The following is a 144179-nucleotide window of genomic DNA, read 5'->3' as shown; positions in this document are numbered from 1 at the left end:
AAGTTCCGAAAAGATTATGCTGAACGATATTTCAGGGTTTTACGAGACTAATTTATATTTGTTACCTCTGGTTTTTAAATTCAAGTGAAAAATACAGTTGGTTATGAACTTTTTTTTTATTCAAAAAAGTGATTCGGGTAGAAAGTGTGTACCTAATAATAAACTATATAATTATTCAAATGTGTTTGGGAGCTGCTGTTGCCTATTGCCCTTGAATATTTTCCCCTTAGCCGACTCTTACAGCAACCATAGCAGAAGTTGGTGGCCACCATTCTATACTCTGGTACCACCACGGCTGTACTTCATATGTTAAGGCGTTAAACTAAATGTAAAACGAGATTAAAATGTTAAACTTGATATTTTATGAACAATTTAAATTAGTACTTGGCCATTAACATCTTTAAAAAAATCAAAAGTTATTACAGACAAAATCGATTAGCACTATAGTATAGCGGATTAATCCGGTAGGCAATTATCTTTATATTCCGCCGACTAATCATTTGCTGTCACAGATTATGAACTGTTACATTAATTTTTGTTTTAACAAAAATATCTTTTTAAATATTTTTAAATATTTCTTGATAAACCGGATCATTTACATTGAAAATGTGTATACGTTGATCTGTTCTGGCTATGGGTCGGGTTAGTTGAATGTTTTCTTTTCATCACCAAAGAAAGAATTTAGATATTTTATATAACTCAACTGATTTTCTAGTTTCTAAATTAAATCTGAACTTAAAAATGTATCATATTTTTCACGAATAATGAAGCAATATCCCATGTATAATTACAAAAACAATTTTTAGTACCTCTTAATGTTTCATACAGTTTTTGAGTTCAGTAATAGAAGAATAAGTTCCAAATAAAGTAATATATAGGTACATAAAAATCAGGAATATAAGAAATTCTAGAACAATCCAACGTCACAAAACACAATCATCGCACTAAAGATAGCTCGCCCCGAGCACAATCGTGTGATAAATTTATTTTTTAAATTTCCTCTTTGCGGTTATAACTCTATTCATAATTTTAAAGCGAACACGGGAGCCAGCTCGAAGATAAGCTCGAAGAGATTTAAGTAAGTTAATTTAGTCAGACGACACGGGAATAGTAAAATCACGGGATTAGGTATGATTTTAGAACATGAGATTTCGAATTTATCAGCTATGTGCGGGGATTCCCCTTTATTACATATGTTCGGTTCTTTATATTTCATTACCGTGTAAGTTCAACTAGTTCTTGGTTTAGCCCAGTTTCCCAAACTTTTTTGTGTCGTTCACCCCTTGCCATGTTTTTCCGTTTTGGGTAGACCCCCTACTTACCTGATATTGATTTCCTGTAAATTTCTAACTGTAGTGAAGTTTAGTGTTAAAAAATTAAAGTAAAAACACATGTTAATTTATACATTTATTAATTATATTTAAATTGAAACTACCCAATATAAAATTTTGTATCTGTTATGTAAAATATACGTAACATTAAATAAACATAAAATAAACTATAAATAAAATAACATAAGCAATAGGTCAAATTTTAGTGAGAAGGATGAACCTGATGCTTTAATAATAAATTATCAACATTTGGCGTCAATTTTGTAAGGGTTAATCTTAAATCTCATAGGTACTTTTATAAATAATGTAAATGTTTTGATATTATAAGATAGTATGATGTGAGTAAATAGGTACTATCAGTGTATGTCTTGAGATCCACTATCGTGGACCCCCATATTCATTTCATGGATCCCAAATTTTTTTTCGCCTACGTAGACACCTTGCAGGTTGTCATAGACCCCTAAGTGTCGATATAGACCACTTTGGGAATCACTGGTTTAGTCGATAGATAAATGGACTCGTAGAGGCGTTTATAGTTTTGTCTATGTATGTTATGATCAGAAGTTGGATATTCCGTCCCCTTCTCTACCTTAATAGAACAAGAGAAACTATTATCGTAATTTTTAAATATTACAGTACTTCGATTGTTGAAAGGTTCTCGGATAGTTATCACGAGCTGGAAAACAACAGAGATTTCAACAAGAGATTTTAGGTCGCGAGAAATCGATGGATACAGGCTGCGCAAGACCTTTCATTGTGGCGATCTTTGGAGGACATCTATGCCTTGCAGTGAGCATTTATCGATTCATTTCATTTATCATAAAAAAATATTTATAGTTTTTATATACACTATTCCTTTATTGATATTTAATGATTCCGCGGCTTTGAGAAGGGAAAGCGCGGAAGGTCTAAATATAATGCTTAGTTTACGAAACTTTGCTTTGGGTCTGTCTTTCTGTCCATTAAATCATATGCATTATAAATGGGTGAGGAGGCACTCTGTGCTCTTAGATATCCCTTACACCTGCCCCCCTGAAGGAACCTAGGCTTGGGATGTCACTCAATACGAGTATCGTATTTCGAATCAAAGGCTTCCTAAAGAGCCAAACATCAACTTTGTCGCTTACTATTGCCTGGATAAAATTAATACTACTTCGGAAATCGTAAGCACTGAAAGAAGAAGTAGTGAAATAAACTCGAACGACAATTGTATTTAGAATCATCGGGCGTTGTCTCATTCTAAATATTTTTAACCATTTTCACTGGAGAGGATTGATTACGTTTGATTAGTTGCGAGTTCCTTTGTAACTTGCCATACTATAGCGTTGGAAAGTCTAGAGTGTGTTTTCACTTCAGAGCGGTGCGATGGTTGAATGTCCTTGGTGATTATTTTGTTACCGTATAACGTTACACATCAGCGTTCTATATGCATAAATTAAAATTTTAACAAAAAAAAACATAAATCTCAACTAGCGTCGGGTCTTGGAAACGCACTATTGGCTCTTCGGATCTTTGTTTATAAGAGGTATTCCAATGCGCTCGCGTCTTAGCCGTAAGAGTGTAGATCCATTGCCCGAGAGAACCTGACCCTGATCTCAGTCACGTTCCCTAGCTATGTGACGTCTCACGCGCTGAGGCTAGTTTAAATTCACGTTAAAAATTATCGTTTCGATCCTTCAACTTCATTCTAGGAGCTTCTTTAAATTCACGACACAATCTTTATAACGCCTCGCACTCCAATGGGGTGCATGTTTTATTATTAAAAACTTTTGGTCATTGAGGTTGAATTTATTTGTACCTCGCACCTGTGCAAACTCATCCTTCTGACCTGCTGCCGCCTGTCCGGCCCTGGAAATAGTGCAGCTTCTTACAACCACCATCAGGGGAGTACCGACCTGCGGTGTAATATTTGACTAGTCCTTCTGCCATTTTAAATATTTTTTAATTTCGGTACAAGCTGCGACACTAATACATGACAAGCTTGAAGAGCGGCTAAGTCAAACGATGGACGCTCGTTCAACTGAGCTATCGCTGCTAGTTCCAAGTCTTCATGCATAGTATGGTGCTCCTAGTGGCCCTATGCATATATCGGTACTACGAGACCAGTTGTCTATGTTTGGTTAGTTAATTTGTTTGCGCATAGGTCGTGTTACGTAAAGACTGAAAGAAATTTGATTAAACAAATTTCTTTCAGTCTTTATGCATTCAGCCGGCCGGTAAGACTGTATTACAATCATCGATTAGATTTCGAAGCGGTTGCAGTTGTAAATATTTTGTTATTGATCGTTCTTATAAGTTTAAAACGTATGAGTTATAAAAAAAGATCCAATCATTCAACCACCTGCCCGAGATCCAAAAGAAGACGAAATTCTGATAACGACATCTGAGACCGTGTGTGTGTCTTTGTTCAATGAGTCATAATTCCTTTTTTTATTTATTACAAATTGTATTGCCAGTGTTTTGCTTAAAGTATTTTTGTTTTTTTTTTTTATTTATTTCAATTTGTATCGCTTGTGCTTTGTTTACAATATTTTTATTTTAGCTTTTACTGAACGCAGAAAGTTGAGAGAAGGTAGCCACTATTTGATACGTATCTTTCTTTTCCCAGCTGCGAGTCACGACAGCGATTTCTCATTATTTAAGATTTATCTACATACACATAAATTTTATATACACAAACAATACAATTTGAAAGTTTTACTAAATTATGCATTAATTGGTACATTATTTTATTTCAAGTCGCTGCCCAAGCGCTACAGATCGTTAAATGCATTGAGGTTTAGGACAATGTGCCGGGCCAACTCATCAAAAGATTCTGCTGTAGATCTTTTCTTGAGGAGGTCCGGGAAGTTGAACAGAGGTATATTAAGGTTTTCACATAAGGTCACGTAGTACGTTAAGTGTTTATTGTCCCTTTGTTATTTATTCTTAGTCCGTTAATGGTTAACTAGGCACTTTTGAATTATTTTTTGACAGTTATGTTTATATTAATTCTACAATGATTTCAAACTTTCTAACCGAGGTATAAATATTCATCACCCCGACAGCGAATCCGCTTTTAAGCACCAGAAATTAATTTCGTAATTTGAATTTTTTAAAAACTTCTCGTCTTTGTTCACGGCCACAATTCTCTAAACATTTGAAGCGGATGTAAACGGATGCCTTTGTTTCCTTTATTTAAAAAAAAAAAACTTTTTAGCAGGTTTGTTTTACATTTTACAAAGGATGAATAACTACAGGTGTGTTTTTTGTACCATCTTTATATCATTCACTTGTGAACAAAAACCTTTAGAGTTTTTACATCTATTCCATATATATTTTTCAATCATCCTAAACAAAGTGATCACTACTATATGTGTGACATTTATTTATATTTAGTACAAAGTCTGCAAGGAATAGTAAAAAAAAAACCTTATTTATTTTTTGGTTTGTATTCATTTTTTTTAAAACAGTTATTATTTGGCTAGGTTTTTAATCCCCCTATCTTTAATACATATAACCAATCACCTATTATAAACCACGTTGTAAAACCTTCTTAATAGGTTGTAATTTATTCTAATATTCGTAGGTACATGATAATCGATATTGGTCCTGTCAACGATATGCAGAAAAAAACTAAAAATTGGAGGCCATCGTCTTCGTTTCAGCTCATAGACGTCCATTGGAAGACATATCCCTCCTCCAAAGATATCTATGGAGCGATATACCATAATCGCCACGTTTGGTAGGTGGTAGTGTGGTATTGGTATTATGGCACGCAGAGGACGCTGCTGCCTATATTGTGGGAACTTCTTTGTAAGCAATGGCAATCCTATGTAATTAACGCAAAATGTAAGAATCATATAAAATTTTATCTCGGGAATTGAATACGCGACCTACGATCATTAGTTTCAGTCCTGAACCACTGGGCTACCAATGCAAAAATTTGTATGAATGAACAAAAACTATTACTTTATCGTATAAACATAAATTGCAAAGATCACATTATAAAAATTTAGCATTTTTTTCACAACAATTGACATCCTTCTATTAAACTACAAGTCTTTTTCAATCCATACAAAGGATGATAATAATAAATCGCAGAATACCAGACCCTCTGTTGTAATCCTATACTGTAATTGTAATGTAGAAACATTACAATTACGTGTTACGTCTATAAGATTAACAATAATGGTATAAATTAATTTTAAATAAATAGTAGTTGTAGAGTAGGGGAGAGTAGGGTAATGAGAGTCAGTGGGTAATGAGAATCACCCACACATCCACAAAACAGTACACGAGAGCGACTCGTAAATGAGGCCCTCTACCCTGCCCTGGCCCCCAAGCGTTGCCTCGAAAGTCTAGCACCAGTTGGCGCCCGCACTTCTGAGATATGGCTGTATTTTGTTTTTTCGCTCCGCTGATCTAATTTTTCGTCAATGTAAATTAAAAGGTAAGTGTCGAATAATTTGCAGTATACGATTAAGACATTCACACGTGCTTAGTTAGACATTCAAAATTGTGATGTGCAGTTCTTAGCGTGTTAATATGTTACAGTTTTATTTTCATTCATTTTTTTTCTAATTTGTGTATCGTATTCGTGGGTAATGAGAGTCGGGTGACTCCCATTTCCCACGAATGATCATGTATCGAAAGAATCATAATCACCAGTTCCGAGCACATCAAAAGAATTTCATCCCATAGTACCGAGCACACCAAAACAGTCAGTGTCTTCGATTAACTCATCAGATCCTAGCACTTCAAGTCAAATTACATTGCATGATTTGATCAAGTTACCAGAGAAGACACGTATTATTAATACAAGACAATGCCGAAAAAAACAACATGCAACACTTTTAACTTCAACGCCATTGAAAGAAAACCTTGTAGAAAAAGAAAATAAGAAAGAAAAGGAAAAAAGAGAAACACAGAAAGAAAATAAGAAATGGAAAGGTAAAGGTCAGGGAAAAAAAGTAAAGTAGTGAAGAAGACTCCTGAAAAGGTAAAGCGTCAAATACTTCAAGAATCGAATGAAACCTCTGTATCTGATGTTGGTACTAACGATTTGTGCCAGCATGATGAGGATGATGACCTAAAAGATGTGGGAAACAAGTGCCCAGTATGCAACGATTTCGGCAGAAACAATGAGATATGGTTCAGATGTACCTCATGTGGTCATGGGCTCACTCGGAATGCACTGGGTGGGACTCAGCTCAAGGTTAGGTCTGTGATATGTGCTAGATTTTCATTGACTCTGATTGCCCCCAGGGTGACCACCATTACCCTCATATCGGTGCAATGGGAGTCAAATCTGTTTTTTTTTTAAACTTGAATAATTTTCAAAGTTGATTGCCAAAGTGATTGAAACTGATCTCAATTGATAGTATATTAGTTATATTATATTTAAAGGCGGTTGCAATAAATATTTTGTTTTATAATTAATTTTTATTTGATTTCTCGCTTAAGTGACCCCCATTACCCTGTTTTACCCTATATATGAAAACCGCCTGTAAAAACTTAAATTCGATGTATATATTTTTTTATAATATATATAGTTGTAATTGAATAGGCGTTTGCCTTCCATCTCACCTGATGATAAGTGTAGATGAAGACGAAGGTGGTACACGCTTATCAAAAAGAAACTTGTTATTTCTACTCTTAACTGCTCTAGAGTTCAACTCATCGGGAAAAATAGACTCTGGCAATATGTATCCAATCAGGCATTTACATGCACTTTCGAATCGTCAGTTATTTTTATATTATAAGTAGTAAGTGAAATGCACACCTGCTGTAAAGAGGCTGTCAGAAACGCAACGTTTGCTCTTTTAAAATTAAATTTAACTAATAAATTATAATGTCAATTAGTAAACGAGTGAACAGACCAAGTTCCACTTGATAGGGTCAACTAAAAACTTTAATGCTATAATAATATTTATTTATTAATATTAGATTTAAAACTAAGTAAAGGAATGTGTAAGGTATCTTGTTGAACATTATTATGTGTGCATTCAGACCTATAATAGATTTGTTAATTTACTGAATAAATATAGACATAATTTAAACCCACTGCGATATCTACATTACTTATATCATCTTATCTTATATAAATCCTGTACAAAAATAAATTTATCAAGATAAAATTAGTTAGTCATTCATTAAAAAATACATTCAAAAAACATTTCGAGAAATCTTATATTTCTCTAAGCGTATTATGGCTTCCACGAAAAAATTAATTTCCCCAGAATCGGCAACAGGTATTTAAAATTGAGTTTCATTTCGCGCGTGTAGGCGGTGGTACGTCGTAAGTAAGGAGTACATTTATAGATTACTTTTTTATAATTAATTTCTAAACAAAATGACTTATTAATTATTTGTTCATTTATCAACAATTCTGATTGTTTAATTATTAACAAGGATTTAATTCCTGTCGCATTATTCATTTAAAACCAAATTACTAATTCCACATACTTACAGATTATAAAATACCTTTAAATCTCTTAAGGCATAAGCATAATAATAACTTTGCTTAATGAAATAGTGTCTCCATTCCAAAGGATTTAAAAGATTGTTGCGTAAAATAAACCGCATGGTAATTCCATACGGAGCGCTATTACGGAATGTTTATATTGATAGAATTATATAACTATTATTCCCAAAGTTGCATGGCATATGACTAGCTCGGTGAGGGTATATTTGTCAACGTCGTGTCCTGTTCACTTATTTTTGGGGGTGGCGTATACCTTGTAGTGGACATCTATGGGCAGAAACGACCGTGGCGACAAATACGAGTACATATATGCAGTTACATTGTTTTAAAATAGATTTCGATTTATTTATTATTTTGTTACAATAATATATATATAAGTTGAAGTATGTAATAGAAAAATTACGTCTCGACTGTACTAAAAGAATTTTATTTATTCCACAACGTTTGAGAAAAGTCAAAATATAAACTATTGTACGTATTTACGTACATGTGCATGATTAAGCATTAGTAATGTTATTAACTGTGGATTTCAACCTGTTGATACTTTTTTTTTATGATAATTGTAAATTTGGGGTTCAATTTTACAAATTCAAATTTGTTTTTTTTTTTGTTATTGGCATGTATATGACCGGCCAATAAAAAATGTGAGTACTGGCTGTCCCTCGTCCGCTTCTCGTGGCCCACGCTGCGTCTTGTAAGTCAAGTATAAAAAAAAGAGAAAATCTTTTTTTGGATATATATTAATATTTCTAAAAAAAAAACATGAAAATAATTTCATAATATTTTTGTTAAAATTATTTAATGTATTTCATAACTTTGAAAATTAACATTTTTAACGAACGCCCTCACAACAATCCATGAGGGTGGAATTTTATTAAATCTGTATTTAGGTGACCTTTACTTAGTGAAAGAAATATTTTTACTTAATTTCAAGTTTTTCAGTGTAATAGTTCCAGATATATAAGATGATACAGTACATAGGTCAAAATCTTATATACATGGTGACTGGTTAAAGATGTAAAAAATAAATGTCGGATGCCAAACTGGGACGTCTGACCTGTAGACTAGGAACAAAATCCAAACCACTCAGAGAAGAATGATGAGAAGCTACTTGGATATCAAATTAAAAAACAAAGTAAGGAATACAGCTATCCACAAAAAACGTGTATAACAGATGCACTTACCTATTCCCTCCAAAGAAAGTGGAGTTGGAGCTGGGCAGGTCACGTGGCAAAGTTCGCTGATAACAGGTGGACACAAAGGGTCATAAAATATTTAATGGAATCAGGCGTTACCTCGCGGAAGTCCATCCTAAGTAAGAAAAGGACTAATATTAATAAATAGTAACATAACTCGGTGTAACATAACTCCTAAAGATGTCCCGTGGAGGGGTGAAACACGTGTTGAGTGATTTGACGGTGGCGGTTATGTGATTCGCATTGTTTGCCCCATATGCATTTATCAGCGGCTGGCGGGCGGTGCATTTGTTGCACGAATACCACTGCATGTGCGGAAGTGGCTAAATATTGGTCCTTTTCTTACTTGGTCATAAAATGAACGAGTCCACGAGGTACCAGAGCAAGAGGCAAACCTAATAACATATGGGCTGACAAGATCGTGGCTACGGCAGTTCACGGGTGGCTCCAAGTTGCCAAAGATGGAAAGCTTTGGAGGAGGCTTTTACCCTGAGGAAGTCCATACAAACTTGGTACAAAATTATCAAAACTAGTTTTTAAAAATACCAATTTTAAGACATATGTCTGAAGTGAAATATAGCTTTATTATTATTATTATCTAATATATAAAATTCTCGTGTCACAGTGTTCGAACTTGAACTCCTCTGAAACGGCTTGACTGATTTTTACCAAATTTAATATGCGTATTCAGTAGGTCTGAGAATCGGCTACTATCTATTTTCTATACCCCTAAGTGATAAAGTTTGTTCACACTTAAAAAAATTTTTTTATTTTTTTAACGAATTTTTTTGTTTTTATTCTTTTATGATACAGCATACAAGAATACATACAACCATAAATTACCTTATTTTTTATTTGTAAATTAAAATATCAATTTTTTTTGCAAAATAACGTTTGCGGGATCAGCTAGTTATTATATAAAAGTTATTGGAAAAGGTTGTAAAAATTTTGAAGCTTTTTGCTGAAAAACATTCAATTTCATTCATATTCAACCATTTAAAGCCTTTAAACTTATAACCAACCACAGTATAGATTACAACGGTACATTAAGAGCAGCAAACATTATTTACTGTGTTCAATTCGTGAAAAAAATTCGTATAAAAAGTTAAATACTCCGACTAACGAGCCCCAGGACTTGTAATGTTCGTTTAAACTGTTCCGTGTAAACTAATTGCTTAGTGAAATAATTCAAAGCGGTTAGTGACAGTACATGAGCAGTAATTTTCGAGCCGCATTCGTGGATACATAACGCGATGATCCAACAAATCACTTTAATGTATGCATCGGTTTGGCTGCGAGTATAATTTTCATTTAGATACCGGTATTCGGTATTTATAGTGGGGTTAGTGTTGGTAATACTGCACTGTTTATCTATATCTTTTACTCGGGATTCGCAAGAGATATTTTCTTAGAGTGAACAAGATAGGAAACCTTCTGGGAGGAGAGTAATATGTTACTTCGTGATAATTTCAGCCACTGCCAGATATAGATTTCCCCAGATTTCCTGCCGATTTGAAGCGGCCTGAAGCCCGTGTCTCCACTACTTCCTCATTCCGGAAAATCGAGCCCGTGACCTATGATCGCAAGTTCCAGTCGTCTACCGCTGAGCTATCACTACAAAAATTAGTATGAATAAATAACGTGGAGTATTTTGTTTCATTAGCATTATAAATTATAAAGATTATTATATTTTTTTGTTCATTAGTCGACGCCCTTCTATTAAATTATCGAACCCGCGATCTATGATCGCAAGTTTCAGACGTCTGCCGTTGTGCTACCCTACAAAAAATAGTATGAATAATTAAAACATATTGTTTTATTTTGTTAGCAATATAAATAATAAATATTTCATCATATTTTTTTCACATATGTTGACAACATTCCATTAAATTATCGAACCCGCGACCTACGATTGGAAGTCGCAGTCCTCTACCACTAGACTACCACTGCCCTTAATAATGTTTCATCAATGAAAGAAAAATTGAAGACATAAATGATTCAGTGTGAAAAAATTTCTATTGAAATATTTCTTAAACGGTTCGAATTTAATAAATTTGAGAAGGGGCAGCTTAGGTGTAGCCAAACTAAGTCTTGACAGGTTAAATAATCCAAGCGAATCCCAATTTTATCTCTTCCTTTCAGGCTCTTAATTATTAAAAAAAAATTTTGGAAAAATGTTTACCAAAAATAATTTATTGCGTTCATTATAACATAGATGAATTTTGTTTTAAAAAAGATACTGATAACATGCCTCATTGGCCAGTTCATCGCTTAACATGGAGACAGCTTTCTCTACGAGAATGGATCAGAAATAAGAATATGAATCTACATAGCTCGGCAAATTGACAAGTGGCAATAAGCTGGCTACATACGGTGATGAATATATAGTCGCTAGAGACTCCAGGTTCTAGAGTTTAGACCGCAGACTGGCAAGTGAAACGTAGGTCATTTTCCCAAGAGGTGGACAAAAGACTGTGTTAAGGTCTTCGAAAGACGCTGTATGAAGACCGCTTCCAAGCTGTTGGAAATCTATGCGAAAGGCCTATGTACAATACCGATCTTTACTTTAAGTAATCAAGTGTACATTGTGTAAATCATTAAAATATGCATCGTAGGGTAAATAGTTCAGAAACAGTATATTAATCAAATAAGTAGCCGCGAGTTCTGCCGGTCGACTGGGTCACGCTGGGTTTGTATCCTCGAGGGCTGGCTGGGTGAGCCCCGGTGCTACTCTCTCGCGTCCACTACCCGTGTGACTTCCTCGTTATCCCGTCAAGTGCTGATATGGGTTCGGAAACTCGAATCCTTTAATTTTATATAGTTCACAGACCCCTCCGTTCCGTGAACTCGTTTCCGATAAATCTGTAAAAGCCGCAAGGCTAACAGCAAAAACTTCACATGAGGTAATAGAAAATGAGAATACATAACAATAAAAAAGTAATAATATAACGTACTTTGAAAATCCAAAATATTTTTTGTCTACTAGTGTTTTTATGTAACTTGCTTTATCAAAGTTTTTACACGTTTGTTGGCAGGTTAATACTCGGTGCCAAAAAGTCTGATGGGTAGACTTAAGATTTCTAAAGCACCGAATATCAATAAAACTTTGCAGTGAAGTGAAGTTACTCCTTTTTATTATTAATTAGATACTAAACTTAAAAAATACCCTTATTTTACTAAATCGACTAATTTACAATACATAAAAAATTGTGTAACTTTTTAAAAAAGTAATATTAACATGCATGCATCATAGCTAACATATTTTATTTCGTTAAAGTATTAACAAAATATTTAATGTGAAGAACATTGCTCCACATTTGTTCGGTAAAATGGCAACCAAAAATATTTTGTATTACATAACCAAGTCGCGAAGGCTTTAGTTTAGCTTGTAATAGGATTTCAGAAGAATCAGTTTATTCTCTGTAAGTAATAAGAATTTTTACACGCACACGCTACATACTTTAATTTATGTTGTATATATAAAGTTTTAATATTACTTTTACAATACGTAACAATCGGGATACATTTAAGAGTTTGTGCGTTTGTAACGAATGGCTTCTCTGTTGGTATTATAGAGGTATTGATAAACAGTAGAGAGCTTTAGAGATTAGACGAGGGCCCCCAACTAGATGCACCAACGATGGATTGACGAGAGCCCGTTTGCCTTGCAGTGGGCGACTAAACTCTAAGAGTAAAGAGAGATTCGTGTCCGTTTGGGCCGAAAGGTTGATCGAATTGCGACAACGAGGGAGTAGACAGAGAAATAAGACACTAACACATGTTAGTTTAACTACTGGCTTATTTAAAAAACATAAGATAAGTTAATTTTAAATTACACCACAATAATCATCAATATACTGCCTCGATGATCCATAAACGATCATATCTTGCGGTATTATTTACACTTACTCATTCTGCTGCTTCCAACAGTAGAGGCGGCGTGGTAAACCCACCACAAAGTGGATCGACGGCCTAATTAAGATCTCAGGAAGTCCCTGGGTGCAGATAACGCAAGATCGATTTTACAATGCGGTGATATTTACATATTTTTTTTCTCATAATTAAAATATTTACTATTAAAGATTTTATTTTAAATACTTCTATGTTGTGTGCGTTTTTGGAAGCAACTTGCTTAAATTTTCTTGTGAATAATCTATAAATAAAGTTTGCTTAGTAAAATTTAAATGAAATAACTTTTATTTTTTATTTCGTCTAAGGAGCTGATCATTGTATTTGTTTCGTATAAACCGATATAATGTCCATGTGAAGTTTATAGTTTTTTTATATATTATTACAAGAGTCCTTTAAATTCTTCATAAATTGAACCTATTGACATGATTATTTGGTATTGAAATATTACTGTTTAGCTTAAAATATGTCAAAGCTCTGTAGTTTCGTCAGGCATCGACAGATGGCGCTAGTAGTATATCACCGCATAAACGCATGAGAACACCGCGCGATAGAATCGACGTTAACACGAAAGAATTTACAACGATACGAGATTTATATTGCCTTTGACCTTTTTTTAGGAATACTTATCAGATCAGCGTTCATCTCTACAATTATGTACTGTTAGTAAACCAGTTTCAGACTACGATTACGTCGTAAAAAAACGACGTAATCCTACGACAATAGTAAAATGATTTATTATATGCTTTGTATAATATTGTTCTAATTAATTTAAATTTAAATATTACTATGGGCAATGCTGCAGATAAAGTATTTATTTAATATTCTTTATTGTACACGATAAGATACATAGTATACAGATACAATAATATACAGAAAAGTACAATGGGCGGTCTTATCACTCAAGGCAATCTCTTACAGACAACCATAGTAAGGAAAAGATAATAGTACTTATAAAGGGTAGTTCACGTGTACAAAGAAAAAATACATATTCACAAACAAATGAACATAAATATACATAAACATACATAGACATACATACTTAAACATACATACATACGTATATAATATATATACTTATAATAAAAAAGGTAAGTAAATATTTATATTTTTTAAAAAAAGAGCGATTCTTTGCTAGAAAATTTTAATGAAGCATATATTCTTAAGGCAATATATCTTAATAATGTTTTGTTAATCCGCAGGATATATTAAAATATTTTATAAAAAGAGTGATAGTTACGGTATAAATACAAAGAATAAATATAATCCGATAATGTTTCAGAAAAACTTCAATTCACAGAACAGTAAATATTTTTATTCCACTTTTAATACTCTTATAGGCCAACAATCATAGTTTCCACTAGATGACTTATCACTTCGATGGTTATCGAACGAGTGACCAAGCTCCCGACTCACTAATCAAAACGCTGTTTCAACCCCTCCATTCTCAATCCTTTTACCGGAAGTTGTCACATAAGAGTGCGGGGTCAAGTAGTGTTGCCATTAAGGAAAATAAAACTAACTTTTATAAAATTATTACAAATGTTCCAAGGTATACGTATGTACAATAATATTACACAAACAATTTTATATCTCCCACTGGAGAGATTTAAAATCTATATAAAAATACATTAATGAAAAAGGTATATTATTCTATCCAAGAATACTGATGTAAATGTTTGGAATTAAATGTTCATTGTTAAACAATATTTGAAAAGCGCAACAGACATTTTATGTTGATTGACGATTTCAAAGTGCTTTTTGAATAAAGAATATTTTGATTAAGAGAAAATCTTGAAATTTCTAGACGATTCAAAGCATTTACCGTTCATGAATTAATTTTAAACAAGTAAAGGTAGATTAAAAAAATATATATTTAAATTAAATCCATCAAATTTTCGTAGAAATCGTTGATCGATTTAAATTGAATAAAAAAATCCAATCTCTTTGGTTAAGACAATATTGCGATGTCTGTTATGTAGAATGATTCATAAAATTTTCATTTTCTCGACGCAGGTGCTTATGAAAGCTGGAGATATTTGTGGAAAGCGGATAATGTGATATTTCTATTAATTTTTGACTTTCGTGTCTCATAATGTCTGTGCCTTAAAATCTTATTCATCTGTGGAGATTAAATTTAAGATTGGTTAATCAACTGTTACATTATTTTTATTAACATATACATATGTATATGTTAATAAAAATAATGTTGTTGAAGGTTCGCCATTATATCTATATAGATATCATGGCGAACCTTCTGAAATCGGGATGTCAAATTGTTGAAAAAATGGTCACAACTATAAAGAAAAAAAAATAGCTTTATATATATATAATTTACGGATGTTGATTATTAGTTAGATGACATTTAAAATACGAAAACTAAAACACGATTTAAATCTCGAGATCATATTTACAAATTTCAATGACATTTAATTTAAAAATTCACGTATTTATTATAGGTGGTGTCAAAGTAAATCAAAGTAATGTCATATTGTGGTCGCGCTTTAAGTTTTACAAATGGTTTCAAATGTCATACAATATTTAACGAATGTATTTGTAGTGTAGTTTTGATTAGGTACTTTTGTCGATGGATTACAATAAAAAGCAGGCTGTGGTAGTAAAAAATCAAATAACGTTAACCAACCAACTGCTTTTGATACGAGACTTCACGTATAAAAATGTATAGAGAGCTAGTAATCTTAAATCGATGCATAAAATGGAAGTAAGAGGGAAATACCAGAAAAATAAATTCAATTGATTTGATATTAAATTGGAAAGAAGAATTAAGTGTTTTTTAATCCATTAATATATATGGCTGAACTGTAGAACACTGCTTGACATATGATGTTTAAGAAGATTTTCAAGTTATTTTTTTGACCTTAACAAGGTCGTATATACTATATAGATGAACCGCAGTCCGCTTAGAATATTAACGAATGAACGGTACTTTGATTTGATTTTTGATATATGTATTTCAATTTAATTTTAAAACTCTTCACTAACTGTTTTAATTCTCATTCTACTTTTAAAATATTTGTTACGTAACCGTGATTTTGATACATAAATGTTAAATTTTAATTAAGCTCTAAGAGTACATTGCGTAGGTACATTGTAGAACGATGTCCGTACTGTATTTCGCACCAAATCTCTGTTCAATCCCATTCCGGATGCTTATTCAATTGAACTACACGAGCGGCGAAAACAGTCGTTTACTGTACAATTCGCAATTCTGTCTGTTTTCTATCCACTAGTGAATAGATTGGACCTTGCTTCGGACTCAGTTAAGAGTTTTTTTTTAGTTCTTTTAATATACAGGTTAACGTTTATCGATAGGAATTATGAATAGAAGGAAATATTCAACAAAATTTTAAAAACAACTGGAAGAATGAATTGATACATTTTAATGTTAGTATTGGTACTTTAAAACCATTTTTGTTTCGGTTAATGGATATAAGGTTAAAGTTAAGGAATGGTTATTTAGAAAGGGCTCTAACTTACAATCATAGGTATAGGATTCGATTAAAGAAAAATCGAATCTAAAATCGATAAAAGAGAAATTTATAATCGTTATTTTAAATAATGAACTATAAACTATAGACTGGTAATATAATATATATACCAGAGGGATTGTTGTGAGGTAAATAATCTGGATGTTTGATTATAGCTGTGAAAGCTTTGAAGAGATAATATATATCTTATATGTCATCAAAAAGCTTTTACTCTTATTTCAAATATCCTGTATGAAGTGGACACTTTGAAACATGTTACGATAGTTATTTTTTTGTGAGAGCGTTAGGTCTAACTTCCAAGGTTAATAACTACAGGCAGCACAGGGACACATAGTAAACAATAATTAATTAAAAAAAATAACATAGCAACTTTTTTATTATTTCTGAAAAAAAAAATGGTACAATAATTGAAAGTAAATAAGCTGTATTCATTTAAAAGTTTTACGTCCATATATATCTATTATTATATCAGAAACAAGACACTGATCTAAATCATAATAAAGATATTCCTTTTTCAAATGAGCAGTTACACGCACTTTCAAATTATCTATTAATAAAAAAATATCGGCATTGTCAGCCTACAGGAACCTACCACTGGTTCGACAGGCAGTTCTGCAGACATGAACCGGCTAGAAACTCAAACAGTTGCACTTTTCAAATTATTAGCTACCTAATTTAGCATTAACAACATTTAATTACACGCATTAACATAACTATAGTAGTCTTCGATAGAATAATTTACTTTTTAATAATATTTAAAGCTCTACAGTGGCAGATCTAAAACGCTTCTAGAATTATATTTGCACATACGTATACGTTGTGAAATAAATGATTTGTTTTTAATTTTTGAAAAGAAAAATATTGGTAATCCGTTTTTATTCCTCATATTAATACCTTGCTTATCGCTGTACTCTTTTTTAATTTTAATGTATTGCGAATAAACTTTATAACAAAGGTACTAAAAATGTCAGTCTTAAAGGTAAAGGATTTCACAACGAAACCTATTTGTTGGCCTATAATAGTAATTGTGTTAAAGTAGAATGTAATTTACTCAAAATAAATAACTTAATGTCGACAACCTAATGGATGTACAATTTTAAGTAAGTGTATAACTTTTATTTATTATTTTCGTTATTTCAATACATCTCATCTAACACAAACATGAAAAAATGTAACACGTACTTTAAATAATCAAATGACACACTGTTAATAGAATGACGAATGTGCCATTTGATTGATCGACGAATAATGAAAAAACATTAAACGAATTGAAAATGTCGTTCAACTAACTTCGACGATATTATCACTTTTATTATACGAGTATTTTGAAATATAATTTTTTAAGTCAGAATAACATCAGCCGTTACGGTAAGTAATGAGGGTATTAATTTTATGGATTTGTAAATAGAAGAAGAATTTATAAATAGAATTAAATATGCACACAGATTATATAAACAAAATACAGTTATTCTATTCTTTAGAGGTCAAAAAAATTATATAAACAGAAAATAAATAACAGGTACTCATTTATTTATTTAATATTTTTATCCACTTAAGTTTATGTACAGGGACCGTTTGGATGCAACAATGCTACGAGACTCAAAATTAAAATGTAAGAAGAATTCCTATATAATGGCATGCTTTGATATAAAACTTTGAGAGTTCACAATGTTCATTAAGAGTTAATAATCAAGTAATATAGTTATTTTTATGGTTACTTGTAAGATAACACTTGTTAAAATGAATGTGAATCAAACAAGGACATTGAGTTTCAAAATTAAGCAAAGTTATTAATGATATTGATATTGAAAGTAATAGTAACGATGTTTAAAATATTTACAATGATATAAAGTTTATCATAATGAATAATGATCTTAAATAATAGAAAGAATAAGTAAAGTGAATTAAAATCTTGATTCGGAAAATTCATAAGCTATGCGTTATTTAATAATTTCTCCAGCCGAAAAGTATATTGAAATATAAAACGTACTTGTAAGAGATTCATGACATAATATAGTTCTGTCTATTCCCAGTTGTGTCCCAAATATCATCTATCCGGTAATAACGCCGCACAAGGAAAACCTTTTGCCTTAGCGCGGATTGTGTTGTTAAGAGTGTGAGATATCGTACAAGTTTCAAGAGTAAAGTTTTAGGATGCCTTCAAAATCTCTCAGGGGCTCTCAGAAAGTTTTACTGTTTTGGTGTTTTAGACACATCTTAGTGTACCAAGCGGTCTTTATCATGCATGTACTAGTAAGAATTAATATTTTGAGTACATTGCACTGCTATACTTCCATTATAAATTGCCAGCGATAGGTGTTGTTAATATGGTAATTTCTTCATTAATTAAAATACTTACATTAGAAGGGTTTAGATCAGTCAAGAGCGAACTTCTGCCTATTTATTTCGGTACACTAGCAGTACATATAAGTTAAAATTGCATTAAAAGTTAATGTATGAATAAAAGTTTTGTTATATGTTGCTTTATAGGTGACACAAATTTAAAAATTCACTAGGTCAAATAAAAAAGGTCGAAAGGTGATCAAAGAGAAAAGTGATCACGGGTAAGAGGCAACATATCATTTTTAAGTAGCATTGGTAGGATAGTTTAAAATTTGGTCAGGTAGGGAGAGGAATGAAGGTGAAAGTCAATGCATTGCACGGCCTCGCTTAACATGCTACAAGGGTCGTCAGCCCCGAGAACTGTACTCGGCATCTCTCCTTACAACGAAACTAACAAAATAATGGCTATTACTGTGGTTATATCTGTTTAGTCTGTTAATAGTAAAATTTTATTGAGTTTAAATATACAGGATGATTGGTTAAAGATGTCAAAGCTTCAAAGGGATAAAAGTAAGGTCTATTTGTTAGCAAAAGACTTTAAAGATTTTATGTCTAGTTCCAAACATCCTATATGAAGTGATCACTCTGAAATATGGTATATTAATAAATTTCTCTATCGAATTTGTAAAATAATTTCTGGCAGATAGTAAAAAATAATAAATTTTAATACACAGTAATCCAAATATTGAAAATCTATTTTTAACCAATACGTCATTTATTTTTACAGAAACCATCTACTACAACATACTATTAAAGTGTTGTACATTCACGTTTTTAAAGTTTTAACTTTTACTTACAACCAAATACCTTGTATTTAATTATATTTTGTATCAATTGTCTAAGTCGTTTTGATCGAAGAGCTTGGCGACCTTCGAATCCGGTGTATTAAATTGAGGAACTGTCCGAGTCGAGGTAAAGAGTGAGACTCGACCTTAGTTACTATTAAAAGGTCTAGGCTAAACGCCTTTAGCGCTTTACCACTTCAAACTAGGTGAAGCGTTAAATTCTGACAGAGACAAAATTAAATTACTTTTTCTATTATTTACATGTTTATTTATGACTCTTTGACTGATTCAGCATATTAGACTTCTATTGCCTTGTGGTTCAGGAGTGGAGAGTAAGGATCGGCAAGGATGTGAAGAGCAATGTTCTGGATTTTTCTATGATTCAAATCAAGAATGACACCCGTAGACGTGCAATAGTATCTGATACAGTCAAGCGGATCGGCAAGTTGAAATGACAGTGGGCACGTCACATAGTGCGCAGAACTGATTGCCGCTGGAGTTCGAAGGTTCTAAGTGGAGACCATAGACCTGCAAGAGCAGCGTGTGTCTGTCTGCAAGATGCAAAGAACATCTTGTTGAGTTCATCAAGATGCCGGATGCAGGTCTAGTCAGGCTCTTTCAACTGGTATTATTGGAAATCTATGAGGTAGACTTATGTCTAGTATTGGAAGTCATATGACCAAAATCATGATGATCACGATAAAGCTGCTTCAAACTTATTGTTTTAGTACAAGACTTTATAAGTGTCCTAAAAATTTATCACGTAATTTTTGATCCATTTATAAATAGAGATCGCTTACCGACTAAGTATCAAGTTATTAAATTTTGATTTTAATGAATTGTGATTATGGTGCCGGCTGATAATTTTTAACGTAGGCGAGAGTGCTTATAAATTTCCCTTACCTGGAATAAACCAGATATTTACTTTTATTATTATGATGAAAATGACTGGTTCGTGAAATTTTATAGTTATAATTTCAATATATATTTATTACGCGAGATAATTTTAATAACAACGACTTTTTACTATTTTTTTAGTGTTGTTATATAAAATTTGTTTGTAAATGGAGTCGGTAAGGGTTTTGTTTATGAGTAACTGATTTTTTTTCAGTTTTAAAATTTAATAAAATATGTTTTTTCGTGTTTCATATTTTATTTTGTTAATCATCTTTCATTATTAAGAATATCTGTCACTCTATACATTCTCTGCATTATATCATATCACCGATTTGTTTTAACTATCACATCCCTTCGGTATCACAGACTTTTCTACTGGTTTTATTTTGTTGTTTTTAGTAAAGATCAATATAAATTACATATTTAAGCTCAGTTTTCATTTATAAATCTTAGTATTGAGGTCTTATTAGTTCCTTACGTATCTAAGTCTTATTACCACTTAAGGCGTTATGTTCTATTGTTCTCCTCAACCTAAGGAATTTGGGGCGATGTTCTTCGTCGTCCACCAGGGAGACGACATTGCTTTAATCCTTTCTCCTAGCTCTATCTTAATAGGAGTTGATGTCAAATAATATCTTTTAAAAATTTATGTACGCTGTCGTACTCATATTGTCTCTTTATTTCTAGACAATTTTTCCGGTGATTTTATATCACCTTTATGACATTTTATTTTCTTATATTTTAAATTATTTATAGATACAAAAGAATGTATTTATAGATGTATATACTAAGTATTGTTTTAATTTTTCTTATCTATATTTTTTTCATATTGTAAATCGCATGAAAAACTCTCTCTTTTTAGCACAAAACTAGGTAATATATACAGCGATTGCAAACAGATATAAAAAGTCCATGGAACTAAGTTCGCGTCATTTGTACAGATCCCGGCGATAAATATTGCACATCGACCTTTGCAAAGAGCCAATCGGTTAACTTCGGCTTCGTAGGGCGTTATCTCTGTCGCACGACTGACCAAACGTCACATAGGTAGTATCGCCGGGTATTGTATAAATAGTATAAAAAAATAAATTTATAGATAGACGTTTTTAATATTTAATGGAATCAGGCGTTACCTCGCGGAAGTATATATAGTATATAATCCTAAGTAAGAAAAGGACCAATATTTAGCCACTTCCGCACATGCAGTGGTAGTCATGCAATAACAACAACTCTTTGTTTGGCACTAATCGGTGTAACATAGCTCCTGATGATGCCCCATGGAGGGGTGAAACACGTGTTGAGTAATTTGGCGGTGGCGGTTGTGTTTCGCATTGTTTGCCGCATACGCATTTATCAGCGGGCTGGCGGGCGGTGCATTTTATTGCATGACTACCACTGCATGTGCGGCAGTGGCTAAATATTGGTCCTTTTTTTACTTAGATATTTTTAATATCAGTAGGGTTAGTTGAATATGGCTTATATTATATTTAAATAGCGGGTAGGCTTTGGTACCTGCGTTTGATAGCCGCGTGGGTGGCACAATAATAAAGTACTTGGAAGCTTGGATTATGTAAATTTAGTTAAGTGCTTTAAGTACGTTGGTAATATAAACTGGTTGTGACTTATGGTTCGAGCTTTTGTTTATGTGGGCGTAAGGAAGCCTGTATTGGTGTTCTTGAAAATTCACAAAGTTGTTTAATAGTTTTTCTCATAATTAAGTTTTAATAAAAATATTAATCAGCGAATTAATATTTGTTAAATAATCAACAAAGTCATAATAATTTAATTAAAAATTTTGCGTAAAATTAAATTGACCAACTCGGTAATCAAGAATAAGGAGATCCGTAGATAAACGAAAGTTATAGACATTGCCCATAGGAGTGGCATGTTGAAGTGGGAGTGGTCAGACTTTATAGCGCGCAAAACAAATGGCGGCTGGGTTCTTAATGTTTTGTAGTGGAGCCTATGAACCGGCAAGTGTAAAGGAGCATGTCCACTCACAATGCAGACAGATGAACTTAGCCTCCAGTTGATCTATGTCCAGCAGAGAGTCTTCTAGAGCTAAAAAGGTGACAACCATAATAATGATCTTAGTTTCGAATTGAAATTTTTTTGAAAATTACATCGGGTCCCTTCTCAAGCACCTGTGCGTTTGGTATAGCAAATGTGATGGGGTGACATTTATTCACGATATTCTAAAGAAAAGTTCGTACGATATTAACGCTGCTGTTGGTGAGAAAAATCAAGTAATATCTGGTAATCGTCAAATTTAAATAAGTAGAGAATGTGATTGTGATACAAATCAGTTTAATATCATTGGCGAACTTTCATTTGTTTATCCTTGTATGAACTTCATTTTTATTATTTCAGTTGTACGACTTGTATTGTTGGAAATGGGCATTTACCATTATATTTACAACTAAACCAGTAGGAAGCAGATACATCCAGCGTTTTCCGGCTACCTTAACAAATCGAACTCCTGGTCCTTATTCCAGAACTTTAAAACCCTGGTGCCTATTATTCTGCGCAATCTGTAGTCTGCTCACTATCACTTCAACTTACCGATCCGCTGAGTTATTTCTGCGACTTTCATTCGTTCACGGATCTCCTGATTTTGAAAATGAAATAAATTAAAAAAAATGTTCCTATAATAAATGAGATAATATACAAGCTAATATAAAGCAATTTCCAGATTTAGTTATATGTTTAAAACAATATAATTCCTTGTCAAAATAGGTAATACATTGATTATAAAAAGAACAATGGCAAATTAAATGTCAGTCATTCTCAATCATTTAATCATTTGGGCGACATAGAAATAATTTAGCGAAGGTAGGTGATATAAGTATAAATCATAAAATAAATAATAAAAAAATTAAAAGGTAAAAAAAAGTAAGTTAAAATCCTGACATGACTACGATCCTAATTCAAAACAATGTTCTCTGTTGTGAAAATCGATTAAAACATAAAATTATGCAAACATTCTTATTTCAAAATTAATTTATAGCCAGCCAGTATTCCAAATACAAACGAGTGACTACATTTATTATCCGTACAAAGTGTGTATAGACGTTTTATATTATTCACATACAAAAGCGTATTTTAGAGACAATGAAAGGACATTGTTTAAATATTGACGAGATCTCTCGAACTGGCTCTCAGTTGGCACAGGTTCGACGGTCGCCACTTTTCGTAAACTCCATCGTCTGCCATTGATAGATAGGTTTAATTAAATTCTTGACAGCTCTTAGAGTTCGGAAATCAATTTGTTTGGTAGCTACATTTGATCACAAATTCGGCGTTGGCTTTTTAATAATGTCTTTACACAATACATCTACGTTCATTGTAATAAAAATTTATATAAAAAAAGAAAGACTTATATAAAATCTAAGAATATTTAACCCTTAATAACCTAGGGTTTCAATTTTGATATCAATCTTTTAAACCGAATGTTCACATTACTATTAGTTTTTTTTATAGGTTGGCTGTACTTATTTTACTGTTGTATAATATTCTTTCCAACGAAATTAAAAAAAAATCTATATTTCCCTTCATCTAGACCCTCAAGTAAACACAGTAATATTTAAAAAAAATCACTTTTCTAAATCAGGCTACTAAGGATTAATCTACGAGATCGTTTGTGCGTGTACCTCTGCAACGCTTAATTTATTAAAATCTTTAAAATCCATATATTTATAAGCGTTACATTGCAACAAATTACACGCATACATAAATTACAAATAAATAAACTTAAAAATGACTATTATTCCTAAGCTAAAAGCCAAAGCAACTTCTAGGTTAATCCGCTCTATTTTTTTTTAGTATTTATAATCCTGCACGGTTGCTTTTAACGAATACAAAACGATAGACACGTTATTTGTCGAGTACTTTGTAATGCCTTTTACAATATATACAAAACTGTGATATAATCAAACTTTGGGGTAATTCTTGCGGTACACGGGTCCAAGTCAGAATGGCAATCGAATGCAGGTACGGAACTGGATTTCTTTACACTCTTAACGACATCCACATCTGTTAAGGTTTAAAACACCACGCATCTTATACGCTTAAATTTTTAGTCTTCCGTGCAGGTGAACTAACTGTGTTACAAGGTAAAGCATAAAAGGAAATTTAATCATTTTAATGATATTCAATAAAAATACTTTTGTTACAACTACAAAGAACCTTATAGATATTTCATTTGTTTGATTTGGAGTAATAAAATTTAAAGAAATTGAAGAAAAACTGATGTGATCAATGCAGCTTTCAAAACCAGTGAGTTTGATTGGCAGGATCCCGGCTTAATCTCATGATGATGACGGCAGATGATGAACGAAAAACGTGTAGACATGATTGCGTAAGAATTATTTTTAACCATTTCTGACGATTTAAGTAGGAGATGTTTGTAGGAAGCGGAATACTACAGAGCATAGATGAACACTGGTTATAACGATGAATAATGATATAAAAGTTGATTGAAAATAAAAGGCTTTAAAGGATTGAATGTACTGCTCCCTTGCTGTCAATTAATGTATGATAAATCGAGTCTAAAAATTAATACTTTTAGAAACAATGCAAGCTTAGTATAGTTAGAAAAAGCATTTTCAAAAATTTGGATAACAACATGTTAAAATTAATTGATGTTAACTCTCTGTCTATGCAGGTATTATACTGACAACAATTGCTTAATGCATTTCGATATAAAAATCAAATTAATGTAACAATTTTATCGTGATTTTTTATACATGTTCATTAGAAATAGGCATAAAATGTTTAAAACGATTGGTTGACAAATGATCTACACTGACCTCTTTACAGCATATGAATAAGTGTATTATTTATAATTAATCCGTAAACAAATTCGCAGTCTATGTAATGCAAAATTTTTTAATTTTATTAAGGTTTATACACAAACAGTAGAAACATTACTAAATCAAAATCAAAATATTCTTTATTCGAATAAACTGTTAATATCACTTTCGAATCGTCAATTAACAACAAATGTCGGTTGGCATTGTAGTTTAGCATAGTAGGTATAGGAAGCTACCACCAGCTCGGAAGGTAGTTCTGTTGAGAAGACCGGCGATAAATTCAACAGTTGCTCTTAACAAATACAGTTTTATAAGGGGTACTTGACAAAAATTACCTGTCTAAGTGAGCATCAACAATACTTAATTCCACACTGACATCAGTATATTATTGTTGGATAGAATAATATACATTTATCGATAATATTTTTTTAATACTGGTATAAATCTCTGCAATGGAAATAAGAATAGTTAATGGAAAATAAGCTAATATTCAGAGCATATATGTTATTCTATATATATAACAAATTACTAATAATATTATAAAAGGACAGACAAAAACAATACATGACTAAATATTGAAAAGCTTTACTATTGTTTGAGAAAACTCGCGATATCCTAAATAAACAATTATGTTAAAATGGTTACTTAGTAATATTTTCATATCTTTTGAAGTGCTTCTGTATCATATGAATATGTATATAAAAATAAATCATCTCTTGTTCTATTTTTGTATATTTTTCATTTCTCGCACCGAGGAACTCTATACTCTAGGGAACTCAAGGTAAGAAGAATTTGCGAATACATAATACATTTTGCTTTACACCAGGGCTATCAAAAGGTTGGAGAAAGAGGTTGCGGAGAGGGAGAGAGAAAGAAAATCAAAGCTCTATATAGATATCACACAAAGATACGTCTTTTTACATTTATTCTTTTAATTATTAACACTTTTTTGTACACGACAAAAAATAAATTGAGGAAAAGCAGAAACAATTCGTAAGGTACAAGAGGCGGGCTTATTGCTTGAGCCAGACAACCTTTAAATGGAGAAGAGAGACATTAAAGAGTGTGTAGTTTAGGGTGTACACCCTATACATACAAATACGTACATTACTGTACACATAAAAATCTCGTCGGACTACACCTCCGGGTCCGAGTATCTAGGTTCGGACTCTGAGATGGAGATCGACGGACCGAAGCCTGCCCCCCGAACCGACAACTTCATCTTCGTCACCGGCAAGAGGAAGAGGCCACTTCGCGCTGCTCCCTCCCCCACTCACCGAGGCAGTACCTCCAAAACTGCCTCCCCATAGGCTAGCCCGGCTAAAAAAGCCGTACGCAAGTCCTCCCCAACCCAATAAGTGGCTTCCCAAAGCCCTCCCGAAAATGGGACAACCCCCCCCCGGTCGTCTTTTTCCACGACAAACAAGCGTGGAAATTTATACACTCGTGGTTCCTCGCCAACGAGATGAACAAATCAAGAGCTAAAAATATCATTTGGTATTATGATTAGCACGCCCATTGTCGACGACTTCCGTCGCTTCACCCACCACCTACGTGAGGAAGTAATCGTGCATTATGTTGCATTTCATAAATATTTTTTTTCTTAAAAATATATCGTTTAGATGCATTTATCTAATTATTTTAACTATCCGGAACTATCATAATTAAACAGATGTATGTATACTTTCTAGCGATACCAAATAAACACAAATATACCATAGGCTAGTTAGGGCTGAAACACACTAACGACTCACTGGTTGTCATATTCATTATTTTAACTGTAGTGTCTTGTGCGTAGTGTGTGTTCGCTGTTGGACATAGGCCTCTCTCATAGACTTCCAATAAGATCCAATAGCAGCCTGAATTCGGCGTCTAACGCTGGATATACTGGATAATGGTCTCCGCTCGGAATCTTTTAGATCCAGCAGCCCTCTGCTCTGTGCGATATACCCTGCTTAGGTTTTATGTAAAATAAAAAAATAGTATTAATAACAGATATATTGATGAAGTCTTATTTACGCTTGCAGGGATCTATCTTGTTAGAATAAAACTCCACAAATAGTTAAAAGTATATTGGTGTACACGGGGACAAAGTCTTTATTATGTCACACGTAAAAAAGATAAATCATTGTGCAACTGACCTTAAACTTGATACGTACAGTGCACGATGTTCGGTGGCTGTCGCAACTTCGCGCCCAGTGACACTCGTTCGCCGCGCGGCTTTTCTCGCTGATTTTTTGTTTATGTGTATATGTTGGTGTTTGTGCACGTGTTTCTGTTGAAGTATGTATGTGTACGTATTTTATGACGCGAATGCGTACTATATGCTCTTTGGACAGGAGTAATATAAAGAATTGTTAGGAAAACTTTTGAAAATCGCTTACTAATTTCCGACAGATTTTATTTAAATCTATTAAAAGCTTTTAGAATAAATAATATAAAGAATAAATATATAAAGCTTTTCCGTAGATATTTTTGATGCCAAGGTTTTACAAAATAATTAGGAGTAATAAAATTTTCAACTTTGATCCAAAGTTAGATGAATTTGTAAAAGCAGGAAAAGCTAAAAATACAACTTCATGTTCAACGTTGGAAATAGGCCCCTTCAGATTTGCAGTAGAACCGGCGGTCAAACATATCTACTTGACCGCTACGTTCAAAAAATATTCGAATATCTTTAGTTTGTTAACACCCTTAGGTTGTTTTTCATTTGGTTACGAAACTATGAAATGGTCTTATTATACTCATGAGTGCTGTTTTAAGTGTAAATGTTAAAAGTTTGAGAGTTCATTAATTTTTATTATCCACTATAGTATTTAACTGCGGACTAGCATAAAAAATTAATGTTTGTTTTTGTAGGTTTTCATAACGGTAATAGTATCAGCCAATGGTTGATTGGTAATAGATGCAAAACCTCTCTAAGGGTTAATATATTACGGATTCGCTGTCAAATAACACTTTACCGTCCGCACTTTGCCGTTCTTTTCGTAAAAATTTATTGGCTTGGCGCTGGCAGCGCTAATTCGGATTACTTGGCTTGTCAAGTTTATCGTCTAGTTGGCTTGTCGTCGAACTCAACAGCAACTGAGCGATACTATTTATACTATTTTGAGCACGACCCTATTGTGGCGTCGTTGGTCGTTGGCCAAATTTACTTAAGTTACTTTTTTATTGGCTCCCATTATTGGAGACCTCTGGTATTTATATCTGATTTTAGGGATAGGGCTTTCACATTTTTTTTTAATAAATCTTTTCTTATACTATTTTATTTCTTTACTCTTCTTTCATTGGTCTTATGATCTAACCCCCTTCTTTCATTCTACAGCTCTCTAGTATTCTTCTACATACTAACTTCCTTTCATACATCGCCTGCCTTCCTTCATCTCTTTTTCTGAAATAACAGCTGCCACAAGTTATTGGCTTGACGTATTCCAATAGAAAATAAATTAATGTAACATATTTCAAAGTGATTATTCTATACAAAGTGATTGGAAATAGGTTTATAAGCAGTGATGGATGAACTGTACATTCATACCCTTATGCTTTTATACATAAGAGCCATAACTGTATGTGGAACTTTCTAGAATTCTTAACTCTCCAATAGTTCCCGTTTTTGAAGAATAATACATTATGATAAGCTATAGCATAATTTAGCTGATCTACGATAAAGGAAAGGTGAATATGGTCCGGCCTTTCTAATAAACGTCGGTAATGGTCGACAGGTGGCGCTGAGTGTCGGCAGTGACCCTGTACGTACTCTCATACCTGCGTCGAGATTCAACATTATTTCTGTCTTTATTAAAAACCGGAATTTTTACGTGAATTTTATATAAGAATTAGATTTTGAAATTAGGGTGTATTCTGAATAATTTAAAAATAATGTAACATGTATAGACAGTGTTTGTTATTTATCGCAAGCTAAAAATACCGTCATTTCTAGTTATTTTTGTAAGTTTTTTCGGTTTTGATTTGCACACTAAACATGTAAATATTTTTAATACACAAATTATTTAGCATCGAATTTCTTACATATTTCATCCATCTTCCAGGTAATTCAGATTTTAAGAATGCCTGAAAAACTGTTTGAATTGTTCGACAAACCATACGGACAACTTTCCGTGCCTTTTAATTTGATTTCCAAAAACGATAATAAATAATTTGATAATATTTATTCCTTAATAATTCAACTCGCGTTGATTTCATATTGTCTTCAGAATCTTTCAACGGCTTAACTTTAGGACAATATCTTTTTAATTGACGACAAGCATGATTTTATCAACCATGATTTTCATTATTATTAGGGTATATATATATATATATATATATATATATATATATATATATATATATATATATTTTGCTTCTACTCATGAGTAATGGCATCATTACTTAACATATTACTTATTACTTAACAACTTCCTATTCCACGTAATTGTAGTTTCTATCAGCTCTTGAAGTGAAGTGTTAGTAGGCGAGGCACATCGATGGCAATCGATGGCCGTTGTGGCCGCAAAGGTTCTCAAGTGGCGACCACGAGATGCGGTGCGGGGAAGCCTACTCTAGATGGACCGATATAGTCAAGGTCGCGTGAAGTCGATGGATGTGAGTAGCGCAAGACATCATCATGGCGATCTTAAACGGAGGCTACACCTTGCAGTGGACATCTATCGATTGATATATTGATAATGAAGATAAGCCCTTGTATCGACTCATTCTTTTAATGTCAAGCAAGATTACTTACATGGGCGATATATATGTCCATCACTTTTTTATTTCATGGGATGTCTGCATCCTCGTCGCAAAATTCCGCAAAGCACCCGGTCCCTCGGAGCGCTTTCTCTGTATTGCGGAGCACTCGGCTCTTCTCGCCGCCCTTAAAGCGGAATTTAAATGATATCTGGTAACTCGTCTCAACAATGCACATGTCATGCACTACTCACTTACACATGACACGCCGGCCACGTACGCCTAACCCGCGTTTAAGCGAGGGCGGTCCGGAGAGGCCCGTGTTTCTCCCGGCCGCCGAGTAGTCCTCGCTTCGTGCAACATACTCACCCCACACTCTACATTATACACCTACACGGGTATAGTTCTCCGCGTGTAGACGTCTTCGTCGTGACTGAGGTACGATACCCAGCGTAAAATTTTTAGTCCGCGGAACTCTGTTTCCACGGGCTCAATTTCGGTGAAGCTGCACGAAGCCTAGATCAGCTAGCAGCCTAACTTCTAATACATCAAATGGCAATGTTTCATGGGAGGGAATATTTTGCTTCGTACAATATACTCTATCCTTTAAAGGAGGACATATATAATAATCATATACATCGATACCTAATTTTCCTTTCTTTTTTATTGGTTAATATAACCTGTTCAGAACACACTAGTGGCCGACTAAAGCTAAACATCTTAAAAATGATGACGACTTCCGAGGTATTCGTTATTCAGACTACTGCCTTACTCTTGCTGCGTCGCAATGGTCCAACACCACGTCATGTCGTGCGCCTGAGATTTGATGGTGCAAGTTGGAGTTTTGGTCTACAAACTACAACACCCGCGAAGAACGGTACAACCGTAAAATAAATATTAATTTATTTATTGCGTTTAATAACAAATAGCTACTACTTTTATATTATTTAATAATCTGCATTGTACACGCTAGGATAAGAAACAGTATAAGTATTAATAATATGTAGATAACGTGTAAAAAACATACATACATATAAAAATACATACATAAACATACATAGGCATTTACACAGAATATTAAAAATATCAAAAGGCGACTCTTTAAAAACGATGGTTTCGACCAGAGCTAAATTTATCTCGTTCTTCCTCATATGTTATCTGGCTTTAACCTGTGCGCGTGTGTGAGTGATTATATACGTGTACAGACGGCCTAATTTCATTCTCCTTCATTACAAAATAACAGCCATGATTTGTAAAGTATCGACAGTTGCCATTGCTCCTGCCTGCGCTGTACTCTTGATCGACAGCTTAATTAAGTTTTCGACAGTTACGTATTCGGAATTTGTTGGAAACAACGACATTTCCACATCGTGGCAAAAACTTCGTTGTTTTTTTTTTCTAAATTCAATTTGAAAGTACACTTGTTACAAGAGAACTTTTTTAAAGATTCTTAAAAGTATTATAAATCCCGCGTACAAGAAATATATTTGGAATGTCTTAACCTAAATATTTATAGCCGTTCCAACTTTTCTTATTGCTCCCATGTGTCATATGATAAAAATAAACAATCTTACCTTTTATTAGCGCACGCGAAATTTATTTGTACACCTGTTGTAATAACACCTTCATTTTATTAAAAAAAATGGTTAAACCAATCAAGCAATAACATTGGTAAAGCTTTCATAATTGCCATTTCAAACATATGACGTCTTAATTTTACAAATAACACTGTATTACTTTTTTTTTAGATTCCATATAATAAACCAATGTACTCAGTGTTAGAATAACCCAAAGCATTTTTTTTTAAATCACACATCGTCTCTATCTAGGATAACACTTTTTTAATGTTCCTCTTTTTAAATCCCTTTATGTCCTTTATTCTTCACAAATCCATTCATTCGTCATTTGTTTTTCGTCACAATATTTCACACTCTCCTTGCTTACTTGCCTTATTGTATACACCGGCTTCCTTCTTTCTCTACTGCTCCTGAAATACTTCTTTATATATCCTAACTTTTTTAAAATTTATTACTTTTTTAATTACTTCATAGCTGTACTTCAGGAACAGAGGACGACTCTTTTCGTCGCCTATCTCGAGCCTTCAACCTTGTTATCAAAACTTTAGCGAAAAATAAAACGTATGTCGCAAATCTCCTTGCCGCACCCCACTTGGTAATTATTCAGCTGTACTCCATTTGATCCAGATAAAGCAAACACATTCAATTACGCTGGCCAAAATTCGCTCTATTTCCTTCACTGCCATGAATAAATAGATTCTCTGAGTTAGTCGGAGTACGGCCGGCTTTATTTAAATGCAAACTGATTTGACTGCGCCTCTTTAGATTAAACATACAGAAGAGATGTATTAATGCCAACTGTATCGTAAAATCAACGTATTTAACTGATTCAATCAGATAGTAATATGTATTTAAACATATGTCTTGTCTGTACGCAATATCAGAAAACCATTGATTATGAGACATACCAAAGTGGTATTGTAGACAAATATTAAGTCTAAATAAAGATTTTTTTTTCAATTTGTTAAGGCTAATTGGGTAAATTTTTCTTTTACCATTTTGCAGTGTTATATATTGTCGGCTAGGAGGAATTAAATAAGGAATAATAAATTGAGGAATAATTCAGAAAATTCTATTCACGCTTTACTTGCGATTTATAGTCCGTCTGTAGTTAATTCACTTCATACAATGGCTAATGTCCAAGAAGTTAAACCCTTTTGTTGTACGTTATATTTTGTACGTAAAATTATTGGTCTAATTATCCATTAATAATAGTGTACGGTTTAACACGAGGAGCAGTAGCCTGATGACGTAGAACCTACTTTAGACTGTAGGTCGCAGGTTTGATTCCAGGCGGGGGTCGAAGCAAAAATATCATATCGAAACCACTTAAATTTTAGACTAAAAATGTGAGGAAAGGATATTATAACATTGCATGGAGTCACAGTGCTAGTTCTGGGTTCATCGCGTGGTAAAAACTGCTTTGAAGATAAAGATAAAGTTAAAATTAATTTATTAAATATTGTAACTTTTAATAGAACTCACTGATCGTCAAATTCTTATAATTTTTTTTATTTAATCTTTTATTTTTGACTCTACTCTGCTTAAGGCTTTATATTCATGGAGCAGAAGCAGGAAGAAACACCATTACAATACATATTTTAATAAAGTTTAACACTATATATATATATATATATATATATATATATATATATATATATATATATATATATATATATAGTGTTAAAGTTATAGTTTATATATATATATATATATAAATATATATACAAATTATCAGATATATATTTAATGAAATCAGGCGTTACTTCGCGTAAGTTAATTTATTAATAACAATATTTAGCCACTTCCGCACATTCAGTGGTAGTCGTGCCACTAATAAATGCGCATGTGGCAAACAATGCAAATTACACAACTACTTTTCTTACTTATCAGATATAGCCTAAATTAAATTAAAAAAATCTAGCGACAACATTCCCGAATATTTTTATCATTAAAGAGTGTGTTTAATGAATAATAAGCCTTCATCGTCAATTTACTTTTAATATGTGTTTCTAATTTTGTTAATGGTAGTCTAATGTTTCGCGGAATTTTATTAAAAAACTGATTTCTTTTTGCAGTGGAAACTTTGGTACAGACAGTTTTTCACGGTTCCTTGTGAATACACTATGGACGTCCCATATATTTTTTTAATTGAATGCGGTTATTGTTAAGATACAAACTATTATCATAAATATATGGGTAGTCCGTTTCAAAAATTTGTTTTAACAGAGGCTATGTTTGCTTCTAATATAGGTAGATTGCCCAGTAGTTTATAGAAATATTTTGATGTTATAACTCTCGTTCTGACCCGCACACTTTTATTACGAATATCTTCTTCTTTATATGTATAATATACATGTAAAATAGATATATGATTACGAAAATGGCTAGGCACTACAATATCTAGGCACATTACTCCTACGCTATCGATTAAGATCGAACTAAAACTCACACCGAGTTTATGTTACGAAAGTGTTTAAACTATTTAACTAAATTCCTGTAATTCAAGTTTTCAAGTAACTTTGTTAGCAATGTAATTTGCCTCCCACTCATTGTTCGAAAATACAGTTTTCAAGTCGACCCTAAATCTACTTTGACAAACCTACTATGTTATCATTCATTAAAATATGAACTACACAATGCGTGCATATGTTACTTTAATTATTCATTACGTTGTGAACAAATATATATATTTTTTTGTTATAAAACTCAGCAATGTACACGTGTCATCATCTTCATGATCGCTAATTCAATCGTAGAACATCCTTTGTTGAATGTAGTCCTCCCTTATAGATTACAAACTACTTCATATATTTTTCGTATAATATTTTAAAATAATTTTTTTTACCATTGACGATGCATTTCAGGCCTACTAAACTAAGTTATATTTACTCAACGAGCCATTAAGAATGTACTCCTAGAAATTGTGTCCTATCGCATTCCAAATATCATATTAGCCTTTAGACGCCTATTGCAAGATATGAGTCTCTTACATAAATCTGAACGATGACCAGTCTTGCACTGTCCGCATACAACTTATTTAAATATGTCGCCGGCTCCTGTTTAAAAATAAAAAAAAAATAATGTTACATATTTCAGTCAAGACTTCATACTAAGTGCCCTAGGTACTTTTTAAAGTACTTACTTCAATAATAAATCACCTAGTATACATAACAGATTATTAACTATACACTAACTCATCGCGATATATTTTTTTATCAAGTGAACATCAGGTAAGGACGGAATTTATGCAATTTTATTTACAAGTTGGATTACTATTTTTCACTGTTTAATTTTGTACTATAGCTCCTGTAGGTAAACTTGACAAGATTTTAGGAAAATACATCCTTTAAAAGCAGTACGAGCCACGGGAAACCGGCAACGCTCATATAGAAAGTTAACAAATGATTATGGTAGTTTTCAACAAACAGTTGCTGAACAACGAGTGCCTAAAGCGTCTAGTAAATCGCAGTTAGTCTTTACTAAACCGATGCAAAACGTTAAAGTGATTTGTGGGACGGTCCCGCTGTGTGTCCACGCACGGAGTACAGAAATAACAGCCAACGCCGCAGTCGCTAACGACTTTACTTTCGCATAATTTCCCTAAATAATCACCACTCGTAGTATACTGTGGGTAATTTTCCTGCGGTGTTTTAACACATTGAACAAACGTTTTCTTTTTATTCCTGACACAAAAAACCATGTGCTCAATAATTCCTTTAAAAAGAAAACTGCGTATTCATATTATGATTTAATATAATAAGATAATTAACTTAATTAGTTTCACTCATTACCTAAAATTAAACCATGTAGTTTCATGTCGAATATTTGAATGTTGCAAATTATTTAACTTCTTGAAGATCATAGACGTCGTTTTCTGCGGCGAATATTGCTCCATTAAAAATATAAATAAAAAACAAACTGTAAAATTGAATAACACGTGTGTAAGAAGAAAAAAATACTCGCCGTGGACCTCAGTGAATTACCGAAATTCGTAAACATCTTCATTTATTTCTATGTCTTCAAGATATATCCATTTAAGATATATCCACAGTACGTCGCTATCCCGAGCGGTCTTGAGCTTCGCGTTACCTTCGCTCCACGTCATTCCAACTGCCTTCACTTCTGCAGCGATTGTCCGCCGCCAGGATTGCTTTGGGCGGAAACGTTTTCGCTTTTCTTGAGGATTCCATTCTAGGGATCGCCCTTTGGAGCGTGTGGCGTGGTATTTTCGTAAACATGCATTGTTAATTTTTATTCTAATTTTTTTCTTTAATTAGGGTGAACAGTAGATGCCGGCCTTATAAATAGAAAAATAAGAATTACTGGATCCATTACTAAAATCGGCGCTGTGGTACGGGTTCCCATTGTTGGCACTCTTATATATCTTGTCAGTACCAATTTTAAGCTAAGAAATTGTATTCTTAGCTTAAAAGTAGTATAGGCGGGCCCTTTACTACGTTTGCCGACAGTATAGTGAAGGTGGCGATCATATAGTCATCTTGGCGATCTTTGGGGGAGTCATACGCTTTGCAGTGGGCGTTTTTTGGTTGAAAAGAGGAATAACATGAAAGTGAATTTTTCTTTCCTTGTTTCTTTTATTTTGTTCAACATATAATACAAACGTTTTGAAAAAGTTCTCTAAAAATATTTCTGTTCTTTAAGACAAGATGTAAAAGATAAAAATTAATTGATTTCTACTTAGCTATGAATACTCTAATAAATATAAAAATATGACTATTTTTATATTTATTAGAGTAACAAAACAATTTGTTGATTGTGAATGATTGTGTTTTTAATATACAGTATTGTTAGTTAAATTTTTGGTGCGTAAATAAATAGCGTTGATGTATTTCCAGCACAGGAACAGGCGACGTACCATTGACCATGTCAAAAACATTTCAAAATGCCACAAACACCCACTGATTTTTCTTGCGATTATTTTATAGACACACATTTCAAATGTAAATAATATCAGAAGTTGTATATTTTTTCGTAAGAAGCTATTTAAAAAAAACTTACGAAATTTAAATATAGTTAAAAAATTTGCAAAATATTTCTCAAGTTTTAGATACAATCAAGTGAAATAGGAATTCTTTTTCATATATAGACTTTTGTAAAGAACCTTCATCATCCAACTTCCCAAACGACGTTTTCGATTTCTTCTTTACAATTAGATTATTTATCAATCAATCAAACGACACATTAATCATTCTCACAGAATTCTCAAGCAACATGTCATCATTGCAAACGTTTATTTAAATTAAATGTAAACACATTATTTAATATGTGGTATAACGAAAAGTATTTTTTTTAAGAATAAATATAACTTATATTCACATACTTGTATTGTATTTCTTCTGACATTTAATTTCTTTATTTAATACGTTTTTAAAAAACATTCATTTCGAAAAGAATTAACGAAAGTAAAAACATGATAGATGCAGACAAATTTCAACCGGACCTATTGAAAATATTATTTTTTTAGTATCATAATTGAGTTTACAATTTTTAATTTTTTCCTTTTTATTTTATTGTATTATTTCAATTATTGTTATTTCTGATTTAAAATTTCTTTTTTAATCCACTTTAAAATAAAATTTGCTGCCGTGGAAATGATGATGACGATGATAATGATATTAGTTAAAGGTTTTCAAGTTGATAGAAACAGCCAGTCACTTTCTTTCCTAAAATTACGGCGATTTTATCAGTGTTCAATGTTCTTTAAAATAAAAACATACCCGTATTTAGTCAGTTACTTTATCTTATTTTGATCCATCAGAATTTGTTTAGTTCAGTTTTCTATGTATTTTTACATTTCCATCCGCACAAAAAGTTTAGGGTTGAAAAACAAATCTAAGTTATTAAGGATCTTTTAGACATCACACTTCGGAAGCACCTGCGTCAATACGAAATTTTATGAATTTTCCTTTATAACTGTCAACGTAATATTGTCACAGAGTAATGTATCTAGAAAGATTAAAAATTGTGTCAGTTTCTGTATTTTTCTTACAATATTAGGTATGAACGCTGTTAGTTCGGATATAGTCGATAGATGGCGCCCAACGTATGACGTCAGCTTGTCGAATATAAGAGAACCATCTGAGTCGATATAAAAACTTTAAACTTTTAGAACTGTTTAACATGTACAGATCAATTCAAAATATTATTTCAAATGTAATTCACTCTATGACATAGGATTTAGTGTTTTGTTAAGATAATTTCTGATAGTTATATTGTAATTTCGGATTATATGGAAATAAAATGATTATGTCGTATGCTCTTGGTCGAATTGTCGTGATCATCAGGCTCTTTATATGGCACCTCTCACAAGCGCCCTCTACATATCGCTCCAAAGCACTTCGCACATTACGCGATTCCTTGAGCGCCCAGTTATGATCTATCCATTGCATACCTGGTCAATTAATGAATATTGACTTTACCCTGGAGCACTAGTTTATAGATAAAGTTTCATTTATTACATATAGAGTCGAAAGCATTTCACGTAACGTCAAAAGTTGAGGATGGTTAGCCGAAAGGCGTTTCTTGGTCTAAAGTATTTAAGGAATAGAGATATCCGTGCGGCTTTGAGTGAATGGAAAAAAAATAGCGAAATATTTTTCAAGCGCCACATTCCCTAATCATCGATTCGATTCTGTTTTCTATCTTTTGTCATCGGTCTTTCTGCACCGTGGAGTAGGAAGGCGAATCATGATTACTTACCTATTGTTATGATACTTCCATATTTTACAAAGAAATTCCGTTGTATATCAAGTTACGTTTATGCTTCATCCGATTTCCTCCTTCGACTTTCCTTTTCCCTTGCTTAGTGATATTACTAGCTTTGTTGTGTCTCATACCTGTAATCTTATTGGAGTGCATATTAGCTACTTGAAATAAAAAAATGCATTTTAATCAATCTATAAATGCCAGAAACCTTCTATCAAAAAAGCGTGAATATTGACAACATTTATAACTGCTTTTTTATACAGAAAAAGATTGTGAAATGTGAGATCCACAATAGAAATTTTAACCTAACGCTAACATTAAATCGCATGGATTCATAAATTTTGAAACAACAAACAGAATAGTTTTTATATCGATACCGCATATCTGTTATTTCACACGACAAACCATTGTCCTCCGCACAGTCCGCGGGCAAAACCTCGCCGATAACAGCATAGAAGCCGTTTGTATTTACAAAAACGACCACACACCGCCCGGGAATTTAAAAATACACAGACTTTAGAATGTATCTCGTCGCCTGTGACGTCACGGAAAAATACAAACAATATATTTTTTTTGAAACAAATTTAAACTTTTAATAATGTCTCGCAGAATAAGGACAAAACAATTCCTAGGCTTAGTGGAATGTGCATTATCTGGAAAGAAAGAGAAAAAAAACATACAATGAACCGTGTTCACAGTAATTAAACATCATAGTAAGAATTTAAACATGTAAAGGTTACATGAGGTTACAAAAATCTAATGTAGCTGGTTGCCGTCGTGTACGTGTAATATTATCATGTGGTCCCCAACTTGTAACGAAACTGCTTCGCAATAATTGTAATGTAGTGAAAACATTAAAAATATACTATGTTAATATGCTAAGCACATACTTACACACTCATTTTGATCCGCGTGAACTGTGATTATTCCCTGCTAGCTCATAAAAAATATGTATCTATAAAATTATATATGTAATGTGTCTTTATTTTACTATCATAGAAATAATTAAAATTCTGGAGTGGTGACCACGAACCTGAAAGCGCAGCGTTAGAACTTCCGCTATTACCACATTCAGACGGAAGACACTGGATGCAGGGCGCCTCCAACAGATCCTGTGGAAAAATGTCGGCTAACCAAAAAAAAATAGGTTAAGGTTTTTTTTTTTAAATAACCAATGGTCTGTTTGGAATAAGAAAAGTAACGTTTCCACTATTTTATTATGGCATACATAAATCCTCCATGCCAACTCCATTTCATATATCCTTCTTAGTCGCTTTCTTATGACCGCTTTCTTATAAATAAGACGAATACAAAATACTATGACATATAAATAAAGCTAAAAGCGAAATAATGTTATAATTATCTAAACCTGTGATATTTGAGGAACGAGAAAGACGATGCATGAAAGGAGATTAGTATTTAGGGGAATGCAAGAGAATTATAGAATTAAAGAAGGGAAAGTAAGATCATATGAGGAACAAAAGAAAAGTAAAAAAAATTATAAAAGATGTGAAAATTATTACTAAAAAAAAGAAAATGTTAATGCCCTGTCCCTATAATCAGTTAGGGTAGTAGGAGAGGTCCCCTATAACGGGGGTCAAGAAAGTAATAAAAAAGCACGTGTCTCTGCTAGCAATTTTTTCCAAACCGTTCTATTTTGTTAGTTTTAACGCGCTGTGCAATGTTTCGCACGCTTTTAAAATCGCATCCTTGTCAGTTTTACAACGAAATTATGTGAGAAATTTTAAATATTTCATAATAAGTCTCATGGAAATGTTTTAGAAAAATTAATAATAAAATTTTTACGGTACACGTTTCCCTTAACGTCGTGAGTAACGATTGCGTTATATTTTCGGTTCTGTAAGGAAGAGATAAAACTCGGATTTACCTGGATTATCCTGTCAAGACTTAGCCTGACATCCTTAAGCCATCCTTATTCGAAATTATTCATTTCGAACCGGTTAAGAAATACTCGGATAGAAATTCAAATCTTCGTAAAAAGAATAATTATTATTTTTACCCAAGCGAAGAATAAGGCCGTGTAAATATGAAATTTTAGTATTATTTCTTCAAGATTTGTATAAAAATGTAATTTATATTTTGTAGGCATAGCGTAATATTATTAGAAATGTCAAATAAAGTACATATTCATCACTTTTACTAATTAAATAGCCAAGGTTTATTTAACAAGAGGCCTTCTAACAGAGAACCTGATTTCACCAACCAATCATTATTAGTTAATTATAGATGCAGATATGGGAGATGTAGTTTTAAACAGTTGAGTGAATAGTTCATTTCTTATCAATTAATGTGCGGTACACCCTATTTAAAAAAAAACACTGGATCTAGAAACAATAAATAATGTAATTATAATATAGTTAAAAAGAATCTATATTTGGATAACTAGAAGAGGGACCTGAAAGTATTTTATGTATGTATGTAAATATACAGAGATTACTGTATATACAGTAAGCTATATATTAGGACAACCGGAAAGTAATGTAGTTTCTGTCGACATATTTTACAGAAAAACCGATTAATTTTTACCGCTCCGGGTTTGAATATTTGTACACTACACTTATAAAGACTACGTTTGTTAAGAATGTTGATTATATTGTTAAATACATGTGAATTTAACTTAAGAAAACGACATTGCGTTCCGGTGTCCCTAATTTATTAATTTACTATGCGATTACTAACGATAACTGTACAGGTTATTGTCCAATTAAAAATATATGTGAAAGCTTCTAAAATGTTTGCAAATAAATAGTCATAAATTAATTTCCTTTAATTTTTCTATCTATTACTAATCTTTAATGGAATCAGGCGTTACCTTGCGGAAAGTCCATCCTAAGTAAGAAAAGGACCAATATTTAGCCACTTCCACACATGCAGTGGTAGTCATGCAACAAAGTGCACCGCCCGCCAGCCCGCCGACGAATGCGCATGCGGCAAACAATGCGAATTACACAACTGCCACCGTCAAATCATTGAACACGTGTTTCACCCCTCCACGGGGCATCTTCAGGAGTTATGTTACACCGATTAGTGCCAAACATAGAGTCTGACAGAGACTGGCGGTCTGGAGGGCTGGCGGGCGGTGCACTTTGTTGCACAACTACCACTGCATGTGCGGAAGTGGCTAAATATTGGTCTTTTCCCTACTATTACTATTCATCCTGTATAAGTGTAGCAGTCGTAGATTCTGTTCCCGGGATACAATCCTCTATAATTGGCGCTTTGTTAGTTAACTCACAAAGGGGAGCCAAGGTTCACAAACAAGTTTTCAGAGGATGGGCAGCAGCGCCTTTTGTCTACCATAACACTACACTGTGGTCGCCAATCCGCTTGCCAAGCGTGGCATTATGGTATATCTCTATACATATCTTTAAGGGGCCAAGCTAGTGAGCGTTTGAAACAATGATATGATGTAAATATGTATGTATACATATATATATATATATATATATATATATATATATATATATATATATATTCTCACATATTATACACACATGTATATTAATTTAACTTTACTATTGAACTTAATTTATGTTACTGCTATAGATTAATTTAACCCTTATTAATTTATCTACGCATTGTCCAAACGGTTATCTGGCAGAGAATGCTTTCAGCATTAAGTTCGCTGCTATACGAAGAAGTTTTTGAATAAATGGATAAATCCGTAATTTAAAAAATTGAACATGTGCGTAGTATTCCAAAATTATAGCGCAACATAAGTGAAAGTACATTATATATCATAGATGATATTAATATATATATATATATATATATATATACATATATTTATATATATATATATATATACATATATTTATATATATATATATATATATATATATATATATATATTTATTAATATATGCATGGAGGCGTTTATAGGCTGGATCGACGATACGAACACTAAAAAAAATTAAATAAACGTCATAGTAAAACAGACATGCATCATGAAAATAAATTTCACGGTGAAGCTTGTCTTTATTCTTACTGGAATATGAATATATCTTTAAAATAGATTATCCGCTCGAGTTTTGAAATTAACGACGAGAACACTTCAAGACGTTATTACTCCGGCGAGTGCGCCCGTCTTCAATAATATTAATTAAATCTGTAGAGCGAATATCCATTTATATTTTCTTAATACACAACTTGTGTATACAATAATCAAATCAAAACAAACTTTACTGAACTAGATTTAGTTATTTATAAATTCCTGTTTGTTCCGATAGACTTTATACTATTAAAAATTAATGGCTTATAACAATTTCTTAAGAAAATAACACTAAGTTATCATTTGGAGTGATACTGCGATTGTAGTTTTCGGATTTGATTGTTATATGTAATAATAAACACTTTGTGCATTAATTACATAGGATTGCTACTGCTCACAAACGAGTTTTCAAACATAGAAACATTACAATTCCAATAAAGGAGTACAACAGGTGGTCTGGTATTCTGCAATTATTTATTAACATAAATCGTATGGATTGAATAAGAATTGTAATTTAATAGAAGTATGTCGACTGATGAGAAAAGTGTATTTAATTTCTATAATACGATCTATGCAATTTTTAACGTTTATTAGTTCACGGATCCTTCCGTTCCGTGAACTCAGTACCGATGAAGCTATCAAAGCCTTAAGGCTAACAGCATTAACATCTTCAGAAACAATAGAATAACGTTTGTGAGATAAAGCAATAATTTCTGTTTATTCATAACAAGGTTGAGAACTGAGACTAGAGATCGTAGGTCAAAGAATCCATTCTCGAGAAATAAGACTGTATCTTATATAATTCACACTTTTAGCATTCATTATACCACTGCAATCGCTAATCCGTCTAACAAGCGTGGCGATTATAGTATGTCCCCCATACTATGTGGCAGATATTTGCCTTGCAGTGAGAGTATGGGTTGAAACGACGACGATGATGACCATTTGGAAATCTATGGGGAAGACTTATGTCTTTGGAAATGACGATGAAAGTGAAGATGGTGAAGTAATTATATAATAATCACTTCATTCTCTGTTTTAATATATTCATTATAAAAAATATATACAAACATTAAATTATGTTGCAATCGTAATATTTTAGGGATGAAGAGATGAATGTTAAATATTTGACAACTAGAGAAAGGATTTTTATTTACTGTATTTGTATGAGATGAAGAATAGCCCTGGTTTTATTATTTTCTGCGTAAATATTTTTGTATTTTGTTAAATAAAATGCAACCTTTTTTTGTTAAAAATTTTACATCCACACGGTACAAACACTATTGAGAGAGTGCCACATTTACTATTGTTAGTGAACAAAAATATAAAAAGAATTGTCAAACAAAATTTCTGTGGATTGCAAATATTTAATTTATTTTAATGTTTATATTATTAACCAGTATGAAAAAATATTGTACGTCCACTAAAACTTAATAGACTTTTTCGTCCTTTACTTTATACTTATAAAGGTAATATAAGCAAGTAATTCAGAAAATATAAAAAAAAGCATTTTAAAAATGTCATCGCTGCGGAACGAAGGCTTGACATTGGATGCACTAGAAAATTACTTTGCGAATCTCGGGCCGTGCTCGCACCGACGTCAAATTTCACATTTTTAGAAGATAACATTGTCGCGTTGTCAGTTGTGAATGGAGGAAGAAAATTTTCATCTCATAACGCAGATGCACCGAAAGTTTGAGATTACAAAATTCCAGTGCAAGGCGCGTTCTTTTATCACGTAGCGTGAGTTAAAGAAACACTTCGTATGTAAAATGAAAGCTGTTTTTTAATATTGGAACATTGACTTTCAGAAATGTGACAATGTTTTTTTTTTTTAATTTGCTACCTTACCTTTACGGTAGTGACAAAGCCGGATTGGTAATTCGAACTTGCAGAGGGCACAGAATAAATATTGAAGACCACAAAACCAGCAGGCACAACGTCCATCCACAAGGGGAGATGGACAACCTTGTCAAGGTCGCTCGCTTCCTACCGGTCGCTATGAAGGAGGTTTTAATTCAGTAATGGATGTTATATGGATTCAGTGATGATGAAAATTAAAAACGATCACGTGTTGAATACCAAAAAATTCCTACATCATTTTCCATTTTCTATCTAAACCAAGGAAAACCTTAGTATTGACTTAATTTATCACCTGATGATGCAAATAAATTTCAATATTTAATAAAGGAGCTCTCATTTATGTTTTTCATCTCCATCCATTAGTTGTCTGGTAGAGATCAGCTCGTGCGATAAGACCGCCTGTTGTATCTGTATATAAATTATTTCTTTTATTTAGTTATTATTTATGATATTTTTGGTCTTGGTGGTCAATAAAGTGTAAATAAATTGTTAAAGTGAACTTAACTCGAGGCTTACGGTGTTTAAGAGATAAATATTTACGCCATTTTTAATAATAAAAGATTAAGAAGATTTTTTTTTGCCGTATCACTAGAACAAAATTTATTTCAAGCGATAATCATAAATAATAAATAAAGCAATAAGTCACCAAAGACATGATAAGAAAACATTGGTAAAGGAATATTGTAAATAAGAGAAAGATTGTAACCGTACTGTGTAACGAACAAACAACGATTGTGTATGGTATCCATAAAGAACAGTTTTTAGAGGTAGTATTCCGGCAAAGGGAATATGAATTCATGTGAAATATGCACCACATTTTCATTTACCAGTGATATAGAGCTTCAGTGGAGTTAAAAGGCGAAGTTTTGGAAAAAATCACAAAATAATTTTTATAAAAAATAACATGTTTCTTTCATATCTACACTCAGTGTACATAATATCATATTTAAGTAAGTTATAATATGGCTTCACCCGAAATTAGGTTACATGTCTAATGGAAAATACCTGGAATTCGGTCAGTTAAACCAGTGTATATTAATAATTATAATGATAATTATGGTTATAATGATAATAATGATTATAATCATAATAATGATTATAATGACAATAATGATAATAATATTCATAATCATAATCATCATTATATTAGCCGATGTGCGTTCGCAGCAAGCAAAAAGCCTCACGCAAAGATCGCTGTGATCACCAGTCTTGCACTGCCCGCAACCAAAGACTTCCAACGACCTTAACTATATCGTCAGTCCAGCTAGTGGGGAAACTACTCAATAGGTGCATAATAATAATAATTCAATGGTGCAACGGAAGTAAGACGTACTTCAAAAATCTTTAGATTTTAATTATAACTTGCACTCGGCAGTGCATCTAAGCAGTCATTTTGCGCTAAAAACAAAGAAGTTATATGTGTCTCCTTCGGCAAATATATCCGGAGTACTTCAATCCCAGTATTCTTCTTTCTTTCAGCTGATGGACGCCCACTGCAAGGTACATGGCTCTCAGAAAGATAGCCACGATGACTGGTCTTCCGCTTCCTGTATCCAGCTACCAAGTGGGGAGTCTACTTACGCCAGGTCTACCGGCTTGTGGTCACCACTCAGGAGTCTTTCGGCCCCATCGGCCATTAGTTAGACGAGCAATCCCTGTATGTTCAAATCAAATTTGTATACTTCTGAGATTTATTGTAAATTAATTAACTATTAAATAAATGTTAGTTTCATTAAAATATTTTTTATGACAGTACTATGTATTCTGTGTCCGATATTCCAGCGAAATTTCGAAACAAAAGTTTCTATATTTTAATAGGCTTAAATATTTCAATGGGTGCACGGGAAGTGGAAGCTCCTATATTTTAGAAGTTGACTCATTTCGTTCATACATTCGTATGCTTCATATATTTTAGCTTGTAAATACGCCATCTTAAATTTCTTCAAAAATTAAAATACAATAGACATAAATAAAGTTAAAATTCATATGTATTGAATACATAAAACTCTCATAAAAGTCGAAATATAATAACAGAACAAACAAAATTCATTCGAAATTTGAAAATATACATTTAATTTGAAATTCCGATCGATCGCTTCTTTGAATGCATTTTTTTCTGCCAACTCGATCTGCTTCCATAGAGGTGAGGTGGCTATGGTTTTCGTTTTGCATTCTTTTATGAGATGTGTATGGATGTTAATTGCAAGCTAACTTTAGCGTATTCACTTTGTAAATATTTATTTTGTACCGAATTAACTTGCTGTACGAGTATATGGATTTCTCTTTTTTATTTTATATCTGTTATTGCGTAACATGTAATTAGCATCCGTAGAAGAATGTCTGAAGACTAAGGTTTTTATGTGTGTTGCCGGTGATGACTCATGAATCCGAAACGTGGTTACTTACAGTGGATCTTATAAGAAAACTCTAGGTCAGCCGGAGAGCAATAGAAGCGGCTATGTTATATCGCTACGAGATCGCACTAGAAGTGAGGAAAATAAAACCTACTACCTACCTAGATACCCTACCCTATAGACTAAACCCTACCTAGAAATAAGGTTAATATAATAAAACGTGGCGACTTGATGCCTACTGCAAGGCATGAGTCTTTACAAAAGATATCTATGGGTAATATGCATCGCCACGCTTGGCAGGCGAGTTAGCGATCGCAGTGAGGTATTATGGTAAGCATAGGACGCTGCCGTCCATCTTGAAACTTGTCTTACTAACAATCCTATAGAATAAATGCACGAAGTGTGAATTACACAAGATTGAATCACAGGTATCGAATCCTAATCCTGTAATAGCAAATCGAAATCCAATGGAAAAAAATAATTGATGTAACATGTTTCAAAGTGGCACCGAACCAACATTTCGATCATCAGATAACTCAATATAAAAGAGAAGTTATCATCGACTATGCAAAAATAAATTCTTTGTAAAAGTTCCTAAAGTTCTTTGAACATATCACCCGTAATAAGGACTCAATGGAACGTTTGGTTGTGCGAGGAAAAGAGGAAGGCAAGCCATTTTTGAACGCTCTTTAACGAGATGGAAATATGTCATAAAATTTGACTCTAATAAGTTTGTAAATAAATACTCTTACTCCGTTAAACACCGAGTTTCATGGCGATATTTAGCGACAGTAGCGGGGGTACCAGAACAGACCGGAGAAGAATAAACAAGAATGAGAAGAAGTTTTAAAGCGATCAATTTGTACAGGTGATTGGAAATATGGCAAACCCTGTATGTTACGGCTGTGATTTTGTACGCCATACACAGTAAATAGAGGAAAAAAGAAACAATTCATACGGTACAAGCGGCGGTCTTATCGCTCGAGGCGATCTCTACCAAACAATCTTTGGATGGAGATGAGAGACATGAAGGAGAGGGCAGTTTGGGGTGTACGTACATACAAATACATACATTACTACATACACATACATACTCGTACATACAAGAATAGTTACATATACATATATTTACATACACTCAGCTATATATATATAATCACACAACCGCCACCGCCAAATTACTCAACACGTGTTTCACCCCTCTACGGAGCATCTTCAGGAGTTATGTTACACCGATTAGTGCAAAACACAGAGTAGGGCACTAATCGGTGTAACATATGGCATATGGCTAAATATTGGTCCTTTTCTTACTTCGGATGGACTTCCGCGAGGTAACGCCTGATTTCATTAAATAATTGCTCTGTACTTTTATGATTTTTACAGATACATTACGATTTACTGATGTTTAAATTTATGAGACAAATAGGTCATAATATAATACTAAGAAATGATATATCAATTGGTGTGCCAATAATTGCGTAGCTGACATTGTATGGAATGATAGATAATCTGTCAAAAACTTAATACCTAAACGTAACACGGAATTCCTGATTGTAAATTAATGATGACATATTTCATATCTATTATCCACACAATAGAGTCCCGTAGATACCAGCGTCCGCCATCTTCAAAATTTCTATTGTATAACTTGATTTACATTACTCTCGAAGTTGGCATACTAGATCTCCTTATTATGATGTAGGACATAAATGAATTATGTTATATGTCTGAAGTGAATTTGTAGTTTTTCTCTTTATTTATGTTGGATTCTCTGAAATATTTTCGTGTTAGAATATTAAAAAATGAAAACTGATGTTATATTTTCACCTTAAATATTGAAAGGTTTCTTTTTTTGTGACATAGCATAAGTGTTGGCCTTTGTAGCATTTATAGTTTATTATAAGCGTAAGCATAAATAACTTAGCTCGAAAGCTTCAAACAGTGGCAAATTCGACAGTGTAATAACTGTTTTTATAAATTTAAATAAAATTAGTTACAGGTGTAAAATATTTAAAGAGATGGATGTATAGCTCATTGATTGATAATTAAAGCATGGTATTTTATTTTCAGGTAATAGATCCTCATAGTACAGGTGTCCCTCCAATATATCTATGAAGCGATATACCATAATCGCCAGGCTTTGAAGGTGGCTTAGCGATCGGATTGGTGTATTATAAAATGCAGAGGACACTGCTATTTACTACGAAGTATGGTATACCCAACAATAAGCGATCACTTCAAAAATAGTAAATAAAATAATAAACATAGTAAGAATTTTTTTATTTTAAAATTTCGATTACACATAATAAGTATTCTCTGTAAGAGATCCAATAGAAAAAAAATTATGTAACATACTTCAGAGAGACAACTTTGTACAGGAATATTGGAAACAACCGCATAAGCTTTAAAATTGTTGCTGATAAATGAACAAGGCATTTGCACTTAAAGCCACAAAACCTATAACCATAGGTCCTGGTGTCTCGTGATAAGTCAGTCTGTTAAAACTGATCTTTGTTCGACAAAGCTAAAAAGGAAATCATTATGTACTCACTTTGACCCTACAAAAAACGTACAAATAACCTGTATAAATTACATAAATATTATTTTTGAATCAAAATAGTTTTTCCACTATCAAAAACTTTGTTTGCTTTTATATACTCGTTTAACTATTAAAATTATTTATTTTGCAGGATTCTATAATATTTTATCGTTCCAATACTCGGATGGTAGAAAATTTATTTGGGAAAAAATTTCCATTTTGAGTCCTTTCAGTACTTAATGAAGGTTTTACATAAATAGATGCATTTTGGAACTTTAAACTTAATTTTATTACTATGTAGTGAATTAATTCAATTTTGTACCTTAAAATAGTGAAAAGAATTTGTTTCCGTGTAGTCTAAACTTATTTTTAATCCTTTAACTCTACCCGTATACAGGTCTTAAGTAGTTTTCGCAGTGGCACTGTACGCTGTGGGAAAACTTTTACTTAGTTTTTCGTTTCGTTGTTTACATTTACTACAGTGTTCTTTAAAATAGATTATTTTAAAAAAGATTGTGATACTCATATTAATTTCATATGTCAGGATGTTCATCATCAACATCGTGTCACCGGATAGACGCCATTACAAAGTATAGGCCTCCACGTTTTTCGGTTCCACGCGATTGCGAACTTTTACCGCATTAAAATCAATATTCGTCTATTTATTTATCTACGTAATCTTAATACATTAGAAACAATTGAAATTTACATATAACGATCAATTTTAGTTAAAATTGCTATTGAACATAAAAGCAAATTTTCTTATGTTTTTCAGGTCAATGAAGCCTAGGAATAGACTGAATTTGTCTGTTTTATTTTCAGGTTCTGATTAAAATTGTTTGTAATTTAACAAGTTATGTCTGCATGATTATTTCAAGTGTTATATTACCCACGAGTAATAATATCAGCCAATAAATAAACAGAATTCAAATCATGTTTAACATACTCGTAAACACGATTGATTCATGTTAAATACGTAAATGTGAATTATAATAGAATAGTAATGACTTATTAGTTGTATTATGTGGACATTTGTTGAACGGAACGTGAGTCAGATGTATTAATATGATTTTGACTTTTCGTTTGTCAGCATTCAACTATTGTCGCGTTACTAGGAGTAGCTAGGCATATTATCGCCTGCGCAAGTGTTAGTCTTTGACAGCTCTATTGGACTATTGTGTGAATATCAGAATTTTTATCGCTGTAATGGCGTCATATAATGCTGATTTTAGCTATGTCGACGGTCTACCTAGGGGAATTATTCACGCCGCGTCTGCTGACTCGTGGTCACTTTTCTTAATGGCGATGGCTGCATGAGTGATGTCCCCTGATCTCTGTCTTCAGACGAGCAATTCTTCGAGTTACGCCTCCTTATTTCTAATTCGATGGTCTAAATAAATAATAATAAATAATATATAATCAAATCTGGTTTAATATTGTGCAAAAGACTTACAATGAAACATTGATTCATTCTACATATATAAGTACAGTTATGTAACAATATTCAGAGCGGATATTCAATTTTATGATTGCTCAACGCATTGTAAACCATACGTAATAATACGCTCGCGATTGTACGTAAAAGAAAACATCGAATTTTTATTAGTTCGAAAAAAATGGTTTTACATTTTAATTTCAGAATTCGCAACAAGCTTGTTAAGTAGATTACGTTTCTCTCGGAAGTCCTATAATTAATATTGTGTGCTCGTATTTTGCTTCATAGAATTTTTAATATTCTTCCGTAATAATTATTGTAAGTGACGGAAAATCTTAAAAAATATCTCTCGATATTTTCTTCGTACAATTATGTTTATTATCTGTATGCTGTTTCGTTAATTAAAAATAGCTCTCATGTACTTATCCAGAACCACGTCCTGTGTTCCTTTAGAAATGAGGGTCGTTTTGATTTTCATAAATTTTTACATATCGAATTAAATATGAAATTTTCTTTTGTCTCTACGCATTGAATTACTTTTCTAAATGTATAAAATAAATAATGTGCTCAAACTAAAATAACATTAAAATTGTAGATTAGCGGTCAGAGAAAAAATAAAAATGTAATTTAAATGTTAGTAAATATACGAAGGTGACCAATATGGTCAAATTGATGGACTAAAGTTAAAGTAGTTGTGGGGCAAGTCACAAGCAAAGAACTAGTAGCCCTAGGGCCTTATGGTTTTGGGATAGAAAAAATGTACCTATAAGCCCTGCGAAGGATGCCTAGGATGTTAAAGTCGACGAAATACTCATTATGCAGCTTATAACAAGAGTGGCTTATGTCCAGCTGTTGTCATCTATAGGTATAAAATCTTTAAAAATCATTCAATTCAAAAATCAATGGTTTCATTAATTATAAACAATGTTAAGGTAATACGGAAAAAGTCTTCAAAAAAGTGCTGTTACAAGTTATTTGCCTGTTGCATTCCAATAAAAAATGAATGTTATGTATTTCAGAGAGATTATTTTATACAGGGTTATTGGAAATAGATTTTTGCTGGTAAATGAACTATTTTTTTCCAAAAAAAGTGCTGTTACAAGTTATTTGCCTGTCGCATTCCGTTAAAAAATAATTGTTATGTATTTCAGTGAGATTATTTAATACAGGATTATTGGAAATAGATTTTTGCTGGTAAGTGAACTATTTTTTCTGCGAACATTCACCTGTTTAAAGATTTTACATCTACATACAATCATTCTATACGTGATGAAAAGTAGATTTATTATTTATGTAAAAATAACTCTAAGTGCATTGTTAAAAGTTTACATATTCTCTTAGCAACACGTCAGATAAATAGAACGATACATTAAAAATCGAATGAACCGGTTGCATTGTTAAAACGCAAAACGTTCGAAATTAAATGGACACCGCAAAGTAATACATCATTTATTTTATCCGACCAAAGCCATTGCTCCGCGTCGGCTTGGACGCCCCACGATTATTCAATTGGACACCGACGAAACCGGAAACAGAATATAGAACATTAAACGATTTAGTTCATTGTTCTCGCGGTGTTGCTTTGCTAGCTGGAGTGAATGTAAAATCATCGTTTATGTAACGGTTGGTTAAATTTCGCTCTTTGCTCCATCAATTTTAAGATAAGACAGGCGTGACAGATGTAATAGTTTGAAAACCTATTAATTACCTTGTAGCGTTCGCGTTCTATATTACTGGCCACTAAGACCACAACACTTAAAAATGTAATCATTGTTGCTCGTTCAAATTAAATTTCGAACGCCGATTTGAAATCGAATTCCATCAGTGATTTGCCCGCTGCCATAGTATTAGCTTCGTGAAAATTATAAATACTCTTTTTATATACGTTAGTACACCTTCGTTAACTAATATTTTCCTCGTTCCGATGCGATTCCGAGCGCCTGCTAGGAAAAAAGATTAGTCAGGATAACATCGCCTCACTGATAAACAGTGCTGGCGACAGGCTGCCTAAAATGTTGTAGAGTGATAATTAATGACGTAAATAATATGAATAAAGTTGAAAATAGTACAAGTCGGGAAGGGAAGAAAAGGAATAGGAAAAAACACTAAGGTGAAATAAATAAAGCTAAAGTAAACAAAACAGAAACCTATGTAAATATGCAAAAATTGTTCAATTGTGAAAGTAAATAAGTATTTTACAGAAGGATATAAGATTAATTAAGGATATATAAGAAGTAGATTGTAATGCCCTATGCCTATTGTAATGCCTATGGTAGGGGAGAGCGAGAGGCCCCGAATAGCAGGGGTCATTTCTGAAAAAAAAAAAAAATTTCCTCTCCATGAAACAGGAATAAATATTTGCTCGGTTTGTAACTCACTTCCGTCCGCTAATGGCGTATATTTGGTGATCCCAAGTTGGGTAGCACAAAAGTATTGTGGTCGTAGTGGCCAGTAATATAAAGAGTGAACGCTACAACCTTAAAAAAGAAAAAAGAAAAAAAATACCTGATTTAAATGCATTCTTTATATATTGTCGACTAATAAGTTTTTAAGACAGTCGATGAGTATTTGTACCATCAATCCTTGTTTTCAAATGATCTATTGTATATCACACGTTCCCGTATGAGAAAAGCGTCAAATTTATTCACTTACTTATCTTTGAATAGACCTAACAAAGCAATATACCAAAAAAGCCTACCAAACACTGTACCTGAAATAACTTTTGTTCTATTAAAGTTTTAATTGATTATTCTTAGCTAAGACACGACGTTGTCTGCTGGGTCACTTAAAATGCAAAAAAAAACTCACTGATTGCAGACATTTTTTTTTGTTAATTAATAATGTGTTGGTATATATACTGTGTTCAAAAAGTAAGGGGAAATGATCATTTAAAACTCCAGGGCATTAGGAAGGCAGGTAGTTTTTTTCCTAGGTTATTATGACTGTCTATAATATTTGCAAAACGTAAAGTTTATCAAAAGTTGGAATATAATTTCGCTCCGTCCATCCATCAAATCTTGATTGGTGTCAAAATCACTTAATTTTTTGTTAATAAATTCGTCAAAAACTCATATCGATCCGCAATAATTTACTTTTTATCAACATATTCAACTTATTTTTTTAACATAGAAATCTTAAAAAATTGCCATTTAATATCAATTCGAAGTGTGGATTTTTTTTAAACATAAAACTCATTTTTTTGTTTGGATATAATTTTAGTAGGCTTATTAATATAAATTTTATATTAATGTCATGGGTTATTGATTTATTGTAATGGGTTTTGATGTTTTTATTGATTATTGTATTATATTTATAATATGTATTATACCTTATTTGTTACAAATATATTTATATACATATGTATATACGTTTATGTACGTATGTTTTGTAAACGTCAACTACCTATTTAGTTGTAGTATTATATTTACTTCTACCTTTTGCATATTATTGTGAAACTATTTAAATGTATCCAAACGTGCACAATAAAGAATATTAAATAAATAAATTAATTAACAAAATAATACGCTTCACTTATAAATTACCACTACATGTAAACGATTAACGTTTATTACTATTAGTACGATTTAACATTATTTTATGATTCTAGAAAGGAAAGTAAAAGAAACGATTAATAATTTGAACCTAATGAAAAAAAAAAGAAAACTCGTCGAAAAAGATCTTATGTTTTTAAGAATAAAAAAGTAATTCAATAAGCTTTGTTCAAAATTAGACAGATTAATTTAACGCACAGACAAATTTGTGAGATTTTTACGAGGTATAATGAAATTTATCTTTTTACAGCATTCTTTATTCTGGAGAATTCTCAATTAAAGCTTTTTTACCTCATCCAATCACTCTTTATACGATTTTTGACATTTATAAAAAAAATATTTTATTTTTTTATGTCAGTTGTTTTAATATGTTAGCCAGCATCCTTTACAAGCAGTACTAATGCTATCTAATTAACATAAGTAGTGCAGCCTTTCGGGAATTGAACTGCCATTACCATTTTCCATTTAAACGTAATGTATATGTAATTGACAATAAAAATAATTTTATTTACACCACATTTCATACAAGAAAGGTGTGTAACTTTTCGGACATTACCTTTTGTATGAAGGGAATTATATAAGAGCAAATGCAGTAATACCACCTACTATGCTTTGCTAATCCTTCAAATATATTAAAAAATAATCTTTATATAGTACTTTTAAGGACCCATCAAATATATTTTAATAATATTGTTTGTTTTAATTTATACTCGAAGTACAACACTTAACTTTTAATGTATTACAGATTAATTAAAAAATAACTCTATTACTCATTCCCATTGTTATCAAATGCGATCTTTGCTATGTGCTATTTAGCTTCATTTTAAATTATATTTTTCGTTTTTTGATGCTATACCAAAATATGCTCATATATGCTCAAATAGCATATTTTACGGTAATCTAGTATTAAAAAATATAACTCTTTTTCATTATCATGTTATATATGGAAAGAAAATTTTTAATTCTAATAAAAATTTCATAGCTAAAAAGAGATTTTTTCATTATATAATTATATTTTTAATATATGGTAACTTGTCTTTTTTAATTTTCGAATAAGCCTATTTGAAAATTTTGAATTTACAATTTTACCAACGCAAAGTGCAACTTTAAATTTAGTTATCTAGGTAGAAGCGGAAGCAGCTGTCGTGGAGTTATCTGAGCTGGCACTTGCTGTATTGTTTGTTCCCGAAGTGACAGTTATTTTTGAATCACTTCCCTTATTCGTTGTCAGCGTGTGACCATCTGTGGTTGGAACTGTGGTAGTCGATTTAGTTATCTTCATTTTGTTTTCACATCCAACGTATATATTTACGGAAATTGGAAGGCTGAACGGTGATCTCAGTCGAAGCACGACGTATTTATATCTAATACCGCCACGAATAACTTGAACTTGTGGTCCGTTACCTACGCCCAAGCGGTCGACCACTCTCAAGTAAGTTATCTGCGTTAAGAAACAAATTAACATTATTATAATGTTCACTCGTGTATGTTATAAGAATACCAAAAAAAAAAAAACCATACCATTTGTATCAAACAAACTAAAATCAGATTGAAGTTACGAATAATCGAAATAAAACGTATGGAGAGATTGACTTATTACAGACAAAAGATCGAATGATATGAGTGAAAAACCTGGCATGAGCTAAAATGGCGTACTTTTCGTACCCTCTCCTTAAAAAGAGTGGGAGTAAGCCTTTCTTTGATACTATAAGTACAACACAATAGGATACAATACTATATGATATAATACAATTGTTATCATAGAATATTCTCAATTTTAACAATCCATTTACTTACTGGACACTTGAAAAGTCTTCCGTACTTAGCGTACATAAAATGGTGTGGCACTCTTTCTTTGTATAAACGATCTTGGGCCACCAGAAAATCATTATTCTTGAACATACCAGCGTAAAAATCCCTACAAATTATTATACCGATAAATAAATTCATATATAATACATATTTTAAAATCATGATTTAATTTTCTCAAAACGAATTCATCAGTACATTTTAATGTGAATATGTTTACGAATACATTAAAAAATTAGCAATGAAATATCCAATTACGTTTGTTCATTAAAATTTTATATGTTAACACATAAAGCGTTCATGTTAATTCCTTTACCTAATTAAGTATTTCAAAAATGCTAACAGGGAAAGGCTATGAAACTTTTAGCATTTTCGATGTCACGCAATCTGTTGTCAGGATGTCCGTTAGGGACTGGATCAACAAAATTTGCGATGTACTCGTGCAATGTTTTTGCTTTGTAATAAATTTTCTAAAATTGTTAAAAATAAACCTACACGTTTTTAACATGGCATTGTCGAGCTAGGAATAGTGCTAAAGAATCTGATCCCTCTTTTTATTAAAATAATACTGACAACACAAGGAATTAAATACATTCTTTCATTGCAACGATAAGGTAAATGCCAAAGTGCCATTTCTACATAAAATTTTATTATTTTTAAGTACTTTTCTTATTTACGTATATAGTAATTGTTCTAATTTTTTCTTTTCTATTATTTTAAGACACCAATTTGATATACGTTTTTAAAGTAATTTCATTGTTATATATTTATATAGGTTGACATTGCATGTGATTTAATCTAACTATTACTTTTGAACTCGATAAGTAAACGAATGCCTCGTTGACCACGTTGACCTATATAAAGATCATGTAATACAAAATTTAGTTAACTATATATATTATTACATTATAAGCAGGCCCAAGATCACCCAAACAACAATGAAAAACGCTATGATTCTTGTTAAGCTACGAGATAGAATCTAGAGAAGATAGATCTTCAGAAGAACCAAGGTAATCGACGTAGCTCGAAGAATTGCTAGTTTGAAGTAACTGAGAGCATAGCATATCGCTCCTGAAACCGTTGCTGTTGGGATCGAAAGTTTCTCGAGTGACAAACATGAGTCAGTAGATTCGGCGTGTGTGAGCCCCTACTACGTGGATCGACTATATAGCTATGATCTACCTCTGTTACCGTGCAGCGCACGACAGGTTAATTGTGTTTTAAATAACCATATTGTTAAAAATATTTTTACGGTGAAAATGTGTTATATGAGTATGTTCGATAATATTCGCATTTTAATTTTTCTAATCTTGTTACAACGTAATTATTGAAAACTCTTCATAATTTATAAAGGAAATTCAAGTATTAAATCTTGTTTTAAATATATAGGTTGGCAACATTTTTCACAAAATTTGTTAAAAAAAAACAATCATGTGGAACGATACTGGTAGGTTAAGAATAACAAATATAAAAATAAATAAATATTAGTACAAAATTGATTTAGTTTTTCAAAATGGTCAACATCGCAGTTTATGAATCGTAATATCCTGTCAAACCATTGTTAGAAGAATCTACTTTTATAGTAGGGCCTTTTAAACGACAAAAACAGTCACTGCTTCTTCGGTTCGGATTTTCTCGTCCTCTTTGGACTTTTCTGCGCGGACGTCGTTGAAACCATAACAACACTGAAGTATTTTAAGGTTGCTGCTAAGTCGTGGAAGTAATTAATAGAATAATATAATGTACGCGAAAGAAAAAATAAAGAAATCTATTTTCGAATTTGAATTTTTTTGGTAATGTTCTATTTTCAAAACTTTCCGTTTCATCAGCACATTAACATGTTGAGCGTTATTATGTTATTATTTACGATTATTTTGTTTTTTTTTAACCAGCATTCCGAATATAAATTTATTTAATAAATTCTCTTTAACTTAAATTAATCAAAAATGTCAAAAACAGTTGATTGAATATTTAAAATAATAAGAGATTATTTTCAGAGTAACATGTCGAATGTTTCATATTCCGATATATTGATTTATATTTGGCGTCGACATGATATGATAGATGGTTTTAGCTAACTACCACTCTCTTCGTGTATTAATCAAATTCTATGAACGATAGCATCTGTTCACAGTTTCATTTTTTGGTTCGTAAATTAATTTATGACTAAATGTAACAAATTCGTACTTTAAGAAAACCTGTTAGTCATTGGTTTGTTACTAAATCTATCAAAGCGTTACTTTAAAGATTAAGAGTACTAACATTAATCTGGATTTCTTTCCTTACGTGACTTACATTATAAGTTGCTTAGATCACCGAAGAACTTGAATTTGGCCATGCCTGCTCATACTACTATGTTTACGGAGAAATCTTTTACTGTTGTCGCTGTCAGCTTATAGAATGAGCTACCAGAATCAATCAGATGCGCTAAATCGCTAGAAGCATTTAAAATAATGGTAAAAGAGCACTTCCTTCGCTTCTAAAATAGGATATTGTGTAGCATCTTTTAATTATCAGTATTTATGTAGTACCTTCCCCACGTAAATATTTATCTATGTATATATGTGTACATATGTATTCATATATACATAGAAGAACACTTATATATATATATATATATATATATACAAGAACACTTATGTATATATATATATATATATAAATATATATATATATATATACATATATATACATAAGTGTTCTTGTATGTATGTATGTTTATATGTATTGGTGTGTTGGTATATATCTATCTATTTATGTACATACCCCTAAACTGCCCTCTTCATCGTGTTTCTCATCTCCATCCAAAGGTTGTCTGGTAGAGATCACCTCGAGCGATAAGACCGTCTCATGTACCACATGTTTATTTTTTGCTTCTATCCATTGTCAATGGGATACAAAAAAGTATTTAAAAAATTAAAAAAACCTAATATATTCACGTAAATCGCACCAAAACTCTAAATATTTCATTTAAAAATAATTCTGACATTCGAGTAAATATCTTACTCGAATGACAGAATTATTATTTTTATATATTATTAGACTGTGACCGCCTGATACAAAAGACGACTTGTCTCAACTACCCCATCAGGTGTGATACCAAAAAGGGGTAGGTAGGGTAATAAGAGTAATAAAGTTATTTGGGCCCTTTTGTACTTTACTCGATTTATTGCACCTTTACTGTAGCTAGCTGACGTTGAGATAAAATCTAATATAGATTATAATAGAGGTTTGTCTTTCGGTGGCTTCATTGTTTCTTTACACCCCTTTCCCTCTGATCTAACAATCTAAAAATGAGGTATTTATGGAGGGATCCCGAGGAAGGCTGACAGTTTTGGCAGACGTTTTAGAGCAATTAAAAGTGACAACGAAGTGATATTACCAGCGGCAGTCGACATGTTGCCATGTGTTAAAGTGAAGTAGTGTTTGTGGCCTAAACACTAAGAGTGATCGCTAAGTTATTATATAAGTCTATTGCTTGCGTAGATACAATATTGCGCCGTGAATATACATTTATCACACATATTTTGATTAATAGTGGCATTTTATTTTGGGACCCCTTCCTGACACGTAACAATATTAAAGTCGATGGACGTATTTAACCGTTTAAATCCCAGACGGTATTGAAAAAACGCTGTTAAAGAATCCCAAGCAGTGCGATCGCGCTTTCCCTAAATATGTACGAAAGTACCCAAGAAGCGCGATAGCGCTTGTTTTATTTATTATCGAGAAACACCAAGCGCCGCAATAGCGCTTGTTGTATGTGTTTCACGCTTGCTTACTCTCTAATTAAATTCTTTGTTAATATAAATTCCAAATTTGCCCGCAATTTTTTTTTTAAAAAGATATCAACAAAAATAAAAATTTATTTTCTAAGGTACTATTGTATTTTTATAGTACCATTATACCTATTGTAAATATACTATTTACTCCAAAAGGAGCTGTGTGATGTACTTGCACTCCAAAACAGCAATCCGTAACGTACCATCAGTTGTCCGCAGTGATCAAGATGTGCTGGGCTTTCTGGACAAAAATCTGAACAGCGCGATCGCGCTGCTCGGAACTCAAACGGCGAATATCATAAAAGGAATAACTTAGAGCCGTCAATCGGTAAGCTATAAAACATCTCGTCTAATATTCCTTAGTGCTTACGGATGAAAGTCTACGACCAATATGTGTTACATGTGGTCACATACGGTACAGACACGTGATTTCTCAATTCTGATCTTGTCGGCAATATAACAGAACTTAGATATGATAGAGAAAATTAATATTTTGCGGTAAATACATATGTTGTTTTATTAAAAAAAAATTTTGTCGAAGTTTAAAAAAAGCTCTAACGCTAAAGTTAAATTAATTTTCTCCGACAAGTAGAACACAAGTCTGGTGCACTTCGTTTGTAATCGCTTGTAAATTTTTAATTAAACCGTATATGTACTGTAGAGAATTGAACATTTTGGATGCATATTTAATACGAAACATATTGAACGCGGAAATGTACGTCAATTAGTATTAAGTGCTTCACATACCGCAATGGGACCTTGGTGAATTCGACCCTTGTTTTCTATCTAAGAAATAATTCATACTAATAGTGGCGATGCAATCGTGTATCATTGACAATCTCACAGTCGCTTAATGAGCCATGCAGAGAGCTTGGAATATCTTGACTAATAACTTGAAGGAACTGTGGACAAGCCATATAACACGCAGGACGATACCATGGAAAGGAAAGCTTAGTATAAAACATTCACGCATAAGGTTGACAACCAACTTCATAGAGGTTAGACACTGGCTTATGTCCAACGGTGGACGACATAAAGCGACATAATAATCATGTTTACAAGCCCATGTTCTAGCCGTGATAATATTACAAAACAAATATATAATACAGACATATACGTTATATTAAACTGGTGTGCATATTTTCATAGTATTGTTTGTATTTCAAAAAACAATATAGCGACCGAAGCAATCTATTGTGATAACAATAACTGCGATTCTTCGCTTTCGCTGCGTCGATTGCGGGGGGAGAATTTCTATTTATCGGGTAGAGTTTTTATTAAGACTGAAGCAATAGTATGTATAACATATATAACATAGTTAAATATACAACGAACAATATTTTAAATGGATCAATTTAATAAGGATAACATGAATAGGCTTTGTAACTTAGTTTACGTAATTACGTGAACTATAAAATATTATATAATTCGTAAAAAAATAGCACATTAAATAAGAATGTAAAATAGCACAAAATATAACCCGGATCTGTGATATTTGAGGAACAAGGCGCAGGAAGTGAGGCGATGAATGAACGGAAATAAGTATGAAAAAAGAATGATTGAAAATTGTAGAATGAAAGAAGAGGAATGATAGATCATACGAAGAATGATAGATCACAGAAATAAAAGGAAAAGAAAGTGAAAAAAATAATTATAAAATCTCAAACCATGTTTTACTCGTATAACAAGATAGGGAGGTAGTAGAGAGACAACAACGGGGGCCATAAAAACATAGTTAACGTTATAAAAATAAAAACTTATAGATGGTTTTAAAAAATTAATTGAGTTATACAATTAATGCGTGTTAACTAGCAGTAATCATATGCTATGTTATGTGTGTTGTAGAGTTGCTAGCTATTTTGACTTTGTGCAGCTTTGTCCAAATCGAGCAAACGGGAATACAGGTCTGTGATCTTGTAATTACTTGAGGTACAGAAACGTGGTATCTCAATCCAGGTCTCTTCTGAAGCGATCTGATACCAGCGTTTATCGATGACCGTCGCAAGATCACTTGTTTATCTTGTAGATGGAAGTTTTATGTTGCGTTTGCTAATTCATGGCTTCTACTTCAGAATCTTAATGCTATATCGCCCACCAGTTCTGCGTCCTTGCCACTTATATTTGCCAGTCTGCTGTGCTTATTCAACTACTTTTGTTCATCTACGGATATCACCATTCCTCCAGCTCTCTATACGGCTCGTTGAACGACTGTGACTTGCTAATGTGGTCTAAAGTGGAAGCCCATGTTTCTGTTTGTTTTTTGAAATGAAACAGCGTTTTGTGGGTGGATGTTCTGCACTGCACTTGCCGATAGACCACAGTTCCAATTCCAAAATTCGGTTATTAGTTACAATAATAACATTTATATTTTAGTGGTGTTGCTGTTTCATTGGTGATTATAGTTTATATTATTATAAATTGTATTATTTTTATAACAATCAAAACAATAATGGCCCCTTCGAATCTTAGTCCGCAATAAAGTGTGTAATAGCGAGACAGATTTTATGATTATTATGCCTTTAAAGAGGCGTCCTCTTCGAAGTTATCCTATTTCGCGAGGTATTCACTGGTAAATGCAGTCTTTCATTACGTTTTCTCAATTTAAAAAGTAATCTCGTTTTGTGCTAACGTTTTCTTGATGGTTTTTATTAAGGTTCAGTTTAAAGATCCGTTTTTTTATAGGCGCATATTTACTACAAATAAGTTTGATATGTGTCTTCCAAAGTCAGTCTATATATATATATATACACACATATAGTATCGAGTTAAATAAATCTATATATTGCGGCTATTATTTAAACGGAGATGTCTTAAATCAAATTCACTATCACCATTTCAGCCGTAAGACGACGATAAAGGCCTCCTATATATTTCCATGAGGACCAGTTGGAAGCCTTGATAGTCCGTGGTTCCACTCTGTAACTACAAGGCCTCAACTGTCATCTGATCGTATCCCGATCTCCACATTCAGGGTTCCACTTCCCAGGTCTTTCCAGGTCAAATTAAAAAGATAATCGTTGTGTCTGTGTGCTTCATCTTCGGCTATATCGCTTTCCAACCAGCGAGTTGGTCATAGGCGGACTAGTAATCGATAAAAAATCAGATTTTAAGATATTAAAAAAACTGCGATTGAAAGTATTACTTAGTAATACTCTTACATTTACTGTAATTATAGCAACCGATTAAGCCACGGTTGATTGCTCACACGTATCCTGAAATTAAAATCCTGAACATATCAAGTGACGATCAAGTTGACATTTTTCTACGGGTATCCTTACTCCTTGTTTATAGAGCATCAATTCAAGCGGTATAAGTGCTAAACCAGTGATTTTCAAGGTGGTACCCACACACCACAAGGAGCAATTTGATTGTTAAAAGGCAATTCGTAAGTGGACTCGACCTTTCGTTTTAAGATAAAAATTTTTACAATCTTTCTTACACAATTTTCTCTTATGGGTAAATATAATTAAAATTTATACATATTAACAATAAAATTTGTTAGTTTTACTCAATTTTATATTAGTTGGTACTGAATAACTAATAGTTTGCTAGTATACATTCTTGGGCCGACGCTGACTAGACGGGGAAGTCACTAGATGCGGGCTGCTTAAGATCGGTCATCGTGGCGATCATTGTGCAAGGCTTATTCACGTCCCCCAAAAAGACCAAGGGGGGCCACCACCAAGAAAGTCACGCACAAGGTGACAAGACACGCCCGAACAAGAGTGCGCACCGAATAGCAACTACCAGGAGGTAGATGCAAGAAGAACAACGACAGCAAGAAGAACATCGACGCCGACGCGGACTCCAACACCACCATCGAAGGAGAAAAGCAGCAGCAGTAACACAGCAAGTCTCTCGCAGCGCACCGAAGCGCCGTGAGGCGGCGACTAGTATGAAGCAGTAGGCGGAAAAATTTTTATTAGCTCCCCGGTCTTCGACCTGCGAGCCCTGAGTTCGACGAAGTTGTAAGAGCCCCACAAGGCTAACAACAAGTGCAACAACCAGAATACAGAGAGAGCAAGGCTTATGCCTTGCAGTGGGCGTCCGTCGATCGAAAATAAGAAAAAGATATATTAAAGGCATTACTTTACGGATCATGGAATGGCTTGAGTCACTGAAAATACAGGGAAAAAGCTTCTGTGGTACGTTGGTTTATGCTGACTCTTCCATGCTCACTTGAGTAACTTGACGTGAAACTCCCACTTCCTCCCGCTTCCAGTAAGCTACTTATTGCTTCTTCTATTTACTAATTTTCACCATTTAATTTTAACGAGTGATTTAAGAGATGCGCGATAGTTGCGCGCGAATACTACAATTTTTCTATTTCTTACGAGGAACAACGAAATATATTGTGTAATTAAATACCAATTTCACAACAGTGGCCGAAGATATCTAGCGCCACACCATATCAAACGTCTTAAATCGCTCGCCCTTTAAACTACTTCAAGACGCCAAACGGTTTAGAATGTTGGAAATATATCCTGTGTTTTGATAAGACCTTGCATTGGACACTTCTATGTTAAAACTCGGGTTAACATAACGTAGTGTTACGATACACAATATTAGATATGAGTAATTAATTTAAGTCAAGGGTCAAAGACCTTAAGGTCTCTCGTATGACCCTCAGGAGGGACAGAAGCCGGTCATAATATGTCGCCATCTCAGACAGTCCGGAGATTATGACGTCACAAATATTAAAAAACTAAAAACTAACAAGTTTCTCTTCTTCTAATGACTTCGTCCAAATACGTGGCCAAATAGTCTTTTTTTGCTTACCGTATCGTATGACACTTAAAGATTTGACAGTGCTGCATCTCGCGTAGTTACCATATACTTAACAACGTCTTTCCAAAAAGTTTAGTTGCTAAATTAATTAATTTTCAATTAATGTTTATATCACAAACCATAGACATTACGATACTAATGATTAATTTATCTGCACTTGACAAGTTTATGCAGTGAATCATTTATTTTAGTAATTATTGAAATGAAATGTCATCGAACAAATGTGATACGATTATCAAACATCTGTTTATTTAAATTAGGAATCGTGTAATAGTATGTTTACAAAATCGATTTCAATGTAGGAAACAAATTAAAATTATTTATTTGTGTAAACTTGTTATGTGCCTAAAATCTTAATTTCTTTCAATGCTTTCTCCAATCGCTAATTGACTTAGCTCTCGTATCATTAGGACAATCTTTATCTTCGTTGTAGTTCTTAACTGTATCATGGAACTCTTCTTGAACACTTCCTTAGTTTGCTCTGGCTTGAGGAGCTTCCTCTGTGTGAATCTGATTTTACTATGCATTATTACACACTAATTGGATTCATACATACGCATTACATGTATAAATTTGTTAAATTACGTTGAACTAATGGCCCTATGGAAGAACATCACGCTGCGTCTAATGTCCGGACCGGAAAGTAATGTCTCTTTCTTAAGTTAAATTTACACGATTACATTTTTAACAAGTTTTTATTTTTAACCAACAATATATTCACCTTCGTTATCAACAATGATTTGCCATTTAGTATACAAATCTTCAATGCCGGAATGGTAAAAATCAATCGATTTTTCTGTAAAATATGTAGATAGACATTACTTTCCGGTACCCCTAATAAATAATGCTTACTTTTGATCCGTCTTTTTAAATATTTAAATTATTATATCTGCCTCAATTTCTATATTGTATTCTTCTTTAAGTAGGCTTTGCTGATTTAATGTCAATGCTGTTGGATAAAAACACTTGAAACAATTATTTATCCTTTAATTCAATATTTGTTTTTATGTTCTCGCCCAGAAAAGTTAATTGTTTTATTTATAATTATGCATTCATAATGTATTTATTTTCTTCTCTTCATCCTTTATTTTCTCTGAGCAGTGGTAGCCCGGGGGCAGAGGACTGAGACTCGCGTTCGTGCGTCGCGGATTCGATTCCCGGGATACAATTTTAAATAATTAACACTTTGTGTATTAATTGTATTGTATTGACACTGCTCAGAAATAAGCTTCAAAAGGTTCAGCATCTTCCGCGTACCATAATTCCAGACTGCGGTCGTTAAGCCGCCTGCTAAGGGTGGCCATTATGGTATGTCTTTGTAGACATCTTTGTTAAACAATAATATATACTCGTAAATATAAGTTTGTAAACAAAAGTATACATGTATGCATGGTTGTATGTATACGTTAAATATCTGCTACTTGTCTTTCTTCTATTTATTTACTATGGTTGTCCGGAAATTGCCTTGAGCGGTAAGACCGCTCATTGTATTTTTTATTAATTAATATGCAATTAGGATATGATCTTTACAGTCGTATCCAATAAAGAGTATTTAGTAATAATGTTCGTAATTTTTATTTAAGTGTTAAATATGTTTAAGATAAAATCTTTTTAAAATATTAATGGCACTGTATAGGATGTTTGTCTATTTTCTCTTCTCAGTGAAATGAGACAGCGCAATAAAGACCGGAATAATCTTAATACCTTTTCCAATCTCGACCTTTTGTTCGCACCTGCGACTTGCTGTCAGAAAAATAAATATGCCCGGAGCGTATTTCATGCAATAACAGAATTTTTCAAGAGCCTTTTTAATACAGGCCAAGACCCTGTCCGCGCAAAACTGGGTTTCGCAAACATACAACTCGCAATAATCGTTATAAATGCAAACATTTACTGAAAATATATATTTTCAGGACGCTACCGCATCTAGGCTTGTGCTACAGTAATTTTTAAACACGCATAACTTGATATCTGGACTGTTTAAACACACCATCTGCGCCTTAAGGTGATGAAATCAAATATTGTGTTACACGGGATTTCCTATTGAGAATTCAACCAGAACTCGCGAGGTCATCATCATTATTTCAGCCCTTGGATGTCACCTGTTAAAGATAGGCCTCCTCCATAGATTTCCTATATCCGGCCTGCATTCTGTGTCGATGAACAGATTATATATATATATATATATATATATATATATATATATATATAAGGTGCTACGCTTGCAGGTCAGTAATCTCTAATACAGACCCTTTGCGCGCAGCTAATCTTCTGAACTCTAACTCGATAAAATAAAGAAATTTCAAGAATTTGAGAAATTTCCTTCTTTCCTGAGGAAATTCCTCTCATTGTACGACTGTCAGCTTATCTATGAGGCCCTTAGTGAAGGATCAACTTACAGTCCCGTAAGTCACCACTTTACACGGAGACCTTCGTCATGTCACTTATGTATATTGGACAAGAAAATGCTTCCAAGTTTCCCGAATGTTGGCTATCCATGTTAGATTCAACAACAGTACTCTTTCTAAAAATTCGAGTCACTGCAATTTATGGCCAGTATGACATGTGGGTTTGACGTATTTTTCGTCTTCTCATTCGAAACTCCATTCGCTGCGGAACTCGGTTGAAGTCTTTGAGCTTAGTGAACTCTCCCATTTTAATTGCTCTTTATTATGTTGATATGTGGGTCTTTGTAGCTATTTGCTCTAAGCATAATAGTGACCATTGAGGTCATTGCATCCCTTCACAAAGTCGCCGGCCCCCTTTTATCTCCGAGGCACTATGCACGCTTCCATTACGGAGCGGTTTCATTAACCTAACCCAAGCTAAGCTACTGCTGGATCTTGTGATATTCACTCTACAAGAATTATAAGTATCTTTATAGTTTTTTTTTGTTGCGTAAATTGGCTCAATTAGTTTAAAGTTTGACGTTTTACATTTTCACTACTGTTACAGATGGTTTGCATTTTGAGAGAACATGTTCATAAGCTGTGGTTTTCTGTATTCTGTGTTTAAAACCCTGGGAAATATTGCATTGTTATGGGCGTATTAAACCGCTTTCTAATCTAGTACTAAAGATAACATGACTGCCTTTGAAATTATTTATCAGTCTTCAGTTAACAAACATTAAACTGGTAACCTTGTCACCGCTACGGATATTCTTAAAGAATGACGGATATAAAAAAGAGGCGAAATTGTTAAGATTTTATAGTTTCTATTATAGTAAATAGTGTTGATGTTGCACTAACTAAACGCAAGCCTTAACAACATCAATACAAAACTATTATCGATGGTGGTAGAGAACAGACAGAAAGTACAAAAAAGAAGTAAAACTGATCATATCTAGATTCTCTACGTCACTTACATAACTGAACTTATATTAGCATTTAAATTAAAATGCGACAATTTTTTTTTGTGAAACGCTTAAATTATGTAATCAAAAATTTATCCAAAAAAACAAAAACAAATCTCTGTACCTCACAGAATCTTTGTATGGGTAATTTATATGCTTCAATATAGATCTAGATATGTTCAGAAAGCTTATATTGCTAGATTGAAAAAAAAAATATCAAAGAACGTTTATGTAGTAAGAGTAGTGCATTATAAATGTCCACATAGTAGAATGTTAATGTTGTGTTTGACTCCAAGCTATTTCAATGTTTATGAAGTATGCAAGATTAACCCTTAATTAGGCGCATTAAGAAAATCACTCAATTAGGCGCATGGGGTCTTAAATGACCCCAAAAAAACATTGGGAAAGGAGTATCAAAAAGGAATAAAACTTAATGGATTTCTATAGTAATTAATAAAGTTCTTTAATATACTTAACTTTAAGAAACAAATACTTACTATGACATTAAAAATATTTAAAAAAAATCAAAAACAGTAAACCTCTCTTTAAACTAATTTTTTTGGCATAGCCGAGATCAACTTAAGAAATAAAGTTTATTCAGCCTCATCAGCGGAATCTTCTGTTCTGCATCTGACGCAGTAAATCCTTGAGTGTTGCTGACAAATAAATTTACGACACTTGAAACATTTTGTTGGCACTTTTTTGTCGTTCTTTCTAGGATATGATGAACAGCGCCCGCGCTTAGCTGTCGATTGATAAACCGCCTTGTTTACGTTATAAACTTCATGGAGCCGTTTTTTTGTTGTCGCTGGTACAGCACGTAGTTGTATGCGACGTTTTTGGTGATCTTCCACAAGTGCCGCAGCTAATTTCTTCAAGAAAATCCGTCTTGAATATGTCAAAGTCTTCTCAGTATTCGCTTTGTGTATGACAAATGCGTTGATGCCAGATATGTTTATACTCCAGATAAATGTTAAATAATATTTTGTGCTCGGGTCCTTACTGCGTTCGATGATGGTACTTTACACCATTTCACTTTCGGGCCATTTCTCTGAGTATGTTGAGATAAAAAATAATTATCTTCCGTTGATACAGGGATGTCTTGCATATGTTCAGACTCGTCAATTTCGCTTTCTGAATTATGATCACTATCAATGACAGCATCGTTTAAAGTTTCGTCTTGCGAATCCGAAGCAGCAACATCTTGCTCTTCATCAAGCACTTCATCCAGCCATTGCAATACTTGTTTGTCGTTAGGCATTTCAATTCAAAAAAAAAAGCATAGAAAAAAACTCAACAATACATAAAGAAATCATACCGTATCAAAATACACACAAACAAAGGTAAATAGCAAACAATATACCAATATAAACACAAAAAAATCACAAAAGTAAAAACTTACCTTCGCCAAAAAATGGAACGTAACTGGGCGCATGGGGTCAGCTCTCTAAAGGACAGTGATGCATGCACATGCGTTAATGTTCTGGATGTGACTAATTTGCGTACCCCGGGGGGAGTGAGGAAGCTAGAAAGAGCATTAGTACGCTCTGAAGACTGTAAGCCATAATTTTTTGAATTTCAAGTGGCGCTGACCCCATGCGCCTAATTAAGGGTTAAATAAAAACATGGTTTTGCCGAGTTTCTTCCGTCTGTTTTTATCATATCTGAGATATTTACTATCCGAAATTGTGGTAGAATCAATTTGATGTGAATAAGATATGTAATTAATTGTAATTTGTGTAAAGAATTTTTGAGTTTAAAATGTGTACAATATAAAAAATCCACTATTGCATATTGACCCTTTTTCAACTTTCTTCTTTATTGAAACATAATCCTCTCTACTGTATTGGGACTGGATATGCACGTTTCAAGTATAAAGAGATCGAAAATATTGTAAAAACATTCCAGGTTTACTAAACGAGGTCACGTAGAACAGTATACTCTACCACTCTCCAGAAGTATACAGAGCAAATATTTACTAGAAAACAATGTGTTATAAATAATAGATATCAACGCATTCAATATTTCTAGAGTAAAATATGTAATAGGCATATTATTTATTTATGATCTGTAGCACATGTTGCATATTAAAGTATTTCAATAAATTTATTTTAAATCATGTCATATATTTATAAATTTTATTTCCAACTTTGAATAATTTATAATAATCGCTTATTAGATGAATTAACGACATAATTAAGAAGAAAAAAAAACACTTACACTCACGTATATATCGTGAGAATAATGCCAGAAGGGGCTCTTTGACAAAATATAAGAGATAAAAAAAAAACAATTTAGATGGAAACTGGGTACGGTTTAATAATACACCTTAATGTTATGTCTCTGAATTACCATTTAATGTTTTTTTTTAAATATATTTAAAAAAAAACTTATTAAACGGCGTGAAGGATTTAAAGTGATAGTAAAGCTAGGGAATGATTTACTTTATAGTGATATGGTGAGAATGATCACAAAAAACCCATCAGTTTTTTATGGGTTTTTATCAGAACAGTGCGCGCTTGGATCCAAATCATCTATAGCAGTATTTCCCAAGGTAGGGCCCACGCCCCACAGGTGGGCAATTTGACTATTAAGGGGGGCAATTCGAAAATAGACTCAACACAAGTTTGTACTCGCTCCGGGGCCATTTAATTTCACTGATAGGCTTCGATGCTAAATATAACAAAAAATTCGAATTTTTTAATGGTTGTGATATAAAAAATAAGTATTCATTAAAATAACTGTACTTCCTTAACAATTTTCTCGTTACTTCTTTTTTATGTTACATAAAGGGGCGTAAGAAGCATAAGAATTTTTATAAATGCTAATGTAGGGCATGGCACAAAAAAAGGTTGGGAAACGCTGATCTATAGGGTAAGCGAGAATCTTATTATTTATTTTATTAACTACGTTGTAGTCTATACACTACATAAAATAAAAAGAAAAACTATGCAAATTTTCATTACGTTTCCCGAACTATCTACGTTTTTATTAAAATCTGAAACGAAGGAAAACTATTTAGCGGAAAACTTTCCAAAGTTAAATTAATTTTCTCGATCAAGTTAAAAAGTTCTTTCGTGTACTTAATAAGTAGCCGTGAGTTTAATATCCTTCCAATTGACTTTAGAATTGAAAAACGAAACAGTTTTAACATAATACGTAATGACTTATAGTTGGATTAAGTTATTTTATTAATTCGTTTTAAATTACAAAAACTTATCGCTTTTCTTACACTTATGTTTATTCAAGATCAACATTGATATATATTTACGATTTTCATCGTATATCGCCTTTTACAACTTTCTATCATTTCATCATTATTTTATAATTTTTGTAACAATTATTACGTGGTCGACAGATATTTGTATCAATTTTATAAGCATGCCCATTTTTGTTTGTATCAGCTGTTTATATTCTCCATCTAGTTAAATTTCTTTTTTTAAAAGAACTTCCATAAGAGTTCGTTTGGAGTCTGAGCTAGCACTCTGGCGAGCAGCGATTCTCCCGAAACCTAACCCAGAACTGACGCTATGAACATCCGATGTTCCTCAAGTTCAAATAATTTTGCAGACAGCTTATTTAGCAAAGTATCGTCTACTAAATAGACATAACTTCTTGCCTAGTTTGCGTATTATTCTATAGTAAGCCGTATGCTGATTGCATAACAAATAATAACAAACTTCTTTTCTTGATCTTTTACTTCAGACAGAGACTTCTTTAATAGTCTTCTTTAATATAATTATGACGACTTCTACTTCTGAAACTTCTGCTTAGAGAGAGCTGAGAGTTTATTAGTATAAAATAATTTATTCAAGATGTAGCTATGTAGTCTAATAATATTACATTAACAAACACGCCTCAATACAGCACATATATATATATATATATATATATATATATATATATATATATATATATATATATTTGTGCTGTTATATTATATGTTATATATATATATATATTTGTGGGGATATAATGATAATTTAATCATGAAACGGTAGACGTGGCATGGGCATGCCCTCTACTAGGTAGACCGACAATATAGTTAAGATCGTGGAAGTTGCTGGCTGCGAGCAGCGCACGCCGATCATCATGGTGACCTTTGGGAGAGGCTTATGCTTTGCATAGGATGTCTATCTGCTGATAAAACATTTCACGATCAAGATATTAAATCAACTACATTAAAAAAAATTCACAGGAGATCTACATTGTATTTAAAACATATAACATTAGCTCATTTATGACAACTTTCTCAGAGTACCGGAAACTGCAATTGTTTCAATAGATAACATAAATCTTCATTGTATTACTCGGAAATGAAATACGAAAGGTCTTTCCATACAATATAGTACTATAAAAATATTGAGACATATATAAGTGAGTCTATTGTGAATAAGAATAAGATTCTGATCGTACATTATGCTGTCAAGTGTGCTCTGTATAATGAATAGAATTATTAAAACGTTTATTTTAATATTCGGGTTAAGCCATGCCAGTCCGTTCGGTCAAGAAATTAAAAATTTAAAAGTTTTCTACAAAGGCGAAGACTTCAAAAACAATTACCAAGGAGTTAAGAAAACGTTTAATGAAACAAAAAGTTACGATAATCAGGATAACTATTGCCGAAGCTTCAATAACTGTAGAGATTGTACGAACAGCTCCTGGTTCCCTTGTACATGGTGTCATGACGTCGGTTGCAGTGGAAATTCCGAAAAGTCATGCCCTAAAAGCGTAGACACGAAGAGCCCGAACTTAACCGCAAGGGGACTTAACTGTCCCTCAATAAGTCACGCGGGGCCTATTCTACTACCAGCCGATGTTCGTACAAATATAAAAGTGAAACTATTCGCACCAAACGCACAGATAACAAATGAGAAAGAGATACTTTGTGAATTAAATTTCAAACAGAAACTCATACACATGAAAGGAATGGTTATGAAAAATATGGTACATTGTTATCCTGTGACGTTAAGTGCGAAAGAAAATGGAGAAATTGACACCGGGTTATTGCGTTTGTTATGGGGAGGAGCTGATCCTTATTCAAATGTCCTTCCAGTCGTTGTTTATAGATGTGAAAATTTAGCACAGGATTGTGACTCCTGCAGAGTAATACCTCCAGAGTACGGATGTGGTTGGTGTGATATATACAACTCTTGTATACTTGGCGATAAATGTGTGAATAATTTTATAAAATGGGCTCTAAATAGGTTATCTTGTGACGCGTTTAATCGAAAACTGTACTATGTGTAGGATCAGTGGTATTCGACTAAATGAACAATGATAATAATATCAAAACTCTAGATCAAGTGTTATTTATTTCAGATTCAATATTCTTTTTTATACGAGTAAAAGACGCTTATAAATATAGTAATGTTATTATTTATTTTTATTACGGAGAATAGAATAATGGCAATATCATTCAAATTTGATAACTCAATGAACCTTTTCGAGTTGTTTGTTAGACGTAATATGCATTGTTTTAATGAGATATAAGTGTAAACTCTACTTCGTGTTCTATATAAAAGCCTTGTTTAGAATTTTTGAATTAGTAATCTATACCGAGTGAATCAGTAAACAAGTTGTGAATTAAACTTAAATATTAAAGAAGTTACGCAAATGTTTTTACGAATGCCTCTGTTTTTAACGAGAATCGGTATCTTTATATTATTAATAATACAATCAGTCCGATTGCAGAAAGAATCGGATGAATCAGATGATTATACGATGCAAGGAACGTGTCGATCAATTCATTCGTGTCGAGACTGTAAAAAATCTGACCTGGAATGCGAGTGGTGCCACAATTTTGGTTGTACAAAATTTCCACATCTGTATTGCCCGAAGAAAATTTTGCTTTCCTATTTATTCAACAATGAAAATAAAGGTTTAAATGATTGTTCCAAGATAATAACGAAAGGACCTATTTTCGTACCAGCAAATGTACGACGAGTTATAAAATTAGAAATGGCAGTTGACGACGTTAGACTGTTTAAAGAGAAACTATTATGTGTTATACAAATCGAACAGAAGGTTATAGAGCTGAACGCATTTTTGGATAACAAAACAGTGTTCTGCGATTCGGTCGCTCTAAATTCACTACGAAGTGTTATACTTGGATCGATTCATTTGAAATGGCAGAGCGTGGAACCCTATTCAAACCATGTTCTCGTTATCGTATATAACTGTCAGACGTTGGCGCAGAACTGTAATCAATGTCAGATTCTGAACAAGCGTTTCAATTGTGGATGGTGTACACAGAAGTCCATGTGTGGTTTGATTGAAGAGTGTCCTATGGGGTTTGCGCCGTGGTTCGACAAGAACTATAAATGCGAAATGAGTGAATTACACATTGACTAGTTTATTTAGCGTGAGTAAATAAAGTTCACCGACATCATGTTAATGTTATGTTTAAATAAAATAATGTTCTGTTACAGTTGATGATATTTTTTCATTACAATCTAAAGGTTTTCCCTACTACGTCTATTGACATAAATAGCTTTCTTTGTTAGGAAGGTAATTTAAACTTTGTTGTAGATGTCTTAGTTCCTACTTCTATTATAATCATTTCAATCTTTTAAATTGCGGTGAGTTATGCTACCCTTTTGCAGATTGTCATAGAGCTACATTATATATATATATATTGAATTATATAGTCGAAGATCCAATATTTATTGAGTTATATTGTAAAGGTTTCAATAGTATACAAAAGGATAATAATCGGCATATACATATAAATATATCATCATTATCATAGGCAATAGGCACAAAAATCTAATTTTTGTGAGAGAATGTTCTTGTTCTTTTATATTCTCCTTAATTAAGCTATGGTCTCTTGTGGTTTAACATTATTTGCATAGAAATAAAAAGTTAAACATAAAATCTTTTTAAAAGTAATAATAAAATATTCACTTAAACTAATTGTTTTCCTTTCATTCTCAATATTGTGTTATGCAACGCGGACTTCTTGGCAGACCTTGTTTGTTCAACAAACGACTCAAGACAGAGCTCCATTATGTGTAGGAATGGCCTGTTTCATTAAGACAATGGGTTTAAATTGCGGTGGTTAGATAGGCGGGCTGAAGTCGGCGGTGTAAATAATGGCGTTTTAGCGACTAATTGTAATATAATCTTGATTTATAATAAATTTAGAATTCAAGCAATTAATATTAAAAAGTATACATAATTCTAGACGAAAATACGAGATAGAGACAGGAATGTCGTAAATTCGTAGATGAACAAAAATAACCGAGAGCCTAGCATAGTTGTAAGTAGAAGTGGCAGTGAACAAGCCTCTCGGAGACTATAGAATGCAAAGCGCAGCGTAGGAGATTCGTCCACAAAGTAGATAGATGACTTATTAAGGTCTTTGGATGTTGGCCGTTTACAACCGGCCCAAATTCAAATCTTTACGGAGGCCTATGTCCAGCAATGGGAATCCAATGTCTAAAATGATGATGATGAAGAATCACTAACAAGAATAAGTAAAATAGGCTATGAAAGTAAGAAAATTATAAACACAGAAGAGAGAGAAAGAGAGAGAGAAATTTGTTTCTGTTATCTATTAGTAGAAGATCCTTCTGTCTCATCATAATTTTCAGTTAAAACCCATCGTATTTATTATGTATCTTGATACTTTGTAAAGCTGTTTGTGTATATATATATATATATATATATATATATATATATATATATATATATATATATATATACAAACGGCTTTACAAAGTAATATATATATATATATATATATTTGTGTGTGCGTATACATACATATATATACATCGGAATCGGTCTTGCTTATTATTTAAGCCTTTAGGATTTTTGTTTCTAGCGGCGAGCATCGATGATGTCTAACTACTCGTCGCCTGCGCACACCGCTCTGCGCTCTGCATTTGGCTTTTCTTCGCGTCAACTCTGCTAGATGGCGTACAGTAACACTATTTCCACATAATAAACAACAACAGATAATTTAGAATTAACTAAAATTATACAAAATTAAGTCAGTTAGAGATTTATATTATTAATACTAATATGAACGAATGTTTTAACAGACACCAAAGATCATATTGTAAATAATATGTTTCAGTTTGATAGTGCTGTAGACACGGCAATAATAGGGTCAATAACACGTGTCACCTAACGTAAAGAGAGGTGTCTAAGCTGAATATTGCTCAAGGTTTAAGAATTAAAGTATAGCTGCATATTACATATTATACTATGTAGTATATATTATGTAGTATATATTATAGTATGTATAGTTACATATTATACTATGTATACAGTATGGAACGACAAAGTCAAGTCAAAAGAAGACGCTTGATGGTTGCAGCGCATGATCGGTCATCGTAGCAATCTTTCACGAGGGAACTATGCCTTGTAGGGCATCTATTGTGATATATATCTAATGAGCGAACAGATAAGGTGATAATTATATCTACAGAAGATATTTTTGTATTAACAAAGCTATATATCATAAAAATATTTGACATGTTCTTCTTTTATACCTACTATACATGTAAATTATATTATATTACTTTGTTATATCTTATTAAATTATCAGTTGACAAATATTTAGTGCACGACACTTGCTACGTACATATAATTATCATCGTTATATCCACTGTAGGATAAATATTCCTTCATAGATTTACAATAGGCCTAGTAACAGAATATATTTAGGATCGTACAACAATCTCAACATTAATAAGATTGTTTGTGCACTGTGTAAGTGAATATCTTACGTTGGGCTTGCTGGTCCGTCGTTTCAAGCTACCACGGTTCGTCCATTCTTCTACAGATGTCATTTCTGATCCCATTGTAAGTTCACTGACCCTTTTGCTCGGTGAAGTCAGTTCTGACGAAGCTGTAAAAGCCCACGGGGTAACAGCATTAACTTCAACCGAAACCAAGCAGTGATTCGATCCGTACAGAAATCTTGAACATAGCTCTTTCCATGGTTAGTTATGCGTCGGTGATTTTCTTAATAAGGCCCAGAGACAGTTTCCAGTACCATAAGTTATAGCTTAAAACACTTTTACGACACACATTTATATTTTCGTTATGAAACCCAGTGTAATACCGTAGTGGTAGCCTAGATGTATATGATTGAGACTTGCGATTGTATTTCGCAAGTTTGATTTCTGGGATACAATCTAATGTAATTCACACTTCATACATTAATGATATAGGATTGCTATTATATATAGCGTCCTCTGCGTACATTATGGTATGCAAAACTGTGATCGCCAACATGCCTGCTAAGCGTGGCGATTATGGTATATCTTCCCAAGGGTATCTTTCTACTCTCTTCCAGGCCTAAACCTTGCAGAGGTTTTCTATGAGCTGAATCCACAACGACGGCGATACGAATACATAACTTGGTGATTTTCTTTGGCGAATGAAATAAAAAAAACTTTTTCCTTTCATAACTTCGTAACAATATATGAATACTTGGTTCTTTTAACTTAAGCGTAAGTAATGATGCTTTTAGTGAATTTATAGTTTTATAACAGTGTACGTCTATAACCATATATACAGAAGCTAAAAACATTATAGTAAATAATATTAGTTGATGAAAAAAATCGAAATACGATAAATAGCACTAGAAAGTAGACTATAGCTTTTATTTTGAAACGCAAAATTGATCTATAGATAAGATAAGTATCTTCCCTATAATTATCCCTTATTAAAGATTTAAGCATTCCAAAACTGGATCTAAATAAAATTATACATGTACTATTTTTCCGAATAGTCCCCTTGGCAATCTATGCATCGATGAATCCCGTAAACGCTTTGTAAAAATAAGCTCTTGAGGGTCTTTTCTATAACGTTTTCGACGACGGCTACTGCTTCTTGGGCATCTTGAAACAGTATACTACGAAGTTTTTTTATTGCCTTTGGGATTAAATTGAAATTTCATGCATGATCATAACTGTAATGAGAATGATTCTACATTACCACACCTACCAGAGTTTACTCGGTTTGTTTGGTAGAGTATGTTGACTGTCCTGATTAAGTCTGCTGCGAAAATCTGAACTGTGTATCTTTACTCCATTAGATGGATCTTCATCAGAAAAAGCTAATCGAGGTCTATCAGGACTTTGTTGCCGACATAAACCGTAAAGAAAATTGTAAAATAATAATACAACGAAATTATTCATATTTTAAATCCACGATGGCGCAGAAACAATAAATGACAAAGAGATCTTATTTTTATAAAATATTTGTGAAGAATTCCATTTTTGAATATTGTTATTTTAAAACTGGCCGGTTCTTTAAACTGTTGGTGCCACTAACGTATTGTTATTTTTTTATTTTACATCGTCTAAGCACTGTGACAGAATTTAAATGTAGCGCAAAAGTTTCTAATTCTGTCTATTTCAATATCTATTTTCTTCAAAATAGTTTACATTTTTAACTGTTACGAAAAACGAAAATTTAGTCTGAATTTTTTTCGCGTGTGCACTTTTGTTAGTTAATATATTTTAATGCCTTTTACATTTACAAATATTTTATTGTTTTGTTTGTATCGCACGTTTATCATCTACATTTTACTTCGTTAAAAATTTTTGTTCTATTTATAAGCACTTAGCATATTAACATATTCATAATAATATCACTACGATACGTTAAAGACCTGTAAGTTAAGTCTTTTATTCTCTTTTAATTGTTTTGTTTTCTGTAAAACCTTACGTGTTTAAAATCTGATATAATATCGAGGTATTAAATTTTATTGACATATTTTATCTTTCCTCAGATATATTACATAATCAAGGTCGCGGAGAGTCGCTGGATGGGTGCAGTGTATGAATTTTTATTTTGGCAATATTATCGCGAAATCTATTCCTTGCAGTGGGCGTCTGTTAGCTGACATGAACGAATGAATGAATTTTCGCGCTGATCACATGTACATATTATTTTTCTTCATCTTTATCGTCACTATTTAAAGCAGCGTGCATGCTAGACATAGGTCACCCCTAATAATTTGCAATAGAAGACGGCCTTCATCAAGCGACGTCTGGTGACTTAAACGAAATCGTCGATCCCGCTTTGCGGACCTGCTGGTTTGACATACACTCCAGAAACTTAGCGGTCATTTATTCTACGCGATATATCGCCTGCCCACTGTCGCTTCAAATTTTCAATCCGCTGGGCTTCATCCTACTTTCGTTTCAAACGATCTTCACATTCCTGAAACGACCTTGTCGAGAAATACCGAGCCAGAGAAAAAATAGAGGGTATTGTATTTATTGAAATTCTGAGTGAATGTTTTAGTTATAACAAAGTAAAGTCAAGTCTTTGTTTCGCCAAGGAATTAATCGTGTAAACTTGAGACGTCTAAGCCGACACTCGTAGAAATATAGATAGATATAGAGAGATTGGTTCTTGAACAAGCTGTCTACGTTACGTTTTCCTCGATTTATGACTAGTGGATTTCTTTAATTCATAGTGTGCTGTCTCCGAGGAATCCAATTGCTGATTCGCGACCGTAAACATGTTCTCCACAAGCAGATTATTACATTATGTTCTAAACAATGTTTCCTATCTATAAATAAAAATTTCAATAATAAACCGTATTGTTTTAATAAAAACATACTATTTTATGAATTAATGTCACAAAGTAACGGTAAAACTAAACATACAAGGAATAGCTTTACATTGAATTTGAACTATGAAACGTCTAATTCTTGGCGTGTTTACTACTAAGTAATAAAATTATCAATAGCAATTTTTACATTGTTATGATAGGTTATAAAAACACTGCTAGTATATGTTACATTACCATGTTGTCTCTTGTATCTGAACTAAACCTAGCCTGCGTTTTGGACACTAGAAAATTTTGTCTATTACATAGCATTCTACTATTGTAACTAGGAAGGAATAATAACGATTAGATATAGATATAGTATATATAATCTGGTCTCCCAGATTGTTATATGTTGACAAATGTCACAAAAGCAATCCGCCTCTGATTGTGTTTTAAGCCAAAGACAATGAATATACGGATAAAACTGTCGCATAGTTAATTCATTACAACGGAAATAAAGGCCATTAGTCAACAGTACATTGGATTGTAACGCAAGCTTTCATTTTAAATTATTGATTATCCATACATGTTTTGGCAAAATCATTTTCCACGTTAGTACAAAAATTAAAACTATTGTAGGATGCATGGTGTTTTAAAATTTAACAGATATAGGTATCGCTGGGGTAGATAAAGCCTACTAGCCGATTTAACTCACATCATAGCACAGTTTATGTTGTTTGTAAATTCGTTATATCAATATATACGTTTATTTACATATAACCTTGGCTATATATTTACCACAATTCAAGTGTGAGAAGACTACAAAAGTTTTTTCTGCAAACCATATTCGAAAAAAAAAAAGCGAACTTCTGCGGTCTGCACTTAATTATTGCTATACAGAATTTTGTTAATTATTTTAACAGTAACCTCATATTTTATTTAGTTCCCAGGCAACTTAGCGCATGGAACAGATAAACAGACGTACGACTTAAATTCTGAAACGGAGACTAAGAACCCAGAAGCCGGCGCAGGAAGTCCATCAAAAAGATAGGAAGAAGCTGAATGCAAGCCACTTTGAATCGGTTTTACAAAATATCTTTGGGGAAGTCCCATGTTTAGTAGTGTTTGTCCCATGGCTAATAAAATGATGATGACGATTTAATATTTACATTAACTAAATAGATAAATTAATTAAAATTTTGTTAAGGTTAAACTTGGATAAGACAAGCACTGTGTTTGCTTTTTGTATCTCGTTACTTTACAAACATTTTCCACAATAATTAAATTAATCAAAATCTAGTTATTACATCTATACCTGCACACAAAAATTAATTCTATGTGAGGTATTTTTAAAGGAACGAAAATAGATAATGTGTGGACAGTTTTCACTTTTTATTTGTATATTTACTGATACGAAAAACTAGAAGTTAATTTTAGTAATACGGAGAATAGATCTAACTCCGTTCTCTGCTAATTACTACTAAAGCAGAAATTTACTAGCTTATTTAGTTTTCGAACTCGGCATAGCAGAACTGAATTGATTTTTTTTTCGGCCAGCATTAGGGGCACAATGTGGGAAAGTTAAAAGTACTAAGTTCGGATACGCGGTTAACACACGAAACGTTACCAGAGAATTCGTTGAAATTAGCCTTATACTGTAGTAGAGTTTTGTGCCAGTTTATTTTAGTAGTTAGGAATTTGTCAACTATATAAAAAACTAGTTTAGAGTTCTAGAGTTTATTTTATTTATTAAGACCGACATATTTAGCTTTAAGCTATAGTATAGTATTTCCGTCTATTAAAGAATTTTAGAGAAGGCCAATATCCAACAGAGTACGTCTTACGGCTGAGATAATGAATCTCTCCTATAAGACGCTTAATGAGTTACATGTTATGTTTGTTCTCATACGTTTAAACTTTAGTAATTCTCCGGACAAGTCGATCTTAAAGCAAACATGGAAAAGACGAAAGGGACATATTATGTCCATGTTGTGCCTTGTAGACGATTATATATATTTGGAATTAACCGTCCAGCTCGGAAAGTCCAACTTTGAGAAATAAATCACTTGCCGAATCCAACTCGGATGAGCAGCGTTCGGGAAGCTTCCAAACCTTTTCTCGTCCTAAGTAAGAAAAGGACCAATATTTAGCCACTTCCGCACATGCAGTGGTAGTCATGCAATAAAATGCACCGCCCGCCAGCCCGCTGATAAATGCGCATGCGGCTAACAATGCGAATCACACAACCGCCACCGCCAAATTACTCAACACGTGTTTCACCCCTCCACGGGGAATCTTCAGGAGTTATGTTACACCAATTAGTGCCACCGGTTAGTGATCACTTTGCGATTCGCAATTCGCATTGAACATACATTCGCCCTCGCTTGAACGCGGGTTATGCGGACGCGGCCGCCATGTTATGTGTAGGTGAGTAGTGCATGACATGTGAATCGAGATCCGATCAGTGCCTAACACAGAGTCACTAATGGTATTGGCAATTGCGAGAGTGGCTAAAAATTGGTCCTTTTCTTACTTAGGATGGACTTCCGCGAGGTAACGCCTGAGTCCATTAAATTCTTTTTTCGTCCGAAATAGCGCAATGTTGAGACGAAGGTCTTTGACCAATGTGTGTTGCCCGTAGTAAAGTCACGGGAAGGAGCCGTATGCGGACAGCGCAGAACCAGTTCATCGTGGCAATCTTTGTAGAGGACTATGCCTTGCATTGGGCATCCATCTGCTAAAATGAAGAAGAAAAATGCTGGTGGTATGTGGGGCCAAGTTGGACGGGCGATGGAGCGCAGCCAGATACAGGGCCGTTCTCTCTGCACCCCGAGCGACTTATGCTGCTAGCCGACTTCCGCTTTGTGTTGCGTCTTCGGAATTGAGATAAAATAAACAGGAGGAACGCGTGCGTCCCGTATTTGTCCCTCAAACAATGGAGTCCCATATCTGTTAGCTATTTTAAAACATCACATGTTCTACAAAGTTAAAGTAAAAGCAATGAGCAGTATGTGTGATAAATTTCACAGTACAGAAATATAGTGATAAATTGCCACGTTATAGGAAGAATCATATTGTTATAAGATAACCTTTTGTAAATAGATGTACTGTTCTGTAGGAAGAATTGTAGTACACTAATGAAACATAAAGGATCTATATCGATTGATAAATGGTACACTATAAATAACAATATGGCATTTTAATTGTTAAGTCAATCATAGTGCTCTTATTTGTGTTTTTTTACAAGGTTTACTCATAAACACTTATCGGAAATACTCCAATTCACAACACAGTAAATACTTTTATTACACTTTTAATACTCTTATAGGCCATCTAACATAGTTTTCACTAGACAACTTATCACTTCGATGGTCATCGAACGAGTGACCGAGGCCCCGACTCGATAGTCAAAACCATGTTTTAACCCCACCACTCTCAATCCTTTTACTGGAAGTTATCACAAAAGAGTGACGGGGTCGAATCGTGTTGCCATTTAAGAAAGACAAAACTACCTCTTATAAATAATTAAACACTACCAAAAAAGAGAACCGTTTTAATCCATACTTATTGACTTATTTATATTTTAATTGCCAGATGGCGTATGTAATGTTTTAACTTCGGACGGCACGTACAGATGGCGTTGTTTAAAGCAAGCGTACGAACGAAAATATACCGTACGGTAGAGCCGTAAAATATGCTACTTATTATATGTTGCTTAAAATTATGAGACATTTCACTATCCGATATTTTTAAAATAAAAAAAAAACAATGTGTTATAACGAATTTTTATTTAAAAAAATATCGTAAGCCCGTAAAAGAAACATGTTGCGAATAATAAATGAGCTTTATAAACTTAATGTATAAAAGCTCATGTTAAATAAATACCAAGCGCCGAACGAAATGTAACTTTATCATACCACTGATGTATGCATTATGGCATGTCGAAATTACAGAACTTTGAAATTTAAATTAAAAGCCTCAAGGCGGGTAACATATATAATGACAGTTATTTTATAAATATTAATATTATTTTGTGGTTGTACGCAGTTATAAACCATCGTGTATAAATTTTAATTAATCAAGTTTTCTAATTATAAATACCAAATAACCACATGATGTGCTACAATAGAAAAACAAATTTGTTTATTACTTAATTACGTTGCTCTGCCATGGAAGATGTAAAACAAATTTACACAAAAATGTCATAAATAATTAAAATCTGAGAATCTGTTGTAGCGCTAAATTTTTTTATTGCTAATCGTGACAATGCCATCGATGAGTTAATTATTTCTTAGTACTTGTACTACTTGGATATAATTACGCCTATTTCAATATATCGTTTCGGAATATAAATAAAGCAAGCCACTAGTGGGAAGAAGTCATTGTGTTGTTGTCCAGTGCAGTGTGAAGACGCTGTTATAGCAAGAAATCCAATAAAGCATAGTGATAAGTCGTGGAAAAAGTTTGTTCCGACCTTGTGTGAAAATTCGAGACATATTTCTTGTTGATTTGCACGGCTTCTGTGAATAATTAGTTCAGAAACAGGAATGAATAAAACTAAGGATTATTTTTATTTTACGAATAAATTAGTGCCATTTTGTCTTATTCACAATGAAAGACCACATTCCTTCTATTGCTCAATTCTGAACGTTTTTACCCTAATTTAGCTTTTATTTCATCAGTAGATTGTAGCAGAGATTCAAATCGATGGTTTTGCCTCGAGGTAAAAACTCATGATAAACAATGCCATTGTGTGGTTTTAGAAAACCTTGGAAAGTGGAATTGGAAAATTCCACTATATATACAGCTTCACTTTATTGCCATTAACGCGGATTTTTATGAAGTGCGTGAAATCTGACGGGTCTTCGAGCACGATCTTGTTCGCGCGTTCTTATAATAAATGATCCACTTTTCCACTGATTATCAATATCTTAAAAACAGGTTTCGTTTAGTACATCTCAAAAAGAATCGCAAATGAGTACACAGTACTTTAGGTTTTTTTTTTAGTGAGCTTATGAGGTACACAAATTTCAAACTTTTTTATATTTTTTATTATTATTTTTTCAAATGGCTAAAAAATCTTTTGCAATCAATTTTTAATTCTCGTTATGTCTTGATTATTGATATACCGATTTTTATTCATTTTTCAAAGATGATATCCATTTTCTTTGATGATATTCATTTTCAGGGACACCAGAGCTAGGTGCATCTTTGATATAAAATTCCCAAATCGAAGATATTTGGACCTCTCACTTACACAGCATTTGTTTCTTATAGGTTAAGATTTTTGCACAATGCTTGCGTTGCATTATTCCTTTTTTTGAATTAGAAGTATAAACAATGTCTAATTTATTCTAATTTCACGAATTTGTTTTATTTGTTCGAATCTAAATTTCACTAATTTGATTTGACAATGGAACCTTTTTAATGGCATCTTTTGATTTTTTGAGAGATTGACCGCAAGGTACAGCAAAACAATATAACAATACAGCAAAAATATTTTATTGCAACTACTTGCTAAGACTTTTTCTGCTATCTAATACAATCTTCATAGAACAGTGTTCATTAAATGCGACGAGGTGAACTGTAAGTATACATTTAAGAATGATATTTATTTTTCACAGTTGTAATTTGATGAAATAGAACGAAGTGATCGTTCGTAAAATGTACATTGCAATTTAAAATCTTTTTATAATAAATCATTATACAAAGTTGAGAATATAAACGATAGCGAATAGATAGGCATTTTAATTATATTACGATGGATATTTTGTGTTAATTTTTCTCCGCTTAATATGTGTTTAAATTATTTATCATAATATTGACGTGTATTTGTAAAGTAGGTGAAGGAGGAACAGGCGAAGGGATCGTAGTTAGGTGTTTGTTATTAAGATGCTGACATTAATCGCATAGTTTTTATATCCGTTACATGTTAATATATTTATTCTTTACATCTATTATTCTCAAACTTAAATATTTGTAATTGAAGTAACTGTTCCATTTCGAAATTGAAATCCATTTGTAAAGTGACTCCGGTGTCCGGATGTAAAACAAGTTACCCAGATGCTCACAGGACGTGGCGAAATCTTCTTGTACTTGTACCAATTCCGACTAATCGAAGACCAGTGTACGCGTAAAAAATGAAGAAAGGCGCACTTATATTGGAATGTTCGAAGTACTGCCGGTGAAGAAATGAGATAGAAAGCGTGATGGTAAGAAGGTTAGACCTCAGCAATCTGGCGCTTTTAAAAATGTATCATTGCAAGCAGGAAAGTCAGTGTGCCCAATGCTATTTATACACGAGCATAGATGGCACTTATACACCCTCGTGTGAGTGGATTGTGGATAAAAAAATCTTTTCTCTTCGACACTTTTGTTGCGAAGAAAATAACACAATAAATTATATGTAAGAATAGAAGATAAATGGCTGAAGCAAAAAAATAAAATAAAATAAAAGTAGCAAAAAATATTATACACCCAACCCACACTATATTTTACATTTATACTTTCATATAGTAATACGTTGGATCGCCTAATAATACCAAAACTAAAAAATCTTATTTTATATATATTCTAATATACATCTAGAGAAAAGAATTGTAAACAATCCAAATATCAACATATTTACAAATGGTCTCTTCCAAATTATGGAAGATGTTTTAAAAGAGGCAATAAAAACAACTCCAACAAGTTTAATCTTTCCATTGGAATAGGTGCTCACATTATTACGATTTTCTGTAGATACACTGTTATAATAGAAAACTTTTTTAATAATAACAAAAATAATTGAAAAGTTATTCTATATACTTTTGGCTTAATAAAATATGTAATTAAAAAATAAAGTAAATACTGTTACAAAACAGACGTGAACTGATTTAAAACTATCTGTATACCAATAAATGAAAAGTAACTTTTTGCTAACAAAAACAGCGTTATTCGAAATGTCTATTTATCTTAACTTGATTATTTAAACGACTTCACATCAAAGAGGTTACGACGTTTCCTTGAAGAGCTCATTCCATTTTCATATAACTATACAAAATACTATATAAAGTAATTGGCTGTATTTTATTTTGTTTTGAACTAACTGAAAAAAGGAGGCTAAGGTTTTTATGGAGTTGCAGTTAACGTATGTCGAAATCTTTATTAATATATTTTGTAATAAAAAGAAACATTTATTATTGAACATTTAATGGAATCCGGCGTTACCTCGCGGAAGTCCATCCTACATAAGAAAAGGACCAATATTTAGCCGATTAGACACTCTGTGTTTGGCACTAATCGGTGTTACATAACTCCTGAAGATGCCCCGTGGATGGGTGAAACACGTGTCGAGTAATTTGGCGGTGGCGGTTTTGTGATTCGCATTGTTTGCTGCATACGCATTTATCAGCGGGCTGGCGTGCGGTGCATTTTATTGCACGACCACTGCATGTGCGGAAGTGGCTAAATATTGGTCCTTTTCTTATTTATCATTGATTTTATATTTTATTTATCTCCATTCTTCAAAAAAAAATGTTTCTCAGGTCTTTTGGCTTCTATGGTGATGTCGTATTCTTGTGAAGGAATTCGTGAAGTTCGCTTATGCCGAAATGAACTACCACTGTTAGAGAAAACGGTACTATAGCTATATTAGAAAGGATGCTGTTTGCCTTTCTGGCTTTTGCAGCTTCTTCGGACTCAGAATTTTGTTTTTTATTATTAATATTCAATTTTAGATGTTGTATGCTTTAGTTTCTTTATTCGTTTCCTCTTACTTTTACCTTTACTTTTATCATCATATTATACCCGACTTCTATCAGCTAAAACTTCACGGTTTCACATAGGTGGCCCAGTGATGAAAGTTCTAGTGTACATCTGAAACTCTTCACACAATCTCTTAAAGACGCGAGCATAATAAAAATCTACACGTGATTATGTTAACCTTTTTCAGACCAACATAGTATCACAGTAAAACTTAGTGTGCTAACGTCTGAAATATTTATCTTAGTTAAACATAAACCGATTTCACTACTTTATATATATAACAATCTATTCATAACCGAACTCAGTTGATCAACGCATCACGCTTTACTCTTTTGCTCGATGTGGCAAATCAAATGCCGGGTACTTAACAAAGTTTACGCTGTCGCTTGTGATGGAGATCTAGCGCCGATTTTGTATTTTGAAACTTGGAGTAAATGTTGTGCTTTTCATCTCCTAAGGTACTTGAGCGGTGGGATGGGCTAGGTCGAAGAACGTCAAACTGTGTGTTCTGAAATATCTCATGTGCGTTTTGTGTTGTCAATAGTTGCATTCCCTTGATGTTTATAAGATGCGAGTGTATCATTACAATGTGAGAGCTTTGCTTCGGTAGTTTGTATTAAAAGAAAAAAAACTTTACCTCGTTTACTCAAAGCGTAGAACCGCAATAAACAGATTTCCTTAAAAGTATACCGTGGTTCATTTACTGTTTTATTTATTTACTCTTCGTTTACGACACGCAAGAGACAAAGTAGGATTTATTTGCTCTGAAGCCGCACATGTTATATATTCGCATGCGCACAAAAATTTGGGTCGTCCGGGGTGACTGGCATGTAGCAATTCGACTAATGAAAAATGATCTCAATACTTTGATATATCAGTACTTACTGTACATATGTTGTATGACTATGTGCTATGCTAGCCTTGTGGAGTAGAGTGTTACAATCACAGGCCGCGTGTTCTATTCTCGGGATATTTTTGAATGAAAACATAGTCAGGAAACGCACGTGACTTACGATCAATTATTATTTATTGAAATTAAAATTAAATTAAAATATGTATTATGTACTAGGCAGTTTACATTATTATTATAAATACGATTCAATAGATTTATAAATGTTTACATAGAGCAAGATGTTACACGTCCATCACAGAGTTGTGTAAAAAAAATTCATTTATTATATATATTGCGATTATCAACAATTTATACGCTATAATAAAAATGACACAAAACAATTTTGATAAAACATATTAATATATTATTTAAGGTAACCAATTTGTTTTCCAAGACACAAGCCTTGTCTAGTTTTGATATTAAATGTAATAACTCTGTTTATAGTAAATTTCTTTAATTTTAATATGTGTTCGTAATTTTAAAGGTTATATGACTGATTTGAGCGGTGGTTGCACAGGTGTAGAGTAATGACACTTGCGATCGTAGGTCGCTGATTCGATTCTCGGGATACAATGTTACATAATTCACATCTTGTGCATTAATTATATAGAAATTATCACTATTAACTATCAGTTTTCCAGAGGATGTGCAGTAGTGTCCTCTGTCTGCCAAATTAGACTCTGTGTTTGGCACTAATCGGCGTAACATAACTCCTGAAGATGCCCCGTGGAGGGGTGAAACACGTGTTGAGTAATTTGGCGGTGGCGGTTGTGTGATTCGCATTGTTTGCCGCATACGCATTTATCAGTGGGCTGGCGGGCGGTGCATTTTATTGCACGACTACCATTGCATGTACGGAAGTGGCTAAATATTGGTCCTTTTCTTACTTAGGATGGACTTCCGCGAGGTAACGCGCAATCGTTAAATCGGCTACCAAGCTTGGCTGTTATGATATGCCCCCATATATATCTTTGGGGGAGACCTATACCTTGCATTGGATGACTATGGGTTGAAACAACGATAACTGATTTGTAATGAACTATTTGAATTAAATATTAATTCAATTAGGTACTTAAAGTAGTGGGAGTCCAGCGATAAAGTATTAACACTTGCGATTGTAGGTCACGGAGTACACAGGATTCAATCTTATATACTACTCGCAAACAAGTTTACAGAGGATTGGTAGCAGCGTCGCCTGCATACTATATATAATACCCTACAGCGATGTTCAAGAAAGACTGAAATTTAAAATTTATGATGAAAGTATTAAAAAATTATGATCCAAAATCAAGAAAAAGACCAATATTTAGCCACTACCGCACATGCAGTGATAGTCGTGCAACAAAGTGCCAAACAAAGAGTCTCTTTGTTTGGCACTAATCGGTGTAACATAACTCCTGAAGATGCCCTGTGGAGGGGTGAAGGCGCATTGTTTGCCGCATATGCATTTATCAGCGCCTGGCGGGCGGTGCACTTTGTTGCACGACTACCACTGAATGTGCGGAAGTGGCTAAATATTGGTCGTTTTCTTGCTTAGGATGGACTTCCGTAAGGTAACGCCTGTCCATTAAATATTTATGACCCAAAATATTTGATCTCATTCACGCCAATGACATGATAAATATTATTTAGTTCAGCAAAAATCGATTCCAAAAGTATACATTATTTAATTGAATCATAATTTCAGAAGCTTGTACTAAACGACTACAGAACAAGGGTCGTTCTAAATTCAAATTAATCCGTCCTTAAAGTCCTTGTAACAAACCTTTTTAAGATTAACCCTGCCCAACATCGTCTATTAAATTTTTTCAACGTTAATTTATTTTCGTCCAGTCGTAAGAAAATCAATTACTCTGTCCTCCCGTGAGTACCGTCCAAGGTAACACAGGGAATAAATAATCCAAGTTAGATAGGAACATTTCAAATGAATAATGTCGTATTACGATTGTGAACTCATTTATCGAAAGGGAATATTTTAGAGAAATCTTATTTGATATGGGAGTTATTCATTTATTTATACAGGATGATTTGTAATAGGTTTAAAACTTTAAGGGATGAATGTATTGATTACTTCCTATCTATTATTGTATGATACACACTAACGAAAAATTATTAAATTCAAAAATAATTTAATAAGAATAAATAATTTTAAAATTTGGCTTACTCCATTTTAAAGTTAATTATATTATATATCTATATTTTTGTAATATACATTAATCACATAAATATATACTTTGATTAGTTATAATTCTAAAGGTTTTACTGAGTACATTTATAACTCATTGCTGTGAATAAATGTAAGGTACACGATATCCAAAAATTAATAATTACATAAATAATAAATATCATAATGATAATATAGTAACAATACGCGTTTTGAAAATGTTGATTACCTCCTAATAAAATTAATTATTGTTTACAACCTGTCTCTGAAGATTTTGTACTGCAAGAAGTTATTGGTTTGTCGTAATGAGGAATCAATGACAGTTTTGGTAGTTCAAGGCAAGTAGGAGGCAAGTGATCTCGCCAAACACCAAGCTACATGCCTAAACTTAGCAAAGACAGCAGGATTGCCAGAATCTTCCAAAGCATGACAACGACCACTCTGACAAAAGTCCATGAATAAGAAGATGATTTCAACAAAATAATATTAATTTATTATATTTTGGAGTGACAACTTTATATTCCTTAAAAGCTTCTACACGTTTACGAATCATCCTGTACATTAACGCTATTATAGATTGAAAGGTATAAAATTTCTCGACTGGAGTACGTGTAGATTTATCAGAGAGAGCTATATGCCTAAATAGCATCTGCTATCGCTTCCATTTACATTTCATGCGCCACCATTTTTAACCAGCATGCACGCTTTGCAGACTGGATGAAAAATAAATTACAATCGATTCTACTATATGGAGATCTATAGCTGATTTTACGATACATTTTTCACTATTTCCTATTTCTAAACGAAGGTGATTATTTAGCGATGATAAACCAAGATGAAGATGATGACTTGTAATCATATGAATAAAATATTACTGGCCACTACAGCAACAATACTGTTTAATGTTAAATGATTCTCTCGCGTTCTAATTCTAATTCGAACTGCGATTTGAATTTCGAATACTGTCAGATCTGTAGTCGCTGCCATTACGTTCGAGTGGAAATTGTAAATAATACACGACTGTAAATAGTTCATGAATTTGTAATATGCACCTCCTCGATATTGGAAATGATCTTCTTTGTCATTAAGAAAGAATACTTGCTCAGGTCGTAGCTCATCTCCACCCTTTAAACGCGTGCACTGGTGACCCTGATGTGAAATAAGTGGCTTTACACGATCTTCGTTTCCTAATTTAAAAATTAAATATTCAAATTATGTTAATAATATTTATATTTTTTTTTAAAGTTAGCCAACAAGAGACATGTTAAAAAAATAAGACAAGAATGAATGGAATACGCTGGAACATATTACACGCATCTCCGTCTTTTACCTCATTCACCCTATACCTTCCTGCGATTTTCGAAATATCATCTTTCCATATTTTGCATGACCAGGCAACTTTTTTTTAGTCATTGGACTTTTTTATTCCGTTGACACCGGTATCCAACTTTTATCTTTACAACGCACGGTGTACGCTTCCCCTAGTCAGTGTAGTGTGTTGTCTATGAATAGCGATATACTTCATCAAGTACGGATTAGTCATGCAGTTTACTTAACAAAAAACTTTTTCATATATTTAAAATTCCTATGTATTCCTCAAGTGTTGACACCCTAACAATAACTGCGCATAAAGTTTTCGATTCCTAAAAATTATTTCGAAGCTGTGTTATTATCTCTACTTAAAAAAATCTCGTGAATTGTAAATGACCTTTTTTATACGAGTACAATCTCATCGTTTTTTGTTTCTTCTCTTTTTTTATCTCTTATAAATCTATATAGTCTGATCTAAGTTGAACTTTTACCACATAGGTATTATGTAAGTGCTTAATTATTTAAATTAATCATTGACCTCTCGTAGTTAGGGTCATATAATGAGGGTCAGTTTAATTATTCTAATTTAAACCATTTAAACGAGGCCCGTGTGCGTGATTACTATATAAGAGCTGTTTTACTGAAATCTAAATAATATCAAGCATATTTAAGCTGAATACTTCGAGATGTGGGTATACAGGTGAATGTTGAGGATATGGAGATATAAAGTTAAAAATGAAACTGTTAAGAAGCATGAAGAAAAAATCGTAAGGGCTATGTATTATGGGTGAGCAACCTTTCAAACTAACGGGCTTAAATATAATTTTTTTTATTAATAATTTATTAAGCTTTATTTATCAGAAACCTAAGATAAAAGATTAAAATAAAAAAAACACTATTTGACGTACAAAATTTAAAATGAAAATAAAAAAAACAGAAAGTGGAGAAAAACATGCTTACTTGAAATTTTAATGACAAATTTGGCTCTGTTTAATACAAGCTGATCAATGTCAGCGAGAATTAATAAAGTTGCTACACGTACGCAGCTTTCTAATCTTGCACTGCTAAGTCTTGATTGGTGGTCATTTTTGATTAACGTCAAAGTTGAAAATAATTGTTATACAATGTAAGTAATTCAATATTTCCTTCGCAATCTGACGAAGTTACCGACAAGAGAGTAACTTCAAAAAAATTGTTTCGGTTTATTATGGAATACTATTTTATTATAATTTAATAGAAATGAACACTATTGTAAAAATGGTTCGCGGGCTGCAAGAACATATTTAAGGGGTCACAAGTGGTCCGCGGGCCGCGTGCTGCTCACCCCTGCTATATATAATTAAAACAAAGCAGCTACAATACACAAACAATATTTAGTCCAGATGATAAGAAACTCAAAATATAAGCTACTGCATCTTATCGTATGGAAAGCGAAGCGTAGGTAAAAGATAAATATCCTAGCTATAAAACTTACAAATGTATTTAAGAAACTGCCCCCGTTTGATTTCTAGAGCCGTGGAGTCAAAAATTAAGAAATCTCTATAGGTCACCGACCTTCATAATATAATAGAATTTTAATTATAAGAAGAAAACATTTAAATTATTTTTTGTTGATGTTTTACACTTATTCCCTATCATCTTGAAAAAAAAGTTTACACAGAAAAAGGTTTTAATCATTTATTTTTTTCTAGTGACATAGAAAACAGTAATTACTTTTGATATGTAGCTATCCGAATTTTGATTTTACTAAAACAATTTTCCTTATCATTACATTATTTATTATTTCTATAACTATAAACTATTTTTAGAATATTGACGGCTTTTACCCACTTTACAGATGTTACTCGTATGCCCAATATATAATGTAAAACTAACTAAAGTAATTAACAATAAAACTAATAATAAAACTGAATCTAGGATTAAAATAATAATTTTACATTTAATCAAACAATCGAGTGTGTCCCCACAATCATAACGATGTGTAGTCACTTTCGTAGTATTCTTATATTCACCCGTACTTTTGTTTTACTTACATACATCCCTTATAATATTTTATTTCGATATTTACTTGTTTCTAAGTACATAGATCTTCAGAAACACCGATATCAATTTTCGCTCCATTTGCTGCACGAGCGGGTTCGGGAATTTTATTACATTTCTTTTTATTTGTTGCTTGGAACGACCGACTTTGCAACATCAACGACGAAGCAAAGCAACTATTTAATATGCATTATTTTATACAATTGTAACAGAATAGGAGGTGTTCAACATTAGATATAATAATTACTTATGATAAGAATAATAACCGTCTGTGTCGGTTAATCAAAGTAAAAGAAGTTAAGATATTGTCCGTCTCTTTGTTAAATACAAAAACCATTGCAAGTAAAATCTGTGAAAATTCTAGAACATTTATTATTTTTATTTATTAAAAATAATAAGAGACCAATTCAACTGGAGTCTCTTATTCAGATAAGAGGACACAAGATCAAGCTCGGTACTGCTTGCACCATAATGGCTAAGTCAACTTTTAGTATTTGGTGCTTTACGCAATCCAAGAGTAATCGCAAAACATCCCAATCACATTCTTCGACTTCTTCCATACGCGGTGGATGTGTTTAAGAAAAGGCTCCCGTATCAGTAGTTGATTTACCTTTAGTGTAACTGTGTCATTTGATTTTATTCCAACGATGTTACTTAAGGTTGGCTAAATAGATGTAGGTTTAATTTCCGGGTTTAAATCTATCGCCACTTTTAAATAAAGGAATTATATATTTTTCATTACGCATTTCTAACTCAACATTTAAAGAAATATTTATTAAACAGCGGAAATATATTTCATTGTATAGATACACGTTTTGTCTTATTAACGGTTACTGAGTTTTAATTTTCTTGATTATGGGTTCTGTACATTTATTTCTTAATGCTGACTGGCAGTGAATACATAGTGTTTTTTATAAGCCCTCACCCTTACCCGTATCTTTTGTTTAAAGTTCTAAGGGTTTTTATTACCATCTGAGACAATACGATCATCACCAGATTGCTTTACGTAACGTTTTGCAGAGCAGAAGTATTAGAATAATGTTAGAGAAACTGCCAAGTATGTATCAAAATATAAAATATTTTTTGGTAATAATATAGCTTATAAATGAATTGGTCTAACTTTTAAATCTGGGACATCACTTAAAATGATGTACAAAAAAATTTACAATAGGTTGTGGGTTCGTCTCGAATTAGAATTTTAAACTCCGATAGCTTTGTTTTAAATTCAAATATATCATTATTAACTTTTCTAAGCTTAATATAATGTCCATAAATTAACTACGACTGTGGAATTCAGTTAGATTTATTACAGCATACGCATTATGTGTGAATTATAGAGTTGTTATTAATAAACATTGAGTAATCTTGAATAAATCTTGAGGGCGCAGCTAGACTCTGACTGTACGTGCCGTATCTTCTTTCAGGTAAAAAAATGGTGTCTTAATAGCCGGAACATTATGTGAGGGTGAGTACTGCCAACTATAAATTTCCAGTTGCTTGGATTTCGTACTTTAGAGGACCTAGATTGACATGTGCAGTGTAGGGCTTTCACCCACCTTCAAGCTGGACGGAGAAGCTTGTTGAGAGAGATTGCAAGCAGTCTCCCAAAAAAAATCTTTGTGGGAGGCCTATGTCCAGCGGTGAACGTTCTATGGCAGGAACGACAAAGTTGAATTCACAAATAAGAAAAGGACCAATATTTAGCCACTTCCGCACATGCAGTGGTAGTCGTGCAACAAAGCGCACCGCCCGCCAGTCCACTGATAAATGCGTATGCGGCAAACAATGCGAATTACACAACTGTCAACGTCAAATCACTCAACACGTGTTTCACCCCTCCACGGGGCATCATCAGGAGCTGTTACACCGATTAGTGCCAAACACAGAGTCTTGTGTTGTGAATGTGCATTTATCAGCGGGCTGGCGGGCGGTGCACTTTGTTGCACGACTACCATTGCATGTGCGGAAGTGGCTAAATATTGGTCCTTTTCTTACTTAGGATACACTTCCGCAAGGTAACGCCTGATTCCATTAAATATTTGAATTCACAAAGACTTGAATTTATAAATAAAAAATATTTTGTTTATAAAATATGATACTCCATTACTTATAGTAATTGCTTAGAGCAATTTGTTATATCCCTTTGAGAGATTAAACGATAGATGCAACACGTAAATGGATCTATTGTTTTCAGAATAGTACAGATGTAAATTGTATCATCTCCCGAAGCTAACGAAATAAAAGCAATAATAAAACAGCGCATTCTACGAAGCTATTTCGCGTATAGACAAAACGGCTTTCTCGTCCCAGAACTTTGAAACTCTGGGGATATATTTTACGATTATTTTGTACTAAAAAGACATTTTATAACACTAAACTTATGCCGTTTAATAAGAAACTACAAAATTATTTTCGTACGAAACGACGTAATTGCAAATCTATATCTTTGTAGAAACCCTATTTTAGGTCTATCTCCATTATACGCCATTATAGTACATTCGTTAGAAGTTTCACAGCTCGTGTTTTATTTCAATTCGAAACAAATGTCATTAGACTCGTAAGCAATATTATTAGTGAAATAAAATTTATGGTATTTTTGTTATAACTAAAGATATAATATAGATAGAACGTATTTGAAAGTTAAGGTGGCAATAACCAGATAACGCGTAGAATAGATGGCCGCTGAAACCTTAAGGTTCCAGAGTGGCGACCACGGGCCAATAATCTTGTTAAAGTCTTCGAAAGAAGCAGGATGCTGGCCGCTTCCAACCGGTCGTATTAAGAATCTATAGGAGAGGCCCGTGTTCAACTATGGACAAAGGCCACAGTGTACGCTATCTTTTTTGTTACTATTTCAATAAAAAAGTAACAATAAGGCAAAATAGTGTAACCTAAATAAAGATAGCTAAAAGGTGATTGAAAATCTCATAAAGAAAATACCTGTTTAGAAGCAAAGAAACGATTATGCATACGATTAATCTCAAAGAATTTTTAATGCCCTGTTACATAAACAATATGCTAATGCTATTTAAGCTGTGGCCTTATGGGTAAAGTATTGTGACAGTTTCAAGTACTTAAGGTTGGCAAATTATAAAACTGACTTTATGAAGTGAAAGCTATGGTTCAGCCGAAATCTTTAAACTTCATGTGAGGGGAAGTTAGGTCGGTTAGAGTTGATTCTCAGAGGTAATAATTTGAATTGAATTAGAAATTAAAATGAAATTATATAGATCGCGCTGTTTTTCTAAAATAAATATCTTTGTAAGTATATTAAAATATTAGTTTGTATGTATGATTATATGTATTCTTGCAAATGTCGGGTTGGCAAGTTACATATGTTAGTTAAGATTAAATAGATTTTTTTTTAATTCATATGTAGTTAATTAGTCTTTAATCTAGTATAGACGAAATAAAGAAAATAATCTAGACAGTAAACGATATAATGTACACTTTGATCTTAACATAAACTCAAATAAGTACAAAACAATACACGAGCAACCACATTTCTATCGGAGCGTGTATCGAAAGATACTAAATATCATATACAAAGGACTGGGTTGATAAATCGACTAACAAGACGATATTAATTAGACCACAAACTTCAAGTTATCTTTATGTGTATGTTATATATTTACTTTGATCTACATTATTTCAGATCTCTGGTCATAAAGTGTTTGACAATTCATTGTGAATGATAATTTTCATGGATTATGTCTGTGGAAAGGGATATTGTGTATATATAAAATAATAATTAAAGAACGAACGGGAACGAGAGAAACCGATAATCCAGTGTAGACCCCTTACCATGTTTTTCTGTGTTGGGTAGACCTCCTACTTACCTGATATTGATTTCCTGTAAATTTCTAACTGTAGTGAAGTTTAGTGTCAAAAACTTAATGTAAAAACACATGTTAATTTATGCATTTATTAATTGAATTTAAATTAAAACTACTCAAAATAAAATTTTGTATCTGTCATGCAAAATATACGTAACATTAAATAAATATAAAATAAACTGTAAATAAAATAACATAAGCATTAAGTCAATATTTTTAGTGAGAAGAATGAACCTGATGCTTTAATAATAAATTATCAACATTTGGCATCAATTCAATCTGTTTTGATATTATAAGATAGTATGATGTAAGTAAATAGGTACTATCAGTGTATATGTTGAGATCCACTATCGTGGACCCCCATTTTCGTTTCATGGACCCCCAAATTTTTTTTCGCTGACGTAGACACCTTGCACAAAACCTTGCAAAAACCCCTAGAGGTCAATAAAAACCACTTTGGGAATCACTGGTTTAAGTGGTACTGACAATGTTACATGGCGCACATAATAGATAGCCGCTGGCACGTTGAGTTTTTAAAGACCACGGGCAGGGAAACGCAGTGGAGGATGTTCACTAACAACCTTGACAAAGACTTTGTTATCGCATATCCGTCGACGTTACAACCTTTAGACGCCTGCTGTAAGGCATAGGCTTCCCTCAAAGATATCTATGGGATACCATAACAAGCAGTATGGTATTATGGTACGAAGAAGACGCTGCTGCAAATCTTTTAGACACTTGTTTATGAGCAGCGGTCTTATGTAATTAATGCACAAATAGCGGATTATATAAGATTGTATCCAGGTGATCGAACTAGCGATCTATCATCGCAAGTCTTAGTCTTCTACCGCTAGGAAATCACTGGTTCTACTTGGACATCTATGGAACAGGCTTACGATCTTACTGTGAACCAGCTATGACTGAAATGATTATGTTTTTATTTTAATTCACTGATTATTTGTTAATTATATTAATTTTTGAGGATTTATTAATATTTTTCAATATTTTATTTTGAAAGAAAAATATATGAAATCTTCGCAGGCTAAGGTTATTTTAATTATTATGACAATTGGTTCTCATAATTATTATTATAATTCCCATATAAAATAAATCAATAAGACAAAATAAGATAATCCTATTTTTTTGTTTATCTTCATAACTTGCTACGACCTACCGCGTAAAATCAATTTAAAAAGAAATCAATTCATAGTAACTTTATATACGGTGAAGATAGCAACGAGAGAAACGACAGGGATATCTCTATAACTTGATAAAGAATTATGGCCTGTCAGGAGTAAACAGGTTGAGGTGTCTAGTCGGTTAAAGTGAACAAAGGTCTTCTGCCCGGAGTACCCAGCTTCTTTCTACAACGCGAAGAACCCAGAAGTTACGCCCCATGTTTCTCCTATTCCTTGCATCGTTTTCTTTTATTATAGAAGTCGTGGTCTTTTACAAGTTTTTTCCGTATTACAAGTACCTATATAATAATGTCATTCACACCAGATATTTATCAATTAATGAGTAGATTATTATCTGTGCGAACTAATTGTATAAGGTGGGCCATAAATTTTTGCACTTTTGAAACATGTGTAGAAATAATAGTACAAATGCTATTTTGTTTATGATTTATTTACCGTAATTACCATTTATTAAAATTTATTTTTTAAAAATTACATCGTCGAGATGTGCTCCGTCTCGCAGTTGGCCCCTTACTTTCACGGTTTTGGAGAAATCAAGTGTTGCTATTTGCAAAAATTTTGCCTGAAAATTTTTTAACCGCATAAATAGGGGAATGTTTATTTGCTATTTTGCTGCTCTGTGATATTATCGATGTTAATGATTGAGCAGGATTCTTCTATTATTTGTAGCAAAGTTATCCAATTAAACCGTATGTTCTTAACACAATTAAATCAACAAGATATATTGTATTAAAATAAATTTAATTTATGAGCACATAATCCATATATTTTTTGATTAAGGTGTTTAAGCCGTTATAAGAATATTTTGCAAAAATTCTTACTTGTTATTTCTTTTTTTAAATGCACAGAACTTTTAAGTTTCTACATAACTTTTTTTCATTCATTCGCATCAGTAAGGTGTAGTTTGTGACAATAAAAATCTGAAACTAAAGTTTGCAACTGTTTCCCTTCATTGTTTATTAAAAAGATATATTCTTGTAACTTGTAACTGTTAACCTTTTTAAACCTCCTGCTTTGATGCGACCCTTATCTCAAAGAAAGGGTTCATGCCATAATTCACAATTCGGGTTCAGTGAGTATTGATGAATGTCACATATCTTTTGGCTTTTTTGTTCTATATGTATTACATTTATTTATTTCCTTGGTAAAGATGTCGCTTGATAATTTTCTTTTGATTTAGGCTATAACTGACAGAGAGTGTATATGCATATGTTAGTATTGCTTTTTTAAAAGATGTGTTGTTGTGGAGATTTTTCTGCTTCTTTTCCATCACCATAATATCTTTTAAAGCAAAGTAGGAACGAAAAATTAGATTAAGAAAACGTTGATAGTCAATGGTAGTCCTGTTAAAAGTTCCAATGTTGAATAAATCAATATTTAAGTTTATTTTGCATAATGAAGAATGGTAATACTTTTCCTAAGTTGGTAAGACTGTCTATAATACTTGCTATGCGTTTGTTTGTCAAAATTTAGAACATGATTTTGCTAAACCAAAATTATTTTAAGGAATATTTTGTATCTCAAACACGTCATCTCTATTGGTGCCAAATTGATCAATTTTTTAAAAATAAAAGTTATCAAAAACTCTACTCATATCTTTCCGTAACCACCGTATATATCTGATTTATATTCTTGCGACTTTTGGATATTTAGAAAACCCAGAAGGCTAATACGGGGATGCCGTTTTCACAAGAGTGCAGAGATTAAAACCAAATTGAAGAATACTTTACCAGAAAAGGCCTATTCCAATTGTTTCAGGACAGAAAAAGTGTTGGATAAAGTGAGTTTTTTTGGACGAGGATTACCGTCAAGGAGATGAAATTAAAAATAGATAGAATAATTAAAAAATATTACATTTTAAAAACAAATCATTACTGCCAGTTTAAAAGGCTATCTACTCGTATTTTTATTTTATTTTTCATCCAAAATACATAAATTAGTTTGTTCTTAAATATTTAATGCAATCAGGCGTTCCCTTGCGAAAGTCCATCCTAAGTAAGACAAGGACCAAGCAAACACAGAGCAAACACAAAGTTTGGCACTAATCGATGTAACATAACTCCTGAAAATGCCCCGTGGAGGGGTGAAATACGTGTTGGGTGGTTTGACGGTGGCAGTTGTGTAATTCGCATTTATCAGCGGGCTGGCGAGTGGTGCACTTTGTTGCATGACTACCACTGCATGTGCGGAAGTGGCTAAATATTGGTCCTTGCCTTACTTAGTTTGTTCTTTTCTGTTATATTGTTATACACTTAAATCCTTGCACAATTTGTTTCTGCTCTTTTTCACATTGGGAACAAGAACTCTAATTTTTTATGTGAATTAATTGTTACTAGAATATTAACACTAATATTTCTTTCAAAGTAAAATTAAAGTGCTTTCTGTATTTTCTTTTCTCGTTTTCGTCGGTAAAAATATAGTTCATTGCATGTTATTATTATTTCCTTCTACAATTGCTTCCTAAGAGCACTCGATACAAATTAATAACGTTGCTTTTTAAAGCAGCTCTGTAAAAGCATTGCAGTATAACTTTACCTAACCGAGCGATGGGAAAGAGAAAATTTCTCTTCACTCTGTTAACTGTATTGAAATGTGGGAAAAAGTTGCCAATAACCCGACAATAGTTGGTTGAACGTAAATATTTTTCAATTGTATTTACGATAGACTCAATTTTTTTACCGAACACTAGACAATACTTAAACACTGTTTAAAAATTTCGTAATTTATACTAAAGTGTATTTCAATTCAGTTCTGTTCAAGCAGCAGACCAAAAAAGAATTGAGATGTGATGTTGAAGGAATGAGTTACCATGGACAATAAAGTTTGATAGCTTACTCCATTATCAACCAACTCAAATTCAAGATGGTACTGTCTCGTATTTTACGGCATGAGAACAAACTTGGAAATAGGATTGGGAGTCAAAAATGACATTGACATCATCACCTCTTTGATTACGTAGGGTATCGCCAAACTTTCTTTCAATATGCGAAAATTAAAGTAAAAGAGGTAATAAAAATTATTTTTTTTAAGGTCGGGCAAAGAAATAAACAGGCATATAAAAAAATTATAATAGGATATACAAAGAAGACATATAAGAAATTTAGAACTGTAAAAGAAAATGTAAAGAAGTAAGAAAATATTGTAAAAAAATGTGACAAAGGATGAAACGCCATGTATAGAAGGAATGTAAATAAACTCAATAAGTACCAAAGAAAATATGAAGGGAGGAGGAAAACAGAATACCAGATATTGTGACGAAAGAAGAAAAATAAATAAAACTGTACTAAAAAACTTAGTAAAATTAAAGTTCCTGTCACAAAAAATGATAAGGGAAAGAGAGGCCCCAAAACGGGGGTCATGTAAGAACACTACTAACTAGATAACTTTAACAAGTTACTACTTGTAGGAAAAGCAGAAAGTAGAAGACACGTGAGAAGCCTTGCCGCCGGTCTTATCAAATCAAGTCAATAATTGACTCCTATTAAAACTGTCAAGATTAAAACAGAGAATAGGACGGTTTTAGAATTGATGCCAAAGATGAAAATGATCTTTAGTAATCAAGAAACGATCAATAAGTTGCTGAGTGCAAGAAGGTAATAATTCAATATTTTAAGTAACAAATCACTTACTTATCCATACCGACATATACCGGGTTAGTGTTCCTCTAGTAATGATAGAAGCATTGCTAGAATTTCATCAGCTACCTCTTTTCCATTAGAGCTGGAAATCATACACTAAGTGATTGGTACTAGGTGTAAAACCTTTTTTTTTGGTGATAAACGAAAAATACTCCTTGAAAGTTTTTATACCTATAATCAATCAAACTGTATAAAAACAAAGTGACTTGTCAAAACAAGTATCACGCCGGAAGTTAGAAAACCAAATTTATGTATGTAAAGTCGGTTTATCCTTTGGAATTTATGGCGGAGCTCGATTAAAAATTCTATGCTTCTATTTCACGAATGGAGAATGGCAGACAGAGATAGGAATATTTTATATATAGTCCTTGTATTCAGACAAAACTTCAACTTGAAATTCTTCATATAATTTTAAAACCTCGAATCTCATGCATTTAATTCTAAATATGTAGTGGTTGTACGCATATTTTATTCAAGTAATAAAATTCAGGTCATATATTTCTATTAATAGAGCGGAAAGGTATTAATTTTGTTCCAAATTTTGTACCAAAAAACAACTAAGTGTTTGTTAACAGGAAATAAATTATTATATCATTGTTAATACAATTCCACTCAAAGAATTCTCTCAAACAGAAAATTACCATAATCGCCACACTTGGCAGGCGCATTGGCGATCGCATTATAATATTATGATACGCAGAAGGCATTGCTGCCCATCCTCTGAAAAGTTGTGAATAGTGGCAATCCTATATATAATAAATAATGCATAAAGTATGAATTAAATATCAGTATTACGTTAATCGAACCAGTAACCTACTATATCAAGTCTCAGTCTTCTACCACTGGACCACAGTTTACACTTAACGGTAAAATAAATTAATACACCGTACAATATGTATTTCCATTAAAAAAATGTACATTAAACATACATAAATGTAATGTATTCGTTCGTCGAACATCAGATTAATGTGATGATATCAATATTAAGTATAAATAAAACTTATTTTGCGAATCCAAGTACATATTTTTCCGGTTTTCGTTTACTTATCAATAATTATAACTTTAGTAATTTCAGTTTACAATGACTATCTTTTTCTTCTTGTAGAGCCGATCCAATGAGTTTTGTCAGTCCCCGTTCTTTCCCTGATGTTACGTAGCCAGAAATATCTGATTCGCCACGTCTACTGGTTCGCCACTCGAGAACCCTTTGGTTCCAATGTCCATCGGTTGCACGAGCGATTTACCTCGCCCATCGCCCACTTCAGATGAGCAATTCCTTCAGCTATGTCGATGAACTTGCTTTTACGAATCTCCTCATTTCTCATTCGATCTCGCAGCGAAACTTCAAGCATAGCTCTCTCCATTTCTCTTTGGGTGACCTCGAGTCTTTTAATAACGCCCACCGTAAATGACCACGTCTAGGATCCGTAATTTATCAACAGCATCAAACACTGGTCAAATACCTTCATCTTCAGATATAGCGGTATTTTGAACAAGATGTTCTGGAGCTTCCCTCACGCTGCTCTTTCGATTTGAAACTTAGAATAGACCGTTAAAATAGAGTGTTAATAACATCAACTTAGCTGTTTACGTTGTATGAAAAATTTTTATTCTGCCTTTAAAAAAATCTTTTGTAAAACATTATTTATTTTTTAATGAATTTCATCATATTTTTTATCATACTTTGTCTTTTAGTCCCGTACAGCAAGTTTCTAATTTATATCTAATTATTTATAAACTCTTCAAATTATTATTTTTGGTGTACATTTATAATTACATTTAGATATTATAGTTATTTTTTCCTATCTATAGTTACAAATATATTAGCCGGACCGATAAATAATGACGCTTTCTTAAATTAAATTTACACGACTACATTTTAAACAGGTTTTTATTTCTGATTAACAATATATTCACCTTCGTTATCAACAACCTTTTGCCATCTAGTATACAATTTTTTAATGCGGAAGCGGTAAATATCAGTCGCTTTTTCTGTAAAATATGTCGACAGAAACTACATTATTTTCCAGTCCCCCTGATACATCATCTGTTCAAAAATTAATTTCAAAAATAGTTTAACTCTACGAACTACGATTTCGAAAATGAATTCCGTTGCAGTAACGTTTCTAATATCTCCCCTGAAGTCGATTTCAACTATTGCAAAATTAAATACAGAAGCTATAGGTAATAAAAGCAAGCGTTCAGTATTCAATAGTTCCAAATTCAAATAAACCTATTGAATTAACATTTTTTTAATAAGAAAATTGAGTTAACACTAAATGTGTCTAGAGTGAGACGTCTCCCAGATAACAAATAAAAATAACTTTTTTTTGTAAGAAAAACAAGCTTTACCAATTACGTTAATAAATACCTCTTTATTACACATATTCTTACTAAAAAAAATGCATGGTGGCAGGAGCCTTGAAGTTCTGGAGAAGAGACCACGGATAGGCAAGCAAGGCTTGGGGTATCTGCCCACAAGATGGACAGCCGATTTTCTTAGGTTATGGGAAGACGCTAGTTGCACACCGCTTTCTACTGGTTATTTTGCAAATCTACGAGGGAGACCTATGTCCAATAGTGGACAGCCGGAACTGAAATATTGGTGATGATATATTAGTTTCGTTCGTTGGCTTTTTCTCTAAAATTGGGCCTTGAAGTATTTTCTTAAAAAGTGTTCTTTTTCTTATTAAAGTACATATTAATTAAGCAATAAGTACATAAAAAGCTAACCGTATTTTGTAACGTTTAGTTTGATGTTCATGTATATATATAAACTTACAATATAATTTTATATATATAAATGTATATGTATATGTATATACATATATATATATATATATATATATTATATAACATTCTCTCCATAAATATATACTTTATAGATCAAAATCGCATCAAAATATTTATAGCCCTCTGTAATAAGATAGACTTAAAATTTATTAATACTAGAAAATTACGTTTCGAATAAACCGTATGTTTTATATAAAACTTTAGTCCGTTTATTTTACAGCGTTCTCATTTGAACTTCACTACACGTTGGGGAGCTTTAAACAGTACAACGGAATTTAATAAATTTTCTTTATGCTGCCTCCTTTAAGGAATATAATCTTTAACTTTTTTATATCGTGCAGAGTGCTATGTTATTTAGTAACTTGCTGGAACGGTACAGATAGTACTGGCGTTCTACCCGGTGTGCTCTGCAACGTTTAGTCAGTACAAAATCGCTTCTTCTTCCTGCGTAAAAGGTCTTCAAAGTGATAGTAATAGTAGTCAGTCAATAGGAACAAACTTTGACTTGAGTTGCGGTCTTCTTAGGTGCTTTTTAGTCGAAACATTAAACACGTAATAAGTGATATCTGAAACCGAGCTTCTTTCTCGAACCCCTTGTGCCTGATCATTCCATTAAGCAACTTTACAAGAAACTCAATAGTTTTGAGCCTATCCGATAATAACTCAGTGTAACAGATACCTGTGTTACACCTGACGGAACTCACGAGCTTAGTAAATGATCAGGTTGAACGCCATGTGCGTCTTGCCCCCTAAAATCAGCGAAATTTTAAAATGCCCGTAACTAATTAGCGACCAATTATCATCAGTTAAAAAACACCCTGTGATGCAAATGTTATCAAGCGTTCTTTATGTAAATTTGTGATAGAGGTCAATGTCCATCTGTGGTTCTACAATTGACGTGATAATGATTAGTAATGAATCACGCTGCCTTGTACTGATTTGCAAAGAAAACACTCTATGTAAAACTATTTATTTCAAATTATTACCACATTTAACTTTAACCAACCTTTAAATAAATATGCTTTTTTTCATTTCAACCATAAAGCCCAAATCAGGTATTCTCTTGACGTTGATTTATGGGACAACTTTTAAACAAAGTGTCTATTGATTAAATACTTTTACACTTCGTCAAGATCAATTTTATAAAATAGTGGTTAAATAAATTAATTAGATATAGATAGGTTAAACAATTAGCTATACCATCTTATTAAATGCCATCTGTTCAACTAATAGCCGACATGCATAAATTATTATGACATTAATATTGATATAAAACGATGACAAGAACTAGAGGTAAGATGATTTGAAATAGTAACTTAGGAATTAAGGAAGGCAACAAAACTGCAAATAAAGTAGTATAAGGTCTTTAACGATTTAAAACAGATATGAATGGCTACTGAAAATAAAATAAATAGCTATTGAATTGTTATAAAAGAACCTTTAAAAAAATAACTGCTTGTTAACGAATGTTAAATACCGCAACACCTGAAAAGGGTGGTTCTACCGGTGTGTGTTGCCAGTGATGACATCCGGATCTGAGACGTGGTCGTTTACTACGGGCTTTATAAGAAGGCCCAAGGTCACCCAGAGAGAAATGAAGTGAGCTATCCTCGGAGTTAATCTGCCAGATCGAATTAGGAAATTTACTGAAGAACCAAGGTTACTGACGTAGCTCATAGAAATACTCGTCTGAAGGCGGGGACATTGCTCGTGTAGTCGATGGACGTTGAGGCCGAAATATTCTTGAGTAGTGACCACAAGTTGGTAGATGCGGCGTGGATATACAACCCCGTGTGAACCAGCGATACAGTTAAGATCACGCGTAGTCGCTGGATACGAAGAACGCAAGATCGGTTATTGCGCGTTGTTTAGCGGAGGCTTTTACTTTGAGGAGAGCGTCTATCGACTGATGATGACAATGAAACAAATATCCACATATCAATAAAATAATTGACTTTATTTAATTTCATTTGTACCTTTTAAAAGCGCGCTATACTTACTACGACTCGTCCGGTTTATAAGATTAATACGGTACAGATAAAAAAAAAACAACATGACAATGGCCGCAGATTATGTTTTAAAAAAAGAAGTTGATAGAAAAAATATTTAACATATAAAATAAATTTTTAAAATTATTTTTTTTGCAAAGTCGTGATTATTTCCTTTAATTTATTACATCAATTTAATCATATATTTTAGTACGTTCGACACTGATAGATATGATGACGTAAGACCTTTTACTTACCTTGGCAAATTGCAATGTCGCATGACAGATCGCCTGAACATCTTGACATTGGCAATTATTTACCTTTTTAATATTTAATTATTTCTTTTGTCGCAGAACGAACGTTTTTTGGACATTTTGTTTTTACATTTTTATAATTAATATTCTATTAGCGCAATCAAAGAAATGAACAAAATCATTTCGATGAGACCTAACGGAGTAAAGACGTTTTAGCATTCCATGAATTCAACTTGCAGGTGCAGGTTTTATCATTACTTAACGTCCTTTCTTAGCTTGTATTTTCACTGTAATCATCACCTTCATTATCATCATCATATCAGCTGAAAGATAGCCTACTAGGCATGTCCCAAGGATGGCAATGATGACCGGTCATGTACTGCCCACGACTTCCCGCGAACTTGTCCAGGGAGGCCTACCCACCCTACGTCGACGGGTTCATGGTCGCCACTCGACCATGAACCTCCAACCTTCTGCGGCTACGGTCTTCGGTTGCGCCAGCCAAGGGTCCTACTATACCATATTTTGAAAATCTTTTGAAAGGCGATCCCAAAAAGCTAATGTTCGCTGTTTACGAACCTAAATCCTTTAGCAGGTTCTAGAATGATTTTGCTAATCAGAGACGTATCTAAACAATGTGTTCAGAACTTTCGACTCGTGAAGCATTCTATCCAAAGTCTCTTTCCAACCTATTTGTGTTCTCCTTCACTAACCACACTCCTCTTCCTACACAGCCAAATATTAAATAATCCTTGTAATCCTGCTTCAGAAGACTTTTCCAAAACTATGTACAGGATGGTTGATTGAAGATGTAAAAGCTATATAGGAATGAATATGTAGTATTTCTACAATCGCTCCGTATAAAATGGTGATTAAGAAATATGTTACATTCATTTATTTTTTCCTATTAAGATAAGATAGGTCAATTACTTCTGTCAGTATAAAATCTACACACAGATAGTAAACGAAAATTTTAACACGTGGTAATCCGCATTTTTGAAATACTTGTTGTTACTATATTATCACTATGTCATTAATTATTTATTTTTGTATATTGTGTTACTCCCTCCACATTTATTGATAGCAATGAGCCGTGTTCCTTTATATTTTTATAGTGTAAGTGTTTACAAAAATATAAATATATAATATAGATATTAATGGCATAGTACACGAAACTTAGAGATTCGTCCAAATAAATAATTAAATTATTTTAATCCTCTTGTCTTTCTTCTTTATTTCTGTTTGTATTTAATTTTAGAAAATAAATTATTTTACAATAAAACAGACTAATAAAAAACTAATTTATTAACATTTTTAATCTTCCATTCATTCATTATAATTAACACGTGACATTTACCGTAGGAAATAAAAAATATATAATTTGAATTAAAGTTAATTCATAAATTTTGTATTTCTAGACTAAAAACTCTTTTGTGAAGTCGATCGATGTTGTTTTATTTTCCACTTCGAAAAATAAATTCGTATGTGACGATAGCAAATAAACATGAAACAAAACTGTTCTCAGAAATATGTTATTTACTTGAAATGAACTATTTATTTTAACATTCGTATTTATAAGCTTTTCAATTGAAATATTTATTAACGAAAAAAGTTATACTTTAATCATTTGTACATAACGCGTTATAAGGGAACATCCGCGCGCGTTGTATGGGAATGTTTATCCACGCTTTTGTATTGAGTATTATAAAATGGATTATTGTAAATAAATAAGGAATCATAACTTTCATAATTTTAATTAAAAGCTGTCTTAATTGACAGCACAATCGTAAAAGAAGGTTAGCATAACCATTTATTGTCTAAAATAGGTTTGTAGATAATGTAGTTTTTTTTTTTGAGAAAGTAATAGAAAAAACGCGCACAATGTTCTGACTTTTATGCTATAAATTATAAACACAGCTTAGCATAGTTTTAAATTATTCATTGATTGAATATTCTGTGGAGCGTCTGCTGAAGGGATCTAACATTTGAGCTTCTTCACAATCCGGTGAAATGGTAATATGTGGCAGCGCAAGATAAGGCTCTTGCGGAAGCCTACGAGCTTCTCTGCATTAAAAAAAGTTCTTGGGCTAGGTGCGCATTACGTCCTGCCGCGTCCAACATTCAACAGCAGTCAGAGTCCAATGACAAAAAAATTGTGTAAAACGAAAGACATAATAAATTAAGGTGTTCACCGCTTTCAACGTAAAAAACGTGACCTATCACTTCGTGCCTAATTGTCAAGCTTGCAGTCGATCAACGAACCTTGAGAAAACGTATGGTAGGGCTTTTTTTGGAAATCGAATTAGGTATGAGAAGATCCTCAGACGAACGAAAGTAACTGAACTAGCCCAGTAGATTGGCCTTATTAACAACATAGCTGCCGAGTGCACAGTGAACAGCCAGTCATGCGCCGGCGCAAGTTGCCCACCGACCAACTTTTATGAGCCAATACGTCGCCGGCATCACGCGACATAACGTGTCTGCACTGAACTTGAAGTTCTAACCTCGTGGTGAACCCTTCGTTTTTGGTCATCATTTATATATTTTTTATTGCGTCTACTATTTGAGTTCGAAAAATGGTCCGCCACATGCAAAAATGTGATATCGGGCACTGACAGAGAGAATTCCTTTCGCAGTGCCGGTATCGCGCCGGTGTGCGATATTTTTGATTTCTTATTTTTTATTTTATTGGTATATGCAAATGGTACTTAATTAATAACATTTGGATCCTTAAAAAAATTTAATTACAAGAAGTTAATTGACTTCTGATCATGTTTCTCACATGTTCAAAACATCGACAGTGAAGCTGTTAAGTACCAGTGGGTTTGGTAGACGTACCACTTTGCCACTGGGGCTTTACAATTCTGGAGTGGGGCCATAGAGCAGCTAGCGCAGCAATGGATGTCTACCCACAATGTGAATAGACGATCAAGGTGGTCGTCAGAATTATCTGACAGACTGCTACTTAACAATCCTGTAAATCCATGAGGGAAAACTATATCTAGTAGTGGCCGTTCGAAATAAATATATATATATATATATATATATAAAAATATTAATTAAATAAAATATTGCGAGAAAGTATGTACCTTGAATGTTTTGTACACACTGCATTGAATAATATTTCAAGATAATATTAAAATAATAATACAAGAAGGGTATAAAACTGATGATTACAAGGAGGAAGACCCTTGGTACATCATACGTGATAAAGTCGGACGTTTTATTCTTGACTTTTAATAGTTAATAAACAAAAAGATACAACTGGCCCCTAAAGAAAAAATATGAAAATCTAACAAGAAACAAGACAAAACGAAGGATTATATTTGTTGGTACAATCAATTCCTTTGACGTTTTCATTTCAAGTGTAACATTGGTGAAAGCCGTTCAAATAGGACGTATTTTCCACTTCGCGAACTTTGGCATAAAACCAATAACCCGAAAGTGATTTGCCGCTTCTGAATTACGCTGTGATAAAATATCTCTGCGATTTATTATGTAGATATTAACACTTCTACGTCTTGCGTACATTCTTGCTTGCCCTCTGACTTCAATAATATGTATTATCAATCAAGGAAGTTGTTTGAATGAAAAAAATACGAATGATTGATTTACATGGAGAGAATTTATGTATTTCAAAATGTTTGAAGATGTTCATCATAATTATATATATTTTAAAAAAAAATAATAAGTTAAATTCAATTAATCAATTAAAAAATCCACGCAAAACAATCTTTGTAAATGTAAGACTATTCATATTAAATTGAAATTTGTCTATTTAATGGAATCAGGCATTACCTTTCGGAAGTCCATCCTAAGTAAGAAAAGGTCCAATATTTATCCACTTCCGCACATGCATTGGTTTCATGGTTTGCGTTCACGTGTTTGCGGTGTAACATAACTCATGAAGATGCCCCGTGGAAGGGTGAAACACGTATTAAGTAATTTGGCGGCGGCGGTTGTGTGATTCGCATCGTTTGCCGCATACGCATTTATCAGCGGGCTGGCGGGCGGTGGACTTTGTTGCACGACTACCGCTGCATGTGCGGAAGTGGCTAAATATTGGTCCTTTTCTTATTTGAAATTTGTCTAACTATTCGATGTTTTCAAAAATGTACAACAATGAATACGACAAGCGTCGAAAAATTCTCGAAAGACGACCAAGGCGCGGATAAGGCTTCCAACACCGGTCATCGTCGAGGAGGCCAATGCTTACCAGTGGGCGTCTATCGTCCGAAAGAAAGAAAGAAAGAGAAGAAGACGAATTTTTTAATTAAATTCTAATGGTGCAGTCTGAGGGGCCAGACAATGGTTTTAATGTTGTAATCAAGATTTCGACACTGTTGTTTTTTTGTAATATATTATCACTATGTAATTTATTATTCCTAAGACCATTGATTTGAATAGGGTATTTGAAATTACCATACATTAATTGGCAGTAAATAATGAGCTTTGCTGCCAAAATTTGCCTGTGCTCAATAGATATATGCCTTGAAACTTTTTACATCTAATTACAATCAATTAGTAGTAGTAGTCCTTCAAATATTATTAAGTTAGTAAGATAATTACGAAATGTATTATAATGTTAAATAACAGTTATTTTAGTATTTATATATAAAGACCTAACTCATATATACATATATATATATATATATAACATCTGAATCACGCAGATCGATTTGCAACTAGTTTTGTATCGTTATCAGAGTACGCACTCACGATGCCCACTCCAAGGCATAGTCCTTCTCTAAATATATCTGAGAGGGGATATACCATATACATGTGCTGTTAGACATACTGGAGTTGAGTTAACCAATTACCTTACCGTTTAAATATGGACTGTGCCTAGAGACCAAGGTCTACTACCAATATGTGTTACCAATGAAGACTTAGGGCAGAGAAACGTTGTCTTTTACTGAAAGGCCTCATTAGAAAGGCCACAGTCGTTCATTTAGCTTTGCTGATATTTCTAAGTAATCGTATCATGAACGAAGAGAAGTAATAGTAGGCATAAAATATGCAGAACAGATTGCAACTGGAAAGTGTGAAAACGGTGACCAGGTACCACTAACCGAAACGAAGCGTATCTATCTGGAATGTAGAAAGACTTGTTAAGATCGTAGTAAAATGCTGAAAGCAAGTCACTTTCTACAGTTTATATTGGAAATCTATATGATACCGGATAACTAGACGGTAGAAGACCGAGGATATGGATCCCTTCTTGGTCTACTGAGTGGCCCACACTTCCGTCCTAAGCCGCTAGCACAACAATAATACTACTCATCTCTACTCGGGTAGAGCTGTCTTATACGTGTGAACGTCATCATGCATCAGGAGTACGATTGCCCATGCATACATTTCTTCAGTTCCGTGAACTCAGATCCTATGAAGCTGTAACATTACCGGGGCTAACAGTATCAAGGTTTAGAGACACCAAGCAAGTGAAAGACTGCAAAACATAATTAATTTATATTTGCCATACATACGTAACTCTTTATCAAGATCTACCAAAGATTTCATTTTTTTTTCAGATGAATGCTGGATCATTTGACTGCAGTAACGTAAGTAAGATTCTAAAATGCAAATCGGAATAAGCTCGACGGCTGCACCTTCCGCAACCAAATTACACGCAAATTGAAGTAACAAATCATTGGAGCACGTCAAATTAATTAACTGCTCGCTCCATCTGAGTGAAGTCAGATTTAATTTGTGTTTTGAGAGCGGGTTCGATTTGAAAGCTAGAACTCGCGTCTTAGTTATACGTACTGACCGAAATTAATCCTAAAACAAAATCAAAATCCTTTTTCTAATATTTTTTTCTCCTAAAATGTTTAAAAAAAATCTTGCTTTTATTGCATTAAAATGGAATATATGCGAATATTACTTGACAGTTACTCGAAACAGACGTACGACTGACTAGTCTAGTTCATTGACTTTAACACCGCTAACAAATTAAGAAAAAAATATTGCCGATAAAAAAAAATATTGAGGAATAAAATTTAGAATTAGGTTTAATCAGAATTATCGCTTACTTGGGACACGTTCTTCGACACCAACGATACAATCTCCTTCAACTTATCATGATGGGAAAGGTCGCTGGTAAAAGGAAGGTTGGTAGGAGAAAGAAGTCGTGGCTTCTTAACATTAGAGAGTGGACCGGAATCGCCAGCGCTGCTGAGCTATTACGCAGAACCAAAAATAAGGAAGAGAGCAGGAAGCTGATAGCCAACCTCCACTAGTTGGAGAGGCACTACAAGAAGAAGAAGAAGAAGAATTATAATTATAACTAACACCAAAAATTGCAATCAATGCAATATTTCATACTACCTGTCCCCCGTCCGCTTCGCGTGACCCGCACTGCTTTTTATAAATGATTTCATAAAATCCATTCTTGGTTATATTTAACATTCAAAAATAAATGTTCTGACAAATTTTATACCTATAAGAACTTTAAATTGAAAATATTCATTTTTCTTAACGAACGTCCTGTCAGACGTCTTTGCGGATTGAATTTAGTAAAATTCGTTCTTAGCCAAGCTTTATTGAAAGAGATATTTTTCTATCAAATATCAAGTCTCTAATCCTGATGGTTCTAGAGATGTAATGATTTGTACATAGCTGTAAATTTCGTATAAATGTGAATATAAAAATAAATATATGGGAGATAGAGATCGAATTTCCTCTTTTTTTTCTCTACAACTACAACACCTTGCAAAACAGTGGTCTCAAAAATAAAATAGGTTATAAATAAATAAATAACTTGGCCATCAATAAGAGTTCTGTTAAAAGTACCAATTTGACATTTTAAAACATTCAATTTATTTTTAAATAATAATTATTTCTATAGAATTATTATTCAATTTTCGTGTACATTTGTGAATATATATCTATAGAAATATAACATAGTGAAATCATTAACTTTCCGTAGTGTTCAATTAAAAAAAGTCGACGCTATTTAAGCCCTTTAATTTAATTTAAGAACGCAAAGATGCAAATGTATTAGTCATCCTTAAGAAATACGTGACTATAGTAAAAGAATAGTTTTAAAAAAGAGAAAGGATTCTAATACTTCTGAGATTATTAAGACAAAACAATTAAAACGTTTTTATGCTAATTACGATCGGTAAACTAGCCGGCCGCGCCATTCGTAACCGAAGTGCCCCGAACTAGTAGATGTAAATCATTGGCACGCTTCAAATTAATTTAGTACAGCGTTCGACTCTCTAATAAATTTCACTGCTACGTACCTCAGCTCGTATTAACTTATGTTTAGTTCTAGACGACATTAGCTCTATTCAACTACAGCATGTATCCACTTTTATATTAGTGTTTATTACTACTCTTCATTCTCCGTCATATCATCCCTCCCATATGTCGTTTTCAATTTTATAGTTTTATTATCCTAAAAATATACAGATTCTGGCAGAAGTGTACTCACGCTAGGAACACTCCAATAGTAAAAACTTCCTGTACCTCTTCTGGTTGTTAATTAAATTTTGATATAAAATTAATTGGGTGCAAAAAAAAAAGTTTCTGCCAAATTACCTATAGTTAGGTGCCAAGTGAGCTACTGTAAAAATATACATTTTTTTTAAATGAACCAGTTCTCGGCGTCCCCATGCGAGTAGAATGTCGAGAGACACGTTCATAGCTATTCTTTACTCAGATCTTTCACTCACTCATACTCGTATATATGTATATACACAGAACATATATACATATATATATATATATATATATATATATATATATATGTATATATCAAAACTGGTTACAATTATAATGCCAACACTATATTAATATTATGAACGAACATTACACATCTAGCGAGAGCTATTATATAAAAATATTCGTTCTAATATTTGTGTACGATAATAGACTTAGAACGAGACGATACTAAGTAAATGAGAATGTTTATTGTTCGGATGTTTGCTAATGTGATGTTATCGTTAACGAAACGTTTCACCTCACAAAACTTCGCACCTCCGTCTTGAAGGAATAACATCCTTCGAGTTTAATCGAGTAGCAATTGTTAAATGTAGTGTATGAAGTCGATTTTGTCGCAATCGAAGCACTCAGACGTGTACCTGCGAGAGACTAAAGAGCTAATACAAAGCGTTGATAACTTAAAGGAATGAAAATGTTTACGTTGTTCCATCGTATTTTCCTTTTAAAGGTAATTCTGGCGTCAGAGGCGTAATCTTTAATCTTTAGTACTATAAAACAGCTTACTGCATACTTTGAACTTTTATTTAAAAATTGATATCTGAAATACTGTAGCTAGACAAAATTGAACTATTTAGCCGAGATTCGCCCATTTCGTGCAGTCTCAAATTGGAATGCTAAACGTAAATTGGATGACATTTAAAACAGAACTTCCCTCGATTTTAAATTATTCTAGATTTATTGCATGAAAATTCTGAGACAGGGAGAGCAACGTAAGCCGATTCTCGTGTCGTTATGATAACAAGTGTAGAAATCCAACTAACCTACCCTAAGAGGTTAAGGCAATACCTTGCTAGCTTGTGATATTTGAGGAATGAGATGAAAGAAAATCCTTTCATGTATTGCCGCCCTACTAATTTTAGTATGTAGAGGGATACTAGAGAATTATAGAATGAAATAAGAGGAAAGTTAATCATATGACTAATAAAAGAAGAGTAATGATATAAAAAAGAATGTGAAGAGAATTAAAAAAAAAGAAAATGTAAATGCCCCGTCCCATAATCAGATAGGCTAGTACGATTCCCAATAACAGGGGCCATAATAAAAATGGCACTAGCTTTAAGTTGTTAAAACTACTGTAGTATGCAATAGCGTTCCTATAGTCATTAGCAAAAGCGTCGAAGATGCTAGGTAGGTAGGTCCAACATAACCATTTCGTTGTTGCTGCAATGGAAGGTTACTATATAGGATTTCTTCTTGAGACCAAAAAAGATTATCATCAGAGTTTACTGTGGAAGCGTACATGGAGCCTATAGAAAGATATGTGTGAAAGAAAAGCTTATATTTTATTCTTTTAATTATAATTTTTCTATTTACTGATATTTTTTTTTGTTTTCGTATGTTTTATTTTTGTTTTAAAAGTTAACATTTAAGAATTCTAGGAAGACAATATGTGTTTTTATTACATTGTCTATAATTCATATTATAATTAGAAAGAGACCATTACATGCAATTTGTTGATATTTGAATTCTTTACAATATACATATTTTAATCGGTGCTCTCTTTAATTTTTTGGTTTGGTTTTATTAGGTGTTTCAACGTATTATTCATAAGACTCCAACGCATATAGGCTAAATAAATAATAAAATGTGGCTAGTAATTTTTTTGAGTCATAGCATTTTATAAAAATAAATGGTGGTGATATTTTTTATTTGTATAATATATAACCTTTTTCTGTTATTTTCTTCGTTACTACAATAGCGACGAAAGGAAACAATTTTTTTATCAATTTTTTTTAATAGTAACCTATTAACATACGTGTGTGCATGCGTGCCATCTATATTAAGATATAGGTGACATAGGGCATACTGACTTTCCTTATTGCTATGGCATATTTTTAGACAATATGTTTTAACTCTGGGAGGAGTCTTAGGTCTTCGATAGACTGACAAAATGATGATAAAGATATGAGAAAATTTGAAGAAAAATAAATAAACCATATTTATCGAAAACTGTATAACATCGTTACTATTACATATGATTATTGTATAGCACACTTAGTGTCGGAAATGTTATAAAAATATTATAGTTCAATTTAGAATGTTTGTTAATTTTTGATTTTGCCAGCAGTTTTGAAAAGGTGATTTCATAAAGGCTAACGAAATTAAAAAAAGGCTTCTGTTTATAAAAAAAATATCTAGGCCCGTGTATATAAGTTACGCTAAAGTAAAATGGTTTTTAGTTATTTCCACCGTTATTCTGAGCCCATAGTTTATATACATATGTGTCTTATTATCTAGTAGTAAAGGATTGTGGCGCAAGATCATAGGCTATCGGGTTGTTTACTCAAAGGTCGCAGACTTATTATCGGCGTCATTATAATCGAGGAACAAAAACATAATGAGTACACCTGAATATTTTAAGATCGAATTATCCAAAAGATTCATGGCCTCGAGGCTATACAGATTTGTTTATGTAGAGTAAATGATCATGGATCCATATCATTTCTGGCTTTGCGATAGCTGGATCGGAATTCAATGGAATTTTTTAATGGTTCCCTTTTTGGGGTATTTCGTTCAACCCCTATCATAGCAGGACAAGGTTTTTATTTATATACACTGAACATTGCTAGATGAGCCGTGCAACGACGTGGAGACCAAAAGAGATGTTGGCTACCATTTCACATGAGATCTATAGAAATATGACGGCATGTACTCTTTTTAGTAATAACTTACGGAGAAATTAAAATATCTCAAAAAACCTATTTTTAACAACTGCAGTACGAGTTACGAAACTAATATACTCCTATTTTCGTAACATGATTAACCCTATACTTCTGAATATCATTTATTTCTTCCTGTGTTCCTATTATCATTATATCAGCTGCACGACGTCCAGAACTGGACATGTCTTCTCAAATGTTTCCAATAAGACCGATTGTAAGCGGTCTACATCAAGCGTCTTTCGATGACCTTTATAAAGTCGTTTGTACATCTTGTGGGTGAACATCTTACGCTGCGCTTGTTGTCTTTGACTCAATATCATTTTAACTTTAGAACGCCCACTGGTGGAGATAAGCCCACCTGTACATTTCCAATGAGACCAGTTGGAAGCGGCCTGCATCTAGTGCCTTTTAATGACTTTAGCAAAGTCGTTTTTTTTTATTTCGTGCTTGGATGTTCTACGCTGCACTTGTCGTCTCTTACTCATCATCTCATCCTTATAATGTCAGTATCAAATTACAGAAAAATAGATTGCGATGGTATGGCCACATTCAACGAAAACCAGATGACCACGTGGTAAAAACTGCCTTAAGCTTCCCAGAATTCCCAAGAGGGAGAGGGCGTCCAAAAGCTACGTGGTGGTCTAATATCAGAAAGGAACTGGAAACCCTTCAACTTGATGCAGAGACAACCCAGGAAAGAGTGGCCTGGCGCAAATTGATAAGGAGACCGCACCCCAAATAAAGGGAAAAGGGAAGGAAGAAGAAGAAGAAGAGTGTCTACTACTGGATGTGATGCTCCTTTATAAAATTACAACGCCCTACGTTAGTTTTAATGTTCTTTATATAGATCTTTATATTTATCTAATCTTCTTACAGTATTGTCTAATACTGTAAACTAGTACAAAAATTTCATCAACCTAATTCAATATACTAAACAGGCGTGCATAGTGTATTATTTTTAAGGAATAAAAATAATTTTAGTTAGGGAAGTCAAATATAATATAATTAGTATTGTTACTAAAACAATTCCATAATGCGTTTCAACTTTTAACCCCAATCAGAAGTTATTGTAAACAATGTATAAACCTATTTATCTCTATGTTTATAAATTGAATTACTATTGTACTCGTATATCCGTAATATATATATATATATATATATATATATATATATATATATATATATATATATTTACATACATATATGTATAAATATTTATATACATATATGATATGTCAAACACACATATATATGTGTGTTTGACATATCAATGTACATCTGGTTAAATGACTCGTCGTAGATAAATATGTAGACGAATTTATATCTTACTGCTATCATAATTAAGACTGAAATAAGTTACTTTAAACATCTCCGATCGCGTAACTCGTACTGACTTCTTCATATAACGTTCAGTTATATTTAATGAATGAATTGTATGGGAAAACATTCGCTTCGCATCGAACGTGTGTTTTTAATCGGAGATTAATTTTAAAAAAGTTAACGATCGATTATATGTACTGATTGATTTAAATAAAAAGTTTTCATAAGTGTTTCGAATGGGTGTACATAGAAGCAATATCTAATTGATATAATTAGTAACATAAAATAAGTATTGACCATGTAAGTTGATATAACTTATTTACAAATTAAATTATGGCTAATATTTATAGAAAAATTATACAGTTAATTGAATTATTATTCACCTTAATGTATATATATACACATATTTATTTACAATATCCGGTATTTTAATTGAAATGTAGTAAATTACCTTTATATTAATATATTTATAGTTTTATCATTAACAAACTTTCGATTAATCAAAGAGCTATGCTCGTGATTTATTTCGGATAGAAGTAGATATGAGAACATCTGTAAAGCAACCAGCATCGCTTAAAAGAGTGTCAAGTTAAAATGGTTGCTGGGGTTTTGAGGTTCTATAGTGAACTTCGGATCAGCAAGTGCGGCGTGTGTCCATCTAACAAGGTAGATAGACAACCTTGTTAAGTTCTATGATCAGCAGTGGGCTTACTTAGTGTTTCAATATTACAATGTTATGAAGAGGGTTTTGCAAATTACGATTTCGGTATAATTAAGCATATATGATAGGCCCACTCTCATCAGGCAAACATTGTGTATGTTTAGTTAAAGAAAAACAATATTTTTACTAATGATACCAAGTATATTCTAATTAATATAATTCTATTGTACAGTAACTACATTTCTATATAACTATTTACTTTTAATAATTCCTAATAATAATTTCAACCACAATAAACTTATTAGATTTAATTTAAGGGTCACTTTCACAAGTGTTCTTATTTTAAATTTAATTAAAAGTAAATTTACGGGAAAGGTTATTATTCAATAAACGAATATTTAAATGATATGAATCCTTATTAGTGATGTCAACTGATTATCTTGATTTTATTTAAGCTACATCTGATTAAGTACATATGTATTAATCTGTATTGCTATAGTTTATCAAAAGATGTATTGTTGTGGAGTTTCTTCCTGCTTCTTCTCCACAACTATAACACCTTGTAAAGCTGAGTAGTGTCAAAAATAAAATAGACTAAAATAAATAATAAGTTGACGATTAATAAGAGTTATTTTAAAAATTTCAATGTTGAATAAACGAATTTTATGTTTATCTTCAAGCGTCTATTTTTAGCAAGCTTTAGCTGGGATAAACATTAAATCGCATAAAGCTGTTGGCAATCTATAATACTATTTGTGTAAAAAAAAATTAAGATATAAATTTAAATCACTCAAAAGTTTAAAATATCATCATCATGTAAGAAGATAGATCGTGACATTGACCGGTTTTGCGCTGCTTGCATCCAGTCAATTGACATTGACTAGGTCGGCCGGAAAAAAATATAAATAAATAAATACTAGTATAGACAAAATTTAAAAGTAAATAATACAGTAACGTATTTATTACAGAAATATAGATACATTTTTTTCTCTCGTTCCCCTATCTTGTGTGGGACAGGGATTTTTTATTTCTAATAATTTATTCATATAATTTTTTATTCTTATCATTCTCCTCTTTCATGTATCATATTATCTATCGTACTGCTTCTTTCGTTCTACAATTTTCCCAGTCTTTCTCTTTCATTCCATTAGCCATACATCCATCCTCAACCACTACATTCTAGATTTCGTTACAATTTTATTTATATCACATTTTACATTTTTTTGCAACATTATATTTATTGTTCGTACATTTAAAACATATTTTCTTTATAATTATCATATTATATTATACTTTTTATTGCAGTGTTTTTGGTACTACTGTATTTATTTCCTTTCTTTATTTTAGTTTGCTTGCTAATATAGATACATTACATTAACATATTTTATTTTGATTATTTATGTTGTTAGTAATGCAATTATTTATTTATTTATTCGTATTAATATCCTTAGGGTCACTTAAAGTGACCATTTGTGATGGCATTCTTCAACTCAATGCTGCGAGTATTCCAAACGCGCCCTGATCTGTGAATATAACAGTGGTAGCCTTGTGGTAAGGACTGACACTTGAGATCGTTCCCAGGTTCGATTCCCCCGGGATGCAATCTTATGTAGTTCACACTTCGTGCGTTCATTATACAGGGTGGGCCACGGATGCGTACGAATTTAAAATCGCTATAGCGTTGGAACGGGGTAAGGGAGCGGAGTGACGGAGGTGGGGATCTGTAGCTCGGTTCTCGGAAATTTTTTCGCGATGGAGCACTTCCAGGGTGAACAGCGTGCGTTCTGTGTTAAAAATTATTACAAAAATGCCGATTCGGGCGTTATTGTTCGACGTTTATTTCGCTCTCACTATGGATTGCATGACTTAAAACAGTGTTCAAGTGAAAGTTTGATTAGGGCGTGGGTCAGGAAGTTCGAGGCTACCGGTTCGACCCTCAATCAGAAACCTAAGGGGCCCAAAAGGACAACAAGGTAAGAGGAAAACATAAACGAAGTCAGAGCTTCCACCTGGGCAATCAACTCGCAAGCGATCAGCAGAGCTCTCTGTATCAAGAACGACTTTGCGCCGAATCTTGAAGAAAGATTTAAAATTGCACCCCTATAAACTTCAACTAGTGCAAGATTTGAAGCCGAATGATCACAATTTACGACATGATTTCGTCAAAACAATGTTTGAGCAGTTTCGGCGCTTCAACAATATTCTTTTTTCAGATGAAGCCCATTTTCACTTAAATAGGCACGTAAATAAACAAAATAGTCGTTATTGGGCCTCAGACAATCCACGTTTCAAACACCAAAAGCCTTTGCATTCGCCAAAAGTGACAGTTTGGGCGGCTATTTCAGCACACGGAATCATCGGACCCTTTTTCTTTGAAGACCAGCGAGGGAATTCTGTGACAGTAAATACTGAGCGATACATAGCCATGTTACGCCATTTCTTTTTCCCGCAGCTGTCAGAATTTCAAGGGTACAATAGTGCGACATGGTTTCAACAAGTTGGCGCCACATGCCATACATCTAACTAGAGTTTGGCAGTCTTAAAGGAGAAGTTCGCTGGAAAACTCGTTTCGCGCCGAGGTGACATTCCATGGCCACCTAGGAGTCCGGATTTAATCCCACTAGACTTTTTCCTGTGGGGTTACATGAAGAGTAGAGTCTACAGTAATAATCCGACCTCGATTGCCCAGTTGGAGGCCAATATCCACGGAGAAATAGCCGCAATTCCGCGCGCCATGTGCGAACGAGTTTTCGGCAATTTGAAGACGAGATTCAAAAAATGTTTGCAGCGGGATGGTGCGCATCTGGATGATTTTATTTTCAAAAAACGATTTTCCCGAATGTTTACTTTAATTTAAAAATAAATTTATTTTAGTATTACTTTTGTTTAGTTTTTTATGAATTTTTCAAATTCGCAAAACTCCGAGGCCCACCCTGTATATGATTGCAATTTTGCCAATTCGCCTGCCAAGTATGGCGATTATGGTATATGAGCTCAAATGACAAAACTAAGTTTTATTTGTGGTTACTTTCTCAATTATCCTTGATAAAATAGTAGAGGAATTCAAGCTTCATTATCACGTAAATAATCCCATAAAAAAGGATTTTTTGTGAGATCTTATTTAATAAACTTTTAAAATTTATTACGTGATAATTTAAATATATACCGGAGTATATTGTATAAGCGAAAATAGTGGCTCAAATAAAAGGTTACGAATAATATTTCGATGATGTCTTGCGAATGATCACTTGCGACTAAATTCACTTATGTTTATTTATTACGCCTGTACCGCACGGTATAGAAGGTCGACAATTAAACACTTATCTTTCTAACGTCGATAAAGAAATAATCTGTTATTTATATTTAATCGTCATATATATATTGTTTACAGATATAATGTCAAGAATTAATGTTTTAACTAAAAGCATCCAAACCTTATCATATTTACGTAAATACACAGTTAACCACTCAAAGAGTTTATGGACCCCCGAAAATGTAGTAAAATCGCCGTATAAAGATCTACAGTTTCCTTCGATGACCATTACCGACTACATATGGCAGAATATAGAAAAGTGGGCTGATAAACCGGCAATGGTAATTTAACATAACAATTTTTACTTTTATTTAAGAATATTGTTACAGAGTAAAATGATCGAAAAGTATTTTTTTTATAAATACATTACGGTTTATTATTCTTTTTATATTATTTCGTATTGATTTAACAAGCAGTAATTGGTTGCTTTAATTAGACGCTGCATCTTAATTAATTTATTTAACGGTTTCAATGGCAAAAAAACAAATTAAACACATAAATATTTAAGAATGAATCCGTATTTTAATTGATCATATCATAACTTTTGTTATAAATTTAGTTATACTTTGGAGAAGGTTCTAATAGTACGAAAAAATAATACTACGCAATAAAATGAAATGTTTCCCAAAATGTAATGATTGTTAAATGGTAAAATATAGCGCATTATTCTTAATGTCACGAGTTTGTCAGTTTTGCACCATGTTTAATATTGCCTTTTGACACCTATATTGTATTTATTTATTTCATATTTATTCAATAAATGTATTGATCAATATTAAATATGTTGAATATTTTTTTTTATTGAAACAAACTAATTCCTTCTGGCAATACTGCTAGTAACTAAATAAAAAAAAATCTTTAAAATAATCTCGTTGGAAATGCAGCTAAACTAATTTATCGAAATTAAGGTAAAATAAAAAAAAAAACTAACTGCAGAACTTTCACTCGTATCGTTGTAAAATTATCTTTGAAATACAATTTTAATAAAAAAAAAATATTTTAATAATAGATCTTTTTTCGTGAACGGAGACCAGATATACAGATGCATAGCTAAAGTAATTCTCGTTACAAATATATAGGCTGCTTCAATGAGTTATTAATACATTAATTAACTCCTTGCACCGTATCCCCGCAATTGAGGATATGACCTTTTTAAAAAAGTATTTCGTGTACTACATTACGCCATCAGTGTCGTTCTTCGATGCCGTGTATTTCTTCGGCTACTATGGTATGGTGCGTGTTTCGGAGCCAATCAGACCACGGGGCTACTGCTTCATGGTCGCCGTCCATCCACTTTTAGAGAGATAATTTTTTTTCTAAGTCCTATCGTTTTTCTTGTCTAAAGGCCCAAAAAACTCTTTATACCTATAGTAATAAGGATGAAAAGTGGTAATTGGCAGGCCTTAGTAGACGAAACTGATGACCACTAGAGCCTTTGGCTTCTTCAGCAAAACCTATGGATAGGCAAGCGAAGAGTAAGAGATCCACCCAGGAGGTAGACAGGAGACTTTATCAAAGTCAGTAGCCTTTGAATGCCGGCCACTACCAACCAGTTCTATTGATAGTTTATAGAAAAGATTTCTATATCCAGGATTGGCATCGTGTGGTTTATTTGGTAATATTCTTATGAACGTTAAAAGATAATAAGATTTAATTTTTTAATCATCGATCTAACACTAAACATACCATTACGGATCAAATTGTTCATTTTGAACTTTTACTTTCATGTATCATATTTATGCCTTTGCACATTTTGCGTTTGTAATAGAATTGGTCCATATATAACATAGTTTAATTATTATAAATTTAATTATAATTTCCTTTTTCACAACCTTTTTTCATATTTTCAAGTAGTAAACGCAAAGTCGAGTCTTTTGACCCGCTATGGTAGAAATAGGTACCTAGTAATTGTTGGTATGATTATTAAATATGTAATTTTTTTAATTCAGGTTTGTGGGGTAACCGATCGATTCTACACGTACAATCAAGTATATAAGTACTCAAGGAAATTTGCGACGATGCTGCGCGCTAAGCTCGGTGTACGGGAAGGTGACATTACATGTGTAATGATGGGTAACAATCCTGAATACGCTTTAGTTACACTCGGTACACTTGAAGCTGGTGCGACAATGACCACAATAAACCCTGCATATACAGCTAGTAAGTACACAATTCATATAAATACTTTGAAAATTGTATTAGATATAGAGGATTGAGATTTACGATCGTAGTACGCGGGTTCGATTTCCGGAATACAATCTTTTACTTTCCCACTTTTTGCATTAGCTACATAGCATTATCACTCACAACTAATCTTCCAGAGAATGGTTAACAGCGTCCTTTGCATATTGTTTTTACTACTCGTATTATAAAAAGAACAACTCCTTTACTAATAGTCCGATTAACTCTATGAGTGTAACAATTGACACTTGATTTTATAATTGACAGTAATTTAAAACACTTGGTCCTTATTTAATTTTCATCGGTAAAATACGAAATGTCTCCTACAGTCTTCGAGATGGCGCATATATCGGCCTGGAAGACAGTGCAATAGTTCTAGAGTTTGAAATTTCTTTCTCTACTTCCAGGCTGCTACCCTTGTAGCAAGATTCCCGCACCGATCCTCTCCTGTATTTTGTAACCGTCCTTATAAACCTTTTGAAGATACTCGCCCTGATCTTATAGACTACCCGTTTTCGAGCAGTCAAGACAACCAAATTCCACCCCTGGAAGATCGGCGGGTTGAGACATCTCCAGAAAGCTGAGACGCTGCTGTCTTCATGCCAAATCAATGTCGTCTCCTGTTTTGTTACAGCTTGGCAGCCTTACAAGTCCAGTGTCATGATCCCTTTGAGGATCGTAGCCGCGTTTAGTCTGACAGTGCGGAAAACTTGAAAATCTTGCGCGCCATTCCTAGCTGGATAGCGTCAAGCAGCTTCTTTATGTCGATTTTCTCAATAGCAGAAGCTAATCTTTTCGCTCAGCTAGAGCTAGGTTTTCTGTAGCCTCAGACCCAGTCGTGACCTCCTACGCTGTGTAGATTGAATAAGAACCAGTTGTCGATATTCAGATCAAGGATATTGTAATCCTTGTTGGCTCTGTCGTTTGGCCCTTATAGAAATTAGTTGGTATTGCCCTCCTTTTTCTGATGAAGAATATAGCTTTGGTAGTTTAAGGAACGAAGTAAAGCTTTTTGCGACTCTGTGTGCTTTAATGGAGGCATCATTAAAACACAGGCTGGCAATTCATTGGCAGTAGCTCCGATTGAAACCTCTTGGGAACAGGAGAATACCAACACGACATCGCCCGAGGAAACTCGGGCATGCACTACACAACCATCTAGGCCATCTCATAGCCTTGCCTTTGCTTTCTCTACTTTCAGGCTTTGGTGTTTTTAGTATCTTATTATTTTGATTCACTTTCAAAAATTTATACAATTTTTAATTTTTATTACAGATGAGGTTAAGCGACAATTACTTCTATCAATTCCAAAAGTAATAATAGGAGTACCAGAAACTATAGACAAAATTAAAGAAGCATGTAAAATGCTTCAAATGAATATACCGATTATAATTGTAAACAGTACGTCAGAGAGTTTACCGAATGGAACTATATCGTTCGAAGGTCTTATAAATGATAATAGCCAAGATATCAGTATTTTAAACGGTGTTATTAAAAACGTTGATGATATAGCATTATTGCCTTACTCTAGTGGAACTACTGGCTTGCCAAAGGGCGTTGAACTTGTCCATCGATCTATTGTGACGAATTTTGTCCAACAAGATAACGATGGAGTTAGACATTGTGAGCATACAACAGGTAAGTAATGCTTTTGATTTAATTTTTTTATATGATTTACTGACGTCATTAAAATTTATAAATACAATGATTAATGCATTTTTGATTAATTTATTCATTTCACAAACAGAAACTTGTAATTATAAATAAGAAATCTATAAAATTCGTAATATTTTAATACCAAATATATATATATATGTATATATATATATATATATATATATACATATAGAGAACAATAACGGAATAGCTACATCGCCAAATATGAGGCTTGAAAATTATAGATGATACAATATAAAAACATAAGAAATGTTTTTACTAAAGTAAATAAGTGGAATAAATCGGCACATATCTCTGCAAGGTGTTCAGAGTTGACGACTTGGTTAGCGGGCTTAAGATACATCCTTGTTTTGTTTACTATGTGGTTTCCAATATTCTATTTTTTCATTTGTTCATCTAAGGACGTCGTCAGCTACTGCTCCAAACTATGCCTTATTTACTTATCTCGCACTTTATCCTTAAGTTTATTTGTTTAGAAACTTCGGAATGTTTAGTTTAAAATTATAGTTTGACGGAAATTGATTCTTTACAGTTATATATAGTTTTGTTATCCGCTTACGTTATATTTATACGAATATTACAAACACATTAACAAGAGTACACATAATTTTATACATAAAATTGTCATATATAGTAATTTCGCGTGACAATGACCGTGTATTCAAACGCATTGACCTCCTGCAAGTTACTGTTTACATGCTGACGTCAGAAATATTCAGTCGATTATTCAATAAATACTTTATTCACATATATATGTTACGTAAATAATGTATTAGTTCTGTAATATTTATATAGCAAAGTGACGACTCTAACAAAGTCGATTGTACTCCTTGTGGCTTCCAATCGGTTATATTGAAAATATATATGCTGAAATGATTATAAAGACGATATATACATTATGCGAGTAGCGGTAAAGGAACTGGTGGTCTCTCACCGCTACGGGTAGAGAAAAAGGAAGGCAATGTGTAATTGAGGTGAGGATTTATGTATTGGTACAATGGCGTTCGAGGTCGAATCAGCGTTCGAATTTCTAAAAAGCACTGATGGCATAGTGGCCAGTAATATAGACCGTTCATATGTATATGCTATACGTGTTCCTACTGTTGAAACACAAGCTTCTGCTTGCACAGTACATGTTGTCTGTGAAACTAGTGTGGACTAGGTGACGTCACAGATACTTCAGAAATTTTATTATACGTACTAACATAGCTACACAAAGTTTTATTCAAAATCTGACCTTTTTATTAACACCATTAAATTATTTAATGTAAAAATTTTTTTACATATTATAACTTTTGTTTCAGATTCTCATCAGGAATGTGTTTTAGCAATATTACCATTGTTCCACATGTACGGTTTATCGATTGTGATGCTGAACAAGTTATCGATTGGTGCTAAAATTGTGACGTTACCTAAATTTGAAACGGAAACATATTTGAAAGCTATCAAGAAATACAACGCAAGTGTATTGCATATTGCGCCTCCGTTAGGTATTTATTAATCATAATTCGTAACGAAACTTGTTTAAAATAATTTTAAACGTACATGTCAGGACATGCCTTACGGATTAGAAAAGATCGGAATTAAAAAATCGAATTATCTTATTTTTAATATTTTTAGTATTGATGAACGCGTTTGTTCCTATTGATCCTCTGTAAAATCAGCAAAAGTACATAGAGTATCTACGCATATACTCCGCATATATTACTACCAACCTCGGAATGTTGATATCTCAGAACGTTTCTTGATTTTTTAGATAAGTGTAATGTAAATGTAATGATGTGTTTTTAGTAGTTTTATCGCGGAAGCCCTGTTTTGTATCAATACTATTTTTAATGTAGCATTCTGTTAACGTATGTATTCAACAAAAATGACAATTAATATAAAATAAATGTATTTATTTAAAAGTAATTCAAAATTAACACATAATTAAAAAAGGACTTTTAATTTTAGTATTCATAGGATGTGTGCTATTGCTTTTTATAATCTCGATTATACCTAATAATATTTTATTGTTAGGTTCTGAATCAAGTCACGTTGGCAAGTGAATATGATGCCCGGATACTTGGGATTTCTCATGATTATATCGGTGCGACTGTATTTAAATACTAAAAATTATCCCGACAGTGCCGTTACAATTCGCAATGTGGGATTGTCGCAATTGCTCCGACTCCGTATTAATAAGTGTAATTCAGTTGTGACGTTAAATTTTTATTACGACTGTTTGTTATTTTGTTGTTGTTATTATTGTATTATGTTATGTTAAAAAAAAGGAAGTAACTTTCGCGGAACCCCTGAGTGATCTACACGGAACCCTTCCACAGAGACACAGTTTAAGAAACGCTGAACTACGCTAAACACGACGTTAATTATAACAATTATAATATGTTAACAGAGTACATAAAACACTTAAAAATTATATGAACAAAATAATTATTTTTAGATCTCTTCGTCTTTGTAGATGGCAATAGACTATATATATATATATATATATATATATATATATATATATATATATATATATATATATATATATATATATATATATATATATATATATATATATATATATATACATATATATATGTATATATATATATATATATATATATATCGTCGACTATATATATATATATATATAGTCGACGATATATTTAGACGACTAATATTATATATATATAATATTAGTCGTCGTTTCAACCCATAGACGCCCACTGCAGATAACCCACCAAAGAAATTAATGGGAACTATACCATTATCGCGTTATTATTTCAGGCGCGATTGCAATCTTTAACAGTTGTGCGTGTATCTAAAAATTAAATGAATACAATTGAAGAAACCTTAACATTTTTGTATTTTCAAGCATCGTTCCTGGCATGTCATCCTAAGTCTAATAAGGAATATTTATCCAGTGTTCACACATACGTATGCGCAGCGGCACCGCTTCCAAAACATGATATATACAGGGTGTTGGAAAAATCAAGTGTAAGTAACACTATCGATCTTTATATAACTGCATACGCGGATCATACACTGGCGTTCCGTAATATATGGGTTTTGAAAACCTTCATATATTGGGCTACTTATTCTGAAAAAGGTGATGCTTTAGAACTTGGACTTTGCTGACGACCGAACCTTACTAATTCGTCGGTGCCGCAACTGATAGACAAACCAAGTTGGGCAGATTGAAGATGATGATTGAAGTATTTTCAGATAATACGGAAAAATAGTTCTGAATTAAATTCAATCAGTATCTTGAGCGTTTCACCGTAGAGAACGGCTTCTAGTACCTTTTCCTCTATTTATAAAAAACGCATTGTCGGAGTTGCTTCCATCGCTCTCATCTCCCAGCACTAAACTCTTAAAGTAACCGTGGAAATTCTACCAATATTATTACATTAGCATTCATGGGGCGGTACTCTCGAGGACCCTCGAATCAGATGGAAAATTCCGCCCTTGGGAGTACATTATGGCCAGACGTTCTGTGGAACAAATATACGTAGTGTGTGTAAATAGTATAACAAGAAACATTTGTACTATAAAAACTAAAAAATAATTGTAATGTTTTAGCCAAATACTCACTTTGTGCAATTATACGGCCTGACAGAAGTGTCACCTTTAGCCACGTCTATTCCGCGAGGATGCAAAGAATACACCAATGTTGGGCTTGCTGTGCCTAATACTAAACTACGAGTTGTAAATTCAGATGATCAAAACCTCGGACCTGATGAGGTAAGACGTTGATATTAATTTGTTTACTTTCTTTAATGAAAAATCAAAATCGATACAAATTTAAAAGACTACAACTGACAACTCATTAAGAACAAATAAATAAATAAAACATTGATTATTAATAAAGAAGTTTAGGCAGCTGCGACACCTGCATACATTGATTAACATGGTACATCTCCCCATATATATCTTTGTGGGTGGCCTTTGCCTTACAGTGGGCGTCAATGGACTGAAACAACGACTATAGTAAAGATCGATTAAACCCTCGTTTCTGATGACATATCTGTGCAACAAAAACCCATCAAGAAGCACAACATAATATTGGAAATGAATATTTTTTTAGCCAAGTAAAGATGAACTAAAAAGAAATTTTACAATATTCCTATCGCAATTAAGGTTTAGAAAACGTACAATAAGTTTGCGAAGCAGGCTAAGGATAATAAGTATACAAATTATGTATACTAAGTACTGATATAAAAAAACAAAATAAAAAGATGATTAAAATTATTTTGCAGATCTTAAACGTAACGAGAGCAACATGTTTACATGTGCTGTCACAATACGAAATGTAATAAAAATAGTACCGGTTTCGCATTTACACATGCATAAAAGGAATAAATTAAAATATCAAAAGTAAATAAACCAGATACACAAAGGATTTTAAATATACAAACATTGATTTCATAATGACGAATGATATTGTATACTTCAATAATAAAAATTTCGTATTAATTGATGTATACCAACAATATTATAGCTTATAGTACAAAATGTATACAGGGTCATCGGTTATGATTAAAAAACTTCAAAGTTGTAAATGTATATTTAATAGAATCAGGCGTTACCTTGTGGAAGTCCATCCTAAGTAAGAAAAGGACCAATATTTTCACAGAGTCTCTGTGTTTGGCACTAATCGACTAAAGTGGGGGGTGAAACACGTGTTGAGTGATTTGGCGGTGGCAGTTGTGTGATTCGCATTGTTTACCACATACGCATTTATTAGCGGGCTGGCGGGCGGTGCACTTTGTTGCACGACTACTACTGCATGTACGGAAGTGGCTAAATATTGGTCCTTTTCTTACTTGTAAATGTATAGCTAATTTGTCAGCAAAAAGGTTAATTCTTTTACACCTATTTAATGTATATGTTGTTGTTAGTGTCATGCGGCAGGCCATTAACATTTAGTAGTACAAAGCCTGCAGGAACAGATAATAAACAATAATTATTATTGATTTTACTGATTCTAATTTTAAAAACGCTTTTTGTTATTATAGTATGATAACCTAATTATTTCTAAAACTATTCATATTTAGATAGGGTGTACTATACATTAATTGTCAGCAAATTAAATAAAAGACTTTATACTTTTATAACAAAACAACCTGTATATTTTAATTATTAATAAAAATTTATGTACTTTTTTTAATATAATACTCGCAAATTAAAAAAAAAGAACGAAGGACAACGAGAGGAAAAATGTGTCGTAAATAAATTATTATGAAAAAAAATATTAACTACATTTTATACACGTCAATTATTATCGCAGAAAATAATTATGGACACATATATTATATAATTACAGGTCGGTGAATTATTAATACATGGGCCTCAAATAATGAAAGGATACAGGAACAATCCAGAAGAAACCAAAGCTGCTATTACACGAGACGGATGGTTCCGTACGGGCGACTTGGTGTCTATAGATAAAGACGGTGTGGTTACTGTACGTGATAGAATAAAAGAACTTATTAAGGTACTACTTACTTTTGTTCGTTTCCTCTAAGCTTGATAGATTACATCTTATTAGTCCAGTAATTACACTTTAATATATTTGGTGGATATCATCATCAATGTTTCATATATTACGTCCACTGATGGACATAAGCCCATCCCCTCCCCTCATATGTTTATAATCGGACTCGTTCAAAGTGATCCCTTCAGCGTCTTCCAACGACCTTCAATAGATTAAGCTTGCTGGTCTGTGGTCTCTACTCCAGAACCTTTAAGCCCCAGCTGCCATCTTTTCTGCTGCTGCGCATATGTTCCACGCAGCCTGCCCATTGTCATTTCAATTTACCAATCCGCTGGACTATAACAGATACTTTCGTTCGTTTACGGATCTCTTCATTTGTTTTTAACTGTCATAATTATTAAACTGCACGTTGAAAGCTAATAATAGGCACAGATAAATATAGTGGAGTGGACGACAGCAGTTGTAGAGAAATATAAATGTGTAAACGCTTTGTGTAATATTTTAAAAAACGAAAAAAAGAACGTATTTTCATAGTAATCTGCTACGCGGCGCAAAAGCGCTACGTTATTTTATCTTTAAAACTGCGATGCTGCGATTTTGTGCTGAAAATTTCAGCGTATCTTTGTTGGCCTGGATATGGGCCTCCCACCGATGCTTCCAATACCATATTTTAATTTGTATTTTAAGGCATCACTGTTAGAAACTATCGTATGGATAAATCGTACGAAAAGTACTTAAAATTGATTGAAATTTTCTAATTGAGTGTTTTACTTTACAACATCAAGTCAAGATATGTCTAGACGTCTCACGATTTTCGTGCTTTCTTACAAGAATCGCTTAGCAGTAAAATGGTTAAATTTTTTAACTACATTTTACAATATATTTAATACAGTTATAGACAGTACATTACTAAGATTTATCATTGCTTAAACATATATTAATATAAATATATAATTTAGCGTTAATAGTTAGTTAGGTTAAATGCGTGTGAGTGACATTATATTTAATACCATTATTCGAGTAAACTAAATCATCATGTATTTGTACATATATAAATAAATTTAAAAAACTTTTAAGTTAAACGGTTTTTTGATACCCATATTGTGGTGGTTGTGGAAAAATATGTACCTAGTCCGCCATATTGGAACGGCATCCATCTTGAATTTTAAATTTTGACATAATCATCGTGTTTTACTAGTGTAGCCCTTTTATTTGATACCCATATTGAGGGGTTAAGGAAAAATATGTAATCCGCCATTTTGCATTGGCGGCCATCTCCGATTTATAATGTTATTGATTTTATTGTTTTGTCATCTAAATTAAATGTGTGTACCAAATTTCAGACTGACAACGGGAAGGTGCTAAATTTAAATTTCTTATTTTGACCCAAACAAATAAATTCCGTACGGGTCGAACTAAATAAAACCGTTTAATAATACAGTCATAATTTTTCCTTCAAGATACTTTTCTGTTTTAGCTTTCATATTATAGATTACACAAACAGCTCACTTCTGTGACACGAAAACTGTATCAATATGAACAACATTAATAATTTTAAATTATTGCTACAAGACCGCCGCGATGTCTGGACTTGCTTCTTGCATACATTTTCCCGTGGTCTTAGCTATGCCTTTTGTCCACCTCCTAGGAGGTCTACACGCCGCGTCTATCGGGTCCTGTTTGCCACTAAACCTTCGGCCTCAGCGGTCATCGGTTCTACAAGCCATATACTCCTACTGGATATGTAATAATATAATATGATATAGTTTTGTAATATGTTGACATCACTATTTTAGGTAAAGGGTTTTCAAGTCGCTCCAGCTGAATTGGAAAGTATCCTCAAAGAGCATCCTGATATTGTCGACGCAGCAGTCATCGGCGTACCGGACGCGAAAATGGGTGAAGTTCCGAAAGCATTCGTCGTAATTAAAAGCGATCGAAATAAAGATTCCGACGGTATTAAAAATTTTGTCAACGATAAGGTGGCCGCTTTCAAGAGATTAAGCGACGTTGAATTCGTAGAAAGTTTACCTCGAAATCCATCTGGAAAAATCTTGAAACGATTACTCCGGGAAAAGTATACTTAATATATTTCTTAGATTTAATATTTTTAGACGGTTTACAAATAATTTATGTAAATAGTAATTACTTGAGTAAGGGAAGATATGTTATAATGAAAATAATAACGTATTATATATTTATTTGGTTCGGAGAATATCTTCTTATTATATAAATAGGTATTTTGGACTTCTTCGAAAAAAAAAATATTTATAAAACACCTACAATTTATCGATTGTAAATCAAGCTTTAAACAGTGGTAATTAAACAACATTTTTTTTTATTTTTGTCTTATTATGTTATTAACACCAGTCCTCGAATAAACATAAATTATTATGTGATATTATACGTCAAGAATGCAAGACGATTGAGGGTCGTGGGGAAATGTAGCCTGTCTGTTTCTGCACCAGCGGCGTACTTGATGACAGTAATGTAGGCAGAAAAGTACTTGAGTGGTAACTGCGAGTTGGTGAACGCGGCGTGGACAGGGAAATGGTGATGATCATCGATACGATCTTTGGAGAAAACTTATGCCATTCAATGGGCGTCAATCGACTGATGATGAACAGGTCGTCAATATTCCTAGAGAGAAAACATAAGGTTTCTATATACTGATATTCAAACTTATACAAATGCGCGCAAGCATATGTACAAGCAGGTACAGCAGCGATAAGCGTAGAAAAAAAGGATTAAAACACATTTATTATCTTTACCACGTTTTCACTTTAATTTTTTTATTATTTTTATTTAAGATTACTATTTATTCAATTCAATTTTTTTAGATTCTCTAGATAACCCGACATTTTGTAACTTAACGTAAAGTTATCGATCTCTTTTTAACTTTGTAACTAAACAAGTTACAAATTACTCTCTGATATACAAAGATACATTTTGTATTTCCTGTACATAAAATATGATATAAATTAGCTATAAACTTTAATTCCATATTATGGTCGTATGTTTTACAATGGTCAAATTGTTAGGACGAAAGAAATCTTTTTAAGGCATGGTTATAAAATAGTAGGTAAATGACTGTAATAAAGTATGCTTTACACTGTTCTGTTTTTACCATAAACTAAAGAACCACAGGACTTGCAGACAGGAGTCACGTGCGCCCTTTAGAGCCAAACTTTTGCAGTTCTGTCCGCTGAATGACAAACAGGTTAAGAGCATTATAAAATTTGACTCCCAAATGATTACATTTTAAACACCATTTAAACTTTGTTTTTAGGGACTTTGAACTTTGTTTTCTTCTTAATAGATTTTCTTAATGTAGAGTTGGGTGAAGAGATAAAGTTTGACGAGAAGGGCGCTATACAACCAATAATGAACCATTAATATCTTACTATTATAACTAATAAACCTTTTCTTACGCTTAGATACAAATATCGATAAAATAAATGTTGGAGGATATTTTCTTAATTCAATATCTACGATCGATATTCAATCTTTGAGCCCATGCCTTGCAGTAGAAGTCTTTCGGCTGATGATAAGTTGAAAGATGATGAGGAAATACAGTAGCTAAGTCATCTTTTTTTGAGGATAACGCAGATTTGAAAGTAGTAATATAAACAACTCAGATGAAAGTTATATGAACAATGACATTACGCAATGATAATACTTTGGGTGAAGATTGACTTAATATTATTAACAAAAATTACGCACAGGTATCTTAAGTATCACATAAGTTTATAAGAGTCGTTAGATATCCATTGGATTCTTTAATAAATTTCCAATAAAATCAGTCGGAAATGGTTCTAGCATCCAGCATTTACTAACGGCTTAACAAGGTCATCTGTCTACCTGGTAGATAGACGTTCTATACAGCGCTTGGTTTGGTCTACTGCATTTGATCCAAAAAACTAAACGTCGAAATTTTTCTAAAATCATTTGTCCCTTCCATTTCGTCCAGAATTTATTGGATACTCTGAACTCTGTAATGAACTGTCATACAAAAAAGCTATCTTCGCGAAATTTCAGCGCACTTATGAAGTTTTTAACACATGCACTTAGCTCAGATAAATGATTGTCAAATTTCGAATGCCTTGCAAAACAGTTGACGGTCTAACGTGTGTCAATGTAATAATTAACTTGGTTAGCCTATGTGACACCGAAGTTGCACCGCCGTTTGTGCTTAATGTGACGCTTTTGGATATTTGTTGATGGAATGAGGCGGCATTGCAAATCATATAGACTCTGTTATCATAGTATTTGGAACCGTGAAAAGCAAAGAGTGTTATTATTAGAAGCATCTGTATCTCTACTCTATTGACAAAACCAAAGAATATCTCTGTCGCAAGGGGTGACAATCAATTCGTACATTTATCGCTTGAAATACGAGACTGCATGTTTATTCATATATCTACTCACTTTATTTTTTAATAATAATAATTTATTTAAACATTCACAATGAGCTTAATTAGATACAAACTACACAAATTTAATTCCAGTAAACACAAAGTTGCGAAGGTTCCAGGGGCACTTTAATGAGAAGAGCCTAGAACAAAATCGGATTTATTTTTGTAATCATGGGCAGACGTAATAAAGAAGAATAAAGGTGGAATGATGATGTATTTGTGTTTCTTAACCGTGTATTGAATAAAAAGAAAAATCATTGCAGCCAATACATTCCTTGCCATTAATATGTCTATGAATTATTTCATTGTAATACGTTTAATGAGAAACTTAATGCTGTTATACATAAATTTCATTTTTAGTTAATTACAATTAAAAACTACTTTAGTATGATAACAAAAACATTAAATATATGTCAACTACGCTGATGTAAAAATGCCTTCATTAAAACACAAAAGTGATTTGTTCATATTTATAGATGAAGCGAACTAAGTTTTCCAGGTCGTACTCACCGGTTCCGTTTTGAAACTGAATGAAGCCTTATCAAGTTTTTAATGGCGGAGCTATTTACAGCTTAATTGCTTTTGCGATGGGTTTTATTCACGCAGATGCACATCTTAGCTTTAAACGCATGATATTAATTGATAAATCTTTGAAAATCTAGTTATGTAAATAGTTTGATGTTTACACGGTCGCGTCGTTGTGGGATATATTACAACGAAGAGTTATTTTGAAAAAAAAAATATCTTCAATTGATAATTGTTACTAATAATTCATATTATATTTATAGTTCACTCAAACTAAAGACACGTTATGCAATTGTTAAAAATGTTTATACTAAATTGATTGTTTAGGTCGGAGAAAAAATCTTTTCACAAACATTATGAAAAACCAAACACATATCTCTTTTGTTGCACTATTTGTATCTGGTAGGTTAAGATGACATTAAAAAGTTTACACTTTAAAAAAGAAGGTAAAATTTTTCTGAGCTATTTCTTGTATGTTTTTCTTTCTTTCAAAATAAGCGAGTCTAATGAAGCTCGATAATTCTAATCTAATTTTTTTCCAAAAAAGGAAAATATCTAACATAGCATTCGCATAAGTAAGAGTTACTTCTAGGTTATTAATCTCTCTTTTCAGCTGATAGACGACCACTGCAAGACAAGCGCCTAGCCAAAATAGTGTTGTATTATGGTGTGTAGAGGACGCTGCTACAATATTGTGGAAACTGGCAATCCTATATAATTAATACACAAAGTGTGTATTATATAAGATTGTATCGTAGAAATCGAACCCGTTGCTTACGTGTTATAAATGCTCAAAAGGTTTATCCGTACTTTGTTCCAAATAGATAAATTTCTATAGTGACATGACAAAGTAAAACTAATTTCATGAATTTGTAATTGCAGACCAATTACAAGGGAGGTTCAATGTTTTGTTTTCAGAATGATGAGAGAGGAAAAATAGGAACATTACAAAATTTCCACCGCTAAGAGGAAACCATTTAAGTCACTCAGTTTTCGTCCGCTTTTATTAGGGACAGACCTACGCTCACACCGTTGTGCCTGATTACTCGAAAATATTTTATTTAAATTTTTAGCTATTACACATTTTACATTATATAATCTTAATATGTATACCAAGAACGTTGATATTGTTTTATATTTATGAATGAATAAAAAAGTTGAAATACGATTGGAAATTAAGTAAATTGTTTTTGGACAAAAAATAAATGTTACAAGTTTAAAATCATCATAAGGATCGCCTGGATTTGAATTTGAAGAGTATTGTCTTAATAGCGCAGCGCTTTAAAATTTAAGCATTTTATGAAACGATTTCTGTTTGTTGCACCGTCAATTTTTTTATATACCAATGTAAATGACTACATAGGAGATAATAATACCACGGGATAAATGTAAATGACATATTGGCTTCTAGACTACTTTATATATATATATATATATATATATATATATATATATATATATATATATATATAATTATATACTCTTTCTGAACAAGAGATACAATCATCTGGTCGCATAAAGCGAATTAATCTATTTTATGTTAAAAAGGGTTGGTTTTTTTAGTAATAGTACGTTGACATCAACGCCTACGGTGTGATAGACGGCAGGCCAGCGGTACTCGCACTTGTAGGTTAACCCGTCGCCAATTCTAAAAGTATAATGGCAGTCTCAAATTAAACTAAAGTTTTAATTAGTTGCAATAGTGGATCGCGAAAGTGCTAGAACGCTTCACGATTAATCACTAACGACATTTGAATTTCAAACATTTCTTTTGCGTTTTAGAAAAATAAATTATACTCAGAGTCCATGCTTTGAATGGCTCTCTTGTGTTTAAAAGTTTTAAAATAAAATAAATCGACGTTCTGCTGCAAATAAATGTTATAAAAAATATTATTCATTCTATTACGTGAAACGTTAATGTAAAATATTTCAAATTGATTACTTTATACAGGATAATTGGCAATAAGTGTAAAAGCTTTTAAAGATTTTTGCTGTCAAATAAGCTATACATTTACGCTTTCAAATATTTTATACCTGTTACCAATCAGCGTGTATAAATGAATAAAATGTGTCATAGAAATATTAAAATAACCTCTTGGCAATATAACGCTCTTACAAAAATGTATGATCTTGACATCATAGACATATTTAAGTCCAAAAAACAAGTACTTCCTTATCAAAATATTAATGAAACAAATTTTTTGTTGTCAATGTGTGTGAATTGTAAAAATGTGGATTCTCACACATACATACATCAAATGAATCATCATGAATACATACAGTAATCATTTTTTTTTTTACTTCTAACCTTAATTATTAAACATATTGTAATAATTTTATAAATGGTAGTTTTATTTTTGTATAAATGGCAACATTACTCGACCCCGTCACTCTTTTGTGACAACTTCCAGTGAAGGAATTGAGAGTGGTGGGGTTGAAACAGCGTTTTGATTATTGAGTTGGGAGCTCGGTCACTCGTTCGATGACTATCGAAGTGATAAGTTGTCTAACTAACTATGCTATGAAACTGTCCTAGTTGGCCTATAAGAGTATTAAAAGTGGAATAAAAGTATTTACTGTGCTGTGAATCGGAGTTTTTCTGATATATATGATATGATATACACACATATATATATATATATATATATATATATATATATATATATATATATATATATATATATATATAAAGCGTACCGTACTGCAAATGCGACTTTGGCCACATCACCTTTCAGAATTTCGGTTCTAAAATAATCTAGCTCACTGTACTGTTTGCGTGCAGTGGTGTTATAAAATTAGTTTTATAATATTAAAAGGCGAATTAGTAACATCAATGGATTGTGAAATTTATAATATTAATATTTATCAAAAAATGAAAACTTTTCTTTAAACTAGCTTGGCTTCTCTCAAAAAGCAACATCTGCGCCTGTTCTGCCCTAAACATCTGTGACCATCCTTCGCTGAAAGTCAAATACATCTGTGAACTCTAGGCAAAAAACTTTTGATGCGTCTTAAAATGTGTTCCAAGAATATAAGAAATTGTCTCCTATAACTAAAGATATTTAAATAATAAATTTAAACTGTATTAGTCTTATGTTGTTGAAAACTTAAGAGTATATTCAAAGAGTCTGTTATTTTGTCAATGTTGCAGAAACATCTTTACAGAGAGGTTACGTCTTGTCCAAAATTGGTTTGTGACGTCAAACATGTTTCTATTGTAGATTTATTCACAATGTTTCCATTCTTTTGTGAATCATACAGTGTGAGTATGCTCGAAGAAGAACTCACGACCAAAGGTTATAAGTCACTTTTCTTAGCCACTACACTATTGATCTTCTTTTCATTAAATATTAGGGGGACCGGAAAGTAACGACTTTTCTGTCAACATATTTTACAGAAAAACTGATTGATTTTTACCGCTCCGGCATTCAATTTGCATACTAGATGGCAAAAGGTTGTTGATAACGAAGGTTAATATATAGTTGATCAGAAATTGTAAAATTAAAAACTTGTTAAAAAAAGTCGAGTGAATTTAACTTAAGAAAGCAACATTACTTTCCGGTCCCCCTAATAGAAATATACCAACGGCAGTGACCTTTTCAAAAAGGTTAATTATAACCTCTTAGGTGTAGCGTAATCTAAATAATTATAAGTGTAGTGAAATTGTTAGATAAAAAAAGTTTTAAATTTGGCTATAAAAGAAAGAGTTTTTGTAAAAACATTTACGAGTACAATCACAAACTTTTTAAACTTTAGAAATGTTTATCGCGTGCACACTTTTCTTTGTAAATTTAAGATTGTGTCTAAAATTCATATTAAAAGCACATGTGTTAACGATATACCGCCAGCTAAAAAGAACATGTTACATGCTTTTTTTTAATACATTAAGATGCTAGAAATAATTACAAATTGGTTTCTTCAAACCTAGCTATTAGCACAATATTAGCATTTAATGGTACATAAATACTAAGTTGCTGTTTTAATTTTTTTAATATAATCATAACTAAACTAACTAACTATTGGCTTGTAAAATATTTTGTTTTGAATTTGTTTGGCACTTTATCAAGAAGTAAGAACACAGAGTGCTCTGCACAGAGCACTCTATGTTTGGCACTAATCGGTGTAACATAACTCTTGAAAATGCCCCGTAGAGGGGTGAAACACGTGTTGAGTGATTTAACGGTGGCAGTTGTGTAATTCGCATTGTTTGCCGCATGCGCATTTATCAGCGGGCTGGCAGGCGGTGCACTTTGTTGCAAGACTACCACTGCATGTGCAGAAGTGGCTAAATATTGGTCCTTTTCTTACTTAGGATGGACTTCCTCAAAATAACGCCTGATTCCATTAAACTTTATCAAGAACGCGAAGTATTTAAGCAAATAGCTATCTTTCTTATTAATCAGCGTGTTTTGGTTTGGGTGTAACAAAGGAAGAACTAGCTACTCTTATTATACAAAAAAATATGCAGCATTCTGTAATTTTAAAAGAAAAAAAAAGTATAAAATCTTTTAATGTTTTTTTTTTTAATTAACCTAATTTATGTAGATTTTTGAATTTTAGTAATGATTAGTTGAGATCAACTATTCAGACGAATAAGTGCATAAGTTGTATAAATTTTTTTTCGTTTATAATTTTGTAGATTGAATATACTTTTGTTAATAGTATATTAAAAATTTATCGCATAACGTGCCATATTGTATTTTTTAAAATGTCAATTACTAAACGTTATCAAAACTTGACTGAAACATAGAGTGCAACTAAAAATATTTAATAATATTTATATATACGAACAAAATACGATACTAGATTTAGACGTCAAAATGTCTGCTTTAAAATCTTTGAAGCGTCTTCGTCCGTAGGGAATTTAATAATAAAAGTATTTCGTCTACTTAGTTTTTTTTTGTTAAGGAATTTTACTAAAATTAAAGATACTTCTAATTATATCAGCTATCTGCCAGCATTAATCCCGTCAACACCGACCAACCATTTCAGAGATAAACCGGAACAGCAAACACAGACATGCCGTATCGATATGTATGCAGTAAAAGGTTATTTTTATATTACAAACAGACACTACAATTTTATTAATTTGTATAGATAAACATTTTTATCTATTACTAGCTGATCCCGCAAACGTTGTTTTGCAAAAAAAAATATTTTTAATTTTCAATTTAAAAATAAGGGTTGATCGTAGAGGGGTGAAAATTTAGGGTTGTATGTATTTTGTATGTTGTATCATAAAAAAATAAAAACAAAAAATTTCGTCAAAAAAATAAAAAAAAAATTTCAAGGGTGAACAACCCTTATCACTTAGGGATATGAAAAATAGATAGTAGCCGATTCTCAGATCTACTAAATACGCATATAAAATTTGGTAAAAATCGGTCAAGCCGTTTCAGAGGAGTTCAAGTTCGAACACCGTGACACGAGAATTTTATTATCTATTATATAGTTGATTTTCTAAAATAATTTTCGATTTCTTTTAGTTATTTGAGATAAAAAAAATTTTATGTACTGAATGTTTCTGAAAACATAACTATTAGATTAATCACTTTGGTTAAATTACAAAAAATCACACAATATATATCCCTGTACGTAATAAAAACGAAATAAAATTTAATGTGTTGACGTCACTTTATTTACGATAGCAATTTATATATAGGTAATTAGTTATGTGTAAAAGCCTTAAAAAGGTAAATTACATTGTGGTGAATTATTATTGACATTAGCTGGCAATTAATGTAACACTCTATTCAAAAATCAATGGTTTCAGAAATAATAAGCAATAGAAAATGTTTTCTAAATTCGGACTATATATTAAAATTAATTATTATTTACTATCTGTTCTTGCAGAGATAAACCTAAGTGTTACTGGTTTGTAGAATTATAAAAATAATCAATGTAACATATTTCAAAGTGATCACCCTGTACAGAATGCTTGGAAACAGGTGCAAAAGTCTTAAAGTTGATAATAAGCTTTATATATATACTCACTTAAAACAAAGAAACATAACCAATCGACCTGTATAAATAATATAGTAATTTAAAAATAGTTCTAACAAAATAAACTACACCCAAGAGTGTACTTTAATAACACAATGAACGTTAAAGGAAAAATATGTTTTAATAAACTACAATGCTTTTAAAAAGGATTTCGTACGGGATTTAAAAGTGAATATTTAAAATATATACCCGGAATTGTAGCTTACATTAATCCCGAACCGTGTCAATGCCAGACCATTTTTGTTCAACGAATCATTTTTACTTCGCTTTTTTTTAATAAAAATGTTTGCAAAGTATTATATTTTTTTAAAATATATTACTATCAATTATTTTCATCATAAAGTTGCCTTGTCTGTTATATAATTAGTTATACGTATAAAACCTTTAAAGGGATTATGCATACTTCATTTTTGAGGAAAAAGATCAAAATTCTAAAACATGTCATTTTGAATTATTTTTTCTTCTAGAATGCGACAGGCCAGTAACTTCTGGCTGTACAAAGTTCGAAGGGACGGATACTAAATAATAATAAAAATTCAATATGTAGAAATAAGACTTTTAAAACGCTTTTTCCTACTGTTTAATCGTTACGTTATTTATTATTTCTAAAACCATTGATTTTTGTATGCGATATACCATACATTAATTGTCAGCAAATATATACAAATATAATACATTCTTTATTTTAACGCCTTTTATGTCTTTACAGGTTGATCGTTTTTTAATGCTTCCGTTTTGGTGGATCTCTCTCTTATTAATCTAGGGAACAGGGATTTCGATTTCACTAAGTTTTTCAGTATTGTTTTATTTATTTTTCTGCTTTCCTCCGTCACAATATATGGTATCCTATTTTCTTCCTTACTTCAGATTTTCTTCAATTCTTATTGCTTTTATTGATAAACGTTCTATACTTCTACTTCTTGCATCGCCTTCTTTCGTTCGCCACATTTTTAACAATAGTACATATATTTATTCTTTTTTTTTGTTTCCTTCTTTACATTTTCTTTTACAATTCTTATTTGATTATTCTTTAAAAGCATTTATTTACAATTCCAATTTTTGTACATGTCTTCTTTCTTTGTCAGAGTTATTGGCTTTA

At 32.7% G+C, this 144179-nt stretch overlaps 1 protein-coding gene across 1 annotated transcript; it reads left to right on the top strand.

Annotated features, from left to right (window-relative positions):
- The first annotated feature begins 61779 nt into the window (after positions 1–61779).
- On the top strand, positions 61780–134344 carry LOC137930893 (uncharacterized). The gene is made up of 7 exons (XM_068774245.1): positions 61780–61783; positions 126251–126613; positions 127957–128142; positions 129516–129637; positions 130223–130384; positions 131967–132137; positions 133934–134344. Exons 2-7 carry the CDS (start codon positions 126340–126342, stop codon positions 134222–134224), a joined length of 1206 nt encoding a protein of 401 aa, XP_068630346.1. The 5' UTR covers positions 61780–61783; positions 126251–126339; the 3' UTR covers positions 134225–134344.
- The last annotated feature ends 9835 nt before the right edge of the window (positions 134345–144179 follow it).

Source organism: Battus philenor, unplaced genomic scaffold (assembly GCF_028537555.1).
Source record: "Battus philenor isolate CCGP_79_NKW_IND1 unplaced genomic scaffold, ilBatPhil1.0.hap1 SCAF_11, whole genome shotgun sequence".
Classification (NCBI taxonomy): Eukaryota; Metazoa; Arthropoda; class Insecta; order Lepidoptera; family Papilionidae; genus Battus; species Battus philenor.
This window is presented reverse-complemented; position numbering and strand designations above follow the sequence as displayed.

Excerpts from the sequence above, each read along its gene's own strand:
- LOC137930893 (XM_068774245.1), top strand. The coding sequence starts at position 126,340 with ATGCTTCAAATGAATATACCGATTATAATTGTAAACAGTACGTCAGAG. Across the intron at positions 128,143-129,515 it reads GCATATTGCGCCTCCGTTAG|CATCGTTCCTGGCATGTCAT; the intron begins GTATTTATTAAT and ends TGTATTTTCAAG. Across the intron at positions 129,638-130,222 it reads GGGTGTTGGAAAAATCAAGT|CCAAATACTCACTTTGTGCA; the intron begins GTAAGTAACACT and ends GTAATGTTTTAG.